General features: G+C 38.7%; 3 protein-coding genes across 3 annotated transcripts in view; 1 reads left to right on the top strand and 2 right to left on the bottom strand.

The window, feature by feature from the left end:
- The first annotated feature begins 26,805 nt into the window (after positions 1-26,805).
- Positions 26,806-88,094, top strand: LOC135470797 (protein patched homolog 1-like). Its single transcript, XM_064749840.1, has 28 exons — positions 26,806-27,129; positions 27,899-28,091; positions 47,810-47,996; positions 50,955-51,024; positions 52,358-52,464; positions 56,323-56,428; positions 56,683-56,775; positions 62,494-62,615; positions 65,412-65,559; positions 65,748-65,879; positions 66,210-66,368; positions 72,913-73,011; positions 77,044-77,169; positions 77,404-77,522; positions 77,776-78,038; positions 78,296-78,456; positions 78,778-78,951; positions 79,234-79,372; positions 79,769-79,914; positions 80,810-80,984; positions 81,845-81,933; positions 82,241-82,432; positions 83,313-83,450; positions 83,673-83,815; positions 85,779-85,878; positions 86,652-86,909; positions 87,313-87,430; positions 87,952-88,094. Exons 1-28 carry the CDS (start codon positions 27,025-27,027, stop codon positions 88,092-88,094), a joined length of 4,005 nt encoding a protein of 1,334 aa, XP_064605910.1. The 5' UTR covers positions 26,806-27,024.
- Positions 88,095-101,776: 13,682 nt separating this feature from the next.
- On the bottom strand, positions 101,777-129,103 carry LOC135470521 (thimet oligopeptidase-like). Its single transcript, XM_064749513.1, has 17 exons — positions 128,761-129,103; positions 126,173-126,312; positions 124,859-124,974; positions 123,669-123,800; positions 122,551-122,588; positions 119,896-120,008; positions 118,842-118,896; positions 118,301-118,465; positions 117,503-117,664; positions 115,668-115,733; positions 114,742-114,846; positions 112,837-112,944; positions 112,240-112,313; positions 110,706-110,937; positions 110,110-110,241; positions 103,615-103,731; positions 101,777-102,128 (listed from the first exon to the last, which is right to left on the bottom strand). Exons 1-17 carry the CDS (start codon positions 128,941-128,943, stop codon positions 102,051-102,053), a joined length of 2,016 nt encoding a protein of 671 aa, XP_064605583.1. The 5' UTR covers positions 128,944-129,103; the 3' UTR covers positions 101,777-102,050.
- Positions 129,104-141,509: 12,406 nt separating this feature from the next.
- The window catches only part of LOC135470349 (protein Hook homolog 3-like), a 25,344-nt gene continuing 22,674 nt past the window's right edge, over positions 141,510-144,179 (bottom strand). The window contains 2 exon segments of the mRNA XM_064749225.1: positions 141,510-143,048; positions 143,568-143,639. Coding sequence (XP_064605295.1) covers positions 142,905-143,048; positions 143,568-143,639 — 216 coding nt within the window. The 3' untranslated portion in view covers positions 141,510-142,904.

Raw genomic sequence — 144,179 nt, forward strand, 5'->3', positions numbered from 1 at the left:
AAATTCCTTAACACATAGTTAATACATTTCTTGTATAATATGCAGGTTTATATATACTCTATATAAATTAATAACAACGTGGTAAATTATGCATAGCCTACAATTAGTATGGGCATATATAGAATATATGTTCTGCAGAGTTTTGAAGTTTAGACCTACGTTTCCAATCTTTGTGTATTCTGAATAATTTTGATATTACACGTACATGAATTGAAGACATAGGAATATGTGGGTATAAATAGAATCCCGGCTAGATTTTGCGGATGTCATTGTTCTTGCACATGTCATTGCCATTTGGGCAGTTCATATTATATTCGTTAAAAGCTACTGTTTTCCATCAATTTGGCCTGCAAGTTTGTGTGTAGTAATACTCTGCGTCACACATGGGAAAACGTTTCAGTGACTTGCCAACAGTCTTTGGTTTTGTACCTTCGGCACTCCTGGTTATTCCGCTTGCAAAACTGACAGACATCGTGTAAAGTTATCGAATATAGCGTTAGACAGCAAGGAAATAAATAAATTTAAGAAAAAATTTAAAGAATACAATGCCCTACACATATTTACACTATGAGTAACAGAATGAAAAAAAAATGGTAATCACGCAAGTATTCAACGTTCACAAAATAAACCCCATTCATGATGCAGAATGGTAAATGGAAAGCCCATGTGAGGGTTCCCTGTCCTCGGGATTATTGATTCTTTGTACGCTGTTATGCGCAGTTGTCAAGACTTGCACAATTATTGATAACCGGTGGTAAATACAAAATATGAAACCGAATACAGGATCGGAAAGAGGACTAAAAGCTTGGCATGATTGTATTTAATGGTGCACTGGTTGATGTAAACCTATACCATGTGTGTCGTCCCGTTCCCATTCAGTCTGAGGGAAACGGTGGTTGAATAATATTGGGTTCCTCCCCCTGCTTGTCACGTATGCCCCACCGATGCGGTTTCTGGGCACCAGCTTTGTTTACAAAAGCAGTTCCTTGGCAGTCTGGAACCCCATCCTCACTCTGCCAAAGACTGATTACATAACACAACTGGTTCTCATTAGATCGCATGTTCGCTTTTCTTTGCTGGGTGCAGGTTTTTGTTTTCTTCCAGGAGCAGAAAGAGTGCACAGGTCTGTGAAGGTCTGCAGCTTTAAAAAAAACTGCCTAAACTTATTCAAATACACAAAAGCATGATATTGTCAAAATATAAATAATAAAAAGAATATTGTGAAGTGAAGGTTGAATACTATAAATATGTTTGCGTCTCACTCGAAAAGTGTTTATGATATTCAACCTTCACTGTACAATATTCTATTTATTAAGCGTTAAGCTGGCCCGGTATATTCTCGGTATGTTCATGGATGTATCCGGTGTTTTCTCGTTTAGCCTTGATAGCGTATCGCCTAAGAAGAATCGATAAGAAGAAATGCGAATACCTGTTACCCCCTGGATCACATAGCCTAAGAAGATTACCACATAGGAGGCTTGATAAACATGAAGAGAAAAAAAGGGTATACCGACATATTGAGATTTCTTTCTTTATTTAATAGCACTATGAAAATTAACAGTCGTCCTTACAAATGTAACAAAAAAGAAACAGAATCCGTGTATTCCAAAGGTTTCATGTTACTAGCGAGCTGGCATTTGAGACTGAAGTCTCGTCAATGCGTTGGTACTTTCTTTTCTTTCTAGGGGGCTTTGCTCCAACGTCTAGCTGGATAAGTTTTCATAGGCAGCCTGTTCCTTCTCTAATATATTGATAATTTTAAACAAGTTAGGATGGACTATCATTTCCACCGTGTTCTGCTTCGAATGCATCATTCCGAATGGTTTGTGCTCCTTGCACCGTCGTTATCATTAAGCTTCCATACAGATGAAAATTAGTCTCTCATCCAGGTTTCTGTGACATAGTCGGTCAGCCTGGTTGCTGGTTTTGTATTTGGTTGTTGGTTGGCAATCTCAATCCAAGCTTCGTCGGCGGACAGGTAAACATATCTCGTCGTCATTAAACGGAAGTGTTTACTTAGCTAAAGCGAAGCCTTTGTAGACAATCGCAAATTCACAAAATCAATACCACAACAATGACTACATACCGTAAGCACATCAACCAGTGTTAAAACTAATTCACCCATCCACATTCCATAAGGGTCGCCTTAATTGTATTGTTGTTGTTTTTTTTTTCGCTCACTTTGGCATATATTCACATTCCCCTTAAATCCGAATAAATTGTATGAATTCATATCGCATCAGGTAGTGAATATGTTTACCATGAGAGTAATACAGGAAACGACAGCTCGTCTATAGTTACTAGTTAAAAATCATGCCCGTCTATGATTAGAAAGTAATCAGAAATGCATCTCTCCCTGCCTCCCCCACCCCACCCCCAAATATCCATCGAGGATAGTATAGATGTGTAGTGACAGGCCTATTACTTTAAAGGAGAAAAAAAAATAAATATCAATCAAATACCATCGGAAAGAGTATGCATTTCCTCGCACGTGTATGCCATAAACAAAATTCTATTATGTACCTCAAGCTGATAAATTATAAATAAAGTCAGCGCCAAAATCCGCTGTGGGCGACTCAATTTTGCCTAAGAACTAGTTCTGAAGTCTTCTGTGTTAGGAGGAGAATTGCCGTCGGAAACCGCCGAAGTGCAGTTCGTACATTTCCGGTAGAACGCTTCTTCCCTGAAGGTAGCTAACAGTACAGTTCGTTTTCCGCTTGACGATCGGGAAACCGGAATGTTGGACGTAGGTCCCCAGTTTACATGAACAAGCCGGTAGTTTTAACGACTCTCATTGGCTGAGATGCAACACACCCCCAGCACAAATTACAGGGTGTTAAAGATGGGAGGACCCGATGAACTCAGCTGTTTATGCCATCTTTGCCGTTTTCTGACTTAACGTGTATGGCGAGAAAAAATGGCAAAATTATGCAGCAGGCACCAGCAGATAGAAAAAAAATGTGCTCTTTTCAGGCTATAGTGTCATTGTTTCAAGTTTTCTTCTCCTTTAACCAATGGTGTTGATTTCATTGATACGCTATATACTCAAGAATATTTCACTTGTACATTGCGGTCAGTTTCATTGGTCAAGGAAAACAGGGGTGGCCGGAGTAAACCATTCGCCCTTGGCAAGTAACTAACAAACATTGAATTCAATGTGTTTGCCATGTATTAGTGGAAACCAAGTGGTCTCCTACTAAAATTATGTATTTAAAGTTGCTTAAACCTAAACCTATATAGTTATCTTAACAGCCCCACGAGCGCTGTCGATTGCTTATAATCAGCAATATCCCGAAAACTGTGGAGGTGGGTGGGGCTGAACCAGCAAATAGTACTTTCGTATCAATTGACAGGCATCTTAAATGCACAGTCTCGACACACCCCTTAATTCAAAACAACAATAGTGACCGAACGATGTCTCCAGGTGACAAACATAGAACATTACAATTTTACGATGATGTCTCCATGGAAATAAAGTCATGACTGGGCTGCTAGTAACCGATTGTAACTATAAAAGAAACAGTGCTATCGCCAAAATTTGTCAATACGCCAAAATGTACAAGATTGTATTTATCTTTCTGACGGGGTTGTTCCTGGGGCAAGCTACGGAGGGTTCCATTGAAGTAGGATGTGGCCCTGGAGAAGAGTATCTTCAAGATCCAATGGACTGTAACAAGTTTTACTACTGCTCTGGGCGTGTCTCATATCACAAGAGCTGTCATCAAGGTCTGCATTTCACCCAGATACCAACGTTTGCGACTGACCATATAATGTCAACTGTGGTACAGACACCGGCACGACTGAGGCTCCCAGTGACATAGGATGTGGTCCTGGAGGGGAGTATCTTCCAGATCCCATGGACTGTAACAAGTTTCACCACTGCTCTGGGAGTGTCTCATATCACAAGAGCTGTCATCAAGCTCCTCACGTCAACCCGGACACAACTTTTGCGACTGGCCATATGTCAACTGTAATGCTCAAGGCTGACCGAAAAAAGTCTATGGCCTCAGATAAGTGATCGATAAAATTATGTCAACAAATTTTGCCTAAGATTTTTCACAAGTCACACGATACAGTAGGACTGTCAGTCTCGACCTTCCCCTATATACTGTGAGTTTATTACACTTTATTACGATAATAGAGGCCTGTAATAAATTAATAAAGCTTTACAAAAACAATGTTTGTTGGACTAAAGTATACGCTATAACTGCAAAGAGCAATTTATGCGCTTTATTAGAACTAAACATGTATAGAATATAATAGTATATTTATACCAACAACGTATTACCTGGTAATGGGCTCCCGGTAATATGAATTACACGGGCGTTTTATACAATTTTAGTCCAGCTCATTCTGGCTTCCTCTCTGGTCCTACGTGCTAGTGACGGTCTGCTAGCAGGTGGTCGTGAGTTTCCCCCGGGATCAGTTATTTTCCTTCCCACCATAATGAAGGTCACCGTTTTCGAAGTGAAATACATGTAGTTTAACAGTACGACGTAAACTCTAATCAAACAAATAAATAATTTTTTTTTAAATCAACAGCAAACTGACTAACTTTAAACCAGCTCAGTTAACTAAAAGCAGTTAAAATAGACACAATAGCTTAGTCCTAATACCAACACCTTCTAAATAAGATACAAATATAGATCAAACATTGGTTTTCAAAATATCATGAAATATCATACAATTCTTATACTTTAACCTTAAAGTAGAGCATCACGTTTTGGGACACATTTGGGCCAAGCCACCATCGAGAAAATACCGTTATGTGTGTATGCTTGGGGTTTTTACGTCGTACTTAACAATTTTTCAGTCAAATGACCGCGAGAAGTCATAAGATATTTGTGCATAGGCTGGGTTATCTTCCATGTCACCAGAGTGCTGCCGCCAATAAAGTATTATACCGAAGACACCAGACGTTACACCCCACCCAATGACATACTGATACCGGGTCAAAGAGTGATGTTTCCTTCCTCTAACCTCTCAGTGCTGATTGCCAAGCAAGGCAGCAACAAGTACCATTTTTTAAAGCCTTTGGTATGACCCGACCCAGGTTTGTTCCCAAGTCTCCTGACTTCCAGGCGGACACTCTAACCAATAGCCATGGAAGTGGTTCCATTCTTAAAATCATGTCATTGCAGTATAAGAATGAGGTAATTTTGGCAGTGAACAAGGCGTCCATACCTGCCTCCTATAGTGAAAAACGGTCTTTGATAGCCGGTAATTTATTAAACATTAATGAAATACCGAAAGACATATTTCCCAGTGTTGTGAGCGGCAAGATGTCTGTGTTTATGTCACCACTGTGCCACATCCGCCCGTGAGTATAAACGAAGACAGACCGAAAACACCTGGAGGAAGATTCGAGAGTCGAGATTTGAGTGAGCGAGGGAGGACTGGCCCCTGCTATACCCATCTATCTTGAGGTTGCTTTTGTGAATCTTGTGCACATTTAGCCCCATTCGTTTAGGCCCCGGAGGAGAAGAAGTCCAGGCAAGGATCGCAAAGATGTAACTACGATGTCGTAATATCTTCCTTGGTGGGATTGGCAATTTCCACTTGGAATCCAATTAAATCTGGGCAGGCCTTATAGCAGGCAATACGTGATGTCACACAAGTTAAGTCTTGTAATAATAAAGATCTTCTTATATCTTGTTCTTCTGATACTCAAGTTAAGAAAACACTAATCCGTCTTCTCTTATGGGTCGTGATGTGGTTTGTAAATTGCAGTCTAGTGTTAACATATATCCTGGGGTAATATATGGGTTGAGGGAGGACATATCTGAAGAAGTTTTTGACGGCATTAAAGAAAAGTAAAGTTACGAAAGTCCAAAGATTGCTTACGGGGAGTATTGTGATGCCGGTCACAATTTGTAATCAGATTCACACTAGCTGGTGTAACTTCAGCTATGGCACAATTGTATCGCAGAGTCGGTGGTTCCGGGGCTCTGGGTTCACTTGACAAGTGACAGTACATTTTTATACAAAAACATACAGCATAGTAACAAACAAGTTTTAATAAGGTTTACAGACATACAATTCTAACAATAACGTACATGACTGGTCCTGATATGCAGCGTTGCGGTGGATTAAAACAGTAGGTGGTCACCAAGCCTACAGTTCCACTGCAAGACCAGATTAAAACAGATTATGTGTAAGGCCTGCTAACATTCACAATACAACAGGAGGAAAAAAGTTCCTATCAAATGTCTTTTGTTATACTTTGATTCTTAACCCTTGCCTGAAGAAGGCCACTTTGGTTACGAAATATTTCCTGTAAAACAGTATATTCCACCTGTAATTAGATGCTTTAAGTGTCTATCCTATGGCCATAGATTTTCTGAATACAGAGAGCGACAACGATGTCCGAGGGGTTGGGGAGAACATACGTATGACCAATATAAGAATTTAAACAGGCCTTGGTGCGGGCATTGTGACTCATCTGGCCACAGCTCGGTGTGCATGGGCTGTCCACATCGTAAATAGGTAAACAAGGCTCAGTATGTTCGCGTAACGCAAAAAAATTCATTTTCTCAGGTACTTAAAAATGTTCGGCAAGAAGAGAGGAGACCGAATCCGTAAGGCCCCAGTGAAACCCCCATTCCCAATCCCCGTGCAGTTAATCAACCACCCTGCCCCTGTTACACTCCAGTCAGGCCGGTTATGAGATCAGTGGCAACACAGACTACCTTATCCACTGGTACACGGTCTGAAGATCCTCCTTTGACAATGGTCACTAACTTAATTGCCATATTTGCTGAAATACTACTTAAAGTATTTGATGTACCCGACCCTCATGGGCTTGTCCAAACAGTTTTCGAAATTGTCCAACACCGTATTGGGCCGGAAACCATTAATTTTAGGCGTCTCATAGCGTCATTAACGTCTATGTCAACAAATGATTCAAATTCATAGGTACCCAGAAGCCGCAGTGTGAGTTATATTGCATTCTCACTCTATTATTACATTGTCTTTCAGTATAGTATATTACAATATTAATGGCATTGTCTCCCATGGGCAGGGGTTAAAGTTTTACTTGTCAAATATTGTTCCTTCTACCGATGCGGCGTGCTTACAAGAAACGTTTTTAAACCAACACTTGGACATACTTACCCGGGGTATTCAATTTTTAGGGTGGATGGACGTACAGGGGTTAATGGTGAACTTACTATACTTCTAAAGGATGGATTTTCTTTTTCAGTGTTTCTTTAAGTCAATAGAGTGTCAGGGCTTTAATATAGCTCGTCACGAATGGACAGTCCCCAACTGTAATTAACTTATACAATCCGTGAAGTTCCAATGAATTTACAGATCTTAATATGCTGGTGCCGCACTGTGAGCGCTCTGTTATTATCTGTGGGTATTTCAATACCCACAACACATTATGGGGTGGATTAACTACTCATAGTAACGGGAGGGTAGTCAACGATTTCATGCTAGACCCCTCACCCCCCACCCCAATACGAGTAATTTATCCTGTATCGATCTGACTTTGTGTACCCCTGACCTAAGTCTAAAGCACAAATGGTCTGTGGATCTGGCATCCCCTTGTGGAAGCGACCATTTCCCGATACACGTAAATACTAGATTTGCTCACCATTTTAATTGTGTTTCCCGGCCGCCCAGGTGGAGGACAAAATATGCAGATTGGAGAATATACCAAGACGAGTGTAAAGTCATTCAAGAATGTGGCCGTTAATGATAATATTGATAATTTTTTTATCATAATATAATTAATGCTATATCTTCGGCGGCTGATAACTCGCTGTCAAAGTCATCTGGCAATATTTATCATAAAATACCCCCGTGACTTGGTGAAAATGACGCGTGCACCGCCGCTATTATAGACCTTCAGCGGTGGAAAAGTCGTGCACTTCGTACACGCTCAGTTGACGATATTGTGTTATTTAAGGGGGCTAAAGCTGTTGCTCAACGTGTAATAAAAAATCTCAGAAGGACCACTAAGAGGAACTAATGTTCAAATATTTCGAGCGGTACCGCTGTTAGAAATGCCTGGGCGCAAGAAAAACGCTTTTAGCGTTAAGGGCAGATCTACATCTATATCTAATCTAGATCAGGGAACTAATATTGATAAGGCTTATATATTGGCTGATAAATTTTCCTATGTATCTAGTTCGGACAATTACAGTCCTGACTTTATCACACGTACCGTACGTGGGAAGGTCTCCCAGCAACCTGCGGATGGTCGTGGGTTTTCCCCGGACTCTGCCCGGTTTCCTCCTCCAACCATAATGCTGGCCGCCGTCGTATAAGTAAAATATTCTTGAGCACGGCGTAAAACACCAATCAAATAAATAAATAAATTATCACACGTGAGTTAGATACGGAGCGTATACACCCATTCAATAATATCCAGTTTGATGATTTGTCTATAAATGGTGATTTTTGCTTACACGAACTTAAGCAGTCCTTATCCTCCAGGTTTTTCTCTTCTCCCGGAGAAGATGGCATGTCATATTCTGTGATAATTTACAGGATCATTGTTTGAACATTTTGTTGTTATCACACAATAGTGTGTGGAATACAACACATTTACCCCCTGTTTGCATGGAAACGATCTGTAGTCGTCCCTATCCTTAAACCTGGGAAAGATCACTTTTTCCCCATTTCATATCGTCCTGACATCTACTCTTTGTAAGGTAATGGAAAAGATGGTCAATTCCAGACTTACGTGCTTTTTATATAAAAATAATTTATTTATTTTTGTGCAAAGTGGATTTAGACACGGTCGTTGTACGGCAGTTCATATAGTTTCCCTTGAATGTGCTGTGCTTAACTCGTTACGTCATAAAGGATATCTATTTGCTGTTTTCCTTGATATTGAGAAAGCATATGACATGGTGTGGTGTACCAAATTACTGATTAAAATGAAAAATCTGGGACATTGGTGGGAAAATGCTGAGGTCGATTAAAGACTTTCTAACTGGGCGTGTAATTAAGGTCCGGGTGGGCAGAGAATATTTTCGGTCTGTCTCTGTGGAGGATGGAGTCCCTCCGGGCAGTGTTATCCCCTACATTATCTAATACTGCAATCAATGGTCTATAAAGCTATAAATGACTTAACCATTGCTCTTAATAATTTCCCTGTTAAGTTATCCAAGTCTTTTCGTTATCTGGGAGTTTGATCAGCGTCTCAGCTGGTCAAAGCATATTGAGTACGTTATCGCTACATGCCAAAAAGTTTTGAATCTAATGACGAATATATCTGGGAAATCTTGGGGAGCTGATAGACATTGTCTGTTGTTGTTGTATCGCTCTCTGATGCGTTCTAGACTAGTCTTCTGTTGTGAGGGATATGACTGCATGTAATAGTTTGAAGCGGGAGCTGGACTCCGTCTAGTGCGCAACGCTGCGGGCGTGTACAGGAGGAATGGGGTCCACTCCTGATAGTTATGCAGATTTTTTAAAGATGAGTGGCCTTTGTATCTCCGCTGGCGCTTGCGTACTCTGAAGTGTTTTTTAAGGCCCTGGTCTGATGCATCCAATTCTTGGTCTACTGTACTTAAACCATCCAATTATGATAATTTATATGAAGGTTATGACAAGTATACCTTGCCAGTCAGTCGGAGATCCAAAGAGATCTCGAAATCTTTACATTGCAATGATTTAAATATTCAGTCTTCCTTTATCTCCCTTTATTTCCCGCCATGGAATTTGTATTCTCCTTTTATTTCCACAGATCTCCATAGCAAAGTTAAGAAACTTGACAACCCCGTCATATCGTTGCTGTGTGTTAAAGACCATATCGAATCCAACTGGTCTGAGTACCTACATATTTATACCGATGCCTCAAAATGCCCAGATAGCAATTGTGTTGGTGCGTCAATTTGCGTCCGTGAAATGAAAACTAACAAATCATTTAGGTTATCCAACTTCGTTTCTGTGTTCACTGCTGAACTTACTACCATTATTTGTGCCCTGAATTTTCTTCTTGAGTTCAAACCTGTGCAAGCCGTTATCTTTACTGATTCATTGTCTTCGTTACAGACTGTGTTAAATTACATCTGGACAAAGTCTTCTCCATTTGTGTAGGAAATACGACATTTGTGTACTGCGCTTAACTCGCTAGGAGTTTCTATCTCATTTGACTGGTGGTTTCCAGCTGATGTCGGTGTCCCTCGGCAATGAGCTTGCCGACACTCTAGCAAGACAGGCTCTTTCTTTGCCAGATATTTCATTAATATGAAATACTCTCTCAACTTCACCCATTGCAAAGATGAAAACTTGTTTTCCGTATTTTATCTGGGCACTTACCCACCAACTTATATGTATATCGCCTTGCTATCCACGATTCTGCTCACCAGGTACTACATCGTGCCCGCCGTACCGATGCCCGTCGTCTTTTCCGTACCGATTTACGCAATCTGGGTATACGTCATTTTACTATTGATACCATTCTAAATCCCGTAGACAAACATAACAAAGTGTTCCAAGCCGTGGCAAACTTTCTTACTCGCTGTCACAGGTTTTAACCACGCTCTCGGTCTTTTTTCTGTGATTTTCGACTTGAATAATATAGTATGAATAATTTTGCGCGATATACTTGTACCAATACTTGTTATATAAATGTCTAGTCCCACTGTATGTTCTAACCTGCTGCTGCACGCCAACTAGTATTGCCTATCCCGACTGTCTTTAAAACTCCTCTCCTCAGTCTATCTCTAACATCTATAAGTATTTCATATATATTACAATTCGTATATAAATTACAATTGATATACATTTAGCCTAGCCAAGAAACTACCAGTTCAAGTTTCGTCGTTGGCGTAAATCGTCCACATCGGACGGGTACACGGCATTACAAATTTGACTCCCCCACCCCCTCCCCCATACACACCTGAAAGAAGGAAGCGGGGCGGGAGTTGTGGACACGTGCCAAGACTGGCTTGGTGAGATGGTGAATGGTAGCGTGGGACATGCAAGGACTATAGGTGTGCAGTTTGAAATTCATGTTCTGCTAGTTGGAAAAGAGTCACCATAAGGTGTTGGCACTAAAGGATTGTGCTATGGGCTGTGATAGGAGAGTACAGGCCTAAAACTAGATGCCTTTATGTAAATATGGGAACATTTTTGTGATGATAAATAAAGCAATTGTACAGAACAATTCATACTTCAGGAATGAGTTGTTGGTGGGCGACAGTGTGCTCTTAGACTATTTTTTTCCCACAACTAAATAACTATACGCTGTAACCTCGCTGATATTGACTGTCGACCTCTCTTGAACAACGGTCTTTGTGAAATAATACAAGATCATTAAACATTCTGTAAATAAATTATCTTTTTGTAACTTCAGAGCTTAAATGCAATATCTCTTATATTTGTTAATTTGGATGGTTTCTTAATGCGTGGATTACACCAAGTCACCTGATCTTATCGCCCACGCGCAGCATTTATTCACCAGGTATAACTGTGAATTCACATGCAGAAATAATGAAAAAAAAAGAAGATTTGAAATATAGCGTTCACCGCGTGTTCAAGTGCATCTTCATTTGGTTTAAGCGGTGAAGTAAATCACAGCAATTTATTGTTGCAGAACGTTAGCTTCTTTATACACGTACAATAAAGCTGAGCTGTAAGGGCGATATTGATAAGACAAAAATGCCTCGACGATATCACGGTGTCAAGGTGATATTGACTTTCTTTTTTCGGCTTCATAACATTACTGTACATCACTGTACACTGGACTCTGATATTGCTTCATAAGTTAATCATGCACTATAAATATTAATATAAGGTCACTTAAATATAATATATTCGCGGCCGTTTTGAGGTTTTCTCCTCGGTGTAAACGCCTCCGCGCTGAACGCTCAGAAAATTAATTTTAACGGAGTCTGTTGCCTGTGTGATGCTAGAATGTATGCTGTTATTATAAAAATAGTATCCTGTTAGTCCAGTAGAATCTTAATGTTGAATTAATAGAATATGTATGTTATATTTAACAGAAGAATTGGCTGCATTGACAGACTTTCTGTTAAAATTAACACCTTAACTCACATTTGAGTGAAGATTTCTCAGTCTTTCTGAGGTTTTCTTCTTGGTGTACAGACTTTTCTGCGCTGAGAGGAAGTTTTCTTGGTCGTGTCAAGGCTTTCCTTGCGCTATACATGTAAACGTACCACGGCTTTCCTTGCGCTATACATGTAAACGTACCACGGCTTTCCTTGCGCTATACATGTAAACGTACCACGGCTTTCCTTGCGCTATACATGTAAACGTACCACGGCTTTTCTTGCGCTATACATGTAAACGTACCACGGCTTTTCTTGCGCTATACATGTAAACGTACCACGGCTTTTCTTGCGCTATACATGTAAACGTACCACGGCTTTCCTTGCGCTATACATGTAAATGTACCACGGCTCGAACTGGAGTTGCTACATTGGCCATGCGACCTCAGGCGTGACGCAGCATATTTCATGGGAGAGAATTATTTTACCCTTCATGGCCTTCATTATTTTGAACACAGAGAACTTTTGTGAGAAACATTTAGACAAATCCACATTATAATCATAATTATGCTTATCCAGCATATAATCCCTTCAGCCTGGAAATGAAATGTACAATTGAGGTTCTTCTACAGGGAATTGAAATTATTATATAAATTCTTAAAATAACTCTTTTGAATAAAGGTTTTCACACAACGTATACGACTTTTCGTAGTTTTCTTTAAACTGGAAGAAACTTTTCCCTGAACAAAAACTTTTCAACATCCTGCAGCAAATGTTGTTAATAACACTCTGTCATTTATCGGGTACCGGCACAGATGGTAGAGCGTTCGATTCGGGAGCGGTAGATCCAGCGTCAATCCTGGGTCAATCCTGGGTCGAGTCACACCTAAGACCTGTAACTTCCTCGCTTGGCGTTCAGCATGAAGGGGATAGTGCAACGACTGGTTGACCCGTATCTGTATAATGTCTTCGGTAAGCCGTCTCAGAGAAGCAGCACTAGATAAAAAAAAAACGTGGAAATCCGTCCTGCAACAAGGAGGCACATTACATGCACTCTAGGGATTTCTTCGTCGTCATATGACTGAAAAATTGTTAAGTACGATGTTAAACCCCAAGCATTCACACACTCATTTATCCAGTGATTGTAGACAGTAAATCTAGGCCTACAAGTAGGGAGGTTTAGTGAGGATTAACAAAGTGAAAAGACAGGGAATGTTGTAACTGATTTGCTAAGCTACTCTAATTTTTCATGGGGGGGGGGGGGGGGGGGGGTCGTGGCTCAGTTGATTAGCGCGCTAGCTCAGCGTAATGACCTCACCAATGCGGTCGCTGTAAGTTCAAGTCCAACTCATGCTGGCTTCCTTTCCGGCCGTACGTGGGAAGGTTTTCCAGTAACCTGCGGATGGCCGCTTTCCACCCACCATAATGCTGGCTGCCGTCGTATAAGTGAAATATTCTTGAGTAAAACACCAATCAAATAAATAAATAAATAAATAATTTCTCATGATTCCGTGGGATACATCAAGGCGTCTGTCTCATCTGTATTTGATTAACAGAGAATATAGCAATTAACATCGACAAAATGAAACTATACTTTCTCATTTACATAGTGGGCCTCACTACACAAAAAGTGGGCCTCACTGCACAAAAAGTGGGCCGCACAACACAAATATCGGGCCTCACAACACAAACAGTGGGCCTCACAGCACAAATATAAAAACGTATGTTCAGCAAAGCCATACATAATGGAGTAAATTTTCCAACTGTGACTCGTGTCCAAGTCGGGTTGACCATTTTCCTCTTTTAATAAATGACTGAAATATACGCTATGTGTATTAATTGTGATCTCAAAAAGCAGGAATGAACAGAAAGATATACAACCGTGAGCTAAAATGCACCAAGTGGGAATTAAAGGCTCCACATTATTCCTCAGCTGGACAATTCCTCTCGGGTCGAGATGGATGGTCTTGGTTTCCCCGCGGGCTCTGTCCGGTCTCCTCGGACCATAATGCTGGCTGCCGTCGTATAAGTGAAATATTCTTGAGTACGATGTAAAACAGCAATCCACTAAATCCACTAAACCAGCAAAACTGGACAGCGCGTGTATTTGTATGGAGTTACCTCCCCTTGTCTATAAATAACATATACTTTCTTGTATCGCGCGGTTCTCTCCCGTTAATTTACATTTAAAGTTCGAACATCTGAATGACGAGTGTGCATTCTTTAACAAGACACCTGCATTCAAATAAAGACCTAAATTACTTTGAAAATGTCTTCCACCAACGGAAAAAATTCAAAATGATAGGTGTTTTTCCGTAGGAATCATCGGCTAGAGAACGTAACATGGCTTGAATGAATAAAACTGGAATATAGTTATCGTATCACAGGTTAATTAGCTTTCATTTTTATGAACATACGTAATTCAAACTACATTGATTAAGGCTGCCTTTCAATTTGGGATTACACGTTGTAGGTAAGCGTTGAACTGTCATCATTTGATTTCTTATGCCTTATGCGAGCAAGTCGGGCCGCCAAGTGTTTCCAGGGTCTCCATTATGCTCTCCATTATACACGATGTATGTAAGGTGCTAAACTCGAATCTGTGAACCAAACCAGACAAGATGTGCAATATACATCCTCAGAATAATGAAATAAACACAATGAAGTGATACATATTTTGTTATCGACAACTGATATTCTAGCATGGTACACGATTTCACTCAGTCGCCTTGAACATACCCCATATCTTTCCAGCATCATTGAAAACTGTTGACTTTGCATGATCCGTCCTATTTTCGTACTTTATATACTTTCTTAGTTCTTTGGTGGTTTGTGTTATACGTGATTTTTGGGAATTGGCCTTGCGAGTATTGACCCGGAATGTCCTTATTGGTTGACGGTTAGTATACGAATTGTAATATAATATAATTGTAATACATTCTGGGGTCTCGGTGGCTCAGTTGGTTAGCGCGCTGGCGCAGCGTAATGACCCAGGAGTCTCTCACCAATGCGGTCGCTGTGAGTTCAAGTCCAGCTTATGCTGACTTCCTCTCCGGCCATAAGTGGGAAGGTCTGCAAGCAACCTGCAGATGGTCGTGGGTTTCCCCCAGGCTGTGCCCTGTTTCCACCCACCATAATGCTGGCCGCCGTCGTATAAGTGAAATATTCTTGAGTACGACGTAAAACACCAATCAAATCAATCAAATAAGTAATACATTCTAGACCTGTGCAGATGGAAAGATATCACACAGACACGTAGACATGGATAGAAAGATATCACACAGACACGTAGACATGAACAGAAGGATATCACACAGACACGTAGACATGGATAAAAAGATATCACACAGACACGTAGCCATGGATAGAAAGATATTACATAGACATAGGAGGATATAAAAAGATACTGGAAAAAACATGATATGAAATCGTCGTCACATTACTGAAAAATTGTTAAATACGGGGTAAAACGCTAAGCATTCTTTCATTCATTATATGAACAGGGAAATCAGTGCTGAGACGGGGCGGTCGTTAGATCAAAGTACACCCAGTTCAATAAACTCTGTACTAATGTTCCTCGTCAGTGAAATATTGACCACGAATCTCATGTGAACAATGCCCGCATGTACATATTCACAGAGAGTTATCATAGCTGTACCTTGTTGTTTTACGCCGTACTCAAAAATATTTCACTTATACGGCGGTGGTCGGCATTACAGTGGGAAAAACGGGCTGAACCCAGGGGAAGCCCAGGACCATCCGCAGGTTGCTCCAGACGTCATTGCCACTGTGCCGCGTTGACACTCTAACCAGTCGGCTTGCCTCATCGAGAGCTAGTAATATATCAAGAAAATCAAATCGGAGAGTATCTGGGTACATAAGAAAGATTCACCTGGGTTAAATTCGGTTTTTTCCACCTCCAGTACTCTAGTCACGTGACCTAAGAGTATGCTGATGATTGGCTCAGAGCAGCTATGACATCACTGAAAAACTATGAACATATACAAGAGTGCGCGCTCTTCAACCACGAGAGACACTCGTGAGATGAGGGTTCTAGCCCGGCCTTTAGATTTCTAGATTTCATCGATCGTGCATGGGACCTAATCGGTGACAAATAGCGATCTTTAGCGCTCTTGGGGAACTTTGAGGAGTTAATTTTTTCATATATACATTCAGTGAAGACCACTTTGTCTTCCACCAATATGGTGTGCAGGTCTGTGTATACGTCACACGTGGGAAAGATCGTCAGCAACTTATCAAAGGTCGGTGGTTTACTTCGTACATTGGCGTTTTACAACAATCGAATAAAATTTAATAGTTTTAGAAATCACTGAAGCAGATCAACCAGTGAGAGACAAAATGCTATACAACCAACCGATCAATTACCAATAATACTTTCCAGTACATAAAACCAATGAAACAAACCTAACACTGATTAATCAATCAATCAATAAATAAATCATTCATGCGAATCCATATGAGTTCAATCAGTCAAAATAATGGAGCAATCAATTAATGATGGACCGAAGGAATTAATGGCGACCAAAACAATGTATAAACCAAACAAGTTCAATGAAATATATACCGTACAACCAAATCTGGCAAACCATTCAGTCTGAAAATCAAGCAGTGAAATACCGTATCATAAGACAGAAATGTGTCCGACTGCTGTCAACACATAAGTGAACACTTAAGACCGTCTACATAACAGTCTGCCTATTTTTGCCAGATCTTCCCTCACCCCACACATGTTCTGTGGTAGAATACACCAACGTGCGCGAGTTTAGCCTCCTATTTAACGATGGAGTAAATAAAATAAGGGCAATGTTTACACTGGGACGTACAATTGGCCTCATGTTTCTCTCCACTGGATATAAATATTTCCCGTTTCAGCCCTGACGCTATAATAGGCGCGCGGACCTCCCAGAAAACACTGACAAAAACCGACGTGGAGACGTATATATATATATACATATATACAAGCTTACTGGAGACTCTCTCTGCGTATACACAGTATACATACTGCATTGTACGTCTGTTTGGGTCGTGTTTTAATTCTGGAAGCAATAGTTTACTTAATACTGAAGTATGCGCCTGAAAAGAGTGCATAAAAATTAGTAACATCAAAGTATACTTTCAAAGAAATTTACGTGCTTGTTATCTTTCGTAGTTTCTGCAGGCCATGTAAATATTTAAAACTGGGACAAGTTATTAGACGCCATCCAATATCCTTATATGCGCACAAAAAACACACACACTGCGTTATGAAAGTCAGGATTTCTCATAATTAATTGAAAGTCAGAAAATTGAAAATCCACTTTGATCTGAACAAGCAAGTTGTCGTTCATTTCATCATTTAGGGCTCCATGGCCGAGGTGAATAGGGCCTTAGCGCTGTTCAGTGACACAGGAGCCTTTCACCAATGCGGTCGCTGTGATCTCAAGTCCAGTTCATGTTGGCTTCCTCCCCAGGGCCCTGCCCGGTTTCCTCCCACCATAATGCTGGCCGCTGTCGTATAAGTGAAAAGTGCGGCGTAAAACACCAATCATATTAAATTAAATCATTTCTTCATTTGACAACATCAGCTCTTTTTGGAACGTTACTGAGATACTGATATATATATAAATATATACGATGGCTTATTTTAGTACATGTATAAGAGGCCATTCTGTCCATATATGCGCATGCGTGAAGATATATTTTAGAAATCAAGCAGCTTAAAGCTTAAGTCAGATATTGCAAGGGCTTAAAAAAACAAATTGTGAACAGGAAAGAATTCAGTTGTGGTGGGCACATTGATCTGCAGTAATGAATCTGTGTACAAATTTTAAGCTCTCTAAAGCGAAACATTTTAACTGTAGCTGTGTGTGCATTTTTGACTTATAAGTCTCAAAACGTTTACCCTAATATATCTAGTATAGCCTATATACTTTGACTCATACTGTTCGGGCCACATCTACGCATTCCCTATCCAAGGTTCGGGTTGAACCTGTACCTCTTCTATCCTGGCGATTGAAAGGCTTAAAAGTATCTCTAAAACCTCGGCCATGACATGCTATAGAATATCCCTTTGTTCAGCGGGTTGGTACCCGTAACGTGCAATAGAGTTTCTATACTTGTATAGCATGTAACAGAGTTTCCTTTGTTCTGCGGGTTGGCGCCCGTAATGTGAAACAGAGTTTCTATACTTGTATAGCATGTAACAGAGTTTCCGTTTGTTCAGCGTGTAGGCACCGATGACATAAATATAGCCTGATAGAATTTGTATGTATGGCAAGTCGCGACCGATGGCCTTTTAGCTGGGCGGTCATAACTTTATCAAAGGTCCTGCTACGGTAAGTCAGGGAATCGGCCACAGAGAGGGATTATTGTTCTGCATCTGAACAAGAATGTGCAAATTTCAAAATCCCACCACAATTCTGTAAATTTCCAAATCAGAAGCATAAAAAAAAGAGATGGTTGCTTGGTAACAATCCGCCAAAGCTGTACTCTCCCCCCAAAATTACAATTTTTCGTTCAAACGAGGCACTTTGTCTTTAATTTACAGTATGAAGATCAAAGTTAACCAGAAACTTTACCGAAACTTTCATCTGTGTATTTCTACGTGCCGTCAAAGTTTCGTTTTGGTTAACGTTTGTCTTCACGTGTAAAAAAATAAACTGTGTAATAGGATCAGTTTTATTATTTTATGGCAATTTTGAAATCCGTATTTCTGCCATAGTCTGCCAGGTATCCTTCAAAGCACAGTGAAATGCTACAAGCACTATTGAGAACAGGTTGCACCTCAAGGAAGAGTTCGAGTGTTTGTGGTTCCCCTTTGTGTGTGTGTGTGTGTGTGTGTGTGTGTGTGTGTGTGTGTGTTTGTGTAAAAAGTAAAAACATAGGCTGTCGCGAATTAAACAAGTGTAATAAATAAGTGTAATATATTTCCATGAACTAGAATGGACAATTGTTAAGTTATGGTATTACGTAACGTGTGGCAACTATAGCGAAATAATACGTGGTCCTCTAGCTATCATTAACATTACACATGGTATGCGTATAGCGGAAGTATCAGGCTGAACCTTACATATACATTTCTTACACACACACACACACACACACACACACACACACACACACACACACACATATATATATATATATATATATATATATATATATATATATATATATATATATATATATATATATATATATATATATATATTTAATTTATTGGTACGTGCTCAAGAATTTGTGGTACAGTGATTTTCCCCTCTCTACAGTGTCTAATGCAGATATTTCAGTGTGACTGGAGCAGGCTACGGTTTTTCGATTTTATGACCTATACATTGATTCAGTGCATGTTTGGAGCCTTATCGGTCGCTTGTTTGCCATATATCAGGAAAAGAAAACTAAAACAGAACTGAAAAAAGATGTACCCTTACGAGTGTGTCAGCAGCTGTCACTCACAGCTATAATCAGTTTCGTGCACTAGGGCCAGTTGCCCACCTTGCAATACCAGGCCCTACATAGTATCTGTTTGTAGCTTGACGGTTTCATATTGAGTCAAATTTATAGTATCTTGCAGCTGGACGGACGTCTTTTGTTGTGTCAAATTTATAAAGTTTTGTAGACTGTAGCCGGACGATTTCGACAAAGTCCATTTATATTTGGTTCTGGCTCACGTATAAGCGAATCCCGGAGAAATATACAGTCTATATAATGACTGGCCGAGAAGTTCAGGGGCTTTGCTCGCGTGAGATTCGCGGTATGACGCTTTTATTTAAGGATTTACTGCAGATAGGAAGAGTACGCTCAATGTGATAACAGATCGGTCAGTCCAGCGATGCGTAATTAAGACCACCGTGTCCATCTTAATAACTCACAGGTGCCAAAGTGTGAACGTATGCAAAAATACTTAACTTTGTCTGACAAGGCCACCAGCACGCAGTAGCTACAATAACAGCACTCTCACAATATATGTGGTCAAGACGTATTCATGCATGTACTGCAAGGCCTACTTACTATAAGAAAAAACCCTGGCGCACTAGGCTATCATTTAAATACTGTGCCATTAGGTACAGTTCGTGTGTTTGTATATTATAAGAGTTATCTTCCTTAACTTAAGATGGCCTTCCTAGAAGCAGTGGCTACTACTCCACGTGAAAGTGAATTAAGAACAATGTCTCAGCTGAGGATGGGTCAAGCAGATGGCGTGAGAGGGGATTTCTTGCCCGGTTGAACCCGATAAAGACTTCATAGACCACCCACAGCAGAAAAGTCACGGCGGAGGGTAATCTCCTGGGTAAACTCTACACCATGCCGCCCTCCCCCCCACCCCCACCCACACGCATCTAGATCCCTCCTGTAAGCCTTCATGGTATACAGTCACATTTCGGTTGAAGATTTTCTTCTCTGAGAGGAAGAAGCTAAATACAACTACTGCATTTGATCAAAAAATCCGCCCCAAGAATGCGTTTTCAGGGGCAAAAAAAAAAAAAAATAGCCATAAAGTAGTACTTTTGATGCTGAAATTTTCATTTTCCTGTAGGGTGTCATTTCGCCTTTCAAATAAACCTCAGAAAAGCTCTCTAAGATTAATAGAACCCTCAGAATCAAACAAAATAATTAACTTCGTCATGGACGAAATGTTAGATCAAATACAGTATTTTGACTCGTAAGTCAACTCTTACCGCCATTTTACAACACAGGGAAACGAGCATCGTTCAGAAGCCACATAAATCTTAGAAACTAAACGATACATCTCGACTTGCTTCAGTTTAGGAAGCCAAAGTCTCTCTTTGCTGCCAAAAACGTTCAAAAATTCAGATCTATGTACTTAGGTTTATACCAAGATTACCTCCCGAAGGCGTCAACTTTTATCGGCACCGATATAGATCGATCTGAGATGGAACAATCAGCAAATTGTAGAGATCACAATTAAAGTAGTTAACCGAAAAAAACAAACACAATATACACCTCAAAAACCAATTACCAAAGATCTGATTATCATTAAATGAATTATTCTCCTAAACATTTGAACAAAAGATATATCTTTACCGAAGAAAGGGTCAAGCGCAGAGCCATGGAACTCCCTGCGCCTGAGTCAAGCATACATGTAGTAATGAAACTTTAGAATACAGTGACAAAAACATATCTCCAAAACCTGTAATATATTTCCGTTCAGCTATACACACTAAGTAAATGTTCACGAGTACACAGAGAAAGATAGCTTTATGTATCAGTTCGATAAGATTTTTTGGTCTTCGGAAAGCCTATATTTTGTCACTTTTGTGCAATGAGTAATCGTAATATACTTATACAAAGTGCTGCAGTTTCCTTTTTGTGTTTTATTTTTGTTTTTTGATTTTGATTTTTGTTTTGATTTTTTGACTTTTGCAGACAATGCAAAACTAACCAAGGGTTATTGTCTCCTCTACCAGGGTTGATATCATTACGATGTGTGCTGCATGGGTTAGATATTGCACCTGTCGACATATATTTTTCTGTCTTTTTAGTCTCTGCATATCACTTAAAAACAGTTTTATTGTCTATACTACCAAGGTTGAGACCATTACGATGTATGTTTCATGGAGTGAACATCGACACCTTGCAATGTACTCGTCGTATAAGAGAAACAAAGGCCAGATAACAATTGGTTTCTGCAGACAATGCAAAACAAATCAAGGGTATAATTGTCTACTCTGCCGTTGAGATCACAACGACGTATGTTTCATGGGTTAGACATCAACAACTATACACAGTTATTTTTCTCTCTTTTATGAGGGACACTGGCCAGATAACCATTGGTTTCTGCAGACAATGCAAAACTAATCAAGGGTTATTGCATTGTATTGGTCTTTTAAAGAGACAGAAAAGCGAGATAACAATAGGTCTTTGCGGGCAATGCAAAAGAAATCAAGGTTCTACTCTACCGTTGTATGTTTCATGCAATATACATCGACCCCTGAATATGTATATTTCTGTGCTTCGATAGAGACAAGAGACAGATAACAATATGTCTCTAGTGACGTTGCAGAGTTAATCACTGAAACACTCTAGAAGCTAACCAAGGGCTTATCTTTGTCTGTAACACTTTATGGCAATTCAGTCAAAAGAATAGATACGGGTTAAAAGCTTCTTTTTTTAACAACATATGCGGTACATCTAGTGTATAGTTCTGCAAATGTCTTCATCCATAACTCATTAAGCGAATTTGTAACCAAAAAGTTGATTTTCATGCAGTCTGAGTTATTGTGTACATATGAAATGCGCATTTCCAAAAAGATAAAACGTCATCGATTCTTGTGGTGAAAGTATGTCAAATCCACTTAATTGACAGACATGTAACTACATGTGATGGTGTTTTTACTGTATTTATGGAGTAGCACAAAGAAGACACGAAGGAAAAATCATGTAGACCTAATTTAAATCTATACTGATTACAAGAAAGAAAACCTCAGAACAGACACATAAACTACAAATGCTGTTATAATATACACTTTCTTGTCAGTTGTAGTCCCGTCATTAGTTATCTCCCCTTAGTCCCATTCGTCTCTTGAGGCCACCAATGAACAGCTAGCCCGGCGTATTCCCTTGCCCACGTGGTCTTCCGTCGCACGGGCACTAGGGAAAATTCAGCATTGTCGTTTAATGATGATCAACCACTTGCCCTCAGGAATGAAATCGACTTGTCAAACTGTCACTGTATAAATTCCGTCCTCAGGGCATATATATGGGAAAGCCCGATAAACCCATGTGTAAGTTAAGATAAAGATACACCTCTTGTTTCAAACCAGATACAAGTCTTTTGATTTGTGCGTGAACGATCAGTCTTTGTCTTGATCCCGATCTGGACGTTTTCAACGTGCAGCAAAAAAAAAAACAAAAAAAAAAAAAAACAACAGCCATCTGTGAAACTGTGTGAATTTTCTCGAAGTATCAGCACGAGTTCTGGTGCTTTATGTATGTATATTCGTATAAGACTGCTCATGAGCCACGCCTTGTCAAATTATTGAATTCCAAAAAAGAAAAGAAAAACACAAAAATCAAACAAACAAACCAACAAAAAAAAACAAAGCAAGAATTTCAAACAGAATTCTGTCAAAATGGAGATGTACATAGATAATATGGTGGACAGTCCTCTGTTTATCTATGGAGCGTATGTAACGGAATTGTTCTCAGATAAACTGGTGGAAATTCATCTATTGATTTATTCAGTGCGGGAATATTTATAACGGAAATGCTCCACACGATATCGTGGGCATTCCTTTACTGTTCTATTGAGCGCGGGCGTTTTTATAACGGAAATGTTCCCACACGATATGGTGAACATTCATCTAATGATCTGTGAGCGTGGGTGTATTTATAACGGAAATGTTCCCAGCCGATGTGGTGGATATTCCTCTATTGATCTGTTGAGCGCGGGCGTATTTATAACGGAAATGTTCCCAGCCGATATGATGAACATTCCTCTATTGATCTGTGAGCGTGGGCGTATTTATAACGGAAATGTTCCCAGCCGATATGGTGGATATTCCTCTATTGATCTGTTGAGCGCGGGCGTATTTATAACGGAAATGTTCCCAGCCGATATGGTGGATATTCCTGTATTGATCTGTTGAGCGCGGGCGTATTTATAACGGAAATGTTCCCAGCCGATATGGTGAACATTCCTCTATTGATCTGTTGAGCGCGGGCGTATTTATAACGGAAATGTTCCCAGCCGATATGGTGGATATTCCTGTATTGATCTGTTGAGCGCGGGCGTATTTATAACGGAAATGTTCCCAGCCGATATGGTGAACATTCCTCTATTGATCTGTGAGCGTGGGTGTATTTATAACGGAAATGTTCCCAGCCGATGTGGTGGATATTCCTCTATTGATCTGTTGAGCGCGGGCGTATTTATAACGGAAATGTTCCCAGCCGACATGGTGAACATTCCTCTATTGATCTGTTGAGCGCGGGCGTATTTATAACGGAAATGTTCCCAGCCGATATGATGAACATTCCTCTATTGATCTGTTGAGCGCGGACGTATTTATAACGGAAATGCTCCACACGATATGATGGACATTCCTCTATTGATCTATTAAGCTCGAGTGTATGTATAACGGAGATGTTTCCACATGCTAGACATTCCTTTACTGATCTATTCACCGCTGGCGTATTTACAACGGAAATGTTCCCAGCCGATATGGTGAATATTCCTCTATTGATCTATTGAGCGCGGGCGTATATATAACGGAAATGTTCCCACACGATATGGTGGACATTCCTTTACTGTTCTATTGAGCGCGGGCGTATTTATTACGCAAATGTACCTGCACGATATGGTGGACATTCCTCTATTGGTGTACTGAGCGCGGGCATATTTACAACGGAAATGTTCTCACACGGTATAGTGAACATTTCTCTATTGATCTATTGAGCGTGGGCGTATTTGTAACGGAAATGTTCCCAGACGATATGGTGGACATTTCTCTATTGATCCATTGAGCGTGGACATATTTATAACGGAAATGCTCAACACGATATGGTGGACATTTCTCTATTGGTCTATTGAGCACAGGCGTATTTATAACGGAAATGTTCCCAGAGGATATTGTGAACATTTTTCTATTGATCTATTAAGCGCGGGCGTACAATACAATCATATATAACTCTTACGATCAGATTGATTAAATTAAGGCCAAACGACATGACGGACTGAAGAAACATGTTATTACATGAACATAGAATACCATATTGAATATACCGTATAAGACGACATAAAATGCGTACTGCGTATAATATGACGTGTATGTTTATACTAAGTTACAATATATGGCCAAGGGGCTCTAGATATACCTCAAAATATCAAATATGGAACACAAATTGAAATATTTGTATGCGTCGCAAATCATACATACCTACTGAATTTTAAGGAAAAAAAAAAAAAAACAGTGATAGATACATGGGTACAGACATGTGCATTATAAGAGAATTCTTATGTAAGAAAACAAAAGCGTCGACAAAAAAGTTATCCCGGATAATAGTAAAATTTCAAATCACATAAACGCTGACGTCTTCCACCAACAGGAGATTTAAGAAGCACCTGTTTATAGGCAGTCGTATATTCATGAATCTATTATATAAATGCAGTTGCATGGATACAGAGGGGCTACAAATAAATTAAAATATGCACAAGTGTTAAATGCAAAGTTCAACTTGTATAATCTGGCTTTCAACGATGCAAGAGGTGTGTCTTCTGGCGCAGAGAATCGTTAACAGGGAATGTTTTCCCCCCTGAAATCAGCCACGCCATTGAAATCTGTTTCTATGCGAAGAGTTGAGCGTAATATATATTTTGTCTGTGAGATTTTTTACGAAAAATCAATCCAACATTGATAACGGACTAATTCCAAAAATTCCGAACGTGCATGTAGACCAAAATTTATTATGCTTGATACAGAAAAAAAACAGGCACGCATACGCTTATATTGAAATATTATTTTGCAACTTCTTACTCACAGACACTAAACACCCATTCTGAAATTACTTGAGCGTACACAATGACCATCTACGATATTCCCTCCTCCACCCGCGTTGCCCTCTCTTTCCCCACATATCATGTATCCACAAGAGCACAGATATAAAGCATTGTGCCCGTCCCAGTCCAAGTTTGCCAGCGTCCATGCTCAACCATTCATCCAGCGAGTATTTGTTGATTTTACAAGCGCCTGTCGGGCTAGAAGCTCCTGAGCACGAATAAACGCGGCCACTGGCAAAAGCGGTCCCGGTATACTATTTATTTTGGTGATACATGACGTAGGCGGGTCCGTACCCGGCATGGCAGTAAACGCGAGTCGACGAAGAGTACATCTGGTGAAACTCAAACCCTTCCTATATCCCCGGTCCCTCGCTATAAACTTCTGGCGTTTTAAAGGCGAGCCCACCCGCACGAGCAGATCGCTCGCCCGTCAGGCATCGTTCATTGAAGTCACGCTGTGCAAGTTTTGTTTATCTCTTTCTTTCGTGCCCGATTAGGTTTCCGTATATATTCCTCTGGACATGCCGTTCAATTATAAACTCGAGCACGCAAAACTTTCTATGAAACAGTTTCTCTGGAATCGTGTTTTATTGCACATATAAGATTGGATGACAACTTCTGGCATTTTTTCTTCAAGTTTATTTAAAAAAAAAATAATAAGAAAACTTTTAATTAGGTTTTGTTTATCTCTTCCTTAGATCTCTGTTAAAGCCATTTTCTGTTCATACACCTGATTTTGTCAGCACGTATCAGAACAGGAGCTCGTTTATGCCTCACACTTGAAAGTACTTATTTCCTTTCAAAGGGTCAATCTGTTTTTCTACTTCTGTCTCAACGAGTCTTTTCTTCTCCAAAGAGATTTCTTTTGAAAGGTGGTTCTTCTTTTTGTACAATGAAAGAGTCGAATATTAAAAGAAAATCCATGTCGTGACGTGAAAAGGTAGACGTGAGCAGAAGGCCGGCCCGTGGGTATATGGCAGAAACATCAGTGGGGTGTACAGTCACCGGTACAGCTACCGGCCATAGAGTCCCCAATTACACTCGCACAAGAATCTTATTTGTTCCCTCTTCGACCCACCGCAGTCTGGGTGGTCTTTCTACTTTGGTGAGCCGTTGCCCGGCAACTAATGTGCAGCTGATGTTACTTGAGCAATCTGCGCTATAATTGACCAATCAGAGCGCTGATCTGTTTCCCATCAATCATGTCAAGGATGACTTGAGGGAGGAGCTAGTATGCAAATCGCTACTAGCAGTTTGGCCGTAGAGCTTGTTCGAGGTAAACGCGTGGAGGTTTTACTACGATTAATAGGAGTTTTAAATGTCGACAGTAGGATGGAAAGCTGGATTTCTCCAGCCTCAACAGCATGGCCGTGTAGTTTGTTGAGTGAAACCCGGCCAGACTGACGTTGTTGTGAAGATAAGTTGAGGTTATTGTGGTGTGTGTATGGTGTGTACACTGGGATGGCGAATTTCCCGTGAAGTGGATAGTACGGTGTGCCTACATTCACGTCTTTACCGTGGTGTTATATAGCCAGGATGGCCCTGGGTTCTCGCCGGACCCTGGGAACCGTCCCTGATGAAGACTTGTTGACAAGGACTAGTTGGGTGAATGCTGAAATCGCCTACAAACAAGTCAAAAAGGTAAGTGGATTCGAACCGAATGGTGACCGAGTTTTCGCCTTTATGGGCACTACCCATTCATATGTTAGCGGGCGACCGCCGACGAAGTTTTGCCCCGGTATGTACCTCTAAAAGGTGCATACAGGGCTTAGGCCGGCTACGGACTCGGGCTACTGACAGAACCTAAGCGTTAACTCACTAATCTTACTTATCACAACTTTCTCAACGTATATCTTAGCTATTTGAAACGTCCCCGATTGTTATCACTCTGTCTAAAGATCACCAAATCTCAGTGATCTGTAGGTGTCTCTCTAAAACTCTCTAGTTTGCCTATAACCCATGTTAGCTTGCTGGTTTGACCTTCTTTCACATCCGTACATCGTGTGCGGTTTTGCCGTCAAGTGCTTATATATATACATTGCTTTCTTTCCCTGAAACAAGACATAGGTTGATGCTGACAAATACAAAATTGCTTCTTATGATTTAGCTCTAAAAGATATCAAGACGTTTAATTCGTTAAGCATAGACGGTTTGTGTCTCCTAAATGTGGGCTATTTTTTAGGTATAGAGTAAAATAATTTATACTCGGACCATATAATGAACTGTATTGAATTTTACTTTAATTTCAAAAGTTGGAAATACTAAATATTCCCCAATTTGGTTTATAGACTCTGTGTTACATGGATGTTAAAGGGCCTTGTAGTCTATGTCACATGCTATGTATACTTCCTTGCCTACTTGACTTTTGTTTTGATATGAAGTTGAACGGTGATTTTCTTCTTTTTTGCAGGGTAAAGAGAAAGGAAATATTTACGCACTGTGGGTGCGATCACATTTACAAACGTATTTATTCAGCATTGGATGTTTTATTCAGTTACATTGTGGCAAAGTTTTATTCGTTGGATTACTACTACTTTCTTTGTGTTGTGTTGGATTAAAAACGGCTAAAATAGAAACAAACGTCGATGAGCTATGGGTTGAAGGTAAGTTTAAATTTATTTTCATTTGTAGCAGTAAGAGTAGTGAAAAAGCAGTTGAAAATGTCTGCTCGTTGTCCGTGACAACTATCTTGAAATTCGTTCAGCAGGGTACCGTTGCTCGCTTCAGAGGATTTCGACCGCCATCTTGTAAGCCTGTGACCTAGTAACTACCATCTTGTGTGGTCCAAGCATTTTTGCGAAGCAGGCGGAATTTCTGCCGTTTGCTGGAATCCGCCTACAAACTAGCACCATGTTTCACTCGGGAGGCATTCAAACAGCATTGCATGTACAACTTCAGATAAACTTATGAAGTTTAGTGAGGCTGATATCGATTTTGTCTCGCTTTGAACGCTAGCTCTCGCTGTACTGTGTGGTTTTATATGACCTGCATGCGACCTTACTTTCATACATTTGACCGTAAACTTCACTTAGTGTTTACAGTTCATCCAGAATATCACATTTACTCCTAATAACAGTGTCCATGGAGGTTTATCTCTATGAACTATGGTCATAATTTCGCTCTCGTGGCCTCGGGATTTGGGGAAATCCCCTGCGTTGAAGCAGTAACTACGCACGCTGCTATTTGTTCGTATACGGGTATAGAGAAAAGTGGTTCAGTTGATGTGGTTTTGACAAGTTTTACACGAGATACAACGCGGTAGTTTTTACGAGATGTGTTACAGCGTTTCCATGTAATTCTGTCTCGTGATGAGATTTGTTTTGGACGAAGCTGTTCGTACTGTAACGTGATGACAGACCACAAACGACGGACTGATACATCTGTATTCCTCTTAGCTATCCAACATGGCGGCCGTCCAGCTTTGTGGAGGTCCAGCAGTAGCGGTGATGCTGGCGGTCAACACAGCACGTGGGCGTCGCCCGGCTAGTTTTACTACTAGCCGTTTTTACTGACCGATAAGACGTACTGACTGGGGGAAAGCAACAAAGCCAAATTTAGAAAAAAAATGTTCCTGTGCACTGTTCTGTCTAGTACCGGTACCTTAGTGCCCAAACTACCTGTACTTCAAATTCATATACGTTAAACCTTTTGTATGATTTTACAGTTTTTCTCTTCTGCTTGACATTGATAATTTTTTCAAGTTACACTGTTTATTGAATTACTTGTACAAACTTTAGTTATTTTGTGGTTTCCATCTATTTGAACTTTGTGAGAGGAGCTAGATACATTTGTTTGTTGTTTTGTTTCTTATACTGTAAATGTAAAGAGTAGCCTACAAAGAATAGTTATTACCAGTCAACAGACACTTTTACTGCAACTAAGTAGTGGTTGAAAGGGATCAACAATAGTGAACAATGAGTTTAGGGTGATCATTCTTTGCAGAACCAAAAAGTGGTTGTAGTTATTATTATTATTATTATTATTATTATTATTATTATTTTAATGGTATAATGAAACATGCTGTGTGGTTTGCTGTTTAAAATGTGTATTTGAAGCTGAGATCAGGGTACAACTCTGCGTCAGTGGATAGATAGCATCAGGTATATAGTGATACCTTAGGGCCAAAGCTATGGCATACAGAAACCATTGTAGCTGAAAGAAGCTAGGGATTTGTAAATGAGAGGTGTGGCTTTGCAGGGTCTCCCAGAGAAGTCTTTACAGGTGTGTGGCAATCCTAGGTAATTGCCTTTGCAGATAACATCAGTAGATCTTCAGCTACTGGTTTTCACCTTACAAAGATATCACCCAGGCAGCAATTGCTCTGGGCTTTACAGCTTAAGCTTGTTTTCCTCCAAATAAGGTTTTGTAATGTTTAGATGTTGAGATAAGTCCATCAAGTTCGAGGATAACATTATAGCCAGTATGGGATGAAAGGGGTCCTTGCTTTGCCCACAATGAAAATCCTTTCAGGGGTATATTAGCTTTATAGTGAAAGACAAGGATCTGTTTATGCTGCTGAAGTGTGTATGTGGTGACAGGCTGACAGACATGCATGGTAGAAATGTGCAGTTTGAGATCTCTAGCTGTAAGAAAGAAGGATTAAAACTGAATATATACATTTATGGTAACTTCAAGCAACATTTAGTTGAAGGTCGTTTAAACTTAGCTCTTAGTTATATATTGTTGTCTTTGAATGCCATGTACTGTAATTCTTCAACCTTTTACATGTTTGCAAAGTGTTTATTTAAGCAACATCTGAAGGCATTATTCTGTGTAGACTGATACAATTATACTTTTTGTGAAGCCCTGAAATTAGGCAATCCAACCAATGTAGTTTTGTCTCCAAAATTAAATTAAAAACATGCATAAATTGCACTTAAAGTTGCTCTTTCATATACAAAAAGGTTGGGAAATCAAATTGTATTGTATGTAGACATTTGTTCACATATTTGTTTTCATTTTCTACATATGTACATCAACCACTCTTTTTAAACTTGTTGTTAAATGTAGTTAGCAAGGAACATTGTACTTGCAGAAATGCAATTTGTTGCAAATAAGCTGTATACATTGTCTTTCAAGATTTTGAAGCACAGCTTCATTAGCTGTGATATATTAATCATCATGTCAATGCGTTCAGTATCCATCATTATAAAATGGCCCTAACCCAGAAACGCTTTTTAGTTCCATCATACAAACATTTTTTTCTTGTTTGCAGAATTTCCAAATCAGGTTACAGTTTTTATCTGAAAAGATAAATTAGTATGCCCTGACTGAACTATGTAATACTGTATTCAAATTTAGAGGGTTGAAGGTAAAGAGTGTGGGTGGAGAGTGAGAGTGAATTTAGCTGGAGGGGTTAGTGGGCATTGAATTTGGCTGTAGGAAATAATGAATAATGAGTTTGGCAGAAGGAGTTTGTGGGAAGGGAGTTTTTGGCTGAAGTGAATTTATTTGGAGGAGTTAGTGGGCATTGAATTTGGCTGTAGGAATTAGTGAATGGTGAATTTGGCTGAAGGAATTAGTGAATGGTGAATTTGGCTGTAGGAATTAGTGAATGGTTAATTTGGCTGAAGGAATTAGTGAATGGTGAATTTGGCTGTAGGAATTGGTGAATGGTTAATTTGGCTGAAGGAATTAGTGAATGGTGAATTTGGCTGTAGGAATTAGTGAATGGTGGATTTGGCTGTAGGAATTAGTGAATGGTGGATTTGGCTGTAGGAATTAGTGAATGGTGAATTTGGCCGAAGGAGTTCGTTGATTGTGAATTAAGCTGTAGGAGTTATTGGGGATTGAATTTGGCTGGAGGAATTGGTCTATATTGAGTCTAGCTGGACGAGTTAGTGGAGCGTGAGTTAGTTAACCTGGGCATGTTGAGATGGATAAGATGTAAACATCGGATTTAAGCAAAATGGATCCAATACATACGCTAAAAGGTTGAAGGAGCTACAGCGGAGAAGTAATCAGGTAGTCGGACCAGGGGGTTAAGAGCACCATCGACAGGTACAGGGCACAGTGTTATTGACGAGGATGTAATAATTTGTCACAGGAGCCACAGGGATTCTGTCACCCTGATTCTCCAGCATTGTCAGCCTGCCTGTTTTCTCCAGGGCCTTGTATCCTGGTCACAGAATGAAACAGGTCCTTTATGTTAGCGATATCATGTTGGGCTGACCCCCAAGGCTGTCCCCTGTTCTCCAGCCTTTGTCAACTTTTGTTCAGTGACTCTATGGATCTAGCGATGATCCTATTGAACAGGTAGACTCTGTACTGTGGGTTACTGTCATCCTGTTTCATGCACCAAAAGGGGATAACAAAAGCGCAGAGGCGTCCATAAAATGGCCAGTCATGCAGAAGCTGAGCTTCGCTCGCCATAACAATAGATCAACACATATTTATACATATTACCCCATGGCAGACTGAGGTCATCTGATACCCATTTGGGATCTGAAGTTTGTGGTTTGCTGGGGGGGTTGGGAATGAGACTGGAGTTGAGTGGACGGGGAGTGGTACTTGTAAACCGATCATTGACTCAGATTACCTAACTTAAGCTTTCGGCTAATCTTTAGAGAGATCAAACTGTTATATGGAGAAGGGTGAAGGTTTCGGGAGGTGGGGGGGGAGAAAGGGTGATTAGGAGAAAGGTATGATCAGGACAGGGATATTGGAGTGGGTGGGATAAGCAAGATTTTGAAGTGGGCAACATTAACTACCCCTTTGTCATATTTCAGTGTGAGCTAAATCATAATGACACCAAACCCGAGGAAGTTGTCGAAGATGAAATCAAAAGTGAAATACCTCCAGCCCAAAAACTGTGACCAATTAACTAAAAGCATGACAAAGAAGACCCCACAAGCACACAGCAGTGGACAAAGCATGCCAATTAAGAAAATTAATTAAACTAGATAATGTTTTTTTTTTTTTTTTTTTTTTTTTTTGCACATTACGGGTGAAGAAAATTTTCTTGATCACAGTTTTCATTTGACAGAAGAATGGTTAGGTTCATGAGTGACTGGTTTCATTTGTCAGTTTTCACAAGTTGTTTTGTTCTTTTGTTTTCATTTAAATTGTTTATTTTATTGGTTTATGACAATTTCTTTGATTCAAGAATATTACCATTAAAGATTGGCAGTTTGGTTCGCATTAGTGGAGTAACCTGGTTGAGACCAGAGAGAAACTGCACATCTCCTAAGACACCTGACAAACCCATAGCCTAGTCAGCAAGAGTTCAGTCATTGCACAGGGCTACCAGCATACGCAGTCATATACCTAAACCTATTAGAATGAAAGTTAAGGCTGGTCGTGCTCCTACAATCATAGTGGCATGCAGTGGGTATAAAACATAGCTTGTAAGAAATGTAGACCACCCTGACTGTAGCTATACTGCATGGAGAGTTAATTAAGGTCGCCAAGAAATATAGTTCTGGTTAGAGGTTTTTGAAGGATGGCGTTCCTACTAAGTGAGTCGTAGCCTGCAGGTCGACTTGTTAGGCAGCTTGTTTTGTACAACGAAGCCTTTGAAATGTTAGGCATAATGGTTTGGATCGGCTGATCTATTGTGTCTGTCACCCGAGACAACCAGTGTTCAGATGATACCCTAATTCTTCAGGTTACTTACCTGTAAAAGTGTAATTAACCTATCCAATGAAGTGTGACATCATACCTGAGTTGTGAAGGCGAGATGCTTACCTGTCTAAGGCAGATTTTTTCAGAAAGCAGGATAAATCCCAAATCCGGCAGTTGTTCCCAAAGGAGTTCAGCTTTCCCCACCCATAAACCTTTAACTATCATCAAATTCTGTGAAAAGTTCTTTTTTTAAAAGTTTTTTTTAAACAGCAATTAAATACATAAATTTATTGGTGAGCACACATTTTTCTGTCCGTTAAAGAAGAAATCCAAGCAAGGAGAGCTCTAAGGTTTCTGAAAACATAATGAATTAAAAAGGTTTAAGTCTGCCAGTGATTACTTTTCTTACACAAGACGAAGAGAGCAGCAGGCATCTTGGCCATACTCTGGATAACCAGCGTCACAGGAGTAAAAACAGGTGGCTTAAATGCCAGTTTGGGTCCGACCAAGACAATTCAAAAAGGTGACCTAAACTAAGCCAGCTCCATTAAGGGTGGCTTCATCTGATCTGACAGTTCAGTATGAAGGGGATAGTGCAACGACTGGTTGACCCATGTCATTATAATGGCTCGGGTGGGGCGACTTACTTGCCTTCGGTAAGTGAAGCAGCACTAGATAAAAGAGCGATGGAAATCCGTCCTGCCACAAGGAGGTACATTACATACACTCTAAGGACTCCATCGTCATATGGCGGAAAAATTGTTGAGCATGACGTTAAACCCCAAGCACTCGCTCGCTCACTCACTGTGATCTGACAGGTTTGTTGGCGTAAATTAGAAATTTGTTGGTTTAGTCGACCATATTTGTACGTGTATATTCAAAAGGGAAATTGCTGACTCGAATGCATTCAAATTCCCGATGTGACAGGTGCAAGTTTGTGCCTCCTGTGAGTGAATCAAACGTTAGATCTACTGATCGATGAGTAAATGCAAGTAGCCATAAATTGGTGAACTCCAAATCCATCCTTTATCTCCATCTTGTAGATCTACGCTAATATAACCACGGCTGATGTCGACACTCTGTACAGCAAGAACTACGAAACATGTTGTTTTCTGCACGTCTGACGCTCCTAAATTGCAGTATACTGTAGTGTGATACATGCCCTTGCCAAACTTTAAAAATTCATCAGACAAAACAAAAGCTTAATAACATTTATGCCATCAACACTTATGAACAAAACAACAACTTTCTTCCGGTGTTTAGTGTTGACCCTTTTGGCCGTCTCATGTCTTGCCCAAAGTTAACTACAGATGTAAGAGGCATTTTTGATATTTTGATCGGACTTGATGATCTGTTCAGTCATGTGACCTGTCTGGCACATCTAGAATCCCATATTGCAAGGGTTTGAACCTGAATAATGACTTGTTTAAAAATCGAATAAAAATAAGAATTCGAATATTGTGAATTCCTTAAATCGAGCAAGATACGAGGTTGAGCTGAAATGTTGCCGCATAATGCCTTCCAACAAAGCATTATGGGTAATCGTTTCTTCACTTAATTGACCCAATTTAAAATCAAGTTTAAAGGGCACAGGATGAATTGCTATTCAGTTCACGTCACCTTTAAGTTGTGCATACTGTGACTTCTGCACGTACAGCCCATGTAGTTAAGTAAAGGTTTGGTTGTATTTGAAAGATGAAGGAGAAAGGTAATAGTATGTAAGAAGCCCGTACTTTCCGGCTGTAGGGCTTAATCGCCTGAGGACCACCCGGTCGCCAGCCTGCGCTTTTGTCTGGAGCGTTTGACAAACCAGGAGTTGAATGGTTGATAATAACACATTAATTAGGAGGTCGATTGTATGTCCTTTTTTTTTTTTTTGTTGCCTTAATGCATAAATTATTTGCACCTGCAATCATGCTTGGGTTTCATCAGAAGAAAACAACGCATTTGTCACCGAGACAAGTGTGTTGTTCATGTAATTTGTAGGCTAGAAAACTTTTTTCCACGTGCTGTCCCCAGATTTTGTACGTCATGACGTGTGTCAAGTACACAAAAACAAGGCAGAAATCCTGATTCCCATTCTGTGGTGGCACTTTGTTATGTCAGAACTAATTAGTTTGTGTTAAATTGTTTACTCATTTGAATAGGTTTGGCAGAAAGATGATTATGTATCGCCAAGTGTATCTCTTTTTGGAGCTTATATAAACATTTCGCATATAAATTAGGTTAGTGATTATTTTCACCACTTGTGTAATGTTAAATTATATAGACATGTATGATATAGAAATAGATTCATAGAGGAGTACTGTTATCATACATGTGTATAGAACTGAATTTTGCTGTTTTTTTGTAACGCTGGGATGGACCAGGTGATGTTTGCTGAAAATGGAAAAATGATCTTGTGTGTATTGAGCTGTAGAGAATAGCTGTGTAGCTGATGTCTTATACTTAACTTGCCCCTGTGGCACATGAACCTAGGGTCTCTGGGCAAAGATATGGCACAAACTACTCCATTTATACACACAGCTCCCTTATTAATTCCAGATTTCCGTGTGGTCCCAGCTACATTAAGAGTTCTCAGCCAGGCCAAAGGGCTGCCCTCTATGTAAATGGGATTGGAGGGTAAACTTTGACATAGTACTGACATGTCAGTTGACTGGTCACTCCGGCTCTCTTTGATATATGATAATGAGGCGCGCACAAAGCGGGTACACAAAGCCACACTAGTCCTACCAACACTGAGGCTTTTAGGTGCATCTCTAGAGCTGAGCTGAAAAAAATTGACTTAGATGAGAAAATGTAAACATACTGAAATTCCACCTGTTGTCCAATGAGTAATGTGTAAGTCGAGGATAAACCACTGCTTTCTGTCTTATAGTTTTAACTAAGCCTCAGTTCATTTGTCAAGTTCGCATCCTTGTTTACCACCCTTTTAAAAGAGGCAGGGAGAAACTTACATCAAGTATTTGCGACGTTAAACCCCAATCACTCACTCGCTCACTCACATCGAGTATTTCAGACTTTTGATTTTTTAGTTGAGGTTTATATAAAACTTAGGAATTCATGGATGGGAAATGTTGCAAATTAAATTTATGTTTTTTGTCTAAAGTTTTAAAGGTTTACATTTGACTTAAAATAAAAATGAGAAAGCTGTCAATTGAATTTTATGGCTAATTTTCTTAGGTAAATTAGTTTATGACTCATAAACATTGTGTTTTCCAAAAGTAATTTCAATTTGCACATGATCTGCCAGCAGCCTGCGAATGGTCGTGGGTTTCCCCCGGGTTCAGCCCAGTTTCTTCCCACCATAATGCTGGTCACCGTCGTACAAGTGAAATATTCTTGAGTACTGTGTAAAACACCAATCAAAAAAAATAAATAAATAAATTTGGACGTGTGTGAGTGGGGAAAATGATGTGTATTCCTAAGAGTTCAATACACAGTTAACTGAATGGAAGGTGATTACTCCAAAACCTGAATATGCTCTATTAATAGATTTTTTGAATTAGAAAGTCAAAAATAGAAGAACATTATGCAAAAAAGGTGTTATAAATGTTCAGCTAAATGGAAACCAGTTGAACCACACACCTTGACACAATAAAAGATCACTTACCTGAACAGAGTGAACACCTGTAATCAAGCTGTCACCTTCGACAGTCATGTGCATCACCTGGACTAACATTAAAATAAATTCCCTTAATTTTGTCACATGATACACGGAAAGGATTTAACCCAAGCATTTTGAAATTGAAATGTAAAGTGTATTTGTCTTATCTCAATTAAATCACATTTTTATCAGAGGTGGACTAATCAAAGCTTGGGGAAATGTCCAGAAAATGATATTGGGGAGTGATTAGCAATTTTTATCCAGATGAATTGGCTTGTAATCTCTGAAATTAGTTTGTGTTCCTTGGTCTTATTTTGCCCATACAGCTTTATCTTTAAACATGGCTGAACATGATAAACTTTCATCTACTAGATAAATACAGCTTATGCAAATGATCTGAAAGATTTGTCTATGTGAAAGATATGTCTGTGTGAAAGATATGTCTATGTGAAAGAAATGCAAGGCCATGATTCATTATTACACTCGGTTTTAAGATGAAAAGGTTGCAATTTTCTGATTTCATTTAACTTTTGGTGCTGTTTTGCTTTGATTTATGTTATGACAACAATGTGGCAGCAATATTGCCAAAGTGGTAACAAACCATAGTCTTTCATTCAGTTTTTTTGCCTCCTTTTCAGAGAAACTTCAAAGCATTCTAATAATGTATAAAATGTATAAATGTATATGTATAATGTATAAAAATAGACCAGCTGACTATGATTTTATATGAAAGTGTACAGACACTTAAGTGATGATGTGATTTTATATGAAATTGCACAGACACTTAAGTGATGATGTATTATATGAAAGTGTACAGACACATAAGTGATGATGTGATTTTATATGAAATTGCAAGACACTTAAGTGATGATGAGATTTTATATGAAAGTGTACACACTTAAGTGATGATGATTTATATGAAAGTATACAGACACATAAGTGATGTGATTTTATATGAAAGTGTACAGACACTTAAGTGATGATGATGTTTTAAATGAAGTGTACAGACACATAAGTGATGAAGATGTTTTATATGAAAGTGTACAGACACTTTATATTTAAAAAATGCATGAAAAATGATTTTCCTCTCATATTTACATAGAAACATGTTTACATGTTTATATAGGAACATGTTTACATAGAAACATAAGGACACACTTAAACATTCATACAGGTGCCCTATTCTTACCCCTATATTACTGACGATAGATAGTTTACACCTGAATCACATTTTTGGCACACTAAACAGTTTCTAAGGTAAGGGCAACAGTGTGTCTGCCTAAAAGGCTGGTCTGCTTAATGATCCCAGTGCCTGATCTTAGCTAGGGGTGGGGAAATGATGGGCGGTCTAGTTGGGGGAAGTTATGCAGAGAATGTCAAAGAAAAGCTTTTGTAATGCGAGGAAGAAAGGGTTATTGGGAGAGGCTCAGCATGGCATGACAGTGTGTGGTATCTACCTCTGTTAAGTAGCAATTAAGGCTGAGGTGGTGCGCCATGGCAAACCTCTAGTCCTGCTCCACTAGCACACCTGAGGAATATTCATAGATTTGCACCTGTAATTAAGCCAGTTGTCTGAGTTCAGATGCGGGTGAATACAGGGCCCAGCTCTAGAATAACGGAATAAATTATTTAAAAGCTGCTTAGCTAATTATTTTCAATTATTACTCGGGCTTTGTTATGTGTCATAGCTGTGCATGATAAAAATGTAGGACCCGTCCTCATGCATGGATGGATGGATAAAGAGAATGTATGATTACAGTATACAAATATATACGTATGATTAATGATATGTGAAAGTTGTACTAAATCTACACGTAAGACTTAATCTTCAGGTTTTTAGTGTCATATTTACATTCCTATATATTATATATATCACAGCTAGTTTTCATCTGTTTGTCGTGTTCAACAACTATGTAAGTTTTTGAGTAATTGAATGTTAACATTGTAAAAGTAATACCTTTGTCATTTATTTGGGCCTACATTGTACAGAGCGCGCCTGGTTTAAGTCTACGTTGTGTACTATAAAATGTACCAGGCAATAGAGTAAAATTCGCAAATTTAGATACTTTGTTCATTAGAGCATTTTATCTTGATAGTATATATGGTACATTTTGTATGGATAGTAAACTGCACAAGATCACTTGGTTCATTGCTGCATTTGAGATTTTCATTGGAATTTGGAAATAAACACTAAGTTTCTCTGTTCCTCCATTGAAAAACATCATTACTTAGTTAAAAATTGTGCCATTGAGCTTGTAGAAACATTGCTCATAATTGTTCACTATAGGCCAATGCTTGGACACACCAGTCCAATTCCATGGGCTTTCTGCACTACTGCAGTGGTGGGAACTTATTGCTTACTGCCAGCAGCTGTGGGGTGAGGCCTGGAATCTCCTCGGGGTCCCAATTTTGCCCTCTCATTGGGAGTTCCATCCATCACTCCCCCTAGACTCATAACCTTCTTTCCATACCCCTTCCTTCCCAACCCATAGACAGCAGCCATCTTGTTTTTTCAAACGTAATCGATTCACCTTGTTTACGTTTTCTTCGATTTAATTAAACGGAAGGCCAAGATCTCTGTGGTTTATCAAAGGTGAGAATGGTATCTGAGATATTTAAACAATTTTCTCAAGAGTTTCCTTCTCGCTTTGTTCAGTTCCGCTGTGCTCAATTTTTTCCAGGCTTTTCTACAAGGTTTGCTCTAATACCACATGCCTAAACAACTGGTGTAGACCAAATCCTGAGCCCAGGAGGAAAATTTCTCAATCCTTCTGGGCTTGTTTAAGTCATCTCCCAGCCCTGTATATACTGACTTAACAAGCTGTAAACAGTTGACTATATAGGGTTGCAGTTGTGTTTATTTGCCCAGGCCTGGTTGGAGGAATGGTGAGCCTGAAGGTTTACTCTTGCCAGAGTCCCCAATCTATCCAGCAAGCCTCCTTACATCACTAGAGCTTCACCATGCAGTAAACATACCATATGTATATATACCCCTCCTCCCCCAGCTCCCTGTACCCATGCAATACCTCCTCAGCTAGTACCCCAAGAGAGTTATCAAACCAACAGGGAATTCAATCAAAAAGCTGAATTCCAGAGATGTAGAGTTGTTATCTGGCAGGCTCTGTGATCTCCAATAGCTAAGAGGCCGCTCAACACACAACAGATGATCCTGGTGTTTTGCTCCCCTCTGATTACCCCCAGTCTGTGGATCCTTATAACCAGCTTATGATCAGCCGAGCCCACCCACAGGATTCTGATCTCAAGGCCTCTACCCTCACATCACCCCCACACCTCGCCCAAATTGATCAGTTATAGTAGTGCACCCTTCGAGACTTATCATATGTCAGGGTCATGACAGAGTGTCTAGCTATAATAATAACTGCTAAAGGTCTATCAAACGAAAAACTTCTAGGTCATTGGTGATCTATCATTGTCTTGAACATTATGTATTTTTCATCTGGTTGATCATTATCTTACCAAAGGTCAGTGGTTTAATTCTCTGAGTGCTCACATTCCCTGAGCACATCTGTTTAAGACCAATCAAATAAATCAATAAAATATGCCAAATTAACAAAACACAGAACCTTGACCACTTGCACACAGTTAAACAATGGTCGTTAGCATTTTTAAGATCCTAGAAAATATAGTGGAATTTTTACAGAATTTGAAACTTTCTTGTGTCTTGCATTTCTTATGTCTTGTCATTTAACATCAAATGAAGCATCTTTGGTGTGAATCAAAACAAAGCATTTTATAACTTTATGTTGGTTACCTTTCTCTTGTGATGTAATATCTGAAGAAGCTTTTCCCCTGGTAAGTGGGCATAATGTACCTGTGGCAATAGTTAAGGAGTGAGGGTGGGTAGCAGTTAAGAGGGCCACTTGAGATAGCTGTGTATGGTTGGTGTCATGCGTTGGATCGTCCTGGGTCAGCACTGCTCAATGAAGGCACAGGGGTATTACTGGGCCAGGATTATGTCAGGGAACAATGCCTGTGGGTTTGCTGGCAGGCTTCCATTCACCGCACAGTCCTCCGTTCCTAAACCTGGAATGTGAGGTCAGCCCTTTGCAAGCTCCAGTGTCGCAACTTAATTCTCTCTGGCAGACTTTTTTTTTTACTTTGCCGTTACGGTTAAGTCTTCCAAGCAAGTCTGATACCTCTGATTGTGTGGAGTACTTGTTAATTTCTGCCCCAATGTATTTATATTATAATAAAGCAGGGGTTAAAGTCAAGCTGTTTATGTTGTTGTGGACATCATTTTATTGTTCAGCAAATTGATCACCAGGTTTTCTGGTTTTCAAGAATTGGCAAATGTAGAATTTTTGTTGCATGTGAAGATGGGCAATATGAACACACACCCCCACCCCCGCTTTGTTACCTTTAAAAAGCATTTTCAAATATAGGACTTTCAAACTGCACATAAAGATTGAAAATTGTTACTGCTCGATAAATTTTCAATTTTTCAGTCGAGTAAAGTATGACCAAGTTCTCTGCTCACAATGATGTACTTGACTTATAGTGGATGACACAGAGCTGTCACTATACTGTCAGACAGCTTAGTGGGCAAAATTTATGTCAGCTCTTGAAATAGGCCTATTATTGTTATGTCCTGATTTATTCTTTCTTTTCAAGTTGAGAGTTGTATTTGATGAGGTTCACTTCAAGTTTTGAGGGGTAGTCATCAATAGAGTATGACCCAGGACTGTCACTTGTCTGCTATTAATATTTATGAGATTCAGTTATGAAGTCGGAGGGGTTTGTAGCTGTGTTCTCTCTCTACCTCATTGCTTCTCTGAGCCAACTTGGCTGCACTCAATAGGGGGAAAGCTACCAACAAGTACCAGGGTGTACAAGGATTGCCATTCAGGCGACTATAGGAGAAAGATCAGTATAAATTGATGGTGTGAGTCCCTTGTAAGGAGTCTATCTGGCAATCATACACCTGAAGAATTCGCTATGAATTTGCGCCTCGCCTGGCGCCAACCAACACGCTTGGCGCTCACACTGTATTTCAAACTTCTAGTTACCTGTATGCTTTTTTACAATGAACAACAAACTTGTGTCTTTGTGTTGTATAGTCTTGCATTAAGCAGTGCATTTCTTGCTTGCCCTATTATTATTATTTTTTTTTTTTCCACTATTTCTCCAAACTCTCACTTTTGGCAGCTTTCTCACAAAGTGCCAGACTGCCGTCTGTGCCAACTGTCTAAAAGATGATCTGTCAACTAAGTTGTGAGATAGTGTGGTTTGATCGTCATCTAACCGTAAACGCTGTGGTTATGGTATACGTGAAATGTTTTTTGTATATCGCTAAAAGCATCAGTTGAATTGATGCGTCACATAACTGCCGTCTCAGAGTGCATATCTAACAGTCAACCTTGCCAATAATGCGACTGCAAATATGAGGAATCGTGTTGGATTATTTTTGGAGTTGCTTTGATTTCTTTGACCCATAAACCTGATCACAGTCAAAAATTCTGGAGTACAGAATTCAACGCCAATTAATCAGTCATCGTAAGGATTTTTCATGAATTTTACTATTGAGTATACAAGTAGCAGATGAAAAACTGCCAAATTTGAAGCTTATATAAATCATGTTTATGTACGGAGGAAGTTATACCCAGTTTGAATAAAACACTAACGTTAACGTCACATAATTTTTTCCTGATTTTAGCAATTAAATATAATGAAATTAGTAATAAAAAATTATAATAATAATTCAAACTGTTCGGTTTAAAACCAAAAATTGTTGTGTGGTCAACATATTGTTCATGATGTTTTTTTTTTACGCTTACATAAATTGTATACATCAGTATGTTAGGACAAATGAGAAAACCAAGAAAATGGGACATTTCGTTATTTAGCTGCATCTGAAATTGCCTGTGACAGAAGGTTATGAAAATTTGCCCCAAATTTGAAGTAACACTGCACATTTCTGTCTTTGTTGGTAAAGTGCTACAGATGTGTATGAAAAAGCATATTAATTACAAGTATGCATAATTTAAGATATTTATAAATATCTTTACATTTATAAATACCTTTATATATATATATATATATATATATATATATATATATAGGAAAAAAAATAATAAAACGCCATCTCAACTTTCTACATTATTTTTTTTCCTATATATGTAGGAAAAAAATAATAAAATGCCTTCTCAACTTTCTACATTCTGTTATATTCCAACTGCAGTTTCAACCTTCACATTAGTTGGAATAATACAGAATTTAGAAAGTTGAGAAGGTGTGTTATTATTTTTTTTTCCTGTGTAAATTCTCCTCACCAGGGGATCTTTCTCTATTTCTTCAAATGTAAATATGTATATATATATATATATATATATAGGCATACAATAGTTCTTGCTAGAGCCAGTCATTCTTTACCCATAATAATCTGTCTAGTGTTTTGAGCCATCTCTTAACTAAACTGTCTTTTTACCTATAATTGAATTAGATATCATTTTTCTGTGAAGAGTGTCCCATGTGGATGGGGATATCATTGGGAGCTAATGGAGTTCCACAACTGTCACTCGCACAAAGCCCACCTTACACTGCCTATCAATTGTGCCTGCGTATAACTTCACTAGCCCTTGTTGCCAGATTACTCAGGGGACAAAGATAGGTGACAGTTCTTTTTTTTTTTTTTTTTGCTTTGGCTGTTTTTTTCTCTCTCAGCCTGTAGCCCGTGACCTGGTTGTGTGGTTTCTTCTGGCCTGCAGTGTATGTACTTGTAGATGGAGAAGTCAATCCTCTCCGGTGTTCTGTGGCTTCTTTCATATACTTAACGTGGAATGCCATTCTCTTCAGCTCTCTACCACCTGAAAAGAGCAGATGAAAAAAGAAGGGGTGACTTGGCACCTTGAAATCTGCCTGACATAGGTACATTTATCATTTACCTGCGGTTCGTTTGAAGGCTCAGGTGCTTGGGCTAGTCATTAGAGGGCTTACGCTCTGCTGTGCTGTGTATGAGTGCCTGCGTAAGACAGAGCAAACAGGCTGTTGAGATAACAAACCATACACTTCCTTTACCTTCCCTTTACTTTGATTTTAGAGTAGATTTTTTTTTTTTTTTTTTGCGAAAATGTGGTAAAAAGAAAGTTTGGATTGATGCTTTAGACGCATTAAACAAACTGAGAGAAATACCACCTGTTAACTCTTACTGTTGGCCAATCTCCCTTTCTCCCCTATACATAAATTAACCATATCCATTGCTCCGAATGTTTACCAGAATGCCAATGTCTTTGTGAACAAAGTTGTATGTCGCTCAGGATTGTGGTTGCTTTTTTATCCTTCTCAGTCGCGACATTTATTGAAATAAAATTTTCAAACAACATGAAGGTTTGCTCAGATTCACTCCTGGCGAGAATTCTAAGTATCGGCTTATGGCGAAGTTGAATGCGGACTATTTGTGAGATAATTGTGTGCAAACTGTAGATTATGTATATTGGGGCGCATGTCGCAAACAAGGATTTACCGACTGTCCCTCACAGGTGTAGGTTATGAATGACTGGTCTGCCTTCATTATCCCACCCCCTCCCCCACTCATTCTTAACCCCAGTAAAGCCAAGAGCCGTAGCCTGGGCCACCACTCAGTCTTAAGGTCTGCAGGTAGGATTCTGTTCCTCCAGGCAGGTAAATAAACGAGATCTGCATGCTATTGAAGCTCCGCGCAGCGGGGACAGGTAATGGCAGGCAAGACCACCCAGCTAGCAAGCACTAAACCACAGGGCTCTAGACAGGTACATTCTGTGGCTAGGATGGCCTATAGCAGGTTAGGCTGAGGCATGCCTGGGGGAGCTGAACATACGCTGTATACACCTATGTCCAACCCTCAGTAGTCATCCACTTTCTCAGACGCACATAACATGCACTCTAGTTCTACTGATAATCATCTCCTTTCGTTTTAAGTTGCGTTTATATTTTGGTCATCTCACGTTAATGTACTAAAACACACTTGTTTCACACATCTTCGTTTACTCCTGCTTCTGTGTTGAAGGGTCTACACGTTACTCTGAAATCAACTAGCCTCCCATCCATTAATATTGATAATAAACTGTATCTCTCATTTTGTAACCTTTGGAAAACTTATTTTGTACGGCTACTTCACTTACACATAGAAGCATCTTTCTTTGCAATAGATGATGTTTTTACTTGTTCATGATTTTTAGATTGAACTACTTATTTGGTGACTTAACACCAACAAGTATAACAGTAATTTATCAAAATTATTGACATTTAACCAATTATTAGTTGGTTAATATCAATAATTCTAATAATTCAACAGTTTTGCTGCCTCTTCTTGGCAGTATTTGTACATCTGTCATGAATACCAATTGTTTTCTTCACTCGATACTCCAAGCACTGGTCCTTTACACCTCTAATTATAATATTTGTACGCTTGGTGTCTCAGTATTTTATAAAGATCGTACATACATGATGTATGTTGTTTTATGATAGGAAATAATAATAGTATACTTCAGCAAACCCAGTTTATTAAATGCTTTCACATGTAAAAGACCAACTTTCACAGATTTCTGCACCTTTTTATTTGATCTTGAAGATAAAACTGCATAGGTCGGGTCAGCCTATTTCAGAACTTCACAAAAAATTTATAAATGTTAAAATTTATGTAGTTTGATTAGTATACACAAAATCATGCCCTAAAACTATCTTAGCATAAATACTTTGCAAACGTGCGTAAAAGATTAAAGTATTACAATAATCAATTTAGCAGTTTCCACAAAACAATATTGTATAGTGTCGTAGAGATACCATGTATATTCATACATCTGAGTAAGAATTATGTTAAATATCCAAATATTTTGTCAATGACTAAGTTGGTCACAGTTTTAATTCTGAGAGTTTTTTTTTTTTTTGTGTGTGTTTTTTTTTTTTTGTTGATCTTAGGTGTTTTGAGGTTTGTTTGGATGATGTAGGATAATACTACAACTAATATTTTATGACATTTGTATGCCTCAAAAACTTTGTTATTTTACCATAGTTCTTGGTATACAGTGGAAAAAGAAGAACATGCAGTTGGGATGGGAATGCTGGTGAAGTGCTGGGTCAGGTGTGTGGAGGGTTTGTGGGGTTGGTGAGGTTCGGGGAGGGGGATCTAGAACAGTAAGTTTAAGTAAGATGGAGTATTGGGGAGGAGAGAGTATCAGCTTTTTCTCGGACTACTTATTTATCAGAGTTGCCAGGTGGTAATTCCTACCTCACACAATCCATAGGTTATTTTCATATCTCAGACTTCACCCAGATTTAGCCAGTGCCTTGGGCAGGCCTTTCCTCTTGTCCGTATCTCTCCGCAACCCCTCTACAACCCCCTGCCAACTTTCAACCAAAGAAATGGACCAATTCCAACTCATTATTATCCATCCCTGGACACCCAAGCCTTTTGATACAAATACTTATAAAAGGACGAATTCTTGTGTCAATTTCATTATCATAGGCTGACAGTGTACATAGTTTAATTGGGTCATTGCTATCGGGCTAAAATTATGTGCGGAAATATGTATATGGCCCCCATAGGTAAAGCGCTCATGTATTATGTGGTCTGTGTTAAGGAAAGTCGCTGCCTTTTGAATTTGATTCCTGCATAATTTACTCTGAAATGGGATCCACTTTACAGATGACCTTTGGAGAAAATTTTAATTAAATGTTTGTCTGGAGGCATCACCTTTTCAAAAAAATGAAACCACCTTATAACAACATTGGGTTTATGTTTGACATTGCGTTTGTCATTGCTGGTCTGGCTTATATAAGGTGGGCATCATGGTATGCTGACTATAGAAGAGCATGGAGACATTTTATGACATTGTTGCTTCTTTGTGCAATTCTAGTGTCACGAAAAAAAGTTCGGTTATAATGGCTGGGGAAAAAATTAATGGTTATGTCGATTTGAAATTCTTTTGGGATAGGTTTGGTAGATTAGATCTTGTTCACATTTGAAGAAATCTTAACTGTAGTTACATATTTTGCAATTACACATCCGATGTGTGTTGACAAGAAATGGTGATAATAAAAAGGCAATAAATTCAAAGAATTGACGAACAGCATAGCTGAAGTAAAATTGTCTCGGGTGTAATCACCAATGTTATGAACTGCAGACATATATGTATGCAGTGGTAGAGATACATTTATATGTCATTTGTCATGTGGCTACGGATTGGTTCTTCAGGCATTAAGAAACATCTTGAACAAAGCCAGATCATTGGCCATCTCCCGTTGCCATGGTGATTTCACAGGCAAGCTAATCACCTCTAGAGCTCGGATGACAACTTTACCAAGAGACAATGACTGACTGTTCACTTTATTAGCTTCATTATCATTTGTTCCTCTCCAAAAACTCGATTCTATTATTCCATGAAAAAGGGAAGCTTTTTTTTGTACAAATACTTTTTTTTTTCCTTCACATATCCTTTTTTTTGTCTTTTACGTTAAATTCCTTCAGCTCATTTAGGATAGGTGGCCAGCAATTAGAATTAGACTGCCACAATTTCATCATTGTATTTTAAACTGTTTAACACTCCTTAACAAAGTTGTCAACTTGAGGACAACAATAGTGTCTCAAACCAGCTGACATTTTTGATACTTGTGATGCTTTCCTTTATCTTTAATTGATCATACACATGATTTCCTCATTGTTTATCATATCAAGAATGCTCCATGACAAATTTGAAATCTTTTCAGCAGAAAAAACTCTCCAGTGACAGTCACTAATTGATGTTGATATATTTAATGACCTTAAGGAACAATTAACCTGCTTTGTACTGTCATTGATACCGTTAAAAGTTTTGTTAAAGAAGGAAGTGCGAGTGCAAGTTAACCCAACTTTTTCTTTGATTGTTTTTATAAGGCAAAAAGTTGCGAAGAAAACTGCTCCACTTTTGTTCTTTCCCAAAAATCAAAATGATTGTGATGAGCTGGAAACTTTTCTAACTTAATGAATATACTCTAGAATTTGGGATTTCAAGATTTCAACGAAATATTTAAGACAGGCAAGTTTTTTCACCTGACTGGATAAAGTTTTGTCCAGTATGACATAATGATGTCATATTATTAAATGAAGACTTAGTTCTGCTATAATTAGTAATACATGAATGATGTACCAATACTTATGTTGTTTTTTTTTTTTTTCAGAAGGTGGACGTTTGGAGAAAGAGCTAGAGTATACGCGGAATACGATCGGGGAAGGCAGCGGCACAACAAGTGAAATCGTGATACAAACGCCACAATCTTCAAATACAATATTAACTACAGAGTCTTTATTATTACATTTGCAAGCAGTATTGGAAGCAACAAAGATACAAGTGGAAATAAATGAAGTGTGAGTAAATTCATCTTCAATCATTCTGGTAATTCTTTATATCGATAAATTTATGTAGATAGGTCGGTAGGTCATTTTAGGCATTACAACATACATCTACTGTCGACAAAACCATTAATTCATTGCTAATTGTTAAAACCATGTGGATGTTCTTGCAGAAAGGTCTTTTTTTTTCTTCTTTGCAATAGTATGATGTTTACAACAGAAATGGAAGTCAAGTTATCAAAAAAAATGTATGTGATTATGTTTTTTTTTTAAACTAGCCCTATGCAAAATGGCTTAAAGGTCCTTCGGTGTAAGCTTTACTTTAAATTGTTTGTGTTTTAATTAGATTCACTTTAAAGATGCTTACTCTGGTATTTTTTTTCCTATGGTTAGAATTTAATATCTGTTTAAGTATTATTCCTGTGAGGTGTGAAATAACATATATTTATAAATATGATATACATATTTATACATATATAGCTTGATTGTAAAATTTTCCATTATTCCAGCGAATCTCTATTCCTGTCTTTACTGAGTTAATTTAAAAGATCCAATCTTCATTCTGATGGGTTTTAAGACTTCCGGGGATGTAATTTCGGGGTCGATTAGTGAAATTTGCAATCATTGGCTGCCTAGTGGCGGGAAGTTGTGGAACACTGTGGGTGTGGGTGTGTTCGTGAATGTTTTTGTGTTTGGGGGTTAAGGGCGTCCAGCATTAGAAAAGCATCAAAACTTTGAAGTTTGACTCCAACTGTTTTCTTCATTATAATTAATGTAGTTTGACTCCTACTGTTTTCTTCATTATAATTAATGTAGCTAACCATTGAAAATCTGAGAGCAAAACTTGTATAAAGGATTACTACATTCTTTAGACTGGGTAAGCGCTGAGGGGTGAAAAATTTTGTAAATTTCTTTTGAGGGGGGTCAAGAAAGCAAAATTGACCCAAAAGTAAAAGATAGCTGGAAATAAGCAGCTGGCAGCTCTGATTAAAAAATGTCTCGCGAGAGTAGATCAGAAAACCGCGCTGTTATTCAGAACAGGTGGAATTCATTTCATCTTGCATTCTTACATCATAGGCTTAGCTCCCTTTACTCGTCGGATTGCATTCATATGTGCAACGACAACATTAGCCCAAGTTCCTGATCTCTGTGCTACATTACCCATGACACCAATTCTACTTTGGGTGTATGCGGAGAATTTTGGATTGTCACGACTTTCCGCATTGAAATATACGCGCACGTTGAAAATTTCTCACCGGGAATATATGACTGTTGGGTATACTCAGTGAGCAGGCCTATGGATGGGTTACCAGTAAACGATCTCAATTTGAGATTTATGGGTTTAATTGAGCATGGAGAAACTTGAAATTCCAGAACTCATGTGCGAAAGCAAATCAAAATTCTTTGCAGCAATTTTCTTAGGCTTTTCTACAACCTGTTATTTCGAAGTCTTCAAGCCATTGTTGTTGGCTTGACTTCCAGTGATGAGGGAGGAGTTTCACCGGAGCAAGTAATTGGTTAGTTTGACTGCATAATTACGTCACTGTGGCTGTGCCAACTAGTAGTTGAATTCAAAACAGGGGCAGCCAGTGTGGCTCATTGTGTTAGCCCAATCTGTCAATGATCATACTATACATTTCACTCATGGGTCGTGTGTGGCAACTACAGCATGGAGTCTGTCCTGTGAGATTGACATAAGATACATGTATGGTAGCAGGACTAACGCACATGGCTCCATTTGTCTATCGGCATGTGGCACTGGTTCATAGGTTATTAGTACAAATCATATATAAGGGTTACTAGAAGTGTAATACTTGCACAAACCAGTGTTCGACTGCAAGTCAGAATTCTGCAGTTCGAATAAAAATTAACTTAGGAAGAACAGTGCTAAATCTCACACTGTAATGGTATTTTAATACAAATTTATGCGCAAAACACAGTTTGACCTTAGAGTTGCAGACTAGAAATTTTACTAATGTAAATATCAGTGAAATAATTACACTGCATGATAAGAACACACTGTTGCATACCATTCAGTATAGTTGCTCTAGATTCTGTTGCTCGCTTTTCACCTTGTTGCAACTTGTTACTGAGTATTGCTATACAGTTTGCAAGTTGTTGCCATAATTGATAGAAGTTTTGACCCTCGAAATTTAACAAAAGATAGGTTTAAATAAGGAGCAAGATCAAAAAATGATAAAATTGTAACTCAAGTTAAATAAGCATTTGTGATGTGTTGAGGGTGTATAAAAGAGTACAAGAAAAAGTAGGGCAATCTGTGGGCAATGGACACAGACAACCTTTGTGAAGACCTGTCATTTAGATGGAAGATATCTTTATTGTGGATAACAGAAGCACACCATCCTGTCCCACACATGACCAGTGGGCGCAGTTGAGTTTGATTTTTTACGATCTAAGGTGAGAAAGGAGATGCATGTATACTGTAGCTAAATCACACTTGAAGCACTCGTCAAAGACAAGGATTTAGGTGAAAAGGGCTGATCTGTTATTACCCTTAAACTGATACCCCCTCAAAAAAAAAAGGCTGTGGAGAATGGAATGGACCTGTAGCAGTTTGTATGAAGTTCAATCTAGGAACAGTGTGGATGGCCCAAGACTTCTGAAATGTGTCAATAAAAACTTTACACAGTGGGAAGGGAACCATGACAGCTTACACGAAGTTTAATTTGGGTAAAAAGAATTGAGCTGTCTCAATTACAGTGTCATAATTATATAACAAATATGCTGATTTCACAATTAAAAAAAAACAGATAAACCTGCTGTTTTTCTACCAGCAATGAGGGGCAGTGTGTGCTTATGTATTCAGCTGTATGTCTTTGTGTATACACTCGAATGATAAATCAGTTACTATAACTGTTTCTTATACTAGATGTCATCAACAAGAAATTGAAACCTACAAATGCAAAATTATTTAACCTAGCAATTTTTATTTCCGTTTTTTTTCTTTTTCAGAACATGGAAATTCAAAGATATCTGTTATGCTGCATCATTGCCTATGTTTGATATTGAAGTTATGTCAAATGTAAGTATGCTGATAATTGTTTGAAATTTACTCGTGCAGAAATATTGACAAAGTTCGGCTTAAAACTGACGTACTGTAAATAAAATTTGATGTATTTTTCAATGTTGGGAACTGTTAATATCCATAAATATGAAAGATTCAATGTCTTGCTGGCCTAAATTTGAAATCTATGTCTGTATCATGGTGATAATTAAATTTTTAAATAAGTCAGTTTTATCTGTGTCATTAATTTAGACTAGATACTTGTGAAGTAAGTGGGGGCAAAATGCAATGGATCCTTCCTCTAAAATTCACTTTAGCTGGAGGCAGGACGTACTCTCGTTAATTCAAAGGGTCCCCTCTCAGTGACACTGCCCTGAGATACATTAAAAACTTAGACCTAAAGCCAGTGCTTGCCAAATAAAATAGTTGAGCTGAATTAATTTGCCATTTATTTTATCTGTCCCTGTATTTATAATGTATGTCTCCTAGCTATTTGCATAATTTAGCTGTGCCTGTGTCCTATGTGTGGGGAGTTACAGCTAGTTGATTTACAATGCCTGATTAAGAGGAAGAGTCATATGTAGACAGAATATCAAAGTTAATGGTTAGATAAATAACAGCTTTATATACTGTAACATTTGTGATATTTTGTATATTACTAGGTTCAGCTCAAGGCTGTAAACTTCACTTCTGAATAGTTTCCTCTCACATGAACGCCAGTTACCTGACATATACAACACATTGTTTTATGTTAATGGGCCACCGTTTAAATGGCAAATTAATGACAACCCTCTGTGTCTCCATTCCCCCATATTATGTCACACTTTATGTACAGTGTCTCACTTTCTGTGAATTATGTCACACTTTCTTCAGATATGTCACACTTTGTCTTGTGTGCAATGCTCAACTTTCTGTTAAATATGTCACACTCGGTCATGTGTGCAATGTTCAGCTGTCTGTCTGATAAATATGTCACACTTTGTCATGTGTGCAATGTCCATCTGTCTGTTAAATATGTCACACTCGGTCATGTGTGCAATGTTCAACTGTCTGTCTGATAAATATGTTACACTTTGTCATGTGTGCAATGTCCAACTGTCTGTTTGTTAAATGTATCACACTTTGTCAGGTGTGCATTGTCCAGCTGTCTGTTAAATATGTCACACTTTGTCATGTGTGCAATGTCCAAACTGTCTGTCGGTTAAATATGTCACACATTCTACTCGAACAGCAATGATGTATTTCGCAAGCATTGTGAATAAAAGTAGAAAAGTAGAACTTGAAAATAACTTGCTTTTTTGAAGTTTGATTGTTTCACAGCTGACTTCAGTTACTGAATTGTTGTTGCCAGATAATAGACAGAATGATTCCTTGTACCATCATCACCCCGTTGGATTGCTTCTGGGAAGGGGCGAAGGTCTTAGGGCCAGAGGCCCCAGCCGTGTTACCAGCATTTGGGTGAGTTCTTTCAATCCTTGTCTATGACAATTGACTTTGTGTCTTACATGTAAATGTTATACAAGGGAAGTAAAAATAATATTCTAATTTGAATTTTGTTGCATGCTCATATACCTGTAAAACCATGCATAGATAAAATCTGCGGGACAGAGATAAAATTATTTTTACCGGCCGACTGTTTGGTGACTGAAACTGCCATGTAATTATCATTGTAACTTTTTTTTAAATATTGAGGGTAGCTAGAAAATTTGCCAGTCTTGCCATGCACCAAATTAAGAATTGTTTTCGGCTTTGAAAATATTGTCTTGCTTGGCAATGTCAGAGCTCAGGAGTAAGGTACTATGTTTAAAGTGATAAGATTTCAGAAATATGTCCTCACCATTCCCTTTTCAGCCTTTGGTATGTTAGAATTGGGTTAAAAATGTAGCTTGTGGTTAAATGTAGGAATTTGTGACTCTTGTTAGCTGTTTACAGGTTAACCGAAAGAGAAACCCCACTTTGTTGTAATCAAAGGGGAGCCTAAGTGTTAATGACAAGAAAAGGTTGCTAGGCTTATGGTGTACTACTAGCCAGGTGGAATTTAATGTGGAGGGGGAGGAGGAGGGATGGGAGATGAGAAATGGTTGAGGGTAGGGGTGAAGGGAGTAAGAGTGTGGGTGGATTGATGAGAGATCCAATGAAATTACGTATACAAGCTGATTACCCTAGGGTTTTTTTCTTACACTGGGATCATGTTATATGGCTGCCATACTTGCTTATGTTATATGGTTGCTATGGTTTATGTTATATGGCTGGCATGGTTTATGTTATGTGGTTGCCATGGTTTATGTTATATGGTTGCCATGGTTTATGTTGTCAGTGATGCGACCATCTAATCTGTGTGAGACTTTTAATTGAATTTTTTAACAAAAATGAGAAAATACATGCCTATATTTGTATATTGTTAGCCAGTTTTCCTTGCTCTACCAAACTTTTAGATTTTCCACCATATGTATTCAGTATCAAGTCATGATCAGGTTTAAATATGTCATCAGTAATGAAGCCTGATGGCAGTTCTATCCCAGAATGCTTAAGACATCATCAGGACCAGAGTAATGCACCTTAGTTTGGGTGCCGCCCAAGTTCCCTTCACGGCTGACAGGCTTCTTAGCAACTAGGGCTTTCAGCGACCAGACTGTCGAATGGAACTCTCCTTTGCCCACTAGGGGTGAAGGTAAAAATGCTCTAGTAAACAAATGAGGCTTGTCAGTTGGTGCATAATTATCAACCCCTACCTCTGTACACCCAGCGGTATCAACTAATGACTGAAACAGGGTAGACCTAAAAACTTTTTTTGTTTTTTCCAATTTTCTGGTCTTTCTGTCTTCTCTGTAATGCATGTTTTTTATCACCCAGCATGACTTATGTTCCTGCCATCAACATTTGTATTTGCTGTTGTAATAGTTTCAGACTTCAGTATATAATGTTATTAACTTCTCTAAAATACTGCATTATTTTGTCTCTTCCGCTTATACTGTATATTCCTATAAACTTGATGTATACTTCTGATGTACTTTACGTGCGGTACATGTATTAAACCTATCATTTTGCCTAGAGCCCAGTCTAAAAAAAAAAAAAAAAAAAAAATGGCTTCTGTGCGATCCATAAAGTGTTGACTTGGTTCTAATAAGATGAATTTTAATCTGAAAATGATGATCACTTTTCTACAAATCACTTAAACGTATGCAAAAGTATCACAGTTTCATGAAGATATATTGTAGATATGAAATAATAGGCTGTGACTTCAGTGAGTTTTGTCAACAGTTTAGCCTGTAAATTAGTTTACCAGATTTAGGTCATGTGACCAGGTCAAGGGAGAGGATTTGGTGGCTGGGGATTTTAAGCCAATCACACGGCTACAGATTCAAAAGTCAGGTTCTGCTCTCTCTGAAAGTTGTAGGGTTGAGTTGCTGAATCAGCTTGAAAGTTCTCTTTTTTCTGCAAAGTTTTGAGTGGAGTGGGGACTCAAGAGGCAAGCTGGGTGTGAGAGAGGCTAGTTTGTAAAGAGGAGCAGGGGTCTACAGGCACTGGTACACCTGTTACACAGAGGCACTTGCCCATTTATCCACAGGGTGGAATAACTCTTAAGTTTAGGTCATGTGTACTCTCCACCCCAACCCTCCTTAAGGCCACCACCCCCTCTTAAAACCACCACCACACCCCCACCCCCTTGTCTTACAAATTTACTGTCAGGGGGATTTCTATTCAGGTCATATGAATTCATGCCAAGCAAAATGACTGCTCTGGATTTGAGAATGTGATGGAAACACATAGTGTTCAGGGAGGGAGAATGTGATAGTAGGCCAGTAAAAGTTTGATTTTGACGATAAGGCCTATTCAGTGTCTATCTGGCTCCTCATCTGCTGTAATCTTACTCCTGAGTGGAGGAGGCACTACCAGCAGTCTGACCTCCCATACAGAGGTCAAGGTAGTCAGCCACTGCACACCTCCTCTCACTATCTCCCCAGTATCTTCTGAATATCTTATTCCCAGTTTTATGGCCTGTTTCCATGAAGAAGTGATGGTTGTTTTTTTTTTTTTTTTTCAACAGCAAAGGTATAAACTCATAAAACCTGGGTGGTACATGTAAATCTCTGTACTCCTCCCAGCAGTTCCAGGGAACAGGGGTGGGAGCTAAATTTTCGTGCTCAAGATTTTAAGGCTGTAGTAAACAAATAAGGAAGAGGTAAATTTTAATTAAAAAAAAAAATGGTATCATTTGCTTTTAATAGGTTAAAAATGGCATGTTACGTGTAATATTGTTTTGTTTTTTTTTAGTTTAAGAGGATGCGAAATTTGGCGAAAACAAGTTTAAGATATTATCTGATTATGGCTGGTAGAAAGATGGCATCATATCAGATATCTATGACTTTCAGTGCTTCCCGAAGTTTTCCCCAACCTATTCTAAGTTGTAGGTCTTCACATGTGGATCACAGTCCAGAGCTTTTATTTGACACTTGTGTTTTTTGTCTCTCTTAAAGCCCAGTCTGCTTTTGTAGTTTGTTGTATAAACATCACCTCTTAAGATGTCCAGACTGTTGAGGTCCTCTTCACAGAGACAAAGTCAGAAAAAACGGAGTGTAAATATTATACCTTCTCACAGAATGAAACGCTTGTTTGATGAGAATATAATAGGTTCTAAGGTTGAATCTGTCCGTTTTTGTTTTGCGTTCATTATTTGCTTTCTCATCTTTTCGTTTTTTTTATCTCTTTGAGGAAAGGGGGATGGGGAGGTGTGGTGGGAAGGTTATTGAGATGTGGGATGGAAATCATTGACAGGGATTGTGTTTATTCTCTTTAAACGCATTGAAGACTTTCTACTTCTTCCCACCTCACTGTCACCTCTGATGACTGAAAAAAAAAAAAGAGACACAGATTTAAATGCAGGACGGGGAAAAACTAGTTCGCCAGTTCTCGACTGCTGTGAGAAAGTTCACACGGTGTGATCAGTGAATGGCATGTGTTAAGCCAGTGATGTTTAACCCCACAATATTACCTGTCTGTCATTCACAGACACCCCTCACCTGCGTGTTAACTTTGCCTTTTGCTGAAGAAGCTGAGAAGTTGACAACCAAAATGTTGTTTAAAAAAAAAAAAAAGAGAAGCCCTCTGAATCGCGGCGAAACAATAACAAGGTTGAGTAGAGCTATGATAGGTCCAGTGTTTCGTTTTACCTTGATAATTATTTTTTTTTCAGAATTCCTTGGTTCTTAGATAAATAAATTCACTTTTGACATAAATTAGATAAATGTAAACAAAGCTCCCTTTGATTTTAACGTGTTGTTGATGTTCTGAAATAATTGATATTTTCCTTTACAGATTTTCCAGTTTGAAATGGACCAATTTGAATCCACAGAAGATTTTGAAGACTATGAAAAATTGGTTCTCTTTTGAACTAGATTCAATAGGGGAAATTTTCGAAAAGGTGAAGCATGATGTTGTAGTTGTAAGATGTATTGAAGTAAAAGACTTAAAATTGAAATAAAAAAAAAAATTACTATAATGTTGAATTTGTGTGGAAGTGTATTATAACTGCATATACATGTATAGCTGTGACTAAAACTGTTCTGTTTGTATACAGTATTTGAATTGACATTTCAGATGTTCAAATGGCACAAAATAGTGTTAAAATTTGTTGTATCAGGTTTTTGTAACAATCCTCTTATGTCAATGTTTCAGGCTGGTATTACAACTGGTTACCAGGAGAAACCTTGTCTCAACCCTGCTGATCCAGAGTGCCCTGACACAGCACCCAACAAGAAATCAGGAAATGTAAGCAATACTTCTGTCATCTTTCTTAATACACCTATCCCGTGTATCTGTCCCATTTTAGCGTGTGATTCATTTATAACACCATCGCAGTTTTGTGTCCCTCAAATTTTTCACCTGACGTTCCTTGCGCAGAACAGCACACACTTTCAGAAGTTTTGGTGAAGAAAACCTGCAAATTTTTCGCCTTCTTTTGCTTTGACACTTGGGTATGACAATATAACATTCTTCAATGAAAGGCATGATCAACATCAGGCTGTGTCTCTTCCCATATTACCCAGAATTATGTCCCCAGGCTATCAAACTTCATACACATAAACCAGATCAGCACTGTAGTGAGGGAGAGGTGAAATGCATTTGTCTTAATAGTGGGCCTAACAGCTTATATTCATAATGCAGGCAATAATGGAATGTGCAGTCGCTGTGAGTTCAAGTCCAGCTCATGCTGGCTTCCTCTCCGGCTGTACGTGGGAAGGTCTGCAACAACCTGCGGATGGTCATGGGCTTCCCCCGGGCTCTGCCCGGTTTTCTCCCACTATAATGCTGGCTGCCGTCGTATAAGTGAAATATTCTTGAGTGTGGCATAAAACACCAATCAAATAAATAAATAAAATAATTGAATGAGAAAGTGAAATAATTGAATGGGGAAAGAAGCATCTTCACAAGCCCTTGATTGTCTTGAGTAGATTTGAAGGGTTTGGGGGGGGGGGGGGGGGGGGGCAGTGGATCCAAGAAAATGTACAGTGTATTATTTAAGCAGGAATCTTGTATAATTGTTCCACCATGAGGTGTAGGATTAAGAAGCAGTTTCAAATCAAGCAGCTAAATTTTGGACAAAGGAACTATTGTGGTCTTGGTTGGTTGACCAACTTTAAAATACGACTAAGAGCTAGGTTGGTTCCATCTCATACTGATAAGTGTATACTTGCATGGCACCTGTATGTGCAACTCTATGACATTCCAAAGAGTGACATAGAGGTATGAGACTTTGTATTAGTGAAAATAGGTTTACTGTTTCCATATATATACATGTATGTAAAGGTGCACAGGGTGGGTGGGGGGTGGGAATTGATTTATAGATGTAGTGGATGGATAAGTCAACTCTTCAGGTAAGTTTGACTGCATTTACCTGGGTGTCACAGAAAGCCGTAAGATCAAAGGCTTAACTTGAAAGGCTATTCATCTTGAGTTAATCAACAGGTAAAAAGGTAATTTAGGACTGGAATTAAACCCTGGTGAGACCACCTGTGGTGTGTACAATCTGCTTAGGATTAATTAAATAATGTTCCAATACGACAGCTGATTAACTTTTTTGATCGAATGTTGGTTTGGAAGTTTGAAGTGGCAATTTTGTGGAGATGTTACAAGAAGCAATTTGATGGCAGCTGAATATTTTTACCAATCAAGCCAATTAAGCTGTATGACACAGATAATCAAGTCAATGTTACCTTTGTTATCTTTTTACAGATAAACTAAATTGATTAAATTGAATTTTGAGACAATCAAGGGAAGCAGTTAACTCACTTTAAATGTAGACAAGAAACGTTCGTTCTGCTTGATACAATTTTATATGGCGTGCAGTTTTATATAGTGTATATTTTACCTTGCCTAGTTTGTGGTTGCATTCATTTGGTGCTTAGAACAGAAATAGCGATTCATTGTGTGTAAGAGCTGATCAAGTATTCTGTATTTTGAAATGAGTTTAAAAAAAAAGTAATTGATTATGTAGATATTTTTGAAGAACACATGCAAGACAATGGTCTTTTTAGATTGAGGCCAGAACTTATCTAAAAGACTTGATTCTTCTTTTGATTATGTTGAGGGTAAAATTCAGGCAAGAGACATTATATTGAGGGATAGCTAGAAGACAGACTGGGCTCTCTGGTTACAAGCTGCTCTCTGGTGGGGCTAGCAGGGACAATACTTCACCCGTGACCTTGCAAATAAACCCTTGTATCCCCTCTGTTGCCAGAAGGACTTCTCTCAAGCCTAGGGGTGAATAGATTGGTGTGTAGAGAAGTCCCCTGCCAAGGGACAGGGTTTTCACACATTCATGTCCATGTCAGGGTTGGGGCTGTTTATATTATGTGGGCTTCCTCTGTGCTTATTTACCCTGCTCTTACCTCTACAGGTAAGCAGCCAGGGGGAGGAGTTGTGAGGGGGGGAGGAGTTGTTGGGCGCTAGGTAGAGTGGAGCATGGAGTTGGGTGGAATCTCCCTGTGAAGGAGTAAAGTGTAGTGTTTTAAAGGGGTACATTAGCGCCTCCAACCATTCAGCAGCAAATGGCAAGATATTAATTTTACACAGATTAATCTTAAGTGCTGTCAAAACATGCTTAAATATACACGCTTAAAGCGTATTATTTCAGAATGGAGTTGCATGTACATATATTTCGGGCATTGACTGGGTCACACTTGCCTAATAAAGGTACATGTACCAAAGGCCTGCTGCATGTACCTTTTTCACCTTTTATTACATATTATTGAGGCTGGGTGTCATTTTAAAAGTATGAATGCAGGAGTACACATGAGGAAATAAGTGGCCCGTGATTACATAAATAACATTTCTTTGACTGAATGTGACAATTGGTTTCGTAATTCTGAAAGCCACAATGCAAGCTTTGCGGTAGATATAATGTATGTATGTATTCTTGATGTTGATTTAAATGAGTACCAAACAAATACGGGTAGTTTGAAGAAAAGAAACAAAAAAAAAAGAAAAGTAGATTTATGAGAACGTAATTAAGGTGAGAACTGTGTGTTCATTAATGACGTGTTAAAAATGGCCAGGTGAGCAGGGAGCCGGTTTAACGAGCTTTCTATGGAAATGAGGTCAGTGGTTGATAGATTCAGGTGAATCTCTTGTGCTAGGAGGCTCCAGCATCAGCCAGCTCTCTTTGATGATGGACCCCACTAGCTCCTTATCTGTTCTGACAGATGTAAATTACAAAGCTGCCAGTGACAGTGATTTACGCGTCCAAGTACCTTCAAATCCCCATGTGGTTGACATTGCCATGTAATATGTATTTTCTAAAGTTGGTTTTGCTAGTATATGTGTATATGGTATTCTGACATGGTGTTTCAACTATGGCTCAGCGACTACCCAAGCTGACTGTTTTTTTACCTTATCAGTAGAAAGTTAAACTTTTAATGTCTTTAGAAATACCTAATGTTTGCCTTGTGTGGGATTAACCGGTGATGTGTGTGATATTTATTAAGATCACCTCTGAGCTTGATGGACAGCAGGTCAGAGATTGGAACATATAAGTACATAGTAAAAACACATTTTTTTGTGAGAGTCATTTAAATTATTATTTATGAGCTTCAAGTGAAAGGATGATTATTATTTGTGGAATTTTTCAAAGTTTATTCAGACTTCATAAAAATATAATTATTATAATAATATGATTAATAATAATTCCATAATGAATACCAAATCACTTTTTGGCCATCGTGCAAAGGAGTGAGGGTGGGGTGAGGATAATAGATGGATGGGCTGATGTTTTCAGTGATGAAAAGCTTCGGCATCTTATTTGGTACTGTAATGACCTAAGACTGTTGGATTTATTTATTTATTTGATTGGTATCTGATTGATTGATTTGACGCCGTACTCAAGAATATTTCACTTATACGACGGCGGCCAGCATTATGGTGGGTGGAAACCGGGCACAGCCCACGAGGGAAACCCACAACCATCCGCAGGTTGCTGGAAGACCTTTCCACGTACGGCCGGAGAGGAAGCCAGCATGAGCTGGACTTGAACTCACAGCAACCACATTGATGAGAGACTCTGAGGTCATTACGCTGTGCTAGCGAAGACTGTTGGAGTATTGCTACGTTTTGAAATGGTATTATTTTTTTGGTTTAATCATTACCATTCTTGTATTTGTTAATTTTTGCTATTTTTTTTTTTTATTTACTTAATTTTTTTTTTTAATTTTTTTTTTTGTCTTTTGTTGGTTAATTCTGAAGGAGATCTTCTGGTCACTCTGGGCTGATCATCTGTGCTACAAGTTGTAGCCATATTGATTTAATTGTAAAAACTGACTTGTTTTCATAACTTGCCAGATACAAGGGTCAGTGCATTATGCGCTAAAGCCTATTGGAATAATAACTGCTGTGAAATTGCATAACTTTTTACTGAGGCTGACCTAACCTTTTCAAGAAAAAAAATCAATATATATTGGGTTATTTTTGAGGCTAGCAAGGTTCAGCCAAGCTTAAACTTTTTACGTCTTTGGATTGCTAAACTTGTGCAGTGGTAAATGCCTTGGATGCTGTTGGTTTGTGGCCTGAGATTTGATAAACTGCAGAACTGCAGGGTTGGCACACAGGGCTTTTGAGGTCTGGCTTTTGTGAAAAATTTTCGACTTTTTTTTTAGAGGCTGGAGGGGGTGGGAGGGCCACCACATACTTATAGCAGTAGCGGCTGTATTGTGGTATGGAGAGGCCCCATGACCTGCAGGAGAGCCAGTGAGAGGCCAAAGCACCCCCCACCCCTCCTTCCCCCTTCCCCAGCCTGTTCCTCACCCTGGCTTCTCTCATGGCTGTGCCAAGCAGACTTACACATGGGAAATCGTTCAGGAACCTTCCCTGCTTCACTTACTGTGGGAGCCTGGAAGATCCCTTGGTGTTCTATAGGTCATACCCCAGGGTAATGAGAGACTGCAAACAGAGGCCTGACAGCCGGTAAACCTGCTAAAAACCACAAGTCTCCCCCCTAACACATTTCTCTGTCTTAGCTGTACCTTCATATCCAACTTGCCCAAATATCAGTCTCTGTACTCTTTGCATTTTTTTTTACAGTATTTAACAGCAGAGCATTGTTTAATTTCAATTCCCATGTAAGCTGTGTTTTCTCCTAATACCTTATCAGAACAGGAGTTGTGGGTTACTTGTGGGTTACTTGTGGGTGAATTCGGTGGTTTACAGCACTACTTCTCCTATCCCCTCCACCAATCTTCTTCCACCTCCATCCCCTCAATAGTTTTTGCCGCAAAAACACAGCTCAGTGTTGTTTTTTACTTTGAGCCAGAACTGGTGTTTACCCTAATTTGTCAGAATAAAATTTAGGTATAGCATATCCCTGAAAAAACTTGCCAGCGTTGTTTTAGATGTAACCATATACAGGCCAGTCTTGAAAGGGCAGTGTGGTTTCCAACATACCCTGTTTTTCTTCAATCATTTAGCATATGAAAGAGCCACTTTCACTGCAAATTAATGCACATTTTTAATTTGATTTTGGAGACAAAACTACGTTGGTTGGATTGGCCTATTTCTGGTCTTCAGAAAATTATAATTTTATCAGTCTACAAAGAGTGATGTCTTCAGAATATGCTTGAATGAGAACCTTTCAAACGTGCCAAAAGTTTGAAGAATTACATTAAGCATATTGACCAACATTATGATAGAGCTGTGAGGACTTTGTAAATGGTTATCTCCCTTTGTGATCAGTCTTCTTTTGTTGTTACTTAAGGTGCAGAAGTGAAAGGAAAATAAACAGAAATTAAGATCATGTTTTAGGGAAATCTAATTGTATTGGAATCATATAGGTTGGGTTATTTTAGGAATACAGTTAATTTCTGTGTTTACTTTGAGTAGTTTGAAGCTGTCTCACAAAAAATCTTTACTCTTTTAACTTTCACTCATTATTACCATAATAGTGTGAAATCCAAAATTATGCTGACACCCAATATTCATGTCTCTGCTTTGGTGTTTCAGCCTCCAAACATTGGAGAGCAGCTAACCAATGGCTGTCAAGGATTTGCCACCAAGTACATGAACTGGCCAGAAGAACTAATTGTTGCTGGTGTTCGCAAGAGCAGGAATGGCCAGATTATCAAGTAAGATTTGCATTTCTCTTTTTAATCAAAGTTGGCCTCGAAAAGAGAATTTAGAGATGCTCTCTGTGTTCGTGAAACTTTCTTGCCAATGGTTGGTGGTTTCTTCCATATGAATGAGTGGAAAATGTGGCATTGAGTGTAAGTAAGTAAGTAAATAAATAAGTAAATTTAGTGAAATAATCTTTGTCAGTTTATCCGTAATTGTTTATGTAGGCCTAACTAGCTTGTCCACTAGTCCCTTTATGAAATTTGTGTCAAGATGGGACTATTTTTCCTACATGTTTGCTTTCATGACCATGTTGACCTCACACCATATAACTGGTTTAATCTGGTAATCTTGCATAAACTGTGGTGGGGCTGTTGGAGAACAACTGTAAGACATTTCTGCGGTTACCAAGTGGTGTTTTGACGGAGAGAAAATCAGACAGAATGTAAACCAAAGTGGTTTAGTTGCAAGGTGAACTTTGCTACCTCTCTAACCAGTAAAAAAAAAACAAAAAAACTCAAAGAGCATTTAGGGCTGGTGGATAGAAATTGCTTAGTACTTGTTAATTTAGCCAGATATGACAACATGCCAGTAATTAACTTTCTGTTACTGGCCAAAAACTTGAAGTTCTTGTAAACCAAGGCCTTTTTTTTTTTTTTTTTTTTGCTCCTCAAAAGAGTTGGACGGCTCCGCTCTCATTTGATCAGGCATAATATAAACATCTGTGCGTAGAAACCCTCTTGTCTGGAAGTGGCACAAAGCCAATCTCTGGTGTAGAGACTTCATCCAAAAACTGAATCAAAACACTGAATGTCTGGATGCTGAAGGTGAAAGGCCATAAAAGTGAAAAATCTTTGCTTTGGGCTACTTAGAAATGTCAAAATATCAATACGTTTTCGGAGGCTTTTCTCAAATGGTGTTTCTGTGTGTATTTACATTTCTGGTCTCTGTGTGTGGTCCATTTACTGGCTGCTGCCCAATCTGCCTGTCTGCAGGACTCGACATTCCTTGGGTGCATCCGCAGGCCAGCTTACCATACCATATACTCCATACTACCTACACACCAGACTTCTAATCAGGCACCACTGAAATAACATTAGGAAATACTTAACTGGGCTCTGGTATGGACCAGTGGACCAATCACTTCATTGCATCGGACATATTTCTTTTTTTTTTTTTTAATCAATACCAGTAAAAATTGTGGGGTTATTACTTTGAAAAATCTGATCTATTGGATAAATTTAAAGTTTAATAAAATTAAAATAAATAATTGGGAACCAAATGATCTCTCTGCTAGTTCAAAACCATCGCATGTTGATAATTTTAAATGAAATCTATCAAGTCTTGTTAATGTATACTTGTGCCATCTTCCAGAACCCTAGCCAAATGAATATTCATATTTACTCAAAAATGACAGTTTTCATTCCATTTCCTGTGTAAGTAGCTAATACCTTATAGTAGTTATTGCACATGTACAACAACTTTCATTGAGTCCTGTGCAATAACCATCTTTTAGCCATGTGCAATAATCATCTTTTAGCCATGTGCAATAACCTTCTTTTAGCCATGTGCAATAACCTTCTTTTAGCCATGTGCAATAACCTTCTTTTAGCCATGTGCAATAACCTTCTTTTAGCCACGTGCAATAACCTTCTTTTAGCCATGTGCAATTTATTTACATATGCCTAAGAACTTTCTGTATGACATAGAGAACAGAAGTTTTATTTCAAAGCAAATGATTTCTAGGTTCTTTTACCAGCAGTGGAGACTTGAGAATACATTATGACCTTGTGTTTCTGAAAGATATGGCAGACTCTAAAGTGTGTTGTTAGTTTAGCAAAACTTGATATTCTTTCATTTTCCAATTCCGCCGTTTTAGGGCTCATTTACTTTTAAAATTGGTTGACTTTGCCTGGGCTGATGATGTAATGGAGTTTTTGCCTCGTTAGCTTCGGCTGACCTATCTAGAGAAGATTTAGTTGATGTTTTGGGTTTCTCTAGCCTGGAGGCCAAAGCAGGGAAGGACCAGCGAATCATTTCTTTTAGACTAATGTCAAATCCTCATAAGAACCAAACTCAAGCTTAGAAATTCTTTCTTCACTTTTGGATCCTGGCACGAGTTGTAATGATATTTAAATTTGTATAATCGGATACTTGTTTGTTCTATGAGCAAAGCCACTGAAGGCTGTGTTACATCCTAAACTGATTGTGTGGTGTATTTCTATGTGTGAAAGCTTTGACTTTTTGGCCAGGAAAGAAGAATAGCAGAAATTTTAATAGCTGCAATGATATCAGAATATATACAGAATGTCCATGCATTTTGAAAAAAAAAATCCATTAAAGGAGGTTTATTTAGACACAACAATATGTGGAGATTTCTAAGTCTTTTGTAAAAGCTACATGATTATTTTAGGTATGCAAGTAACAAAGGTCATCAAATTCATTTCTTGTCATGATGATAGATCACCTGTAATTAGTAAGAAAGGTGTGTTAGCAAAGGAAAAAAAAACAACAAAGTGGAATGAGTGCCCTAGTTAGGATTTGAACCGCTGTACCCTGCATTTATTAAGATTCTTTATTGACCGGTTAATGGTGTTCATGTACGTATTGGTTTTGGAGAATCGTCATGGATACTTCATAAAGCAAAAGTGATCATGTTTGCAAATAATGAGTTTGACACCGTTTCATTGGCTGGTGTTTTTTGCTCACAACAAATTCAAGCCAAGGCAAAGATCAATCCCCAGTTGCATTTCTAAGACTTGTACTGTTAAATTTGACATGCTTTAAAAAATATGTATGTCTTCTGTCAGGGCTGAGGCATTACAGTCAGTGGTTCTGTTGATGGGGGAGAAGGATTTCTTTGAGTATTATCAAGAAGATTACAAAGTCCACAATTTGGACTGGACGCAGAACTCAGCCAAAGAAATCTTGCAGACCTGGCAACGAAAATTCACAGAGGTAAGTTTTTTTTTTTTTTTTTTTTTAAATTCTTTTTCATAAATGTAATTTTTTTTTAAATAATTCAAATTCTTTCTTACTCTTGCTCTTCTAAGAAAATCAAAAAATTTGTTAATTTGACCGTAAAATTAACCCTACCACAGCACGTTAAAGTGAAATATACATTGCACGATTCTTTCTCCACTCAGAAAATCAACCAGGTGACAAATATAACCTCCAGCGATCAAGTTCGTGCATTTTCAACGATGTCACTGGTGGATTTACTTGGGGAGTTTTCGAGCGTTAGCGTGGTCAGAGTTGCACTGGGATACGTTCTAATGGTATGTGTACAAATTTACCTATGTATTTAAATTTTGATTCAAAATTTTCGATTTTACTCCGTTTATTCAATTTAATTGAATATGAGACTGTTCTGTTTGTGATGTACGTGTAATTGGAAATGTTGTCCTCTATATGCAACCAGTATGATTCAGACAAAAGGATTTATAATGGATAATTTTAATATTAATTTGTTATTCATTCATCTCCTATAATTATGATTTATTCATGAACCTTACAAAATAAATAATATTAATGGTATGGAATAATATGTGCTGTCTTATGTCTATGTACATGTTCTCTACATGAATATGTGTTGTTTTCTTCTTCAGGTGGTTTACGCATGTGTTAGTTTGTTGCGATGGAATGATGCCGTCAACTCTCAGAGTACCGTGGGTATTTTGGGCGTCCTCTTGGTAGCACTGTCTGTGGCCGCAGGACTGGGCATGTGCTCTGCCCTGGGAATTTCCTTCAACGCTTCAACCACACAGGTGAGTTAAGTAATGTTACCTTCGAACCATTCGTCTCTTTGATGTCAGAATCAGGACAGGTGAAAGTCATTTTGTGATTTAGTCCAACAACAGGAAAGTTCAATTGGAGCATTTTTTTGTCCTCTAATTGTTGTACACATTGTTAGATATTGAATGAAACTTACAACTCCTGATGACACAGTAGAGAAATAACAGCTCGAATATGTTATGATGAAAGGAGGTATGTAATTGTACGTTTCATTTTCACAATTGAACCCTGGTTTGTGTTCAACTATCATCTGTGGGCTTCAAATGGTTATTGAGCTTCTTTCTCCTTAAACAGCCTTGCTGTTTTATAAATACAATGAGAGCCACTATATTTTACTTGTTTTCCATTCTGTCAGAGCATCTGTGTCAGAATAGAAGTCAGATATTGTGAGATGTTTAGTCTTTTTTCCTGTGATGCCATTATGCTGTAAAACAAAAACAAAAAAAAAAGATGTGATTTACTTTATCTTCGGATAAATCATTGGATAAAACATTCAAGGTGTTTCAGTTCATCACTTCTTTTCGTCAGGTAACTGTTACGTCCTTGTAGACAAAACAGTAATAAGGGCATAAATTCACTGAGACAGAGGTGCAGTTTTTACAGCTGTTTGAAAGCTTTCTTATCAAGGCTGAATTTGACCACAGGCCCTGTGTTGGCGTTTTGAATGGGTTTAATTTGGTTGATAGACAACCATGAATTATTCCTCATATTAACACGTAATGATATTCACTTTAAAAAAAAAAAAAAAATTAAGTGCGTCGAGGAGATTGTGGAATACATCAGTTGTCGTTGTCAAGTTAGAGGTGTGTCATGGCCTGGTAACAGCTCTGTCTGTCTTACGTAGTTAATTAGCTGGAGGGGAAAGACCACCCACAGATCAGTTATTTAACTATCTTTAATGTCTCTGCAAGTGGGCTTTATCTTAGCAGACAGGCTTTTTTAGAGGCAGTCCTCATTAGCATATTATCCCCTACCTTCATTTTCTCGGCCTCTTCCTGTTATAGCTGTGTTAATCCAGTGGCCTCATTCCATCTCATTATTTTGATAAGTTTGGCAAATGTGCAGTGATATATTTTAGATGGCTGAGGTGTGCTATCCTGTGACCATACGCAATAAAACAAATTCATTATAACCATGTGAAAAGCTAGTTTATCAAAAAACTGACCAACCAGCCAACTGATTGACGGACCAACAGAACAGCCAACATATTAATCAGTCAGTCAGTCGAGCGATTAAGGTAAAAATCATTGAGATGCTTGGAACAGTTGGGACATGGGATGCACTTGTTGCTAGAAGGTGCAGAAGGTAAAATTCCATACTTGTATGCAAGTGGGAAAACAAAAGCGAACATCTAAACTGACAAAAAAAATGAAGTTTAACTATAAAGTAAAAAAAAAAGAATTATTTTCCTGGAATTATGTAGATTTTCAACTGGACTCTACTATATAGTTTATAACTGTAGAATGTAAGTGTTTGTCAAATGACAACATGGGACAGACAATGCATTGGAAGAAATGTTTAGAATTTCAGGCTGTTGGGGTAGATGTTGGCAGATATTTCAGTCCATGTTCTATCTACTACCATACCCCCAGGCTGATTATGACTGTCTTGTAATTGAGGTGGCTCCTTTACTGTGGATCTTCTGTTTTAATTGCCCCTAGGGTGTTGGCAGTAGACATTGTGTGTGTGTGTGTGTGTGACTAGAAAGCTGCTGGCTGTACAGTGTGATGTGCTATTAATGAAGGCGAGCCAAGGCTAAGTGCTATGAGTGAGAAGCCAGCTCTGCTATGGTTTTCTCCTTGACTTCTTAGGTGGTCTGACTCTGTACTCTCTAGTATACCTCCGGTCTCGAGCTTTTAGCCTCTAGATGAATGCTGGCTCAACGTACGCTTTCTGCAATCTAAATTACGCAAAAAATACAGGCAAAGAGAGGAAATGGCGTAAACAAATTTCTGGGCCCGTTTCTGGCTGCAGATAAGCCCAGTTCACCAAATGATTGTAAGTGAAAATGAGAAAAACTGCTAAAATGTGACTTGCTTTTATACACTTTTACTATAATACTGTGTCTTTTTCTGACGTGTCATTTTTTTAGTTTTTTTTTTATGTGTTTGTGTATGTATACTTATATGTATGAACAGTGTCTAGACTGGAAATGAATTCTGAGCGGATGTACTAATTTTGTGTGTTCACTCTAATACTGCATGAACGGGTGAAACAAAATGATTAAGGAATTGTTTAAAAGTATATGAAAGATGAAGTCATACTAGTCAACTATTTTAGCAATGTTAGCCATGTCATAGTACATCATAAATAGAGTTTTTGTCCAGACAGATGGGCTGCTCTTTCATACACTTATGCAAGGAGCAGATAGGAATTTTTGAGAGATCATTTATTTTTAAGTTGGCCATATGCGAAAGCAGTGATAGAAAAAAAAAAGGGTAGTTTTAGGAAATGAATTGCTTGCCTGTCTAAAATTGTCCAAAAAAAAAAAAAAAAATGCAATTGGACAGTGGAGATCATGCATAGGCTTTGATTCAGCCAGACTGCTTTCTGACTATGCAAATTAAGGCAAGTTCCCCTGCCCTCTATACTTAAGCCCCTCTTCTGTGGCTTAGGGTTTGCGGTCTTAGCTCAAGCCGTCAAAGGACCCTGCTAACCAGGAAACAAAGTGGGCACACTTTGAAGGGGGCGATGCCTGTGTGTGGTGCCTGGTCTGTATGTGTGGTGTGTTAAGACTGTGTGGTGTGTTAAGACTGCGTTCTCTCACTCTATCACTATGTAAGTCAGATGGCCAGTTTACACAAATCAGACTCAGTAAGCTGATGTACTCTATATTCATTAGATTACTTATTCTAATTACTGGTAAGCATTTACATAATATGTAGAAATCGTGGTCATCAATTCAGTTATTAATAATTTCTTAATTACAATGTGATAATTAATCTATTCCCACTTTGAGTATGTCTGACAGCGTGACTGAAGGGATATTTGAAACTTTATTTGAATTCAGATGATACCCAGTTTGATGACTTTGATCAGGAGTTTTTTTTTTTTGTCATTTTTTTTTTTTTTTGATAGCCAATCAGACTTTTTAATGCAAATCTGCTTTAACAGCTTCATGAGTTAGTACATGAATGCTAAGCAAAATTACTTATAAATTAGAGGGTATATATTTCATATGTTTTGTCAAACCATTTTGTCCATCAAAGTTGAATTAATTCTGTGGGGTGGGGGAACTAATTGCCATATTTATATGTAAACCAGGTAAAGTGAGTACTGGTACTGCACATCAAATGTGAACCCTGTATCTTAGAAGTATGTTCTATATATCCCCGTCTTTGATTGTCTGGGTTTAATTGAATCAGGTCAAATGTGAACATGTAGATTTGGCTATGTTTTCCACATTACATAAGAGAGCAACAGAAGGTAAAACTTGTCAGGTGTTTTTTTTTATTAGCTGCTGTGATAAGTGATAAATACTAATACAGCGTGTGCGGGTAAAGGTGAACCATGGTACATAGATCTATAGTTATGGTATCATCCATTATTGAGCGATAGGCTCAGCTGGTTATATGAAAGCTATAAGAACACTTCATCGTGACGGCTGGCAGTGTACAGTTGGCGCAGTGAAATAGCCAAATGAGTAATGAGCAGTTTTTGTGGAGGGTTTGTAAAGCTTTGCTACCTAGTGAACGAGACACACTTTTCTTTGATCTTTTCAAAGTTTTTGAATGACAAATGTAATCAATCAAATTCAAATGTTAGTTTTATCAGACTTCTTTTTAAACTTTTTTTCTTTTATGTCTAACTGTTGCTTAGACTTGTACGTGGCTTATTGATATATTGTTTTATGCATGAACCTTTGGAAAAATGGATTTTGAATTGCCAAAGATTCATGAAATAAAATGATTCAAAAAGTTTAGAATTACACTTGTACATGTATTTGGCACAGTGTTTTTCACCGGTGGCCAGTGTAATAATCAGTCATCAGTTGTGATTTCAGAATTTATTATGACCTGAATTTTTACAGTTGAACCTTAACTGTTTTAAATGTATTAAAATGAGATATTTTCATGAGGTAGAAATATGAAATATTCTTTTCAGAAAAAAAAAATGGATAGGTATTTTGTAAAGATGTATAACACACTGAGAAGATGTTAATAGTAAGAATGAAACTCTAAGTTGACCTATTCAGAAATTCAGAGAACTTAAGAAACCTGAAAAAGAATCAAGTGACCAGGTATGTAAGTTCTGGGGCTTTAGGGTTGACAGCCATTATGGCCATATAGTGTGCTGGAAGTCTGAGTCATTTTGTTGGCCATTTGCCGTGTGATTTGGCCTGTGATCTGCTGTCAGCTCATCTGGTGGGTTTTGTGGTAAACAGCTGCTGAGTGCTGGACTGTGTTTAGTTGTACCAGTTGATACTCACAGATAGCACTGCCTGGGTGGCCCAACTGATCCTATCTGTAGCTCTAATTACCTCCCTTCTGTCATACTCCACAGCCAAAAACAGCAAACTAAATCTCTGCCATGCCAACCTCCAAATCAGGGAATCCCACAGCTACTACACATATCATCTCTGCTGACATGACATGACCGTGATTAAATCACAGAAATAATGAATGAGTTGAGCATTATAAGGCGCTTGAATTAGTTTTTGATACTTGGTTTTTGATGAGTTATGTTGGCACGTGTGTTTATGAAGGGAGGTAACAATATTTTTAGCTCACCTGTACAAAGTGCATGCATAACTAATGTCATACCATAATCGTTGCCGTCCAAAAAAATTGAAAGCAGTGTTAAGGTAAATGTTAGTGATGCTGTATGTATTGAACGAAGTTTTTGCGTACATGTAGATTGTTCCATCCTTGTGGCTCTGCATGTGTATTAATTTCGTAAATTACCAAATTCATGACCTCCACATCTGTTTTGTGTATTAGAATCGATTCTTTGGTAAATAGTCGAGTCATTTATGTATTGAGCTGAAGTTTTGCATTTATGTGTCTCCTATAGTGGGCAATCTAAGTTGAAAATTTTCAAGCGACCTTTTGGTCAGTTCAGTAGAGTGTAAAATGGCGGACAGAGATGGCTGTGACAGACTAGTCATAATTGTTGTCAGCTCACCATCACAATTAAGACACTTAAACCATATTCATGCCTCATAACCCCAATCAGAAGCATTCTCTCTGTATTTTATCACATATTTTTGTGAAATGACACTGATGAGCTTCACCCTTAAGAGCACTGATAATGTTGACTGGTGCTACCTATCACTTGGTTGGGAGGTGGGGAGGGGGTTAGGATGTATGGGGAGGGGGGGGATAGAGGTACTTGAGGGTGGAGGTGAAGAAGAAGGACAGAAATGTGGGATCCTCTAGGGCTTTAGCTGTAGGGGCGGTAAACATCCAGGATGAAAGCTTTAATCTTATCCTGTACCACAGGTTCACTGGTATTCACATCTGGTTGCAGTTTGACTGGTATTGGGTATATATGTACACAGAGCTAGTTCAAATGGGGCAGTTTTAGTGATTGCTTCTACAGCCTTTTCTCCCTGGTTATAAAACCTGGGTTAGTGTATACACCCTCCCTGAGACTGGGTAAACCCTACAGGAGATCTGCCCTGTGTCTGCTAGCTGATTATGGTATAGAAAATACAGCCTGGTAATTAAGTAAACAGGGGGAGACTATCCAGGCCTGTGTCTTCAACTCCAGATGCCCCCCAGTGTTACACTCTTTAAACTTTTTTTTTTCCCAAGAAACTCTTGGCTAATAGCATTACATACCACATTCTTATCTGTTTTCAATAAACTTGGTTTAACACCTGTGCCGTGTGCCACTGTGTGTACATCTTATCATCCAGAATTCATTTCAGACATGAAAACAGTATTTGTAAATTTTACCTTTGAGCTTTCTCTTTGTTTGTGATATAAATTATCCTTTGATGATATGTGTGATAGCAGTCAGCCTGTTGTTGTTAGAAGAGATCCAGTAGAGTAAAGCTAGTACATTCTTGTTAAAGCCACTTGGTTCGTACGTTCAGAAATAAGCAAACAGATGCTTTCTTGGATACGGTGTTCATTTCGCTAAATCGTGAAAACAGTAAATCACTTACAATTTCTTGGAATTTTTCACAAACCCACCGCCCTACTGTAGGCTTACTAAGTTGGTGAAACTTTATATGGTTGGAAGAGTATGCTTTGGAGTAAACTCTCCATGCTTTGGCACTACAGTTTGTACCGCAAGCCAGTCAGATGGTGAAAAGTCAATGAAATTTTCTGTGTATTGTTCCTCCATTTTTCTTACCCATCTTTCCTTTTTCTTTGATAATTATTGCCATGTGACAGGTACATGTATCTAGGAAAATATCTTGGAGCCAAGTTTTCTCCCCATGCCCCTAAAATTTCCCTTCTGCCCTCACAAGTATGGAAATTTCCTAAGTGGGGAGCATTATATAATCACTTATAAAATATTTCAGTCATATTGAATAATTCATTCTTTCTTGCTCTTTTCCTACAGATAATTCCTTTCTTGGCACTGGGACTTGGGGTGGATGACATGTTCCTTATCGCTCACACATACTCCGAGAACTTCAGATCCTCCAACATACCACACATGGTAAGAAAAGAACCTCTCTCACATAAATGGTATATGGTACGATTCCAACATGAGAATATAAGCCTGTTTGCTTTTTACAGGACTTCCTATACTTGAATCTACAGCAGGCCAACAATTTTGTTATTTTGACTTAAATACCACTGTTGCTTTGAAAACAAGAGACGATGCGAGTTAGTAGACGCTAAAGCAATGCTGATTATGCTTGTCTGTGGGTATAGGGCAAGTTTAAGGTGAGGAATGCAGTTGGGATAGGGACAGTGGTTTTCATCATGCCGGCCTGTTAGCATGCCTGTCTGGCAGTAGGAGAGACTACAGCATTAGGCTGGGTTGCTGAGGTATCCTGGCAATGCTGGGAGCTGGTGCATGGGAAAACAGGGATAGGGTCAGAGCGCAGAGCTAAGCCAAGTGGGATGGTCACTTAAATGACCAGTGAGTGACTGGCTGAGGGACAAGTTTGTCCATCTGGTTTTGTTGTGGGCATCCTGGGCGGGCCAGGTGGGTGCAGGGTGCCCCTAGAGCATTGCCCCGAGTCATAGGACACTGGGTGCATATCCAGGATATGGTGTCTCCGGGTTGCCAGTATGGGGGGCCTCAGGGTGATCTCTCCACCCCATTCCCAGCACCTCTGTGTTCCCAGGTATGCCTTTGATGAGGGCCCTCCTTGGCAGAAAGCTGGAGCCATTTGGTGTGTTTATACCCTGACTATCTCCGCTGTTTATACCCAGAAAGAGAATGCTGGTGGGCGCTGGGGTGGATGCTTTAGGGATGATGCGGATTGTTTTGGTGGATGGATGCGGGGGAGTGGGGGGGGGGGGTAATTTTTACAGGGATGATAATCACATACAACAGTATGATTCTTCACAGGAAATACTGATTTCAGCAGGCTTACTTTTCACTCCAACTTGAAATGAGAAAAGAAATATGAAATAAATGTTATGGTGTCATCTTTCACGGTATAAAGTGCCTCTCATTCAAGCTGTATGAATGAAGGAAATTCATGGAAATGTTATTGGATTAAGGAAGGTTAATAGTGAAACTTCATTCGTTAATCACCCACAGTTAAGAACTATACAGATGTCCATACTCGAGGGAGGTATATTGAACAGCCACATCACCATATACACACAGTAGACTGTGTGTTCAATCTTGTGGGTCTGGGGCACTCAGCAGTACTGGACTGGAGCCAGATATGTCACACTCTTACATTCCATACAGTTTCTTGATCTGGTAATTTACTCTGCCCCTCTGATGAACACACAAGACGAAATCTCGCCACCAGTTCTCATCAGGAATAGGTTGTAGCATTTTCCAGCCAGGTTTCTTTCTGCATACCGTTTGACGGCTGTTCTAACTCTCTCACTTGCTCTCTCTCTCCCACGAACACTAGGTGGTAATTCATCAGAAGCGTGAAATAATCTTAACACCTGTACACATGTATGTGTAAAAAAACACATAGCCTAAACTTGACTTGTATCGCACTTCTGGATACCTCGTTAAACTATAATAGTGCGATATGGAATGTTGCTCTAATGGTTTCTTGCTCGGCTTACCTTAACCCTTCTAATTATTTTGGGCATAAAAAAAATTTTAAAAATTCACATTTTGTCATACATGTTAATGCATTCGTTATAAAATGTTTTTTTTAGATGAACAGTATTGTAGTGTCAAAAGAGAAAGACAGTTTGACTTTATTGTGTTTGAGATATCTTTTGAACTTCATCGTCTGCTTTTAAAAATTAAGCAAGCAAGCTGCAAATTTTAAAATAAGTTGCTCTATAAGACTGAAAGGAGGTAATGTCACATTATTAGCCGATATAAGGCTCATTTTGTGAAGAATCCAGGCTTTATAAGTTTTATTCTAAGGCAATTCGTTATGGATACCCACTGATCCGTCTTAAGCTCACCTGTTGGCTGATGACAGATTGTTACCCCAGATTAGATTGGTGTCCTCGGTTTTTAGTGAAAATTAGTCATTTGAACCAAAGAAATTTATTTCATGTAATATGGTCCAGAAAGTAGTTATTTGTGATGTGTTTAGAAAGTTTAAAGCAGACATGATGTCACTGGATATAAAATAACATAGGAGTCACAATGTTCATATTAAGTCTAATTCACAAATAGAATTTAATAAGATATAATTTTATTTCAATTTTCCAATTTGGGTCTTTGACATTTCTTTATTTTACCCTGTGAGAAAAAAAGACAGTTTTACCACAACATATGGGGCCATGACTTGTCCAGACACCTCTCTCCTTCACCTCAAAACTTCCAGCCTGCCCACATGGCCCATGCATGTCCGGGCTCTGAGGACCATAGATTTCCTGTTTGCATGATTTTAACAGGCTTTGATGTCAAAGTACCAGAGAGAGAGCCTCTTCAAACTAGCCCTGTCTCTGCTCTTCTCGCCTGGACCACTTCAGGGTCTACCCCCCACCTAGCCAGATTCCAATTACTTACCGATAAATGTTTAAAAGTGTGCCTAGTTTGTGTAGAAGTTTGTGTGGATTGGGTGGAGGGGGTGGGAGGGTGGGGGGGGGGTGGTGGTAGTGGCTCGCAGGGTAATGGCAAATAGGCAGCCTGAACAAGCTGAACGAAGCGCAACGTAATTAAAGGTAGCTTCCAAAGGCTTGAACGACAGAGGCAGTCCTGGCTGCAACGAAGATCACACACAAACACACACACACGCACCCACGAACAAAATAACTGTGTGTGTTCTTGTTTAACTGTAAGATAAATACAGCCACTTCTACCTGGCCAGTTTGCTAGCTGTCTGCTTAATTAGGAACAGGTGTGCTTTCGTCAAGGTATACTGACACACGGCCATTTATTTTACACATGAAAAGCTCTGTCTAAACAACTTCAATCTCTGTTTGTATTATGCTCACAAAGGATTAGGTAAGACTGTACATTTCAATACACCTTTTCATGTGTACTTTGAAATTGTTTACTTCACATCTTGTCTCAGGAGTTGACACTGCTTTCGTTTTTCCCTCTTTTTTTTTTTATCAAAGAGACATTGTAATGATAATATCTTGCTTTTTTTTCTGTTTCCGTGCAAAAACTTAATTATAGCTTAAATGAAAATTATAATGTTTGTGGCCAGTACACTGGAAAATCTCCTGTTAAAACAGGAAAATTTGAGACACGTTCATCAAAATAGCTCTTGGCAGTGTAAATGATGTTGTTCACAATTCAGTAAACTCCTAATTCTATTTTAGATTAAACTTATTTGTTTGTAGAATTATATCTGTTCCTTTACATTCACTTAGAACTTCAAGGCATGCATTATTTAATATGTATTCCTTTGTTCAACTCTGTGCTTTGTTGTTTATGCAATGTTTCATCACAGCAAAACTTTGTCAATGTGTTTTTGTATTGCATACTGATGTAATAACCCAGGAGTCTCTAACCAATGCGATCGCTATGAGTTCAAGTCCAGCTCATGCTGGCTTCCTCTCCTGCCGTACGTGGGAAGGTCTTGGAGCAATCTGCAGATGGTCGTGGGTTTCCCGGGGCTCTGCCCGGTTTCCACCCACCATAATACTGACCGCCGTCGTATAAGTGAAATATTCTAGAGTGCGGCTTAAAACACCAATCAAATAAATGAATAAATAAATATAACATACTGATGCAATTGGTGTATTAAGATTTTATGATATAAAAAAAAATAAGATTGTAATCCTTTAATTATAAGAATATAAATGTCTGTTTCATACCTCTGTGAAATGGTATTTACTTATTTAATAATAATGTATCTCATCTAAAGTTGAGCTTTTGTCAAATGACACGTTTTGCTTGATTCAGATTGATTCGTCCACCTTATAGGCCCTCTCAGTAATTTGTATGGTTTAACCATGCATCTATTTAAAAGCCAGTCAATCGTCAGGACAAGATCATTTTTCCACACAGAAGATAAGTCAGGCCATAATATGAAAATCCTGTGTAATTAAATGTCTTTATGGGTAGCTGCTGTTGTCGTAAACTTGTATAGTGTTCACAGTTGATTTGACCGTTGTTGTTGTTGTTTCTCAGGACCAGACAGGTGAATGTCTGAAGAGAACGGGAGTTAGTGTTCTCCTTACATCACTCTCCAACATGTTGGCTTTCTTCACGGCAGCTATTATTCCCATCCCCGCTCTACGGGCATTCTCCCTGCAGGTGAGCTCGTCTTACTCAAACATGCAATTAAACAACTCTGAGTGAAGGCTATGGTTTCATTCGCCTCCTCTAAGGGATTTGTGGGTTAAAAGATTTACTTTAAATTAACTTTTTTGAGGATGTGCTAATTTAAAATATGTTTTTCAGAGTGCATTTTGTGCCATTTTTTTGTGTGTGTGTTTGTGTGTATTTTTTGGTGAAATTAAGAGATTATGTTTTTGTTTTTTTTGGTAGGCGGGGATTCTAGTCCTGTTTAACATGGGCTCTGTGTTGTTGGTGTTTCCCGCTCTTGTCAGCATTGACCTCAAAAGGAGAGAAGCCCGTAGAGTTGATTTCCTCTGCTGTTTTAGTGGGTAAGTTTGAGTAAACACTTAATTAGATATCCTTTGGCTGCTTTTAATCTCGAATTCTTATTTCAAAATAAATAGAATGGTCTTTATTCATGTCCCACCATTGTGCATCTTGTACATTTCTACTTTCCAGATCCTGTGTAGAATCACATTAAAATATTTTGAAAACAGACTGTATGTTTTGCTGATAAAAGGCTTGAGGTGTTATTGTAACTTTCCGTTGATCATTACATGAATTTTCTCTCTTCAATTTCAGATCCACCACAACCAAAGTCATAGACCTTCAACCTCAGGAGAAGCGGCACATTCGTGCTCATGTACCTCCCTCTGGTGGCCAGTCAAGGGAGGGAACTCCACCTCGAGGCTACAGTCCTCCACCATCCTACAGTCCTCCTCCTACCTATAGCAGCTCAGTACATGAAACCATTTCCCAGTCTGACGTGGAGGGTGGCCCTGTGGTAACAACACTAGCACCGGCAGGGACGGCTTACTTCACCAGAAATCCCTCCCTGCCTTCAGGTAACAAACCAATGCTAATTTCTGAAACTTACAAATGAAATAATTAGTCTCTACTTCCCAGGAAGGATTTGAAGGGGTTAACTTTTTTTATAACTAGGAAGGCATTTCAGACTTTCCTGTTTGAGGTATGATACTTTAATGACAGGATTAAGGAATTGCTAAAGTTTCTAAACAGAGCGAGTGGAATGAAGTTATGAAGCATGTTTTTTTTTGTTTTTGTTTTGTTTTGTCATGTCGTTATTCTTGTTCTCATGCAGTGTGCCCGTCAACAACGTCATCTCAGCAGTGCCTGGCGCCAGCAGAGAGCGTGACTTGTGGCCAGCGCTGCCTCCAGGTGCAGAAGGAATGCGCCTCCTGGTCACTCACTGGGCTTGCCACAAACTACTACGCACCGTTCTTACAGAAAACCTACGTCAAGGTAAGACATACAAGTGGGTTGCTTTCGGCCTTATAAACACTCTTCCCTTTTGTCGAGTTGAACACCCCACTCTGATTAAGATTTCCATTTAATTTTTCCTTGAACCTTTTGTGAACACTTCACTGGTACAACTTCACTGAAATATTAAGAGCTAATCATGAAATCTATGAGTCTTGTGTATACTGCTTTTGGTTTTTTAAATTCTGATCGCTTGACTAAACACCAAGTTAAACACCTGCCTTGTGAACTCCATTAAACATTTCACTCTACCCCTTCAACCCAGATATTTTACTGAACATGAAATCTACCAATCTTCCTCAGGTGTTTGGGATAATTTTCTTCCTGATTCTGCTGGGGACTGGGATATGGGGCACGGCCCAGGTTAAGGATGGACTGGTCCTAACTGACATCGTACCGCGAGACACTATGGAGTACCAGTTTATTGAGGCTCGATCCAAGTACTTCGGATTTTACAACATTCATCTGGTGACACAGGTGAGAAATAGGATAATGCCACACATTGTAGTTTTTACCCTTGGGTCAAAACTTTGTCTATCCGTTAGTTTGTCTTTTACCAAAATATCTTGAGAATCAACTCACTTGTTGTAGATTTGTGGAAGGCAGTTTGATATTGTCAATTTTGGATATTGCCATTTGAATGTGAGCATTGTCTTTGTCAGTATTTTAAATGGTCACACACATTTTTATTTCATCTTAATTAAGTACTGTCCATTGGACATAATAACCCTTTTTTTTTTCTTTTTTTTTTTTTCACAGGCTGATTTTGATTACCCGAACAATCAGAAATTACTAATGGAATACCATCAAGCCTTTGAGAAAGTGTCACGGATTATCAAAGAAGATGATGGAACTCTGCCCAGCTTTTGGCTCAGCATGTTCAAACAGTGGCTCTTAGGTGAGGGCATTTAATGGTTCCCATCTCCAGTCGTAAAGCTGAATATTTATGGAAAGATATTTTATTTTTTTATTTATTTATTTATTTATTTGATTGGTGTTTTACACTGTACTCAAGAATATTTCACTTATTTGACAACGGCCAGCATTATAGCGGGTGGAAACCGGGCAGAGCCCAGGGGAAACCCACGGCCATCCGCAGGTTGCTGGCAGACCTTCCCACGTATGGCCGTATGGAAAGATAGGGATAAGCTTTAATCACTTCATGCACATATAAAGACCACATTTTTGGCAAAAACTTTCCGGAACAGTTTTGTTGAATACCATTTTTTTTTTAACTTTGTTTACACCAAATCAGTGAATCAGTCACATTTTGTTGTTCTTTTTGTTTGAGCAGATATCCAAGAACACTTTGATGCAGATTTTAAGGCTGGCACAATCACTAAAGACGAGTGGTATGGTAATGCCTCGGATGAAGGGATCCTGGCATACAAGCTACTGTTACAGACTGGAGATACAGACAACCCTGTCAATGCAGAACAGGTATGTACTTAATGACCCCCTGCTCTCTGCACTCTGTGACCTCTGTGCACTCAACGACCTTGTGTGCACTTGGCAAACTTAGTCATTGTTTCCTACCTGCGTAGCTGGAATGATCTTGTCTGGTTATTAGTAATAGCCTTAATGTAATTAACTGATCAACATTCCTCAAACAGATACGTGTTGAGGAAGCAGGACCTCCAAATCTGGCATCTTTTGGTGATAGTGTCATGGAAAGGTCACTCGGTGTGCAACTGTAGGCTCCGTTCATGTTGTTTAAAACTGTATTTTAACGGGAAGAAAATCGGCTTCTGCGTTGGGTTTGGAAAGAATTGGAAAGAGTTGGTGTTTGACTATTACATTTGATTGGTGTTTTACGCCACACTCAAGAATATTTCAAAGGAAGTGGTGTTTTAGGCCACACTCAAGAATATTTCAAAGGAAATGGTGTTTTACGCCACACTCAAGAATATTTCAAAGGAAGTGGTGTTTTACGCCACACTCAAGAATATTTCACTTGTTGTTTTAAGGACAAGTTAATAAAAAACATTGAGTATGTTGCTATATTTTCCTCAAAGTTTCTTCGAAATATCTGATGTTATATATCTTGCATTTATGTATTGACATTTTGGAAACGTTCTAGCCTCATGATTGCTTTATTGACACTTGCTCAGTTCCTCCATGCAAGGGTGCATTTAATCAGCCCACCTATAAAACTGACAGCCATTGTGCAGGTGAAAAATTCTTGATTATTTTGTTAATCAATCAATCAGTCTTCCTTCAGTTTAGACATTTGGTAAGGTTTACATCATCCATTTCAAAAGGGTTGGTGCTCACCAGTCAGCCAGGTGATCAGGCTGTGAAAATCATCAGTGTTATTTGTCTTTGCCTTTCCAAGGTTACCACAGCAAGGTTGGTTGACGCTGATGGCATTATTCCTCCCAAAGTCTTTTACAACTATCTGTCTGCCTGGGTGTCCAATGATGTGATGGCTTACCAGGCATCTGCTGCCTCTATACATCCACTTCCAAAACCGTGGTACCATGAACCGAGGGATATACATGACAACAAAAGTAAGTACTTACTACACCTATCTCCGCTGACAGCTTCCAGGACTAAAAAACATGACAGGAAGGAACTTTATTATATTTTAACAACTTTATTATATTTTAACAACTTTATTTTCATCTTAACTTTATTTTCATTTCAATTTTATTTTTACTTTTTAACAAAACTAAGTCTTTTTTTTTTAATTGCAGTGGCATTTTTCGTGAAATAAATTTTTGTTTGGTAATTTAGGGTTTTTAAGTCCTTGGATGAAGTATTCCAGTGCTCTGTTTGTATTGGGTCAGTCGTGTTAGAGGAATGTACGAAGTAATTAAACTATCAGGGTGGTTGGTGTCTGGGTGGGGAGGAGGTTTAGCCCTGGGGCCATTCTACTACTCACTACTGTCTAGTGGCTGGAGGCTGTTGACCCAGTCTAGGAGACAGTCTGGACAGCCCTGGCCACAATCCTTTTGTCTGTGGTCAGTTGTTTACATAGCCTGTGGAGTTTGACCAGTGCACTGTGAAGAGGATTACACTTTTGTGACATAACTCGGTCAGTGCAGTGCGTAGTACCAAGAAATGTGATCTTGTAGACCTTCAGAGTTGAGGATTTTTATACAAAAGATATATGTTCTGTTTAGTTCACCTGAATTTCATGATGGAAAAAAAAAATGATGATAAGAACAGGCATCAGATCCTGAAGTCATTTGCTAAAATTGTAAGTGTATCACAAAATTTTGGCCATAACAAAAAAAAAACAAAAAAATACATGTATTTTGTATGTGTGCATTTTTGCACAGTAGAAGTGATATGAAATACATGCATGATGCCAGTATGCACATTTCCCTCACCTTTATTATTAATTGTTCATTTGTTCTGATTACAGTACCCAAATCTCAGCCAATTACATACGCCCAGATTGCCTTCTACCTTAGCAACCTCTCTGATACTGAGGCTGTGATTGACACTATAAAGGTATGTGGTAATTGTATGCAAAAATGTCAGCCAATCAGTAATTGTTTTATTTGAACAGATGTTAGCAGAATGTCTATGTTATCCAGTCATCAGAAGACTGGCCTAAATACGAACAGTAGACAGCAAATGAATTGATACTGCAAATCAGCACAGTACAGAACAGATGAATTTCTTAGTTTATTTTAACAGCTCAAATCCTGTCAGTATTTATCGTAAATTTTATATACTATACTTTTCATGAGATCTTCAGTTAAAATGTTCAAGTGTTCATGCGTACATTTTTTTTTTTTTTTTTTACCATCTGCAGGAAATCAGAGAAATATGTGACACATTTACAGAAAAGGGCCTTCCAAATTACCCTTCGGGTATTCCCTTCACCTTCTGGGAGCAATATCTCCATCTCCGCTTCTACCTGCTGATGGCGCTGTTGTGTATTTTAGGAGTTACGTTCGTTGTCATCTGTTTTTGTCTGATGAATCCATGGGCAGCAGCAGTTGTGGTACGTGATCATTTGATTAAATCCTGAGGAAAGTAAACTTTGATTTCATTGGTTGATCACAATTTTCAATTGTCCAATCTTATTTCCTAGCTCCCTTTGTAACAGTGTATGCTGTGTGTGATTTTCTTTGATAGGATATGAAAAATTTCATTTGAGTGTGAAAATGTTGTTGTATTATTGCTGAATTGGTGAAATGTTTTTGAAATATATCGAAGGTTAAAGGTGGGGAAAACCGAAAAAGGACACATAGTTCAGATGAAAGAGTGCGAAAAGTTATTTGTAAATGTGGTGTTCAATACTTTTCCGATTTTTCATTAAGGAGAAAAAGATACTTGAAGATAATTTTTGTATGGTGGGTATTTGGGACCACCTTTTGGTATTTATAATTTTGTTTAATAAAGTCATAAATTAGGATGTAACACAGGTTTAATAAACATTTTTGCACTAGGATTTGTTCTTTTCACCTAACAAATATATTAAACCTCAGTTTGGATCATATTTATATTTTTAATATGTTCATAAATATTATCATAATTTATGCATATGTTTCGATATAAACAACAAAAACTTACATTCAAATAAATTTATCTGACAAGCATCACATCCTTTCTTATCACACTATTATGCAACAGCGATAAATACCAAAAGTTGGTCCCAAATACCCACCGAAGAAAAATATTTTCAAATACCCTTTTCTCTTGAAAAAAAGAAAAATATCCCCAAAATATTGAAAATGATATTTGCAAATAAGTTTTGACGCTCTTTCGTCTGATTTTAGCATCATGTTTATGTTTTCTTTTCCTTTAAGGTTTCTTTCACGAAATAAAATACATTTGGCAACAGTTTGTGTTCTATACGGTTCGGCTTTTCTATTCCACAGGTGTTTGTATTATCCATGATGGTGGTGGAGCTCTTCGGTGTCATGGGCATTATTGGAGTTCGTCTTAGTGCTGTGCCGGCAGTCATACTGATCGTTGCTGTGGGGATAGGGGTGGAATTTACAGTGCATATTTGTGTGGTAAGTATGTTAATGATTTTATTACTACGTTCGTTGTTTTTGGTCACATTAAATCAAAATTAGATCCAAAAGATGTTAAAATTTTTGGTAATCTTACAACTCTGTTACAGCAGAAAATAACATTCTGAAGAATTACTCTAAACTTTACTTCAGAATTTAGGTCAGCAGAATTTGACTTTAACTCCTGTCTAATTTACCCCTTTTTTTTTGTTTGTTTTGCAGAGTTTTATGACGTCGATCGGGTCTCGGAATCGCCGAATGTCCATGTCTCTCACTCACACATTTTCACCTGTGGTGCACGGAGCAATCTCCACATTTTTGGGGATAATCATGTTGGTGGGATCAGAATTTGACTTTATTGTCAAGTAAGTTTTTTTTTTTCCTTCCTTCCTGTCCTAATTTAGTGTTCAGTTTCCCTGGTTTGCTAATGTGTGTACAGAAACTGTGGTTAGACTCTCTAATATGGTGGGGTTAGGGTTTGAAAATACCTCAACTTCCTGATATATGTAACAACATTGAAAAAAAAAAGCAATTCCACCCAACATTTTTTAACATTTAAGGGTCATGTAGACATTCATACAGAAGGGTCATGTAGACATTCATACAGGAGTCGTTGACCATGAAATGTGTTCTGGGTCAGTACCAGTAACTGTAGGACCAGTCAGCAAATCAGCGTTCAACGCAAACCACCAAAGAACTCCGAAAGCATGGAAGTAAAAATGGTACGAGTCCTGTATAGAGAAGCAGTCAGCAGTTTTCATGGAGGCCAGAAAGATGAAATGTTCTGTTTCAAACTTCTGTATCAGGTTCCAAAAGGAGTGTCACATATCATTTCTCTAAAAGAGATTTAGTTTGAACTGAGCTTCTTTCTATAAACAGGGGTGAACAGGCTCTGTAACATACTGGTAGCTTAATTGCAGTGTTTAATAGTTCAGGGGAGTGTATATGTTGGCAGCACAGTGTTGTTTGCTAAACTTTTAAAACAGATGGAAATGTAATCTTATATCTTTATGTGTGGGAGGGAGGATGGTAAGAAAATTTCATGGAGTTGGGGGGGGAGCAAAGAGACTATTGTTAAAACTGCTATGTAAAAGAAGAAATATATGTCTTGCATTGCTAATATGGGCTTACATAGGGCCTGTACATAGTACACCTTATGTTTGGGTATAAGGGATAAGTGTGACTATAAAAAAGCAGTGGGGGTAGGGTGGGGCCCGTCAGAGAGGGTCATTGTCCCAGGAAATTGTCCCTCAGAGTCGCCCCTCACGCCATTGTTACCGCCTTGATTCCCCTGGCTTTGTTGTCACCTAATACAAAACCACGCCACAAGAGCACGATGGCTGCTACTTGTAAAAAAAATAATGCAGGTTATTGTTGGGCTTGTTTTGCCCCCCTTTATTTGATCTCACCCTGAACAAAGACAACCAGCACCCACCAGAAGCGGGTCAGCCCTTTATCTTTAGGAGAATGGTGGGGGGGGGGGGGGCCCTATGGTGTTGAGGACCACACAGGTAGCTCTTTACAGCTCCTGACGAGGTTAAGGATCAAAGCCTATGTCATCTGAATCCCACACTGATCATGGGATCCGTATGAATGACATTTTAATTTACCCTAATTCTGACCAATTCATTCTGGAGCATTGCTTGTAATTCCTATCTGAGCATTGAGCATGCATACTGTATACATTTCTTTAGACCTTATTCTAAGCCATAATTGCTTAACAGCTGTGTCAGTGAATGGATACAAGTTTATATTTGAGATTCAATTTGTGGCTGAAAGTAGTGAAAATTCAGATAAAATAAGGTTTATGCTAATTTTGGTGAATTGTGGACAAGTGCAGCCTATGTGTTGAAGGACGTCGTGGATGTGTTGAAGAACATATTTGTGGTCGAGGATGAATTGATAGTAAAATGTTATCGACCAACAATAGGGATAAAAGTAGTTAATGCTAGTTCATTTTTCATCCTGACCAATGCGGTCGCTGTGAGTTCAAGTCCAGTTCATGCTGGCTTCCTCTCCGGCCGTACGTGTGAAGGTCTGCCAGCAACCTGCGGATGGTCGTGGGTTTCCCCCGGGCTCTGCCCGGTTTCCACCCACCATAATGCCCGCCGCCGTCGTATAAGTGAAATATTCTTGAGTACATCGTAAAACACCAATCAAGTAAATAAATAAATAAATAAATTTTTCATCCTGGGTACCTAAATGTGACCAAAAGGGATTGGAAAGAAACAGCAGAGTAGCTCTACTCATAATGGCCGAGTGTCATTGTAAATGTACGGAATTTCAGAGGTAGACCCAGTATTTATAGGGTTTCTTTTTTCAATTTAGGTATTTCTTCAATGTACTCACAGCCCTGGTGATACTGGGGCTTCTCAATGGGCTTCTACTTCTGCCTATTTTACTCTCCATCTTGGGGCCGCAAGGGGAGGTAAGTAAATGTGATCACAACCTGCTCTTCCATATTTCCATTTCCCCCTCAGCCCAGTACACCTGTCAACTGACTCACAGGGTTTAGTACACCTGTAGTCACCCTTAACCGGTCACTGGATATTTAAAACCTAACAGATGCAATTGAGTGACACTTCAAGTCTCCATACTGAAACTGTATGAATTCACCCGATATACCCACTCCTGTGTTATGTTATAATGTTACTTCAATAGGCTGCTGAACACAGCAGGTTATAGACTAGGCTGAAGGACCCTTGCTTAAGTCCAGGTTTGCTGAAGTGGAAACGCGTTAAATGTGACCCAAACAATTCCCTTCCTAAAGCCTAGCAGAGCTGAAGCCTGTCCACACTGAACAGCCACTGGGGCTGGTATGAACAGTGTGGATGGTTAACCTATGAGTTTTCCCGTCTTGCAGAAAATCTGTGATATTTTGGCTACAATGTGACTTGGTATTTGTGTACATGAGTATGATTCCACAAAAGTGCTTTCTCATTCTATTAGTTGATGGAATACTAAACCGAACAAGAGCGTCAAGGAAAAAACTAACAATGAAAGAAATCCCAGCTTTTTTGTAACAGGGCTATACACAGGACATTTCTGTACTACAAGATTTTAAAATATGAACAGTAATGCAAACGTGGAAAACAACATGGAGATTTTAATTTTGAGATTTTTGACTTAGATCTGAATTGAAATTAAAAAAACAAAAAAACAGCTTACCAAGATTACTGCATGATACAATTCTTCTCACAGGTACGACCCAAGATTGATGAAGAGCGGATAGCTCCACCCACTCCTGAACCCATCCCTCGAGCTGTGGATCGGCCAAGCAGGTCGACAAGTCGCAGGGTGTATCCTAGAATTCCATCAAACATCTCGCTCACGACAATAACAGAGGAGCACTCCTCACAGTACTCTTCCCACGAGATCATTGTGCAGCCTGAGGTTGTCGTGGAGACCACCACAGTACCAGGAGGTGTGCAGTATGAGAGCCGATCCAGCAGTAGAAACGTGAGTGATGGCTCTGGGATATTGATGATTGGCTCTGTATCTGTACTGTTCACAGGGATATTGATGATTGGCAGTTGGCTTGGAATAGTCCCTGGCGTGGAATCCAAGAGAATCCTGTATCGATTTCAGTAAAAGATATGACGAACTCCATGCTGCTGTTACAAATAAAGCCCATCTTTAGCGGCAGATAATGTTTGTTAGTCCGTACCCTTGTTAATTTAGAGAAAGTGAATTTAGATACAGTTTATCATGTGCAGTGCAGGATAAATATATATTTGGATTGGAGTGGATTTTCTCAGTTGCTCAACTTCTGACTTAGTCCTGGTGGATTTGGCTCAATACGATATCTCTTCTTGTCCATCATTTTGCTATAATTTGATGTGTTGGTTTTTTCCATCCGCAGAGTACGCCACCTGGATCTGTTCCGTCTACGCCACCGCCGGGTCCCAAACATGTCACCCGGGTCAAGGCCACTGCTACAGTCAAAGTAGAAGTCCACACGCCGTTGCCGGGAAGTTCATGTAAGTCTTGTTTTCTGTTACATGTATGCCACTTTAACAGTAATATTCCCTGTGAGTTCAAATCCAGCTCGTGCTGGCTTCCTCTCTGGTGGTATGTGGGAAGGTTTTCCAGCAACCTGCAGATGGTCTTGGGTTTCCCCCGGGCTCTGCCGGGTTCCCACCCACCATAATGCTGGTTGCTGTCGAATAAGTGAAATATTCTTGAGTAAAACAGTAGTCAAATAAACAAATTTAATGGGGAACCTTTATACAAGAAAGACAAACCAAGTGCTTTTGTACACCATAGTCTTAATTTGGAAAATTTGAAGAGAATAATCTTTTCCCAGCTTTTTACGCATAAATTGCCTCTTAGCTTAAGTACATCCTACTTGAATGCTTCTCAGGGATGAGCATTCAAAACTGAGTCAGACTCAAAGCAAAATGTATCACTTGAAAAATGTTAAGGTGAAATACAGTATTTTGAAAATTGTTGTGTGATGAAAAATTGCTAATAACTTTTTTTGTTATGTTTTATGTTTTAGGTGCATTTTCAGAGCCCGAGATCAGCCGAACCAGAAGCAACAGTAAAGAGAAAGAACAGAGTTACAAAAGTAAACGAAGGAAGTTAAAAGAGATAGATAATTCTGATTCTGACTCCGGCTCAGGTTCAAGCAGTCAGTGTTAGCAGGTCAGTTCAGTTATTAAATATAGTTTAAAAAAACTGCATTGCAATAACTTAGTTTTTAGCTTTTGGAGGCTAAAAACTAGTAGGTACACCCCAGCCAAAGTTATTTAAGACAGATTGTAACAGATGATACTTGATCTAAACTAACTTTTTAACATTTCACTGTTCAGGCATTGTGATTTGAAACAAGAACAGAAAAACAAGGAAAGATAATCATTTATGCAATTTGAATTGGTATTCAATAATTGCCAATTTAATTTAACACTAAAATCCAAAGCATTAAATAACTTTCTTTCGTTTTGAAATGAATAACTAACGTGGAATTTCCTTTCTGCTTTCAGGCTGCCGGAATCAAAATGGGGCTGTACAGTGTGTATAAATGGTGCTAACTGGTCATTACTGTGTAAAATATGTACAGATATCAACCAATATTTATACTGATTATAACTTATTCTATTGGGTGATTCTTCATGCCAGAATGAAGATTCTCAATAATCTTCGTATTGAATGACCACTGATAAGACGTTTGGAGAATCTACACATGACTGCTGGATAATGTTAAGACTGGTGTGTGCTGATTGGATATCACATGACTGGTAAGTCAGGTGACGAAGGAAAGGAAGCTGATTGGATCACTATTGTTTGGTCACAAAACTGGGCTGGCTGACCAGAGAAAAGTCGAACAATGGCAAAGAAATGCAGAATGGATTGGTCAACTTTATTGCTGCAGGAAACGATACAGTTGGATGCCACAGTTAATTAAACAACTTGCTGAGTCAAAGTTTGGATTTTTTTTTTGGAGGCATTTCATGAGGTTGTTCACTGCTGTGACTCCAGCCAAGAATTTGTGTGTTCGGGGAGTCATGTCAGCTATGCCATCTCGTACGTGGATAGCAACACCAGTCTTGTCTGTGATACTGTACGCCTACAGCTGTTTATCAGTGTGCTAGGACTTGCAATTGCTTCCAAACTGACATGCCCTTTCCACAAGGGGTTGGACTGGCCTTTTTCATTATCAGCTGACATAAGGTTGAAAAAAGTCATAAAGCTCCATCTGGTGGAAATGTCTACTAAGGGAGCAAACTCCAGTCGAAGTTTGTTGACCAGTGGTATTTGAAGGCGGCCAACAGACAGTGAAATGTGCTGTGAGTTTTTACGGGTAATTTAGCGTTTTGAGGAGAACCATTTCATGGCCGTTTCACTTTCTTTACCCTCTGTCGGGTGTCTTGATCACCTAATAAATATAAATAGGCAGGTATATGTGTGTTTGTCACCATTCTTTTTTTTTATTATTTATTTATCACAACTTAACATTGTTATTGCAAAATCGTTGGCATAATTATTATTATTATATTATTATTATTACAGTTTCTTGAAATCAGGGCATTTTTGTGCAACCACTACATGTTACATACAGGTATTGTCACCAAAAATATTGGTGACATCACAAGTTAATGCAAATTTGATTTTTGGTGGACTACATTTGTAAAGAATCGCTGAGGCCCACAAGTGCTAGTTCCTTAGAGCAAAAATGCATTTCTACTTAACAAAAATAATCTTGTTTTTTCTGCACTTGAAGTAGTATAAAATTAGCATAACTATTTTAATTAATTAACATTTTCTTAAGCTCAGACATTTATAGTGAATATGATTGTCGGTAAGTATGAAATTTTTGTTTGGGTCAGAAAATAATTTGCCAGCAGCTAGTGCTAAATTTGCTTTTTCATAATTGAAAAGTGTTTCGACCAGAAGCTAATATTAACAGAATGCTTTTTGCACATTGTCATTTTTTCTTTCTTAATACCTCCAATTTTCCTAAGCCGTCCAATTCCACCTCTTCTACAGTCAACACCTTTTGTTAACATGACCAGGTTTATGCTAGTTGTGGTACCCTGGGGCCAATTTGCATTAGACATTGTGTGCAAAATTTTGTTATGTATTTGACAGATATGAAGAAAGCGTTGTCGCTGGAAGCTATATGTAATGCAGATACTTAACACAGTTTGCACATGTGTTTGATGACATAAGCCACAGAATACAAGTTCTTTTGTTTTGTGTTTTTTTTTTGTTTTTTTTTTTTTATTATTACTTTATTGAGATACTGCCACTGACGATGTCTGTTTGAAGTAATACAGGCTAGATACAATTGACTTAATCCCAGAATTTGTCTGCTAAATGTAGGAAAATTTCAGCAAAGACATGACAAGTGTTTTCATATATGGGTTGGGGTTAGAATGAAACTTCGATGGATTAAAATCATACAATGACAGCATTAGAACTAATTTAGTGTTTGTGTTTTAATCCGGTTTGACAAACTCACTGCCATTCTCATCTTTTTTGTCATGATATTGAATGTTCATTGAAAATGCAAACTTTCAAATGGGGAAGTGTTGGGGGGTGGGTAGCAGATTTAAAGGGTTTATGTGTGAAAGAAATAGAGGCTTTAGTGTGGGCTATGTTCTTAGAAGTTTTTTTTGTTTTATAAGAAACGAAGATTCAAAATTTGAATTGCAATATTTGATACGAAATGGTGAAGCATCACCTATGTGCAAGTGTTCACAGTGAGGGCTCGAACTCAGCACTCACGTGAATACTGTTCGGTTTATATTGTTCTTACATACCTCAGCCTTTGGTGTGACGCCAGAAGTCGCACAATTTTGTCCATATCATGGTGTTATAATGTGAATCAGTAAGTCTATATATAAATATATGTATCAGTGTATAAGAGAAATGCTGGCACACACAGGCTGTGATAGGCCACTTATTTTTTATTATTACCTGTTGTGTTTATTATTTCAACCTGTAAAAATGTGTACAGAAAATCTAGGGATGCCCTTATTGTGTAGGGTAGCAAGTTGATGTATAGTGCGTGTGTGTGAGCTATGGTGGTGTGAATGTAATGGAGTGAGTGTCGAATGAATCTGCGCATGTCCCGTCAACGGTCCTATATATAAATGAATGGGAGGTCGAAGTAAAATTTGTTACTGGAACTTTTTTTTTTTTTTTTTTAAATAAAGTGATGTAAACTGTCAAAAACAGAAACTGTCTCCGTATTTTGTCTTTCTAATTTTATTGCGTTTTGTCCATACATCGATATCCGTTAAGGAAAAGCCTTTACTTTATGCGGAAAACTGGCATTTGGCATTCATATCTGCGAAAGGATGTAGGCCGTATCAGTTTTCCATTGGCTCAAAGAAAATTTTGACTAAAATATAGAAGAAGCTGGTTTAGCATAGGCAAATAAAGCATAGATTTTTCAGGGCAATATATTTTAAGCCAGATCATGAATTAAGCGGGATTGGGTAATGGCCATCCATAACGAAATGTAAGCTTAATGAAAGTTCCCTGCCACTGTGGTAATTTTGGACAAATTGTCGTTAACAGTATGTGGTAAAAAACGAGCTGGAAAGGTAGAATCACAAAAATCAGCATGCCAACGGTCCCCTTACTAACCTCAAGCAACAGTTTAAATATGAGCTTGACTGGTTGAAAACCGATGTTCAAAAAACAGGTGTGACTGATCGTTACTGGGACACGTCGAGAGCATTTCCATATGCAACGTTCGTGGTGGGTTCAGATAATGACTATCGTGAACATATATGCCAGCCGATATGAACTAATTGTAAAAAAAGAAAAATATATATATATATTTTTTTGAAATTTGCTTTCTGATAAATACCTCTTGAATATCTCAAACTGTGTGCTGTATTGTGCTGCAGGGAACGGACCAAAATCGGATTCAGATGGATTCCGACCATGTACGATATGGAAATCGCATATGAAAATATTTTTTTGATGTACATACCAAATATATGTTTGTCATTGGTGCAGTCTAAATCTTATTTGAAACATCTTGTAGGTGTATGACAAGGAGATCGCCTTGTTCATTGCGTGTAGCCATACAATGCACCATAAAAAATAAATCCTATGTGCCAGAATTAATTTAAATATACCGTATATTTATATATATATATATATAGCCATTTCGAGACGTAAAGCACAAAACAGCCTGTAATTAAGTTTTCATAACAAGCATGTGGCTGAAGAAAAGAAGAAGAAAAAAACGAACTAGTCTGGTCTACAAAACGAACGCCGTGAATGTGGCATGTGGAATTTAATTACCACACGGAGATAGATTATACATTCGTAATGCCCTTTACATGCAGGCTCACGCTCTTCAGGGAAAAGCCACAAAAGCGATCAGTATGACATAGTTTAAAGCAGTATAAGGGTATCCGTGTGACCCTCCTTAACAAAGGTCACGCCTCGAACGCCGTTAATGCCAGAGAAGCAACATGTGCGCCCGTGGACCACCCAAGAGGTAACGGGATAGCCGCGCTGTTCGACGGCTCCACTTCCTCCGGCAATGGTCCGCCTGGTGATCTTGTTTTCGTCTTTTTTTTTAACCATTCGGCATTCTCGCATGCACTGAAGGCAGACATGATAGGCTAGTCAGCGGTAGACGGACGTAATTGCAGAAATAATAAAACGCTACATATCCGAATAAATTGCTTTGGAAGGCACGTTTCATACATGGTATAAGTTTTACACATGGAATTGTTGTCTGAAGTACCATTACTAATTAACAACCCGCCCGATTTATACTGATGAACAGTAGATCGGGCATAATACGGTCAGCACACTGTAAAGCCTAAAGATATCGAGATCAAGAACGTAAGACATAGGCCGCGTCCTATTTGCCATTACAATTATTTAAAATGTTTCCCACATAAACACCACATACTCTAAAAAATAAAACGTAATAAGTAAATAAATAAAATAAAAGAAAATAAAGCAAGTCTTTTCTACCATACCAAACCACGGCATACAAGTATAACACTCAAAGAATTAATCTGTTAATTTAAACTTCAAGCTTGTTGGCTGGGAGAAACTAAAATGTATTTTAGTTATGTTATTGCTGTAAATCATTGTTAAATGTAACATACAAATTCATTTATTTCAAGTCAGATTCCATTAGGCTAACAGAATATTCCGTTGAATATAACAGAGTATTCTGTTGTAATAACACAATACATCCTAACATCATTCATACAACGTCACTTTCTGTTTAAATTAACAGATTCATTTTTTGAGTGTTATACTCATGTGCCGTTGTTTGATATGGTAGAAAAAGATTTGCAGTATAAATGGTAACTTATTCGTCGGTTAAAGTTGCTAAAGATATTAGGCTAACAGAATATTCTGTTGATATAACGGAGTATTATGTTGTAATAGCACAATACATTCTAACAAACTCATATGCCGTGGTTTGATATGGTAGGAAAAGATTTGCAGTATAAATGGTAACCTATTCGTTGGTTAAAGTTGATAAAGAATTGCTTAGGTTTTACTATGAAGAGATTCCAGTTTGGTCGCTGAAATTGCATTTACCAGAGTAAAACAGTTTATCAGTTCTATTTCCTTTAAACGTTCTAACAAAGCCCTACCGCTTAAACCCGCCTGTATAAATATGTATGTATTTGTATAAAAGAGAAACACGCACAGACCCTGTTTCTACCGTCTTATTATAGTGAAACGATTCTGAATTACAGTTACTTGTCGTTTATTATAGATGGACAAGATATTTGTAAAATTTACAACTGTTCAGAGTCCTGTGTTATCACAGTAATAGCTCACAAATTTTGCCCTTTATCTGCATTCATGTAATTTAGCAAGCAGTCCTACAATATAGCAAGGCCTGTTCTGAGATTTGAATCTTTCTTGATAGTAAAACGATGATAACAGACCAAAAAGCAACCGCAAATTCGCTAATTCAATTGTTCAACAAAGATACAGAAATGTGTCTCAGAAGATTTGAGAGCTACTAAACTCTACAGCTGTCGCGTAGAGCGGCATGGAATTTATGTCTGCCACCCAGGCGACTGCTTTTCATTGCTTCGTCAACAACGTCTGTGTATCAACGGCCTACTTACATATACATGCATACAGTGTTAAGTGATGTCCGAATAAATTTAATTAGAGAGATACGGAAACATGGCGCTTGTGTGGTTTCTGATAACGAATTAGGTTTGCATTTCCCTTTGAAAGCGTCTAGCTTCGCCGAGACCTCCCTCCGAGCGAAGAGGACTTATACAACTAACACCGCAAATAGAAAGTTCAATTAAGGTCTATATATGCTTTGGCCTATATACGCGTATATAGTTTGAGGTCGGATTAAAGCGTTCGGAGACGCACTAAGAAAAAAAAAAAAGAATTATAAATTACTCAAAGGCCATTTAACAACCTCGCCAGTTAAAGTGAACACTCATATAACAGGCGTAATTTATATGCCAGCCTTATCTAGGTCTATGGGTCCCCCCAATCTCCTCAAAGCATATCATACGTTCGAATCCAGCTTCTCATGCACAACACCGTGTATGGAGAAAAAAAAATTTATTTATTTATTTGATTGGTGTTTTAGGCCGTACTCAAGAATATTTCACTTATACGACGGCCACCAGCATTATGGTGGGTGGAAACCAGGCAGAGCCCGGGGGAAACCCACGACCATCCGCAGGTTACTGAAAAACCTTCCCACATACGGCCGGAGAGGAAGCCAGCATGAGCTGGACTTGAACTCACAGCGACCGCATTTGTGAGAGACCCCTGGGTCATTACGCTGCGCTAGCGCTTTAACCGACTGAGCCACAGAGGCCCCCAAAACAATTAGTACGCAAAACACTGAGCAAATCAATCATTCCTACGAACATTTCATATACTGATCCAGAAAAGACACGAAGTGAAATGCATTATCTTGGAGATGGTCAACTACACATCAGTGAAGAATATTTTATCCCAAGGCCCTCCTGCGTACAATATTGTCGCAGTGTGATTTCACGACAACGTTGAATACTGATATTACGTGTAACCATTCCGCTGCTTACCATGGATGGACTTAGCACAAAATCAGAAAGGAGTATTTAAAATATTGCTTTGCAGTGCAAGCTGTGTTGAAGGAGCAAGGGAGATAAGTCACTCTACCATTCGAACAATTTTGTTGATTATCTCCCTTTAAACTTGCTTGTACGTCTCACATGTTGGGGTATCAATTGAAGGTGGCACAGGAGGGTTCAGTACAGTGAGTCTTGAAGCAACCGAATAAAAGTCTTCCTACCAATGGTTTCAAAAGATTATGCAATTTTTTTGGAAAGCTCATGGGTATAAAATAGTTACAAAAGAGACACATGGTAAGTAACTAATGAATTTTCCCACACGTGAAACACACATTATCTGCAAAGTGACCTTAAAATGTATACATAATTTTTTTGGAAGAAAATTTATTGATAAATCACCTTTTGACTTTTCACTGTCGCCACTGGCCCCAGGACCACTGTATAATCAGGGTTTCCAATCCGGAGAGTGCCAACATTCTCAATATGAAGAGTGACGGCAATCCCAATATGAAGTGACACCTTTCCCAATACGAAGTCACAACATTCCCAATATGAAGTGACACCTTTCCCAATACGAAGTCACAACATTCCCAATATGAAGTGACACCTTTCCCAATACGAAGTCACAACATTCCCAATATGAAGAGTGACACCGTTCCCAATATGAAGAGTGACAACATTCCCAACATGAAGAGTGACAACATTCCCAATATGAAGAGTGACAGCATTCCCAATATGAAGAGTGACAGTGTTCCCAATATGAAGAGTGACATTATTCCCAATATGAAGAGTGACAACATTCCCAATATGAAGAGTGACATCATTCCCAATATGAAGAGTGACAGTATTCCCAATATGAAGAGTGACAGTTTTCCCAATATGAAGAGTGACAACATTCCCAATATGAAGAGTGACATCATTCCCAATATGAAGAGTGACAGTATTCCCAATATGAAGAGTGACACCTTTCATGAAGAGTGACATCATTCCCAATATGAAGAGTGACAGTATTCCCAATATGAAGAGTGACATCATTCCCAATATGAAGAGTGACAGTATTCCCAATATGAAGAGTGACACCTTTCATGAAGAGTGACATCATTCCCAATATGAAGAGTGACACCATTCCCAATATGAAGAGTGACATCATTTCCAATATGAAGAGTGACAGTATTCCCAATATGAAGAGTGACACCTTTCATGAAGAGTGACATCATTCCCAATATGAAGTGACAACATTCCCAATATGAAGAGTGACATCATTCCCAATATGAAGTGACAGTATTCCCAATATGAAGAGTGACACCTTTCATGAAGAGTGACATCATTCCCAATATGAAGAGTGACACCATTCCCAATATGAAGAGTGACATCATTCCCAATATGAAGAGTGACAACATTCCCAATATGAAGAGTGACATCATTCCCAATATGAAGAGTGACATTATTCCCAATATGAAGAGTGACACCTTTCATGAAGAGTGACATCATTCCCAATATGAAGAGTGACAACATTCCCAATATGAAGAGTGACATCATTCCCAATATGAAGAGTGACAACATTCCCAATATGAAGAGTGACATCATTCCCAATATGAAGAGTGACATTATTCCCAATATGAAGAGTGACACCTTTCATGAAGAGTGACATCATTCCCAATATGAAGAGTGACAACATTCCCAATATGAAGAGTGACATCATTCCCAATATGAAGAGTGACAGTGTTCCCAATATGAAGAGTGACATTATTCCCAATATGAAGAGTGACAACATTCCCAATATGAAGAGTGACATCATTCCCAATATGAAGAGTGACAGTTTTCCCAATATGAAGAGTGACACCTTTCATGAAGAGTGACATCATTCCCAATATGAAGTGACAACATTCCCAATATGAAGAGTGACAACATTCCCAATATGAAGAGTGACATCATTCCCAATATGAAGAGTGACACCTTTCATGAAGAGTGACATCATTCCCAATATGAAGTGACAACATTCCCAATATGAAGAGTGACATCATTCCCAATATGAAGTGACAGTATTCCCAATATGAAGAGTGACACCTTTCATGAAGAGTGACATCATTCCCAATATGAAGAGTGACACCATTCCCAATATGAAGAGTGACATCATTCCCAAAATGAAGAGTGACAACATTCCCAATATGAAGAGTGACATCATTCCCAATATGAAGAGTGACATTATTCCCAATATGAAGAGTGACACCTTTCATGAAGAGTGACATCATTCCCAATATGAAGTGACAACATTCCCAATATGAAGAGTGACAACATTCCCAATATGAAGAGTGACATCATTCCCAATATGAAGAGTGACACCTTTCATGAAGAGTGACATCATTCCCAATATGAAGAGTGACACCATTCCCAATATGAAGAGTGACATCATTCCCAATATGAAGAGTGACAACATTCCCAATATGAAGAGTGACATCATTCCCAATATGAAGAGTGACAGTATTCCCAATATGAAGAGTGACACCTTTCATGAAGAGTGACATCATTCCCAATATGAAGAGTGACAGTATTCCCAATATGAAGAGTGACAGTATTCCCAATATGAAGAGTGACACCTTTCATGAAGAGTGACATCATTCCCAATATGAAGAGTGACAGTATTCCCAATATGAAGAGTGACATCATTCCCAATATCAAGAGTGACAGTATTCCCAATATGAAGAGTGACACCTTTCATGAAGAGTGACACCATTCCCAGTATGAAGAGTGACACCATTCCCAATATGAAGAGTGACATCATTCCCAATATGAAGAGTGACAGTATTCCCAATATGAAGAGTGACACCTTTCATGAAGAGTGACATCATTCCCAATATGAAGAGTGACACTGTTCCCAATATGAAGAGTGACACCATTCCCAATATGAAGAGTGACACCATTCCCAATTTCAGCAGTGACCATGGGTTTTCAACATGTTCACATGCTTTTGTCATCAACACGGATACAAGTAGCTGATCCTACCAACTGTTCAGAAAGCATTGATAGCTAGACAATGGAGAATATGCAGGTAAGAAAGTCATTGAAAGGGAGTGATAGACAATGGAGAATAAACAACAACAAATGCATGAAAGGCAATGAAGAATAAACAAAGAATGCAATGGGCGGGGGTGATGGACAATGCAGAATAAACAAAGAATTCAATGGGCGGGGGTGATGGACAATGCAGAATAAACAAAGAATGCAATGGGCGTGGGGTGATGGACAATGCAGAATAAACAAAGAATGCAATGGGCGTGGGGTGATGGACAATGCAGAATAAACAAAGAATGCAATGGGCGTGGGGTGATGAACAATGCAGAATACACAACAAAAAGAGCAAAGGACATACGACGGCAGACAATGGAGTGCAATGGACATTGGACGATAGACAATGGAGTGCGATTAACAGGGGATGATAGAAAATGGAGAATAAAAAAAAAAAAAGAGCAAAGGACATATGACGACAGACAATGGAGTGCAATGGACATGGGATGAAAGACAATGGAGTGCAATGGACATGGGGCAATAGACAATGGAGTGCAATGAACATGGCAGGATAGAAAATGGAGAACAAAAAAAACAAAGAAAGCAAAGGACACAGGTTTGTAGACAATGGACAGCAAACAACAAAGACTGTTATTAACATTTGGTGACAGATAAAAGCAGAAAAATGAAGAATGGAATGGACATGAGATGATACTCAGATAGACAACGGAGATTATATATACATATATATATATATAACAAAGAATACAGGTAATACAGGGAAACAGACAATCGAGAATCAACAAACAATGAGGAACAAACCGCAAAAAAATGGAGTGATACACAATTGTGAAAAAAAACGACACAGAGTGCAGCTGACATGGAAAGAAAGACAATGGAGAACAAAGACCAAAGATTAGAAATGACCTGCTGTGATAGAAATGGAGAATACACAGGTAAGAATGTAATTTAAAGGATGTGACAGACAACAGAGAATAAACAACAAGAAATGCAATTAGCATGGGAGAGACAATGGAGAGTAAACAAAGACTACAAGACTATGGTGGACATGGAATGATAGCTGTGGAGAATTCGTGATAAAGAAGATTAATGGCAAAGAAACAAAAAAACAAAGAATGGTATGGAAACACGATGATAGACAATGGAGAATAACAATAAAGAATGTAATGGACATGGGATAATAGACAACGGAGAATAAATGACAAAAATGTAGTAACGGTGTAGCGTGCTAGACAAAAGGAGAGTACACAGCAATGAATGCAATGGACACGAGACAATAGAGTGAGTGAGTGAGTGAGTGAGTGAGTGCTTGGGTTTAACGTCGTACTTAACAATTTTGCAGTCATATGACGACGAAGGAATCCTTAGGGTGTATGTAATATACCTCCATGTTGCAGGACGGATTTCCACCGCTCTTTTATCTAGTGCTGCTTCACCGAGACGTCTTACGGAAGGCAAGTAAGCCTTCCCGCCCGAGCCATTATACTGATACAGGTCAACTAGTCTTTGCACTATCCCCTTCATGCTGAACGCCAAGCGAGGAAGTTACAATTTCCTCTTTTAAGGTCTTAGGTGTGACTCGACCCAGGATAAGCAAAAGGGAAACCACTGCACTGTATCAAGCCTCTTAAGTACAGACACAGCCAGAGATCAATTAACATTAAATCTAATTAGTAAACAGCTAATCAGCTTTTAGTAAAACACATTAGAACACTTGGTCTTTGACTTATGATATTATCCACACAACTATGACTGAAAGCAAAGGAACGTATGTGACATTAACACAAAGTCTCTGTATATCTGGTTTTTTTAGAAATGCCTGTTTCTGTACCCCACTGATTTGATTTATTTGATTGGCGTTTTATGCCATACTCAAGAATATTTCACTTATATGACGGGCGGCCAGCATTGCGGTGGGAGGAATCCAGGCAGAGCCCGCGGGAAACCCAAGGTGATCCGCAGGTTGCTGGTAGACCATTTACTGCTGGAGAGGAAGCTGCGTGAGCTGGACTTGAACTCACAGCGACCACATTGGTGAGAGCTAGGCTCCTGGGTCATTACGTTGCGCTAATTGATGACAACCACAATGGGGCATGTTACATCATTAAGACCGCATGGTTCAGGTGTATGGATGGCCTATAGCCAGATGTGTGAACAAAGCAACACAGACAATAATAGTATAGGTAGACAGCACATTCATCACACATTCCAGGTTTATTCATTTCTATTCTACAGGTTTGTGGGGAAAAAACCCCAGCCAGGAATGTTTCTTACATGTAATGTTGACTTCACCAACGATGAATTTATTTCAAAGAGGATAATAAAATTTCATTTCCATAATTCTGGGCACAACAAATTTTTGATCACAAAAAGGATTTAAGATTTCGGTTACCAGCCTGATTTCAATTTTACATAAATATGTCATAAAAAGTACTTGCATAATTTTTATTTCATGTTTCAAAAAATTTTGAATTTTTGTAGTTCCATTAAAACTTTAATTTATCACTTTTAAATAAATACATGATGACCTGAAATATGAAGTTTTCAATCTTTTCTTAACCATAATATCATGTTCTAGGTTCTGAAAGGCTGTCAATTTCCCGATACTTCGTCAATACTTTTACTGATCATTCACTTTTACTACACAGGAGCCATTTGTAGCTTGACATTTAATACCTTATCTGTAATGAAGAATTACGGTCAATATGTACCGGCTAGACAAGAACACTACACAACCACTACAAAACAACCACTAGATGTGCAAATAGAAGACGTACTCTCTGTATTTTAACCATCACATCTTTGCTGAATTTCTCCTGAACGAATCAGTGAGGCAGAGGGGAGCCTGATTTCAGTTTTAGGAAACCCAGTGCAAAGCAAGCTTTTGTCTGAAGTCCAAAGACATTCTCCATAACGAATATACTGTAACCAGGGACATATGAAGAAAAAAAAATGGAAGGTTCTGGTCTTAAACTTTAGAGGTGACATAATGTCCGTGCATAAAGAAATTTGATCAAATGTAACTCAAAATGATGTTTTTGTAGAGCTTTTGATTCGGTGAGTGGAATAAATTTGCATGAAAATGTCACTTTTTATTGGTAAACCATCATAGTTTTGATCAGTTTATTTGTTCTTTTTCATACAGCATGGTTAGTTTGGGCGCCCAATCATCTTTGAGGACTAAAATAGCTTTAGACATGCTCCAGGTAATACGCTGGTTTCATGTACCTAAGGTGAAGTTTGCTTTTCTCTTTCAGTTTCTATGCATGTCCACGATCGTTTTTGGTTAATACCTATCAGAAGCCAACAAGAATTTTTTATCTAGTGCTCTATATTTAGAAACTAGCTAGTACTCTTCCCACATAAATTAATAATAGCACTACGTTCATGACTGTTCTTCATTACCTATCAGAAGGTAACAACGTCTTGTTGTCTAGAGCACTAGGTTTCACAGCATAGCTTGTTCCAGTATGTTTCACATATAGCTTTTTCACTGTGTATGTTCAGCATTGTTCAGCATCACAAATTAGAAGCCAATAAAATACTGGTGTTATCTAGTTTGCTATGTTTAAAAACTAACTTGCATTTTTCTGAAATTACAGCCAGTAAATGTTTTGAAATTAATCTAAAAGTGTTATCTTTTGCTCTGACATTTATTACAGTGGATAGAAATATTACTTCGATATGGTGAGTTTCCCATTTCTCCACCAAAATTGCGAATATTGTGGGTGAAAAAAGTTGAAGTTGGGCAAAAAAAAAAAAAGAAATAAAAAAATGCTGTTGCTCAAAGTCCACACATTGTACAATGTACCATGCTTTCTCCTTTCCTTCAACACCTGAAATAAACACTGATGACAAGTCATCATTAAGTTATTCTCAAATCTCTCTGCTCACTGAGTATTTGTCAAATCTGTGATATGATAATGGCGTCATCTTGCATGAAGAATATGAAGTCAACAATACTGAGCTTCCAAGTTTGATTCATGTCATTGGACACTGTGGCCTGCTGAGAAAGGGAAGCAACTGTAAGTCTCCATTACAATCCCTTGCTGTGTAAGAAGGCTTCCTGGTTAGGCTCTCTTCCCAGGAAATTCTTCAGCATCACGTCTGCATCCTGCCAGAAACAATACGCACCAATCACAGTAAACATACGGATTACAAGCACAGCAAATACATCACTTCTGTATTTCAACACAAATTTCAACCATGGCTAAGTCCTTCATTTTCCCCCCGATTCCAAGAGTTTCAATGATCTTAGGCACCACGTTTGAAAAGTAGGATTTATTTGCTTGGCGTTTTATGCTTACTAGAAAATCAGAATTTGTGCCAAGGCTACCAAAGAGCTTGCCTGTATGAGATTCACGGTTTATTTATTTATTTGATTGATGTTTTACGCCGTACTCAAGAATATTTCACTTAAACAACGGCGGCCCACATTATGGTCGGAGGAAGCCAGGCTCTCCCACGACCATCCGCAGGTTGCTGGAAAACCTTCCCACTTACAGCCGGAGAGGATGCCAGCATGAGCTGGACTTGAACTCACAGCGACCGTATTGGTGAGAGGCTCCTGGGTCATTACGCTGCACTAGTGCGCTAACCAACTGAGTCACGGAGGCCCCCATGAGACTCGTGAATGCAAAATTTCAGGTCAATGCATAAAGAGCTGAAATCGTGAATTAGGTAATGTACGGTAATTAATACACTCACCGAGTATCACTGATGGAACATCCCCCTTGCATCATTGTGCTTCATGTGCCAGTGAAACTTAAGATGCCAACCCTAACATTTTGTTTAACAGTGAGTCTAATACACAATACACTAAGTCAGGAATTCAGTAATTTACGGTATTTAATATGTGCACACCCACTCAACAATCAAACATGCCCCTCATGCTATTCTGCTGTAAATGTGTGTGAACCCTGATCTCAATACATGCAGCACTTTTTGAGAAGCCACCCCTAACATTTTGTTTAACATTGCTTTCTCTATTATTCAGGGTACTACATAAGCTACACCTGTACTATATACAGGTAAGTTAAAATGTAAGTTTCAGCCTCAACAGCAATATTTTTTTGGAAATTTTAAAAAAAATTTGGGGTAAATCAAACAAATTAGTTCAAAACAGAGCCCCCCCCCCTTTCGAATAAGTTAAACAATTCAACATACCAAGGGATACAAGCAGACAGAGCACAAGCCGTGCCTCCTAGTGTGAGAATGTATCTCAATGAACACATAACTTCATGATTCCATCCCTAGTACACCCAGAGTAAAGACACAGAGACAAACTTACCAAAGTGCCTCACGGAAGAAGAGACAAAGTAATTCCTGTCATCCTGATCAACTCTGAGGTTCACAACTCATTCCTTACTCAACAAACAGAGACAAACTTACTAAAGTGCCTCCCGGCTGAAGAAAGAAAGTAATTCCTGTCATCCTGACCAACTCTTAGGTCCACAACTCATTCCTTACTCAACAAACAGTAATGACATAGAGACAAACTTACCAAAGCGCCTCCTGGCAGAAGAAAGAAAGTAATTCCTGTCATCCTGACCAACTCTGAGGTTCACAACTCATTCCTTACTCAACAGAGACAAACTTACCAAAGTGCCTCCTGGCTGGAGAATGCATTTTCTGTAATCTTGACCAACTTTTGGGTTCATGACCCCTTCCTTGCTGAACCGAGAGTAAAACATGTCCATGCTGAACACCTCACTCCACTGTAGAAGCGAAAATGAAAAACGCCCATGTCAATACCATACCATCAGTTTCTAACAGTAAGGTTTTACTTCGAGGCACAGTTAAAACAGTATTTCGGTCATTACAGTGCTGGATCGTGGAACACTATGCTGATGTATACACTATCTAAACTTTCCTCCAAAATCCATGAATAAAGTTCACTTATTCATATGAACCACTGCAATGCCTACAATTCACAAAATACCAAATACAGAATTAAGGAAAATACCAAATACAGAATTAAGGCGAAGAATACCAAATACAGAATTAAGGAGGGGAATACCAAATACAGAATTAAGGAGGGGAATACCAAATACAGAATTAAGGGGAAGAATACCAAATACAGAATTAAGGAGGAGAATACCAAATACAGAATTAAAAAGAAGAATACCAAATACAGAATTAAGGAGGAAGAATACCAAACACAGAATTAAGGAGGAGAATACCAAACACAGAATTAAGGAGGAAGAATACCAAATATAGAATTAAGGAGAAAGAATACCAAACACAGAATTAAAAAGAAGAATACCAAATATAGAATTAAGGAGGAAGAATACCAAACACAGAATTAAGGAGGAGAATACCAAATACAGAATTAAGGAGAAGAATACCAAATACAGAATTAAGGGGAAGAATACCCAATACAGAATTAAGGAGGAAGAATACCAACTACAGAATTAAGGAGGAAGAATACCAAATACAGAATTAAGGAGGAAGAATACCAAATATAGAATTAAGGAGGAAGAATACCAAACACAGAATTAAAAAGAATACCAAATATAGAATTAAGGAGGAAGAATACAAAATACAGAATTCAGCAGAAGAATACCAAATACAGAATTAAGGAGGAAGAATACCAAATATAGAATTAAGGAGAAAGAATACCAAACACAGAATTAAAAAGAAGAATACCAAATATAGAATTAAGGAGGAAGAATACCAAACACAGAATTAAGGAGGAGAATACCAAATACAGAATTAAGGAGAAGAATACCAAACACAGAATTAAGGGGAAGAATACCCAATACAGAATTAAGGGGAAGAATACCAAATACAGAATTAAGGAGGAAGAATACCAAATACAGAATTAAGGAGGAAGAATACCAAATATAGAATTAAGGAGGAAGAATACCAAACACAGAATTAAAAAGAATACCAAATATAGAATTAAGGAGGAAGAATACCAAACACAGAATTAAGGAGGAAGAATACCAAATACAGAATTAAGGAGAAGAATACCAAATACAGAATTAAGGAGAAGAATAACAAATACAGAATTAAGGGGAAGAATACCCAATACAGAATTAAGGAAGAAGAATACCCAATACAGAATTACGGAGAAGAATACCAAATACAGAATTAAGGAGGAGAATACCAAATACAGAATTAAAAAGAAGAATACCAAATACAGAATTAAGGGGAAGAATACCAAATACAGAATTAAAAAGAAGAATACCAAATATAGAATTAAGGGGAAGAATACCCAATACAGAATTAAGGAGGAAGAATACCCAATACAGAATTATGGAGAAGAATACCAAATACAGAATTAAAAAGGAGAATACCAAATACAGAAGAATACCAAATACAGAATTAAGGAGGAAGAAAACCAAATACAGAAGAATACCAAATACAGAATTAAGGAGAAAGAATACCAAATACAGAATAATACCAAATACAGAATTAAGGAGGAAGAAAACCAAATACAGAAGAATACCAAATACAGAATTAAGGAGGAAGAATACCAAAAACAGAATTAAGAATACCAAAAACAGAATTAAGGAGAAGAATACCAAATATAGAATTAAGGGGAAGAAAACCAAATACAGAATTAAGGAGGAAGAATACCAAATACAGAATTCAGCAGAAGAATACCAAATACAGAATTAAGGAGGAAGAATACCAAATATAGAATTAAGGAGAAAGAATACCAAACACAGAATTAAAAAGAAGAATACCAAATATAGAATTAAGGAGGAAGAATACCAAACACAGAATTAAGGAGGAGAATACCAAATACAGAATTAAGGAGAAGAATACCAAATACAGAATTAAGGGGAAGGATACCCAATACAGAATTAAGGAGGAAGAATACCAAATACAGAATTAAGGAGGAAGAATACCAAATATAGAATTAAGGAGGAAGAATACCAAACACAGAATTAAAAAGAAGAATACCAAATAAAGAATTAAGGAGGAAGAATACCAAACACAGAATTAAGGAGGAAGAATACCAAATACAGAATTAAGGAGAAGAATACCAAACACAGAATTAAGGAGAAGAATAACAAACACAGAATTAAGGGGAAGAATACCCAATACAGAATTAAGGAAGAAGAATACCCAATACAGAATTACGGAGAAGAATACCAAATACAGAATTAAGGAGGGGAATACCAAATACAGAATTAAGGAGGGGAATACCAAATACAGAATTAAGGGGAAGAATACCAAATACAGAATTAAGGAGGAGAATACCAAATACAGAATTAAAAAGAAGAATACCAAATACAGAATTAAGGGGAAGAATACCAAATACAGAATTAAAAAGAAGAATACCAAATACAGAATTAAGGGGGAAGAATACCCAATACAGAATTAAAAAGAAGAATACCAAATATAGAATTAAGGGGAAGAATACCCAATACAGAATTAAGGAGGAAGAATACCCAATACAGAATTATGGAGAAGAATACCAAATACAGAATTAAAAAGGAGAATACCAAATACAGAAGAATACCAAATACAGAATTAAGGAGGAAGAAAACCAAAAACAGAAGAATACCAAATACAGAATTAAGGAGGAAGAATACCAAATACAGAATTAAGGAGGAAGAAAACCAAATACAGAAGAATACCAAATACAGAATTGAAGAGGAAGAAAACCAAATACAGAAGAATACCAAATACAGAATTAAGGAGAAAGAATACCAAATACAGAATAATACCAAATACAGAATTAAGGAGGAAGAAAACCAAATACAGAAGAATACCAAATACAGAATTAAGGAGGAAGAATACCAAAAACAGAATTAAGAATACCAAAAACAGAATTAAGGAGAAGAATACCAAATACAGAATTAAGGAGGAAGAATACCAAATACAGAAGAATACCAAATACAGAATTAAAGAGGAAGAAAACCAAATACAGAAGAATACCAAATACAGAATTAAGGAGAAAGAATACCAAATACAGAATAATACCAAATACAGAATTAAGGAGGAAGAAAACCAAATACAGAAGAATACCAAATACAGAATTAAGGAGGAAGAATACCAAAAACAGAATTAAGAATACCAAAAACAGAATTAAGGAGAAGAATACCAAATACAGAATTAAGGAGAAGAATACCAAATACAGAATTAAGGAGGAAGAATACCAAATACAGAATTCAGCAGAAGAATACCAAATACAGAATTAAGGAGGAAGAATACCAAGTATAGAATTAAGGAGAAAGAATACCAAACACAGAATTAAAAAGAAGAATACCAAATATAGAATTAAGGAGGAAGAATACCAAACACAGAATTAAGGAGGAGAATACCAAATACAGAATTAAGGAGAAGAATACCAAATACAGAATTAAGGGGAAGAATACCCAATACATAATTAAGGAGGAAGAATACCAAATACAGAATTAAGGAGGAAGAATACCAAATACAGAATTAAGGAGGAAGAATACCAAATATAGAATTAAGGAGGAAGAATACCAAACACAGAATTAAAAAGAATACCAAATATAGAATTAAGGAGGAAGAATACCAAACACAGAATTAAGGAGGAAGAATACCAAATACAGAATTAAGGAGAAGAATACCAAATACAGAATTAAGGAGAAGAATAACAAATACAGAATTAAGGGGAAGAATACCCAATACAGAATTAAGGAAGAAGAATACCCAATACAGAATTACGGAGAAGAATACCAAATACAGAATTAAGGAGGAGAATACCAAATACAGAATTAAAAAGAAGAATACCAAATACAGAATTAAGGGGAAGAATACCAAATACAGAATTAAAAAGAAGAATACCAAATACAGAATTAAGGGGGAAGAATACCAAATACAGAATTAAAAAGAAGAATACCAAATATAGAATTAAGGGGAAGAATACCCAATACAGAATTAAGGAGGAAGAATACCCAATACAGAATTATGGAGAAGAATACCAAATACAGAATTAAAAAGGAGAATACCAAATACAGAATTCAGCAGAAGAATACCAAATACAGAATTAAGGAGGAAGAATACCAAATATAGAATTAAGGAGAAAGAATACCAAACACAGAATTAAAAAGAAGAATACCAAATAAAGAATTAAGGAGGAAGAATACCAAACACAGAATTAAGGAGGAGAATACCAAATACAGAATTAAGAAGAATACCAAATACAGAATTAAGAGGAAGGATACCCAATACAGAATTAAGGAGGAAGAATACCAAATACAGAATTAAGGAGGAAGAATACCAAATATAGAATTAAGGAGGAAGAATACCAAACACAGAATTAAAAAGAAGAATACCAAATATAGAATTAAGGAGGAAGAATACCAAACACAGAATTAAGGAGGAAGAATACCAAATACAGAATTAAGGAGAAGAATACCAAATACAGAATTAAGGAGAAGAATAACAAACACAGAATTAAGGGGAAGAATACCCAATACAGAATTAAGGAAGAAGAATACCCAATACAGAATTACGGAGAAGAATACCAAATACAGAATTAAGGAGGGGAATACCAAATACAGAATTAAGGAGGGGAATACCAAATACAGAATTAAGGGGAAGAATACCAAATACAGAATTAAGGAGGAGAATACCAAATACAGAATTAAAAAGAAGAATACCAAATACAGAATTAAGGAGAAGAATACCAAATACAGAATTAAAAAGAAGAATACCAAATACAGAATTAAGGGGGAAGAATACCAAATACAGAATTAAAAAGAAGAATACCAAATATAGAATTAAGGGGAAGAATACCCAATACAGAATTAAGGAGGAAGAATACCCAATACAGAATTATGGAGAAGAATACCAAATACAGAATTAAAAAGGAGAATACCAAATACAGAAGAATACCAAATACAGAATTAAGGAGGAAGAAAACCAAATACAGAAGAATACCAAATACAGAATTAAGGAGGAAGAATACCAAATACAGAATTAAGGAGGAAGAAAACCAAATACAGAAGAATACCAAATACAGAATTAAAGAGGAAGAAAACCAAATACAGAAGAATACCAAATACAGAATTAAGGAGGGGAATACCAAATACAGAATAATACCAAATACAGAATTAAGGAGGAAAAAAACCAAATACAGAAGAATACCAAATACAGAATTAAGGAGGAAGAATACCAAAAACAGAATTAAGAATACCAAAAACAGAATTAAGGAGAAGAATACCAAATACAGAATTAAGGAGGAAGAAAACCAAATACAGAAGAATACCAAATACAGAATTAAAGAGGAAGAAAACCAAATACAGAAGAATACCAAATACAGAATTAAGGAGAAAGAATACCAAATACAGAATAATACCAAATACAGAATTAAGGAGGAAGAAAACCAAATACAGAAGAATACCAAATACAGAATTAAGGAGGAAGAATACCAAAAACAGAATTAAGAATACCAAAAACAGAATTAAGGAGAAGAATACCAAATACAGAATTAAGGGGAAGAATACCAAATACAGAATTAAGGAGGAAGAATACCAAATACAGAATTCAGCAGAAGAATACCAAATACAGAATTAAGGAGGAAGAATACCAAATATAGAATTAAGGAGAAAGAATACCAAACACAGAATTAAAAAGAAGAATACCAAATATAGAATTAAGGAGGAAGAATACCAAACACAGAATTAAGGAGGAGAATACCAAATACAGAATTAAGGAGAAGAATACCAAATACAGAATTAAGGGGAAGAATACCCAATACATAATTAAGGAGGAAGAATACCAAATACAGAATTAAGGAGGAAGAATACCAAATACAGAATTAAGGAGGAAGAATACCAAATACAGAATTAAGGAGGAAGAATACCAAACACAGAATTAAAAAGAATACCAAATATAGAATTAAGGAGGAAGAATACCAAACACAGAATTAAGGAGGAAGAATACCAAATACAGAATTAAGGAGAAGAATACCAAATACAGAATTAAGGAGAAGAATAACAAATACAGAATTAAGGGGAAGAATACCCAATACAGAATTAAGGAAGAAGAATACCCAATACAGAATTAAGGAGGAGAATACCAAATACAGAATTCAGCAGAATTCAAATAATGACACCTAAATGCAAACATGACCAGAACTGTGTAGCTATCACAAGCAAACTCACCAGATATCCATAGTACTGGGCATCATACCCTCCAGCCAAGTGCCCAAATGAGGCAGACATGTTAGTGTTTGGAGAAGACTCGATTCCCAAAATCTCCTTGGACAGTTTGCCAAACAAGGCGGCGGTATCAGCCTTGAGAATTAAAAAAGACAGCTCACATCTGATACATTTAAAACAATTCCTTGAAATTGTCATGAATGAAAAACATCCTCAAAGTGGCCTCTGAAAGCTGTTTTCAGGACTCATTGTTTGAAAAATGTTACTAACATCCTTAGTCTTCCTTGGCACTTTGATATTAACACTTTGATATCGACACTTTGATATCGGCACTTTGATATCAACACTCTGATATCAACATCTTGAAGCCACAGTTCACAATGGCTATTATTTTAACCTTTAGCAAAATATCCAATCAGGATTTGTTCCAAGTTTTAGTTAATTCCAGCTCAATAAATTTGGCTGTCCAAATATGGTAGAAAACGATTTGCTCAATCATATTCGAGAATACACTTTTTTATTGGCCTCATTTTGTGAAATATACATGTAGCTTCTGTCCAATGTAGTTCACATTGCAAGTTCACCCTGACGGGTCTTACCTCTGCCTGGGTATGAATGGTTTGGTCAAATGTACCCAGCAGAATCTGTCGCAGATTGAAAACGCCTGCATTTGCCGTACGCGATCTCAGTAACTTTTTTAACATGTCATCTGGGATACTGCTGCCATCCTTGTAGTGGGCAGACATCCGGCATAGAGGTTCCTTCTCCCAACACCAGTTCTCCAGCATCTGGGAAGGAGCCTCAACAAAGTCTCTCTCCACGCTCGTCCCACTGTGACAAGACAATCACACAAGATTGTTATATGGCAATCATACCTCAATAGTTGAGTCAAACTGTATCTACTTATTTCTATATCTATGGTAAATGTTCAAAAGTTTTAGCCTATTTCACCTCAAATTTTGCATACTTCGCCTGACTGAGTTCTTCTGATCTCAGACATGTGTTGTAAGGTTTGTTTGGAATGTAGAATCATATCCTACCGGAATAATGTAATTTTCAGCACCAAATGTGATATTAAAGCTATTTAATTACATACAAAAATGCACCTATTTGGGCAACATGTAAACACCTTTACCATCAATCTTTAATCTTTGAAAGAGATACAGAAACCATGCTGATTGGTCGATAGTGGAGAGAAGATTTTCTGGGTTAAATTCTACAGGTTTGGTAAACCAAGAGAAAAGAGCAGTGTCAACCACCACCACTTGCCAGGTCCCTGATAAACCCCTGCGAATTAAAGCGAGAGCCAAAATAGCGCGAGCTGGATTGAAACATTTCACCTCATGGGTCAAGCACTGATTGGCTAAGGGGAGCAAAATCACCCTCACGAGGCTTGCGACATGGTTTTTGGACATTACAGCAGCTGCTAACAGATTAAATTACACCAGCAACCCGCATAAGATTTAGGAATGGCAGCAATACACGTATGTTATTGATGAAGGAAACTTGGGAGTCCTTACAAAAAACCTTTTCCAATTAGCTATATTTACATTATATCTGACAAAATTTTCGAAAAACAAGCCAGAGCCGAGTTCCAATCTGGCGTTAAAAAAGGGTTGGTTAGTCTGGTGATATCCCTTTCATCTTAGTCATTTGACCACACCATGACAGGGCTGAAATACTCCTGATAAGGCAAACTTCAATCATTCATTCTCATAAACTGTTGAAAGCCACACTCAAAAAGTTTTTCCCTTGCAAACTGGCAGTCAGTTATTATGGGGGGAGAAAACTGGAGTGTCAGGGAGAACCCACAGACCCTGGACAATTTATTAATGTACAAACTTTCCCACTTGATGTGCAGACCCACGCCGTATTGGAGGAAGACAACAGATTCTTAACCACTTCATTTTCCCTTGCATGTAATGCTCAAAGAGACAGAAGTCTGCCTTAAAACAGATCTAGTGCATTGCAGCTCATGGAAATAGGCCTCCTGATTGATTACCCAGGATAAACCATGAGCCTTTGTCAAGTTACCAACAAACTTTTCCATGTGAGACGTACAGACTTGCGCGCCATATTTATATTCGAAGGTGGGCTTCACCGAACATCTATTTTCATGTATCTAATGCTCACCTGAAGAGACAGAAGTCTGCCTTAGAACAGATCTGGTGCATCACATGACCAAACTCATGGAAATAGGTCTCCACCTGAATTCACACAGAAATTACCACATAAAACAGTCATGATTATTATATAATGAGCTTGTTTAAACACCTGGCAACTTTTAACATGTTTTTGTTTTTAGGAGGGGGGTGTGGGGTGACATCTGACTGTGATTTATGCCATCCTCTGTAATATTTTAGTCATACCACCACAATTAGTGATAGGAGTGGAGGGAAATGCAGCACCTGAAGTACATGGAAGTGAGAAACTTTCCAATACGTCACACAACATCCCAACATGTGACGCAATTTTCCCATATGTGACGCAATTTTCCCATGCCCTATCTTTTCAACAGCCTCTGCAACCAATAATTTGAACCATTCTGAAAAAAGAATTCTGGGGAGAAGACAAATCATTTGCACAGTTTTAGGAAGCTTACATCTTTAGTGGCACAAACAAATCAATTCGGCATCATTTTCTTAATAAATGTGTGCATAAATTCGAAAAAATGCCTCAGTAGCAGTAGAAAAAGTTGAAGATTTACACTATGTGACAACTTTTGCTCACCTCATCATGGGTCAACAGAGAGGGGTGGTCAGGGGTCGGTTTAGTGAAGTTTGCTACCATGGCTGCCACTGAGATCTGCCTGTTCCCATCGGCCAATAAACAGCCAGGCTGAAAAGTGAAACACACGTGATTGGCTTAGTAATCACATTTTGAAATAGGACATGCCATCCTGTCTCACTTGTCGAAGATTATTCTTTCAATCAAAGACAACATAATATTATCTATTTTACAGGTGCTTTGGCCATATCTGGGATTGCTCTTGGTTTTTCTTTCACAATGGCTGTCAGGTAAAGAAAAGCAAGGAAACATAATCACGCCTTAATAAGAAGTGGACACACAAATCTGCAGAAGTCGGATTTGAACTTGAAGCCCAGTAGGTCAGGGATTCAGACTAATCAAGTGAACCGTTCGCAATATACGAACATGACAAACTGCAATATTTTCCTTTCATGACTCCTGACAGAAAATTCTGTTCCAACAAAGACTTCACTCTTAATATCAATTTTGTCAACACCGGGTCAATACTCACAAACTGAGTACGACCATTACTCAGCTTCTAGGGCGTATACAACTACCCTTATTCTTCTAAAATTTGAGACAGATATTACTAGTGATGAAAGTAAAATATTACATTTCTTAACCAGCCTTTTGGAAAAGTAAAGATATGAGTATGTTGTTCATTAGATGATCTAACCCCATGGTAAAAAAAAAACTCAATAATCCTGCAAGAATTGCATACATATGGGCTAAAATGAGCAAACCAGGTGTCCCAAAATTTAGAAGAAATACGGTAGTACATTGGAGAGAAATATTGATATACATTATGGTTGTTTACTACATTCAAATCTGACAAAAGTATAGGACCAAAATACTCACCCCCTCACCCCCAGCGCCCCCCCCCCCCCCCACCACCACCATCCAATATACTACAGTAACAGGTATCATATAAAACATTAGCAGGCAAAAACCAAAGAGAAATTGTCATTAGCAGGCAATAACCAAAGACAAATTATGTCAAAAAACAAAGGGTTTGTGGACACAACAATGTATTAACATGCAATAACCAATGGACAAGTATCTCAGCAAAGGGATTATTTTCAAGCAAAGGGATTATTTTCAAGCCAAGGTTTACTTGGAAAATTTAATTAAATCAGAAGGGAAACATTAAAACCTTCTTGTCCTTTCGTAGTCCACTTTTAGTAGTTCCAAAAAATTTATATGATGGGAAGTTTGGATAACATTTAGAAAGTGGGTTTGGTAAATATGCCATTTCAATTTGACACTTTCCGCGAATAAAATTACAGGCACCACTTTCACAATTTTTTGCAAATAAATTTTCATCTGGGATTATAGACTTTGTGATGTAACAGAAAGTTTGACTTACAAAATTTTGCGAGAGTGGCCCCCCCCCCCCCCCACCAGGTAAATTCTCAGTAGTTTGAATATAGTAGTATATTTAATAAGTAGAAATATTCACAATTTTACCAAAAAAAGTTTTCAAGGTTACCTGAATGTCAAACATGGCTGCATGCCCAAACTTCCCTTCCCGAGGATACAAATCCAGATAAAAATAGCCTAGTAACTCGCCGCTCTTTACATCTCTCACAGAATACTGTTTTAAAAACATGTCAAACCATCACGTAAGGCAGGCAGTCATGCAAAGGGGAGACAACCCTAACTAACCAAAGGGCTGGTGAGACAGTATGATGGTGAATGGCACACGGACATCCATTCAATATAATCAAGCGGTGAAGCAAACAACACGTACTGAGACAGATGCTACACAAAACATTCTGCCTGTCTGCTCACAGCCATTCCCCACCACCCAGCATTCACCAGCCCTTTATCTAAACAATAAGTGTAAGGCATAAGCTTTAAAGCAGGTATCTGAACACTGAAAAGTACCTGGAGACCAAAACAGGCTGCATGGCCATATTTTCCTTCTCTTGGATACAAGTCTAAATAAAAATACCCCAGCAGAGAACCAGTGTCCTGTTCACAGACACTGTACTGTAAAGAAAATTAATATTGTTTGTCAGTGGTACAAGCAATAAATTTCTCCTCCATGGATTACCGGATCAATGCAAGTGACAATGACACAACACGTAGAAGTGCAAGTTTTACGAGGAAATTTAATATCTACATCCGTTGAGATTCTACACTGTGTACGATCCCTGGAAAGTCAGGTCAAGTTTGACAACTGACTGATGGCTGCTTAATACCATACTAAAAAGTTTTTTTTTTATGGGTGGAAAAAATTTAAGTGCCGAGCATAAATTTATTTATTTATTTATTTCATTTGATTGGTGTTTTATGCCGTACTCAAGAATATTTCACTTATACGACAGCGGCCAGCATTACGGTGGGAGGAAATCGGGCACAGCCCAGGGGAAACCCACGACCATCTGCAGATTGCTGGCAGACCTTCCCACGTACAGCCGGCCGAGCATAAATTAGTAACTTTCGGAAAAGTTACTGATAAACTTTCCAACCTCTGACAAACAGATATGCACACCACATTCTTTGCTATTTGTGGAAATAAAATACACATTTCCAAAAAGATAAAAAATTGAATGTATATTTTCTTCTTAAAGGTGGTCAAAAACATGTAAAAAAAAAAAATTCGCTCTCGCGATCACCATTAATACTAATTTCTGTTGCCTCACTAAATCATCATGCCCTAGACACTAAACTCAATTGGCACATGAACACTGAGCAGACTATCCTTGAACTCTTCATTGTGAGTTTTGTGTCATCAACTGTTGTATTTGTGTACTGGTTCTGAATCTCAGGCTACAGGCTATACAGATTTTGGTGAAAACAATACATACCATCTTCACGTCCTGTTGCCACACATCAGCTGCTGGGACTTCCTCAAACTTTAGACTCAACAACTCCTAACAGAAAACACACAGGAGGTAAAGATTTAGTAATCAGATGTATGTTTAATTAGACATGCTTTATTAGATTGATTTATTTATTTATTTGATTGGTGTTTTACGCCGTACTCAAGAATATTTCACTTGTAGGACGACAGTCAGTATTATGATGGGAGGAAACTGGGCAGTGTCCGGGGGGAAACCCACGACAATCTGCAGGTTGCTGGCAGACCTTCCCATGTACAGCCAAAGAGGTGCTTTATAAGAAGACTTTACTCACAGGGCACATGGCGGAAGGCATAGACAGAAATATGCGCACATTCCAAAGAAATGGACAATGACTGACAACTGTAACCAGGTTGAGCATGGGGGCGGTCAACTGAAACAGCTCTTATATCTTGTACTCAGCAATGAAATGAATGATGATAGCTTAAGGCTACATCAATAATCTTTTCAGACAAAGCATGGTAATTTGGAGACAGGAAGGTTTCAGTTTTGAACGAGGTTATGCAGTATTCACATGGAATTTTTCACACACTCTGGGCAAGAGAGCTTATATAAACGTAAATAATATACATGAACATTTTGGAAAAGTCACATGAGTTTGAATAATCCTAAAAGCAGATTTGCTAAAACTAAAATGCCCATGGAACAATATACAATTTTATTACATACACTGTATTATATGGTTCAAATAAAAGGTGAACTTGTACCGGTGATCAGGTCTTATATTTAGAATATGAAGTTATGAAATTTCCATTGTATAACGGTACAGTAAATGTTGTGCTGGATTTATGGCTGGCATGTCTAATCCCAGATGTCCTGTCACACCACCACTTCTTCTGACAATGATATTTTTTACATTTCACAATCAGATAAAAGGAGTTTTATTGTTTAACCCTGCGGAAGATTAGTGTTTTTTTTTGTGAAAATAATTCAGTAAGTGATAAAATGTTTTACAAATGTCCACAGTAACACTGTATGGAAAATATTGATCACTTATCTTTCAGACTTTTAAAACTTCACAACATCCGTTTCTGTGAAGTTTATTTTTATGCCAAAAAGACTGATCATTTGTAACCAATATGTCAGACAACCTACTGACAACAATATCAATAGTGGCTGGTCCGATACATGCTCTTTCCGGCCGTACGTGGGAAGGTCTGCCAGCAACCTGTGGATCGTCGTGGGTTTTCTGCTGGGCTCTGCCCGTTTTTCTTCCACCATAATGTTGGCCGCCGTCGTATAAGTGAAATATTCTTGACTATGGCGTAAAACACCAATCAAATAAATAAATTAAAAAATGCACGCTCTTGAATAACAATTCAAACAGGTCTGTGGAGAAGTCCTGCCAATTTAAAACCTTTTTGTTCATTTTTGCAATATGTTACTCTGTCGACATGCATGTATGTATGTATGCTTGATGTCATACTTAAACAGTTTTTCAGCCATATGAGGAGTCACTATGTACGTGTGTACATATACTGTGTCTCCTTGTAGCAGGGTGAGTCCATGCCGCCGAAGTGCTCCCTCCACTGAAGCATCATGCCTAACACACTCGAAATGACACCTCACCCAGTCACATTATACTGACACTGGGCCAACCAGTCCTTTTTCCTTGCTCAAACCTCTCAGAGTTGAGTGTTGAGGCATACTCTTTCTGCATGCTCACAAAGAAGTAATTCACAACACTGCACCATAACAGGAGACATTGTGTTTTTTACAAAGACTGGAACCATCTTGCATATGCGAGAAACACTGAACGATCAGGCCCACAGGGATTTTACCTGGTAAATTTCCAGCAGTCCTTTGGTGACGACATCCATGGGGAAGTATTCCTTCAGTTTGTCATGATCCACAGCGTACTTCTTCTCCTCAGCCATGTTCATAAAGTATCGGTAGTCCCACATGTTTATCTTGTTGTCAAACTCAAATCCAAATTTCTCGCACTGCAGCACAGACATACTTATCATCACAACATACCCATTACATGCCAGAACTTCTTCCAGTGATATTTGTTCAAATATAAAAATTTATATTTCATGCTAGTTGGCAAAATTGCTTTTATATATAATGTGCCAATAGCATACTGATAGCTTTTACTTGCCACAACAGAGCCCGAGGGGTGATGAAATTAAGATGAAAGCCGTCATGCATGTATATGCCGAAATTTAAAATATCAACTTTTTAGAAAAAAAGATACGACATTACAAGGAACATAACAAAACTGCTGATCACAAATTTGCCTTAAAGGAGACATTAAACGAACATGATGGTTTTAAGGAAATGATGAAAGATATGCCAAAAAGCAAGAAAAAATTTTTTAGTTTTGAAGTATATTTTATATCAGCCCCAATTTGGTCTCTCACAACAAAGTTGTTGTAACAACTATCACCAATCACGTCACGACATCAGGTTACATAACTGAAATACTGATCACTGAAGCCTTAAGGAAAACACGATTATAAGAAGACAGTCAATTTTATGTCACATACAGTATTAGTTCCATTCAATTTCTAGAAATGATTTCAAACTTTCCAGTTAATGTTTTACCTGAAGATCTTTCAAATTAATGGTAAACTTGCCTCATCTTTCTTGTATTCTAAGAAAAGTTTCACTTCTTCTGCCTGCAGAGGTCGCAGTTTTTCGGACAACTGTTGTAAAAACGTGCTGACGGCTTTCGGATCCTTCGCCATCCTCATCTCCAGGACAAACTCAGCGTGGGTGGAGTAGCCAAGTATCTCTGCTTTCTGGGAAGGGGAGGGGAAATATGGGGATCATGTGTACAAAATATTCAAAAGCACAAAATACTGACAATTTTTCGCAACTTTAAAACATGTAATTTGAATAACAGACAACAAAAATACAATGGATTGAAGATCTGTTTTCTATTTGACTGGTTTTAACCTTATGAAGTTTTCACTAATAAATCAAACCAGGCTTTAATAGGTTCAAGTTTGTGAGCTGAGAAGAAAAGTTTTGCTTTTCACTCTGCGGAATTACGCTGGAGAAGACATATGTAAGTGACCCATTCAGATAGTGAAGCCTCTATTAATCTGAAGGACAAATGTTCGAATCAATTTAGAATCTTTCGAATATTTTCACAGAAAGTCCTTAGGATTTTACCTCATGCCGTAGTTTCACCAGTTCTTCCAGTATTGCAGAGTTCTCTTTCATACATCTGGAACAATCACATTCAAGTCACTGTGTGACACAAAAAGGAACATCTGAATAGAACTCGCATCATGGCAATATTCAGGAGATAAATTTATTTATTTATTTATTTGATTGGTGTTTTACGCCGTACTCAAGAATATTTCACTTATACGATGGCGGCCAGCATTATGGTGGGTGGAAACCGGACAGAGCCCGGGGGAAACCCATGACCATCCACAGGTTGCTGACCTACCCACGTACGGCCGGAGAGGAAGCCAGCATTAGACTCACAGGGACTGCATTGGTGAGAGACTCCTGGGTTATTATGCTGCGCTAGCGCGCTAACCAACAGAGTTTGCTGTTATTGTCTTCATACTCAAGACTTTTTCACTTATTGGATGATAGGGGGCCGGAGAGGAAGCAAGCATGAGCGGTCATCATCCATGTAGTGATGGACACATTTACCTGTCATCATCCATGTAGTGTTGAACACATTTAACGGTCATCATCCATGCAGTGATCAACACATTTAACTGTCAGCATACATAAATGCCTCAAAAACCAATGCACAAATACCTACTGACGAATGGACCATTGCCTCTGATCTGGAATTACATCTATCTGATTGTTTGAAGAAGAAGCAAACTGTAGCAAAAACTTCTCAGTAACTGACCTGGAGTGAGTGAGTGAGTGCTTGGGGTTTAACGTCGTACTCGACAATTTTTCCGTCATATGATGACGAAGGAATGCTTGGGGTGTATGTAATCTACCTCCTTGTTGCAGGACAGATTTCCACCGCTCATTTATCTAGTGCTGCTTCACTGAGACGACTTACTTGGGTAAGTAAGGCAAGTAAGCTGCCCCACCCGAGCCATTATACTGATACGGGGCAACCAGTCGTTGCACTATCCCCTTCATGCTAAACACCTAGCGAGGAAGTCACAACTTCCTCTTTTTAAAGTCTTAGGTGTGACTCAACCCAGGACTGATCCTGGATCCACCGCTCCCGAAGCGGACAACTCACCTGGAATGAAAAGCAATCTCCAGCTTTTTCCTAGTCTCTTGGTTACGAGCTTTCTTCATACAGGGGAAGTAATGTGGGTATTTCAGGGACACTTTACACTTTCCATCTTCTGTCTGAAACAAAGAATGAAGAAAAATCCAAATTTTACATAAGGCTTCCTACAGGAACTCAGGACAAAAAGCTTCTAAATTGACAAGGACCCAGTGTGAAAGCTGTTGACCGTGCAACATGTCCTTTACATGGTTACCTGCACAGTGCTGAAACAGTCTAACAAAAGACGGATTTACACTGCTTGTGTCACACAAAAGATGTACCAAAGAAACAATGGTTAATTACAATTATTTATTTATTTATTTATTGGATTGATGTTTTGCGCAGGATGCTGGCAGACCTTCCCAGGTACTAAATTACAATTCAACCCAACTTGGGATGCTTCTCAATCTCATTAAAATCAGACTGTATGTACATTGCCTCGCTCACAACGATCTGACACACTTCCTATCCCCTGTGCGTTCAATGACCGTCAGTGAGAGGACATAAACAACTAAAGGTCACTAACGCCAATTCCAGCCAATCAATATGAGGCTTTCTAAAGGGCTTATATTTGCCGGGAACAGTCAATGTCTGTTGGAAAAGATGGGGAATTCCCATTTCCCCGCAGAGGAGTAAGCTTGGCTTAGCAACATGGTGGACACGTAAAAACACATTATAACTTTCCTTTAAACAAGTGTTTATTCTGCAGATTTAAGTTTGTCATATTGAAACAATTGGCTGATGGGAGTACAACAACAAGAAAATGGTACGATCCCAATGTAAAACTTTCACAGGAGCGCACATAAAGCGGTACATAAAGCAAACATCCTAATATTTCTTCCTGCTCCTTCTTCAGTTTTTACATCTGAAACTGCCACAATACAGTTTTAACTTGTTCTTGAAGCCATGACAAGAGGTCACTTGCTTTGCTGTCAGATATTGACTTTGCCGCCATGCTGTGGCTTCATGGCTTCATAAGATTTTCCCCAAGTTACCCCCTGGGGACAGACAAAAGTCCCCGCATACAAAACCCCACGGTCAGTATTAAATGCATATCGTAAATGACAAAAGCTGTTTGCTTGTTTAAGAAAACTTGAAACATTCTTCCTGAAGAGACGTTTTTCAGATATCATTACATGTTTGCAATCAATAGAACTCCTTCTTACTTGTTCAATCTCCACGAATTCTAACCGTTTTTTATGACATTGGAAAGAGCTACATATCACTCAGTCGTATACAGAATGCTCGACCTCCATTCCACGCTTACCCAAAAACTAAAGAAGTCTACAAGTATGGTAAACAACTGCTGTATTGCAGCATGTGTTTGACTTTTTTTCCTGTTCTAAGAACACAAATCTCATATGTGTCATTTGTTCCTATCCTGGAAATTTGTTAATTACTCCTATCCTGGAAATCTGTCATTTATTCCTATCCTGGAAATTTGTCAATTACTCCTATCCTGGAAATCTGTCAGTTGTCCCTATCCTGGAAATTTACATGCTACAGTCTAACACCTCTAAAGAAAATAGTTGTTTTAACCACAGAAAACAAAAGAAACAAGCCGTGTAGGGTTTGATCTTTCAGAGTACAGATGTTCAAAAACATGCAGTTAATACTGAATGTTTCTGATTTAATGTTAGGATCAATGATTCATTATATTTATCATATACATCCATGTAGGGCATATAACCTAGAAAAAAACACACAGTAACCTATGAGAACAAATTATTATTTTTTAGAGTATTCAAAAATAATATTTTTTTTGTGAACTATAATATGATTTGATTTAAATTTCGAAATAATCGAAATTTTTAAATACATCTGTTATACTGAACACATTAAATTAAATCACATGCCTGCAAACTTGACAGGAAAACCAAGTCACACTATATGACTTTCCGCCAACAAATATTTAACATCATGTTTGTTAGACTGTCAGATATGTTTTGTCATTTAATTAAGACGATGGGGCTTTTGTCCGTCTGGATTTTTGTTCACAGGGCTATTGTCCACCTGGATTTTTGTTCACGGGGCTATTGTCCGCCTGGATTTTCGTTAACGGGGCTTTTGTCCTGGATTCGGTCTGCTTCGGGTCTATCCATGACTGCTGCCTTGTTTCAGCAGCGCATCTGTGATTGGTTGAAAGAGACACACCCCTTGAATGAACCAGGGATAGGGAGTGTGTTATGAAACGATATACATACATTCTGATTTTAATCAGATTGCATGCTTTTATACTTTGGCATTGAAGACAATGTCTGCTCTCTGTGAACGCAGGTTCAAACATCTGTATTTCACAAGGTACAGAATAAACTCCATAAAACACTTTACGGACAATCCAATCTAAAGCAAAATGGATCAGCAATTTAAATTGGACTCGCATTTCTCCGAAAATAATAGGCTTTGAATCAAACTAAAAAATATTAATGAAACGACGAAAAATGAACGGACATCAATGGGACATTAAATCTTTAGTACACTAGGACAATTATAAGTTAAAATTGAACACTCATGCCTAAATAGATGCTCCCCTGGGGCTTTCCAGTGGATTCCAGGAAAATTCAGAAAATGTCCGTTCTTCACAAATGCTCAATAGATATCATAACATCTTTGAAGACTTACCTTTTCTAAATTTTTCACAAAATCTTCTGGCAGACCAGCTGAAAGTAACACGATAGTTTAGACTGTTACATATCGTCACACCTGTTTTATGAAACTCAAGCTTAAACCACTGACTTTGGGCAAGTTTCTGACCAGCTTTCCCACATGCAACATACAGATATGCACACTATTTTGGTGAAAGGTAAGTCGTCATCAATAAACATTAGACTGTGCACAAGCCCACACAAATTTACTGTCACAAAGGGCGACTGTGACAAATCTATATATTCCCTGGCCAGGGCCGAGTTTGAATACCAGTGAATTAAAGCAAGCACCACTAGACCAAGGCCAGCTCCCAACTCCACAACAGCAAAACCTGAGCATTACTAACGTTTATTCTAATAAATGCAATAATCCTAAGGTAACTGTTGAAAAATAAAGATCAAATCATCAATATAATATATAAGTGGGTACTTCTAGAAAACAGTTTAGTTGAAAACAAGTACAGATGCCTTAGTTCTCTTGGTCTCAGCCAACTCAGTGTGCCAACGGCCCATGACAAGACAGAGGAGGTTAAAAATTTGGCTGATTGACAAGCAAACACAGAGACAGAATGACTTATAATGCCATCTATTACAATTTTATATTAAAATTAGAAACTTGAATTCTGAAACGTTTTCTAGGGTATTCTTTGGCAATATAATATTTATTTCTTTCTTTATTTATTTGATTGGTGTTTTACGCCGTACTCAAGAATATTTCACTTATACGACGGCAGCCAGCATTATGGTGGAAGGAAACCGGGCAGAGCCCGGATGAAACCCACGACCATCCACAGGTTTCTGGCAGACCTTCCCACTTACTGACAATATAATATCACAATATGGTTATTATAATTTGATCAGCCCTAAATCAATAATGTACGTACTCAGACCTTACATACCTTTCCAAACAACTCACATGTATATGTTCAAGGGGGTGGTGGGGGCTACAAACACCACAGAATGGGTCCCCAGAAACTGGCTTCTGTAAATCTTGTGATATAGTCACTCGCTTGAATTCTAATCTTAACTGCGGTCAGCACAGTCTCCACTACTGCTTAGCCTTGTTCTAAAATAACTGTGTTTGTCTCCCCTTACCTAGCTCTTCTACCGTAAATTCTAGTATTGTATTCTCTTCATTCAAGTTCTTGTTGAAGTCTATTCCTAGGTCACTCATCCTTTTTTTGATAGTTTTAATCTTCTCTTGTTTCTCCTTGGGTAAATGTAAGCCTGCAAAAAAAAAAAAAAAAAAAAAGAAATAAGTAAGTGAGTGCTTGGGGTTTAACGTCGTACTTAACAATTTTTCAGTCATATGACAACGAAGGAATCCTTAGGGTGTATGTAATGTGCCTCCTTGTTGCAGGACGCATTTCCACCGCTCTTTTATCTAGTGCTGCTTCACTGAGACGACTTACCGCAAGTTAGCCGCCCCATCCAATCCATTATACTGATACGGGTCAACCAGTCGTTGCACTATCCCCTCATGCTGAACGCCAAGCCATCGGTTTCATGCACAAATGAAACCGATGGGTTGTTCATACTGCTTTCTACATTTATTTATTTATCTATTTGATTGGTGTTTTACGCCGTACTCAAGAATATTTCACTTATACCACGGCAGCCAGCATTATGGTGGGAGGAAACCGGGCAGAGAAACCCACGATCATCTGCAGGTTGCCGCCAGACCTTCCCACTTACGGCTGGAGAGGAAGCCAGCCAGAGCTGGACTTGAACTCACAGCGACCGCATTGGTGAGAGGCTTCAGCGCGCTAACCGACAGAGCCACGGAGGCCCCACTGCTTTACAGGTATATGTATATGTATGTATAATATGTGTATGAATGTGTGGGCTATTATGTCATAGCTTTACACATGTACCTCGAAAGACATAGAGCAACATGACACTGTGATAGGTGTTTACAAAATATGCCCTGACCCACTTTTGGGGAAATATATAGAGAAGCATTTACCAACACTGGGTAGTTTAGAACTGCTCACAGTGAACACTCAAGCGCAAGGAAAATTGTCCAAATCTAAAATCTGCTAAAAACGACAAAAATAACGCAATGTTTCCAAAATTAATTATATCCTAACAATAGTGGTAAGAAAGCGTGAATCAAATCTGAGCAAAACTTACTAAGTTTTTGAGATATCTTTGCATATCAAGGCTATGACAAACACACACATCCTAAGACACAACCACCAACGAATGGGTGCATTCGCAAGGGGGCATAACAACTTGACTGTATATCAGCAACTTTGGCCCGTTGTCTACTACACTTGACTTACCATTCCTCTTGCCCAGTTTGATCAGCCTCTCCAGGTACCTCGATGCCTCGGGCTTCAATCCATCTCCCTGCTTCTTCTGGAAGGTCACCAGGGTATCAAACACATCCTGACGCATGCTGACATGAACAGTCAAAACACCAGGTGGAGGAGTTATGTAACACAGGGCTTATGATGCAGAGTAAACATGTATGTATTGGCTCAAATATTCAGGGCTCTAAATATTTTATATTTCATTTGATGTGCTCTTCAGAGTGATGACCTCAACAAAATTGAGGTCGGCAAATATGATTTATTTATTTCATTGGTGTTTTACGCTGTACGCAAGAATATTTCACTTATATGATGGCGGCCAGCATCCCGGTGGGAGGAAACCAGGCAGAGCACAACACAAATCCACAACCATCCATCGGTTGCTGCCAGACCTTCCCACTTTCGGCCGGAGAGGAAGCCAGCAAGAGCTGGACTTGAACTCACAGCGACTGCATTGGTGAGAGGCTCCTGGGTCATTTCGCTGCACTAATCAACTGAGCCTCGGACCCCCCCCACCCCTGTCAAATATGAGCCAAAGGTATTAAATGTATTAAGACTGCATTGTAAAAAATACAACAAACACTCATTTAAGTGTCTGAAATCATCATGATAACAAAGTTGTCTATGTGATGATCTGGGCTTAATTTGAGGTCATCATTTTTACACTGAGCTGTTAAAAACATTTGAATGAACAAACCTTTTGATCCCTGAATACTGTATACTTGAAAATTTACACAATGCAATTATCAAATTGCGTGTCTACAGCTGGTCAGAGAAGTTAGCATACTACATATAGGTGAAAGTATTAATCATAGGCTACTCAATCACAGGCTACTCAATCAAAGGTTACTCAATCAAAGGCTACTCAATCAAAGGCTACTCAATCATAGGCTACTCAATCATAGGCTACGGTTGGGTACAGAAGGTTATTCCACACATGTATGATGATGTGGCCTTCAAATCACTGTGGGGGCCTCCGTGGCCCAGTTGGTTAGCGTGCTAAGACAGTGTAATCCCGCAGCCCCCATCAGGTGCTAAGTGATTGCTCTGTTTTCTTCTTTGATGTAACAGGAGTATTTTATACATTATATGGAATGGTCGCCCTGTTCAAGGCAGGCTTGGAACCTGCATCTTCCAAGTCTTAGCAATTGAAAAGCAATCGGACCATGGCCTGCTACCTTATTTGCCTCTAAAAAAATGACTTTTTGGGGCAAATTTCAAGTCATTTACTGTACAAACTACACATTCTATCACCAACTGTGATAAATAATGACAGCAACCCACCTCATTTCTACATCAAACTCTGACAGTTTTTTATCAGCTTCCACGCTAGCATCCCTCATAGCTTTGTCGCTGAATACATGCTGGACAAAATCTAGGTTGTTTCTCCTCACAGAGTATTCGCAGTCCCCATCTGCCAGGGTCTGAAAACAAGCAATTCAAATATGTTTATCATGGGTTTTCGATCAGTGTCAGGTTTCGATCAGGTTATTCTGGTTGATCAATCCTGGTTGATCAATCCTGGTTGATCAATCCTGGATGATCAATCTTAACAGGGGGCCAAATAACAACACTCTAATTCCTCATCCTTTTTGCATATCAAAGAGCAACTCTCACTGCATTTTATGCAACTTTTATGCAAATTTTGGTGATAAAACTACGCTGGTTGGGCTTAGCAAACCATAATTGTACCATTGTACACTGAACAATTTCATTAAGATACACTTGAATATACTTCTTATTCATTAAGATACACTTGAATAAACACACAAAAAGGTTGAAGAATTACAGTAGTAAGTAGTTTTCTAAGTTATGTCTATAACAATGAAATTGCGCCAACTCGGACTGCTGTACAGGGAGTAGTTCCAGAACACCTGTAAAAGCCTGTCTAAGTTGTAGCCAAGAAATCAGCTGTGAACTATTAATATTGGGTCAGGTCTAGTTCACAGCTCCATATAGGAACAGAGCCTTCCTCCGACTGGTTCGGCAGAACGAAAAAAATTCAAGTGAATTACATTCACCGACCACTTCGTGGTCTTCTGGACAATTTTTATCTCATTCCGTGGTGTATATGTATATATATGCCACGAAATGAGATGAAGTAAGCCCACTCGTCTCGAATACGAGTGGTAATTACATACTCTTACTTAATTACTTATAATTCATTAACTCGTGCAGCTATTGTCTTTGTGTGCGGCGCATGCACACCTGTGGTTGATTTTTGAAAAAAAGAACTCTCACAGTATAAATTTTTTTTTCGTTTCAAAAGTTTCTGGCTCTTCATACTTCTGCACTCTACATTAAGCTTTCAAAATAACATTACTATCATCTTTGCATGCTGAGCTGTTCTATATATTAGAATACTTATAAATAACTAGATAAATCTTTTACATGATGTCAAATTCTCAATAGACATCAAGATGATGTCACCACGGGCTGAGTAGCTCAAAACAGACCTTATTTCCAAGTTCGAGCCGACATTTTGTGAGGAAATATCAAATAAAGGTCAGTGTCAATGGTTACAAACGGGGCATAAATGTCTTGCGGACAAACCATGTATTAAGTGGGTTAGGATACTTATTTATTTGATTGGTGTTTTACGCCATACTCAAGAATATTTCACTTATACGACGGTGGCCAGCATTATGGTGGGAGGAATCCGGGCACAGCCCGGAGGAAACACACGACCATCCAAAGGTTGCTGGCAGACCTTCCCACGTACAGCCGGAGAGGAAGCCAGCATGAGCTGGACTTGAACTCACAGCGACTGCATTGGTGAGAAACTCCTGGGTCATTACGCTGTGCTAGTGCGTTAACCAACTGAGCCACGGAGGCCCCGATTAGGACATTAAGGATCGCGTATTTAGCCAACTTCGCCGATGGGGTAGCTGAATACAGATACGTCATAGCTGGGAGCGCACTCTGTCCCCGTTAAGGATGGAAGCAGTCCTTTGACCGGATTTTCTTGCTAGATTACGTTCATGTTACGGCCTTGACCGGCTAATGGGTCAAAAGTATTTTGGGATGTTTATATTTGAGTGATTTCCATTCGTACCATAACCTTCACGGTCAACAGATGGCGTGATCCGGAATTGGTCAAACTGATCCACAACTACTGAATTTTTCGTCACCCACTTAAATGCCTGGTAAATTCACAAGAAGTTTTTAAGACATAAAAAATGGTACCCAGAAGACAGATGAAGAATTTGCCTGCAAATGACATACAGATGATGGCACTATGCGAAGCAGAATCGGTTTTGCACATGAGAGAATAAAAAGTGATCCGAAAGTGGTAAACTAACTGTATACTCCCACCCGGAAGACTCCAACTCCTTTTCTTATATTGGCCTGGCGTCGTTGGAATCTCAATGTTAACAGTGTAAACTTCGTAGTCAACGAAGGTCCAGGCCGATTCTCTTCGTTATCGCACAAGTCTCGTGCAAAAAGAAGATACCATCCTACCAAGACCTACTTTCTGCATCATGTTGAACAGCTACATATAGGTCTATGCTCATGTCCTACTTCAAAGTCTAGCAATGGGAAGATGGCGGACACGGTTGAGGAGCGTGTGCCATGGAAGCCTTTATGGCTATAATAAATCTACTCTAAAGCTCGTAAGGCCATATGGTGGCGTTGCAGTGGGTGCAGAAAGCAGGTCTTTAGGTTGGGTTCTATGAGGTCTATTATTTGTATCAGTCTAGTTTGATAACAAAGAGAATCGGCCTGGACCTATGTTGAGTACGAAATTAATACTGTTAGCGTCGAGACTCCAACGACGCTAGGCCAATATAAGAAAAGGAGTTGGAGTCTTTCGGACCCAACTGTGTGCACGTATGGAATGAACATTAGGGAGGGAGGGGGAGGGGTCTTACTTTTATCACATTTTCGTATGTTACTTCATCTGGTTTCAATGCCCCTACAGCATCATGGACGGCTTTAGATTTGGTCATCAGTTCGTCCGCACTTTTAGCAATCCCTTCCGCTGTCAGCTTCCATGACAGTCTCAGTTCGTTGCCAGGTATGGACGCCGACTGTTGTTGTTGTTGTGAAGTCATGCCTGCCAAATGCCGACTCAAGCTTTTCCCACGAACTGAGCTTCTAGGTTTCAGTTGGAAAAGTGAAGTGAACAACCAGTGTTGCGACAGCCGAGGAGATGGGAGATACAATTCAGCACTTCTGCTGCTTTGTTTAGCACAAGCACAAAATCCACGAGAAGCTGTCAGTCCAAAATTTCGCGTCACACACAGCGTGCTCAATAAATGATGTGCTATCGACCGCATGACCTAGCTTATATTTCCGCCAAGCACTGACTGACTCGTACCTTTTTTTCTTGGCTGACGAGTACTGTTGGTTAAATGAGTTATCACGTACACTGTGTGTAGGACAACGTTTATACCGGTAGAATGCCGAATTTCAACAAATTTAACCCACCTGCTTTTTCCAAAAGGCTCCATGAGATATTCGACAACGAAGCTATACGCGAACTGGTAATTAAGTAATACGCCTAAGCCAAGAAATAAAAGCTTTTCATACACGGTCGTTTAACAATTTGCATTTAGTATAAGCAAATAAATAATGGGTCTACTAACGAGGAAATGTTTGACTATTTCAACCAAATGTGCATCCTGCCAGCACTTCCTAAGACCAGTATATCATAGGATATACGTAGGTCCTATATATATTGCCTTATGCTTAGGGCGTCCACAGGTCGGATCATAACCAGAGACTTCAAAAATTGTATACTGGTACTTGCTGCCGGCTGCTTCGCTTGGCGCTCATCACTGAGAGAGCAAGGAAACAGGAGGTATGGGCCCGGTGTCAGTATAATGTGATAGGATCAGTGTGGTGTCATGTTCGTCGATCTGGTGTCTTCGGCATATATATATATATATATATATATATATATATATATATATATATATATATATATATATATATATATATATATATATATATATATACAAACGATGTATAACCCAAGCATACTAGACTACATTTATGATTCATTTAGGCCCATACGACGGCGGCCAGCATTATGGTGGAAGGAAACCGACCTCGGGAAATCTTCGCCAGCTACAATGTGAAAATATACCGACGAACGAGCGCACGGGCACTCAATTAAAGTTGATTAATTCTAAAGCTTCTAACTGTCACGAAGATTCGAGACAAATATGATGAAGATCTGTCCATTAGTTTTGAAAAATAGCTCTGGTCGTCCCGACAAGGCCACAATCGCGACAAGGTCATGGTGGCGACAAGTTCATGGAGACGAGAACGTCATGCATGGTGGGCGTCACACAGAATAAATGCAATCATATTGAGGTGCATCCGTAATACAATAACTCTGGAGCCTCTCACACACACACACACACACACACACACACACAAACACACATAGCAATAGGTGCTAATAAGAGATACAAAACACATGCCTCTATGAAGTGATTTTTTCTTCAAATTTGGAATAACTTTCTTCATTTCCCTTAAAACAATAGGTATACTCTTTGTTTTACATTATACCTTTTCGTGTATGCTTTAAGGCGGCCATTCATGTATAGGTTTGTACAGATAATTGGGAACTCTGCATATACGTATAGTTTCACTTATTTCACGAGGGTGCATGGTGTCTGCATAGACAGTCCAATAAAGAGCCGTGATATAGATGTATTGCCTTGCTGAACATTCCTAACAACGACACCAAACATCACACTCTGTAATGGCCGACTGGCATCGACCATATATAGCCTTAATGGCCAGAAGGAACCCATTTCTTGTATGGCAGAACGACTAGCAAGTATACGATATTGGAGAAGGGCCATCACATTTTTCTCCTGTCACGATGGCATGAGGATGGAACGTTTTCGTGCACTCAAAAATATAAATAATAATCTTTTTATTTGAACAGAAAGTCTGTTGTCTGAGGGATGCTAGAACGTATCCTTTTATTGTAATAACTTGTCATACTTAGCGCAGAATTATAACAAAAATGTGCGTGCTATAAGGGAATAATCTACAGCAAAAACAGAACTCAGTTTAGGATCATGAACTCAGACAACACATTTTCTGATAAATTCAATAGCTTATCATTGCTCTGGAAATGATGTTTCTTTAAACTAACTTTGAAGTCTCGGTTAAATAACATTTTCCGTTGTGGTTCAAGCCGATAAAGTTTAAGGTATAAACAAGGAAGAAGCATTACCGCCCGGAGTGAGAAAATAGCAATACTTGTATTGGTAAGTACGGCGTAAAGCACCTGTGAAAATTATAAATAAATAAATAGTTATATCGGATATCACATAGATCCATGATCAACAGATCGATAACTCATGCATGATCAGTTTCGATCACTAAGAATATTACCATACATGCTTGCATTTTTCACAGGGATTGATGAACAAAATCACGCCTTTACTTCAAATGGATATTATCAAACTTATATAATTGAGGGTTATATCACCGGTTCAGTATGCATTTCTCCATTTGATATACTCAAGGAAATATAGTACTGATGTCAGATATATTTTCCTAAATTGTACAAGAAACCAATGATGTCAGGTGGCTCAGTTGGTTAGCGCGCTAGCGCAGCGTTATGACCCAGGAGCCTCTCACCAATGCGGGGTCGCTGTGAGTTTAAGTCCAGCTCATGCTGGCTTCCTCTCCGGCCGTAAGTGGGAAAGTCTGTCAGCAACCTGCGGATGGTTGTGGGTTTCCGCCGGACTCTGCCCGGATTCCACTCACCATAATGCTGGCCGCCGTCATATAAGTGAAATATTCTTGGGTACGGCGTAAAACACCAGTCAAATAAATAAATAAATAAATAAAATGTTATAAGGCAACAGTATACATATAGAAAGTACTGTTTCAGTCACAAAGAACAGGAATCCAAGGTTTATAACTGCATCTGAGGATAGGTATAGGCCTAGTGTTTTCCATTGCATGATCTGGCCGAAACTACAGTTTCGTGGGACTACTCTCTTGTGATCGGGTAGCAATTCGTTTATGAGTTTGAATTCCTTCTAGCCTTTTGTGACCAGCAGTTCCATACACTATATTGTGATATAAATAATAGTTTCAGGCGAGAGACAAAGTGAATAGGGATAAAATGTATCAACACAGAAAACAGACAACAGCCTGGACCTCGACTGAGTTCTAATGGCGAGAAGCCATGCGTGTTATGATGCACTCTCACTACGATCAAGTTCCGTTTGATTCACTTCAAGGGAATGCATGGACATATGTTAATAATAAGAATGCGTTGAATATGCGTATAAATTAAGGCAGCGTAATGACCCAGGAGTCTCTCACCAATGCGGTCGTTGTGAGTTCAAGCCGCCGTCGTACAAGTGAAATATTCTTGAGTACGGCGTAAAACACCAATGAAATAAATAAATAAATAAATAAATATAAATTAAGGAAAAGTGTATCTGGTAATTGCAGGAGAATTATGGGCCGAATTCACTGACCAGTAGGATAAGAAATACTTGAATACACCATAATCACGGCTGCTGAGCTGTGATTTAGGTGGAGGCATTCATTTTAAGAAGGGTTTGTCTGAAAGCAGGTGTTCTGGGTACATTCTTTTCAGGGGTAGTCTGCTTTACGGTTTGAAAGCCACCAGTTTTAAAGCACGTTTCCTGGGACGCATACTATTGACGGTTTTAAACGAGCCGTCTCTCTGCTCAGTCGGAATCACTCCGTATCGCTTGTAGATATCCTGTCGAGCGTTGCCGACGTCAGACATATTGTTCAGGTGTTGTTTTAACACAGTCCACCCCGAGGGCACCGCCACTGGCGTATTTTCGGAGACGCTGGTGCTCTATGTACCACCGATCACCCTCCAGCCGTGTGCTGCAGCTTCTTTCAGTTTAATCGCCTTTTCTTCCCGCTGTTTTAGGGTTAAAACATTGGCCCCTATTGTTTAAACTCTGTGTGACTCCGAACTTGACTTTTAATACTGGGCACGGCCATGCGTCTGATATTGGTCCATTTCGTGGGTTTCGCGTTTGCTTTCGCTTATCACTTTTCCCGTAGAGATCGTCTACAACTGCTTTAAAGTCTCCACTGGAATTAAACCGTACCAGAGGTTGTGGAGGGACTTGCACACGCGTCGTGATGACTTCTTTTTGCTTTCAGCATTCTTGCCTGTTAGTTTTGGCAACTCGCTCGACGGAGCGCCTGACGCGCGTTTGTCTTCACTGCGGAGGACTTCGGTCGCGAATCTGTGGATCCTTTGGAACCTTTCTTGCCCAAGGGACCTTCAGGTTCCATGGCAGGCAGAGTTCCATGATCGGCATCTTTGCGTTCAGGAACCTCCTGCTCGTTGCCTTCGGTCAAGTTTACGAGATCTTCCCAGAACACTTCAGATCCTAGCCTCTCTTTGTAGTTGCCATCCGTGGTGGACCGGTCTGACCGTCATCTTAACCCCTGTACTATCATGGTAGATTTCTGGATAATACGAACTGCTCACACTCGTCACTCTCATTCTTGGCTCTGGTTTTCCAAGGGCAACAACTCGCATGTGGTGCAAGAGTTGGTTGGCACTGGAAATCCTTTTTGGATTTACCGCAAACTCTTCGTACACTGGATCAGTATTTGCTTGATAGGAAGGACTGGTTACGCCGCCTTCAGTTTTGTCGCCATGATTTGGTATTGCGGATAGGCTGCCCACGTTCGACATAGAATGATCAAGGGGATAAGCGTCACTCTCATTCACTTTGTGACTCTCTTTATTTTCCATCGTGGATTAACTGTCTATTTTCCATTCATAACGCATAAACTGTACAAACTTTCCAACCAAACACACACAGAGAAGATTATAAATATAACATGTGGTTCATCTATTAAAGCTCTTTCTCTTGTCCCTTGAACTTAGGTCGGTCACGGCTCACTTTATTGAGTGTCAGTCAATATTTACCTTGTTGGGCTCGATCGGGGGAAATATGGCATTATTCATGGGTGATTTCTACTAGCACCTCATTGCATGCGATTTTCGCGAAAATCTTAACTGATTGATATAACAGATTATTAAAGTCCATATACGTAAAATTACTTTTCCAGTACTGCGGTCACACATTACCATACGGAACCAATCAATACAAGGTATTGCCGTCCGTGTAGACCGTTTTAATCACGCGGATAAATATATTTCTCAGGTGATTTTTAATTCCGAACATTCTATCTATTTTTCACGTTGAAGTTCAATTTCGTTACGCCTCAATTCACGGTATATGTTTGAGGATTAAAATGCCATACGCTAACACAGCGGACATCTTTTTCAAATCCAAATAAGTTTCCAATTTATGTCTTGAATGGAAAAGATGTTTTTGTTTTTCAACTGCAAGTCGGAATTTCCGTTCCAGATGTGGCCTACATTCCTTCATTACATTTACTACAGGACACAGAATTCACCTGAACAGATCTACACTCTCTGTCAGCAGAAAGTCACAGCATTGTTTTGGGGTTCCAAAAATCTTGCCCTTCTTCCGGTCTGATATTTCCGTGCCCTCAAAACGTCTTGTTTCCGTACAAAAGCAGAATAGGCCTTGGGTAGAAGTCTACACACCACTGTGATGATCGTACTGAACGCTGTATCAGACAAGAAATATTCATCTATAGTCAATTTCCACTTGCAGACAGGTGTTGAAACCTTTCACAACATGTCCGGGGTTATACATAAGCAGCTAACCATTTAACAGTTCCAGGAGTATCACACTTACATTCTGGCATAGTACCAGCAAGAATACGCTATGGGTTCACCGCATGGATCCAGTATTACACTCAACTAGCTGAATTCCAAATGTACCGTAAACGTTGTATGACTGAAGTCAGTACATTTAGTGAATGACATTATAGTTGACTTTACCCTTTGAAGTTCCAAACACATAAGAGGATGTTCGCGTACCACATACTTCATTCTTTGTAGAGTAAAAGGTTCTGAGCCAAATCTGGTCGTGTAACACATCAACACGCACCCACCTTTCCGTGTTTGCTGTCGCCAAAGACACAAACGCCCATTCGCTCATCCGGGGGTTTTACGATGATGTATTAGTATTGTGTACTTTCATGGCCATCCACCTGGGGAACTGACACCCGGCACCAACCGGATGTCTTACCTGTAATGTAAATATCGATTCTCGCCAGTGAATCGCTCCGAACAATTAGCGCCCATTAATGAAGAAACCGTTGTATTAATGATTTATTGGAAAACTTGGCACTGGTTAGAGAGAGGGTCCGTTGCGTGTTTCCATTAAGAGTGCCATTGGCAATTTGCGGCCACATTATAGATAAACCCTGAGCACAATATCATCGTTGGTCAGCCTCTACACATGTTCCACTAATTAAGCAAATTGACCACAATTCACAGCTGCATTGTGCACATCCCGAAAACCAGGTGTTTTCCAGGGGAAAGTAATCAATGTATTCAAAGGTTAATGATGATTAAAATGATGTTGTTGTTGGCATCGTGAACATACCAGCTTGACCTAAGCTATATACGTTTGTTCAATGTGTTTCAGCTTTAACAATGGTTACAGAATTAACTAGCAACATGCATTGCCACGCATCCATGTTAAGTGAAATCACTCAGTTTTCAAACGGAACTAATATGCGTGCAGACACTTGGGATATCGGCTATCTCTCAAACGTCACATAAATTCTTTGTTCTGACAGGGCAAGTCCCGATGTTTTCTTTTGATATACACGTATTACAACATGCAATCAAATGAAGATTTAGATTTTCGGCCACTTCTGGAAATTCATTTAGATCTTTTAATGAGTGAGGCCAAATGATTTAGACATTTAACTTAGCCCTGCTTGCTAATTTAGATAGGCCTATTCAATAACTTCTATGCTGATTTACATCTATATCCACTTGTACTACATATTCGAGTTACTATATATATTGGCTACTTATGCTAACTGTTGGAGACCTTTGACTGTGTCTGCTGATTTAGACATTTTTCCGTGTTTCCTTGGGTTGGAGAACGTTCAACTGTCGATCAACGGTTGATGAACCAATACAAGATAAGTTTGTCACACCATGATACTGATTATTTTTATACTAGTTTTATCGTTGTAGTAAAGCGGTATTTGGCTTCATTTGTATCTCAGCATTTCGATGGCTCGGCATACGCATGTGAGCATGGATTAAGTCGAAACATGATATTTTCAAGAACCCTAGTTGACATGGTAAAGGTTACAGAATTGGAGCTGAAGGTTTTCTGTTCTCTGACACTAGCTGATGTATGACATGGTAAAGATTACATAACTGGACCTGAAGGTTTTCTGTTCTCTGACACTAGCTGTTTATGATTTGGTAAACACTACAGAACTAGAGCTGATAATTCACCGTCTTCTGACAAAAAGCTTTTCTATGACATGGTAAACATTTCAGAACCTAAAGCCCGTCGCACACTAGAGCTGTCTGCTCCTCCAAATTTCATTCGTGGCACTTGCCGTTCAGCAGATAGCTTCTGTCTGCGGTCAATTTTATGAAAGATATTTGTCATTCATGACGCTATGGAAAATATCTATCGTGTTTGATAAACTCTGCCACGCGCGGAAGATTCCTCGCTGTGTGCGCTGAGCGAAAGCTATCTCCTCTCGCTTTCGCGTCAAAGCGCATACGTTACGGTGGTCACATGATAGTCAAAATGGTGGATGAGGAAGACATTGTTTCGCTACTTCTTTTACTTCGTTGTTCGCGGCGACGAAACAATTCAGTGTGCCGCAAAACATCGGTGAGGCGTTGTTTAATGAGGGTGTAAGGGACGTAATCACCACTTTGTCCAAGCTTCGCCGCAATGTCCTTCACAGCCGACATCCGTTTGTCTCGGTCTTTAAAATCGGCCGAGTTGACATTGTATAAACAAGGGTAGTCCGGCCATATGTCAACTAAGTTTATCCTCGAGGATGGCGTCTGCTACCAGGTCGCTTGTGGCCTCCATTGTAACTGTCATGTGACCGCCGTAACGCTTGCGCTTTGACGCGAAACGAGAGGAGATAGCTTTCGCTCAGCGCACACAGCGAGGAATCTTCCACGCGTGGCAGAGTTTACTATCAGACACGATAGATATCTTCCTCAGCGTCATGAATGACAAAAATCTTTCATAAAACTGACCGCAGACAGAAGCTATCTGCTTAAGGCAAGTGCCACGAATGAAATTTGGAACAGCAGATAACTTCAGTGTGCGTCGGGCTTAGGGTGAAGGTTTTCTTTTTTTCTAACACTAGCTGTTCTGTGACACGGCAAACATTGTAGAACCTCAGCTGAAGGATTTCCAAACTCACTACCCTCTAAGCTTGTTATGTGACGTGGTAAAAATTACAGAACGCTCAGTTGAAGATTTTCTAAACTTGCTGAATTCGGACTCTTGTCAGTGCGTCATTTACATCTCGGAACCGCTGTTGAAGGTTTCCTAAATACTTCAACATTGCCTCCATGGACTGTTGTGCAGGTACTTTGTGCCATTAAGAACAACTGTTCCTTGCAGAACAAAGAAACATAAGAAAATTGTTTGATTTCAGAAATGTTTCAGAACTTAAAGCCCCATATTTCAATAGAATGGTAACAGTTTTATTAAAATAGATATGTATATACAAGTATACATTAACATATCAAATTGAAGTGTTTTGATATTCAATACACCAGGCATTGATAGGATACGACATAAAAGTTTCACACCACAGATTTCTTCACATGCAGTTATTCCTGGTGCAGAACTACCAATAAGTCCTGCCAAATTCTATAATTTCAGTCTAGCAGTAAAATATGCCAAGCTGACCTTAACCTTAATAATACACAAATGCTAATCAATACATGTATATGGGATATACAATGAGTAATAGATTGGTAACAAAAGGACACGTGCATGTGTAGCAGTAAAACAATGATACAACTTGGAGAGAGCTAATGCTGTCCGGCCAATAAAAAAATAGCTTTAAAGCAGCAGTTGTAATGTAAGGTGCAGGGGGTTTCATCTGACATCAATTATTTTCCCAGGTCTCGATTCATAAGGTAACAAACCCTCTCCTACATTACCTTAAATGTACATGTAAATAATATTAGTAAACCTGAAAAAGAGGTCATATATTAAGATAGCATATAGTACAGCATGGAGAAACCAGGACACATTTTGGCATATACATAAAATATGTTACAGGCACATGTATACTGTTTATGACGATAAAATACACTGTAGCTACACAGTGCAACCATATGCCAAGGATAGCCATGTAGTATGAAATAAGATGGCTAACACATTGCTTGGTTGTCTTTAGGACATATATTGGCCATTCTGTATCAGAAGTGGTGAAATTATCTCCCCTTAAGTAATGCTCGTATATTATGTGGAATCATCTCATTGGTACACCATAACATCAGACACAGTTCATACACAATAACATAAAAAGTTAAGCAGCATACAGGTTTCAGGTAAAAATCAATTACAGGTCATCAATACACGCACGCCTAAACATGCCCAACAAACTCCTGTGAGATCGACAAATTAGAAAAAAAAAGGTTGTTCAAAATGAGTTGGTCTGGAAAACAAAGCGTGGTTACGTAATATTCCTTTGGCGCTATTTGCTCTTACGTTCGATATTAAACCACACCAATTAAGAAACACTTGCCACTAAATTGCAGGCGAAACATTCTGCTTTGGTGTGATATCTGTGTTTTATTACACATTTTTATCTTCATTCCTACATGAACAAAAAAGACGGCCTCATAATATGCATATAGGCCTATGTACCAAGTTTGCCATATAAGCAGATGTGGGAATTTAAAAAAAAAAACAAGGGAGCTCCACAGCTCCTCTGGCAGCGTGCCAAATGGCATTGTTAGTTTGAAACATGAGAGATGCAGAGTAACTAAAGGGGTTAACAAACTAAATGAATTGTTAAGCTTTGGTTGTGTTCAATGAATAAGTTGCAAGGATGAATGAGGTTCTTTTAACGTTCGGGGTCGTAGGTTTTTGAAAAACACTCTTTTTTTGCATGTGACGTTGCACAGCAGGTAGGACCAATTTGCAAAAAATATGATTCCCTCAGTTCAATTGATCTACAAGTGAATACCTAAACTCAACATTGTAGTGGGCATTCCTTTTGTGTGCCGTTCATGGAAGTGAATATCCCAACTCAACATTGCAGTGGGCATCCCTTTTGGGTACCATTCATGGAAGTGAATATCCCAACTCAACATTGCAGTGGGCATTCCTTCTGTGTGCCATTCATGGAAGTGAATATCCCAACTCAACATTGCAGTGGGCATTCCTTCTGTGTGCCATTCATGGAAGTGAATATACCAACTCAACATTGCAGTGGGCATCCCTTTTGGGTACCATTCATGGAAGTGAATATCCCAACTCAACATTGCAGTGGGCATCCCTTTTGTGTACCATTCATGGAAGAAAATATCCCAACTCAACATTGCAGTGGGCATTCCTTCTGTGTGCCATTCATGGAAGTGAATATCCCAACTCAACATTGCAGTGGGCATCCCTTTTGTGTACCATTCATGGAAGAAAATATCCCAACTCAACATTGCAGTGGGCATTCCTTCTGTGTGCCATTCATGGAAGTGAATATCCCAACTCAACATTGCAGCGGGCATTCCTTCTGTGTGCCATTCATGGAAGTGAATATCCCAACTCAACATTGCAGTGGGCATCCCTTTTGTGTACCATTCATGGAAGTGAATATCCCAACTCAACATTGCAGTGGGCATTCCTTTTGTGTACCATTCATGGAAGAAAATATCCCAACTCAACAATGCAGTGGGCATTCCTTTTGTGTATCATTCATGCAGTGTTAATGATCCTTTATTTCTGCTCAAGACATGTTGGAAGTTGTTTGGGCATAGTGTTAAATACCCCACATTTGGACACAGTTCAACATAACACTGTGTTATCATATATGCATTATGTGCTTCCCATGCATCCAAGAATGAACAGAGTAACAAATGCGTTTGGTTCAAGCAATGTTCATACCTGTCCAAGCAATCTTTTTAATCACCTACACGTTACACCGTGATGACAAAGCCTTTGTATCTTACATGCACATTGAGAGGACTCACATCATATTCTCACATCGTTTTGATCCCTCCCTTATAATACGGGCAACTGATAAATTACCAAACCTGCAGCAAAATACTTTATGCTGTGTATAGAAAAGTCAAAGAGCGTACAGCTTTAGTACATCATTCATTCAAACAATCAATCAATGTATCGATCAATCTCTTTCTCTAAAGCTTTATGACCAACCTTTTATCTTAAACAGTGATTCTGAGTAAAACCTGCTTAGCAGTTTTGACCGCAGCCAAGAAATCTTACATCACAAACTTCACTACTTTCACAATAAATTAGTCAACTGGTATTATGTCAAAGCCAAGCAAAGAGAACAAAGCTACGTGTAATTCTAATTTCACTCCTGTAATTAAACTCGCTATCGGCACCAGCGTACCACAATTTTGGTCAAACATGGACAATCAACGGATTACATGTATCTAAAGGCATTACATACCCTACAGAATAAATAACATGGCAAATTAAATCAATTGCAATTTCCATCACACGATGCAGGTTAAGACATATCGGACCATTTTCACTTGGCACAGTTTGACGACCCCATTCCTTTACCCCATAACAATGTGTACTGCCAAATGCTGAGGCTTTGAGATAAACTGGAAATGTTTGTTAACTTTTATAGCTGTGAAAAAATATTGCAACATTTCTTCTTCCCATATAATGCATATTCTTGCAGAACTTTCTTTGCTGGTGATCACAACTACATATTAATGATGAAAATTGTACTTTCCATGAAACTGGCATTGGCATATTCTGCAAGCATACTGTGTATGCCAACACAAAGCATATGGCTGCAGAACTTTGTGTTAAGACCCCTGTGCACAGCATATGGCCGCAGAACTTTGTGTTAAGACCCCTGTGCACAGCATATGCCTGCACAACTTTGTGTCAACACCTCTGTACACAGCATATGACTGCACAACTTTGTGTCAACACCCCTGTACACAGCATATGACTGCACAACTTTGTGTCAACACCTCTGTACACAGCATATGACTGCACAACTTTGTGTCAACACCTCTGTACACAGCATATGACTGCACAACTTTGTGTCAACACCCCTGTACACAGCATATGACTGCACAACTTTGTGTCAACACCTCTGTACACAGCATATGACTGCACAACTTTGTGTCAACACCTCTGTACACAGCATATGACTGCACAACTTTGTGTCAACACCCCTGTACACAGCATATGACTGCACAACTTTGTGTCAACACCTCTGTACACAGCATATGACTGCACAACTTTGTGTCAACACCTCTGTACACAGCATATGACTGCACAACTTTGTGTCAACACCCCTGTACACAGCATATGACTGCACAACTTTGTGTCAACACCTCTGTACACAGCATATGACTGCACAACTTTGTGTCAACACCCCTGTACACAGCATATGACTGCACAACTTTGTGTCAACACCTCTGTACACAGCATATGCCTGCAGAACTTTGTGTTAACACCCCTGTACACAGCATATGACTGTAGAACTTTGTGTCAACACCTCTGTATACAGCATATGCCTGCAGAACTTTGTGTCAACACCCCTGTACAAAGCCTATGCCTGCAGAGCTTTGTGCTAACACACCTTCACAAAACATATACATGCTGGACCCATTGCATGTGTATAAACCAAGTGCCTGCAAATTAACTCATCAATATAAACCGCAACTTTAGCACAGCAAAAAAAAAAAAAAAAAACATAACAAAACAAACACTGCAGGGCAGCTATACATGCAGGACTGCACCCACGTTCCCTAAGTGGTGTACGACAAGTTTTTTTATCGTACGATATTTTGTATGTCACTATTACCGTACCAAGTCCTACATGTGTGACTATTTTACACATACGATATCTTTGTGAAACTGGCCCCTGACGTCCTATTAATCGCAGCCAAAATCTTGGCTGTTTCTTTTGAAAGCTGTCAGGAAATGACAGCTGGCATACATCCTCGTAAAGAGTACTGTCAGCGTCAAGAATACAGTATATAGTGCAAATCACACCTGAATGCAGTACAAATCACGCCTGAATGTAGTACAAATCATGCATGAATATAGTACAAATCACGCATCCATACGTCCCTGCGTAGAGGAACATCTAGTGAGTATGACATTGGTACCGGTAAATGCATTGGACTTGACTTCCCTTGTCTACTTCTAAAGACTCTGTAGGGGTGATGGGCGTGCTGGGAGAGAAATTTATATTAGCGAACGGGAACAAAAATTTAATCCACATGTAAAATAACCAGCTATGTATTTCACCCTCCATAAATGCACTCTTCTTCCAGAAGCACATGGTTTTCATTCAGAAACAGAACATAGCACGTGAGGATAGCAGAGTGATGAACAGGTCAAATCTTTCCTTTGATGTCAGAAAATTTTATGCACAGCTCTGAGTTTACACGTCAGGGTTTCGTTTAACCATATGTGTTCAGACATCATCCTTCGACGTAAAATGCTGCATATAGTTTGTTCAGAACAGACTTTCTTCATCTCCAGCAATTTCAGAAAACGCAGTCTCCTTTGCTCCTGAACAACCGAATGAATCGCTTTTAAATTTTTGTGACTTTTCAAAGGCATCCATTGCTGAACTTACAGAGTAAAATATTCTTCCTTCATCCTCCTGTAAAATAAATACTTTTTCTGACAGTGAAGTTCAAAATTTTCAACAGAAATACAAAGACTGGCAAGTATTTTTGTACACCGAATGTAGCCTGACCTTTGATCCTTTTACAGGTGTTGTCTCCTAGCCAGGCCTAAATATTTCAGAAATTCTAACTCTAAGGTCACTGCTTCAGATATTCAAGAATCAGTGAATAAACCTTCTCCATACCATGATGGATATGTAAATGCAGTTCATATCAAGATATCAAGGCAGTAAAATTAGAAATTAAATAATTTGGTCCTCTCTAAAGGACCTCTGCTGCTCATCTGGCGGCATTGTTATTTTGAAGGGTAGAATACGTCTGTCCTTTCCTTGTGTGCGCCTGGCGCTGACGCGCTAAAAATGACTGGCCGGCGCCGCCATTGGCTAACCGTTCCTCTGCTGCCTTGCGGTGTAACTGCATACCCTGTGGAGCGTAAAATATACACCACTTAAAAATAACCCTTACTTTTGTATCAACTAAATACACTGCGAAATAAGTATTATATACCACAGGCAATAAGAATCAATACTAATTAGTCATAAGAAAAATACTACTCCTATCGGAAGTACATTCAAGTTCTGCAGAAATCTTGCAATTATACGAGCAGGGGAAAGAGACTGCGGAATGGCTTGTCAAGTTTAATAGCTCATTTTCTTGGTTTGATGAGCGTACACTTCAGTTATGACCTTAATACATCTGAATATAGATCCTCCATCTTCCTTCTGTATGTGTCAAAAAAAATACCCTTTGGATTTTTACAGAAGAAATTTAAAATACGTAACAATCAAATAACTAGGCAGCTTTGTTTCGAGAACCCCTCCTCTCCCCCCCACCGAAAAAAAAAAACGCGATATCCAGTGTGATAGGCCACCAAAAGAACGTTTCAACACAGAATATTTCTGATATTTGCCAATAAAACTGTTGGCCGTGGTGAAAACTTACCATATTGTTCCAGGCTGTCACTATAAGTTTTTCCTCCTGCTCTTTCATTGTGCGTGTTCTCTCGTACTCCTTCTGCAAACGAGCGCACACGAAACTTGTATGTATAACGCATTCATTAAATTCATGTTAAATAGCCCTCACGATTTCTAATGAAGACAATTCACCATGAGCTGGATCCAAAGCTGCACATCACTGACCAAGGGCTTGATGTACTGATATATTGTGGACCACAGTTCTCACAGCGTGTGACAAAAGTGGCTTTGTTCAGGCTTAACCTATAACATTAAGCATTCATCAATGTATGTTGTTATAAAGAGAATGCATGGTGATATGTATTGAGATCGACAGAAATGAAGGTTGAGACAGAGTGTTTTGTTTTATCTGACAGCATTTCCTGTCTCATCATCACGGGCCTTGGTGTTAAGATATTGGTACAAAATTTGTTACATGTGGAAGTGTAAAGTGAACATTCAAGAGACAAGCACAAACGTTGTAGGGAGTATGATTGTGCATAGTTATAAAGCCTGTCAAATATGTGAGGGGTGGGAAACTGAGGACCTCAGGGTAAACTACCAATACTTACAGATACTGGTCAAATCTCCAATACTTACA

This window comes from Liolophura sinensis, chromosome 7, assembly GCF_032854445.1.
Source record: "Liolophura sinensis isolate JHLJ2023 chromosome 7, CUHK_Ljap_v2, whole genome shotgun sequence".
NCBI lineage: Eukaryota > Metazoa > Mollusca > Polyplacophora > Chitonida > Chitonidae > Liolophura > Liolophura sinensis.

Excerpts from the sequence above, each read along its gene's own strand:
- LOC135470521 (XM_064749513.1), bottom strand. The coding sequence starts at position 128,943 with ATGACTTCACAACAACAACAACAGTCGGCGTCCATACCTGGCAACGAA. Across the intron at positions 122,589-123,668 it reads ATTTACGGTAGAAGAGCTAG|CTGGTCTGCCAGAAGATTTT; the intron begins GTAAGGGGAGAC and ends TGTTACTTTCAG. Across the intron at positions 115,734-117,502 it reads GACTGCTGGAAATTTACCAG|GAGTTGTTGAGTCTAAAGTT; the intron begins GTAAAATCCCTG and ends GTTTTCTGTTAG.
- LOC135470797 (XM_064749840.1), top strand. The coding sequence starts at position 27,025 with ATGGCCCTGGGTTCTCGCCGGACCCTGGGAACCGTCCCTGATGAAGAC. Across the intron at positions 27,130-27,898 it reads CCTACAAACAAGTCAAAAAG|GGTAAAGAGAAAGGAAATAT; the intron begins GTAAGTGGATTC and ends TCTTTTTTGCAG. Across the intron at positions 86,910-87,312 it reads GCCGATCCAGCAGTAGAAAC|AGTACGCCACCTGGATCTGT; the intron begins GTGAGTGATGGC and ends TTCCATCCGCAG.